Genomic DNA, 144179 nt, shown 5'->3' on the forward strand with positions numbered 1-144179 from the left:
CTCAACAAGTGAGCAGCGGGGCGGGAAACGCGAATTTCTAAGCAGAGTGGAGACGAAACGTCGCCAGAGATGGGAAGTTTCTCGCTACAGGTTGCATCTGCCTCTGGCATACTTCTTGAACTGCGCTGTAACCGAGTACCAAGAGAAGGAGTGAGGCGTGCTAGTGGTGCTCGAGAATGCAAGATCTGAGGAAGGAGCAACTCTGGGAGGTGGGTTCCCTCAGCTGTGCTGGGACTGGTCTCAGGTAGCCGAGAGGAAAGGGAGTCACGTCATCCAGCACACGTGTTAAACGAACTATCTGAGACAATATCAGGGCAGGGTAGGGGTCTAAAATCCACCCTAGCTACCCCGAGGGGCGAAAAGCAAGCGAGACAAGAGCACAGCTATCGGGAGGCTGGCCGGGTGCGAGACGCTTGGGCCGGCGGGGTCGGGAGCTCCCGCAGCTCGGCTCGGATCTCGACCGGGAGAGCTCCGGGCCACCCCTCCCTTTCCGTCAAGATAAAAGGCAAGAGCCCAGCTCTTTTCGGGGCGATTGAACTTCAGACCTGGGGGGGACAAGAGAAAGAAAGAAAGAAAGAGAGAGAGAGAGGGAGGGAAACTGGAGAGAGAGAGAGAGAGAGACGTAGAAGGCTGAGGGCTGGGAGGGAGGGAAGGAGGAAGGAAGGGAAGAAAGGGGCACCTTTAAAAGTTCAGCACGGAACAAAGTGGGGGAAGTTGCCAAAAAAAGAGCTCTGCATCCAGACTCGCTAGTAACTTCCCGATCCCTCCCTCCTTCTCATACACACCACACACACTTGTATTTTGCGCTGTCGTAAAACCCACGTGTCTCTCTCAGAGCCTGCCAGAGCCGAGCCGAGCGCCCGGACGCGACTGCGATGCGCAGCCACAGCAGAGGGAGCCCGGCGGCTCGCAGCTAGCCGGCCCGCTGGTGCCCGGCACCTGGAGGAGGATCACCCGGCTCCAGCGTGGACAAAGACCAGAGAAGTCTTTGCTCCCGGCCGTTGTCCGGCTCGAAGACTCCCGGGGCAGCCGACACCTCCGCACGCCCCCCGCACAGCAGCGCTCACCCCGCTCAGGTAAGGCAGACCCGGGCCGGGGCCCCTCCGACTTGTCCGACACAGCGGGGCACCTTCTCCCGGGGGCAGGGCACTGCCGGCCCGCGCCCTCCGCCTGTGAGCGCCCGAGTGGAAAACAGCAGAGCCCGGACAGAAGAGCCCCGCGCGTGTGTGCGTGCGACTGAACTTTCCTCCGCCTCCTCCTCCTCCCTGTTGTCAGCGGAGAGTGGTTCGCTTCCGCGCAGAGAGGGAAGGGAGTGAAAAGGGAAGACAGTGCGTGCTCCGGGGACGGGGTGAGCTGCGCGCCCCGCGGAGGGAGGATCTCCTGCGTGAGGGGCTGTCCGCCACCGCCCGCGTCCTGCCCGTGCTCCGGGGCGGGCACCGGGGGACAGTCTTGTCGCCCCGGCCACCACGTTTCTCGTCTTGGGGCTTTTCGGGACGAGGATTTCTTCTGGCGAGCCTGGCCACGGGCAGGGGAAGCGGCGGGCTCACGGTCCCGCCGCCGATCCCGCGCAGCTGCGGCGCGGAGCCCACGCGTGGCCCGGTGTGTCCGAGCGTGTGTCCGACCGCGGGGTCGGGGTGGCCCTGCCGGGGCGGGGCGGGGATCTCACGTCTTGTGTCCCCTTTCTCCCCACTCCATAGGCAGAGCGATGCTGAAGCCCGGGGACCCCGGCGGATCCGCGTTCCTGAAGGTGGATCCCGCCTATCTGCAGCACTGGCAGCAGCTTTTCCCGCAGAGCAGCCAGCTCAAAAGCAGCGGGCCCCTCGCCCAACTCCAGCCGCCCGAGAGAGCCGAGCCCCCGGCTGACAACCTCCGCCAGCGCCCGACCTCCCTGTCCTCCGCCTCCTCCTCCTCTTCGTCGTCCACTCCGTCTTCCTCCTCCACCTCGTCCTGCGTCGCTGCGGCGGCGGCTTCTCTGGCTGGTCTGACCTCCCTGCCTGTGACCCAGCTCCCGGTCTTCGGGCAGCTGCAGAGCTCGGAGCTCCCGGCCGGGGGAGCGCCCGCTCCCCTGCAGGGCAAGGATTTGTGCGGGGCCGGCAACGGCGGCGGCAAATGCGGTGACCGTGGTGCCGCTCGGTACCGCTGCACAGCCGAGGAGCTGGACTACTACCTGTACGGGCAGCAGCGCATGGAGATCATCCCCCTGAACCAGCACACCAGCGACCCCAACAACCGTACGTATCGTGCCCCTTCTCGCACTCCTGCACTCCTTACCCTCCGCTTCTCCGCGCACGGGGCCAACCCGGGGACGCTCCAGGCTGGGGGACCGCAGCTGGTGCCTGCTCTGTTCTCACTCCACCAGGAGCATCCTCCGTCTCGCCCTTCCCTTTCTTTAGTTTTTGCGTGGTTACCAGTTGTTTCAGGGGACGGGCGGCAACCCTTCAGTAGCAGTTTTTCTTGTCTGAACCCAAGTCCTTCCCTGGAAGGCACGCTTCCCCGGAAAGGTTGTGGCTGCGGTAGATGTCTTTCGGAGGGCTGCTTATGAAATTGGATTCAGCAAAGGCTCAGGGCAACTAGCTACAAAGCTGGTCCTTTCTCGCCTTGTATGCCCCCCTCCATTCCCGGCCGGAAAGCTCAGGCTTTGCCGAAACAGAAATCAATTTTACTCCTCCGAGCTGGGCAGGAGGAAAATTGCAGTTTCCATCAGATGGTCTAGGGCAAAGTTTTCCTCTTATCTAGGAGTGTAGTTTCCTTTCGGATCTCGTCAAAGTCTCGCTGGTTTTAGTTTTTACCCCTACGGAAAAGCATGACATGGTCATTTAAAGAGAAAAGCCGATTTTCTATGTGAAAAAGTCTGTTTGAGTGTCAGAATTAATTTAGGACTTGGCGGTTATAAAGAGTTCTAGACTGCTGTTGCCAATTATAAAGTAGGGAGGGTTTTTTTTTCAGGGGGAAGGGGGCGCCCCCATTATTAAACATCTGTATGGATGAGAGGTTGGTAATTTTAGAAACTGGCTCTGGCTGTCTTTTTTCAGCCCACTATATCTATCATTACGATGCAACAGAGAAAATCCACGGGATGAAAAGAACTATATGAACTCCTATTAGTTCATTAGTTTTATAACTAACATTCAGAGCACACAGATAGTTTCCTCTTAAAACACATGCATTTTTTATTCCTTTCAAACACTCTTTTATCCTAAGGTTTCTTTAAGCTCCTTATTTTTGTTGTCCTTCTCAATCACCACTCCCCAAAAGTCTGTTTAAGGAAGGGTTTTGAACAGACAAACGGTACCCCAAACTAGAAATCCTTAAACATATGCCCAAGCAAAACGCGGATTCATTTAATTTGATTTCAGATGAGGAGCTTGTTTTGAAAATTTCCATGACATGCATGCTGTTTCGTATTAATTAAACTGTATAGACGTTTCATCTTCAGGGCTGTGCATATGTGCGGGAGGAAAGTTGAGTCGGAGTTTGGGGAAGATTTTCCCGCCTTCTTAACATTGCAAATCTTTCTATATTGGATGTCGATTTTATTTTGAGCGAGTTCCTCGTGCTTAGTTTTACCCTGTAGTGAAACCTGTTGGTGTATTTTGTGTTCTTGGGTGAAGAAAACGTGATCTTATAAATTACATGCAGAAAACTGAATCCGAAATGCACTTCTAATTGACAACCGAACTGTTCAGAAAATACATGTTTTGTCTCTCGGAGCCGCTCTGTAAATCTAAAGAGTAAAGGTTTTAAAAGGAGGAAGGAATACTAAAAACCGGTTTAGGGGGGAAACATTTTTAAGGAGAGAGTGGAATAACAGCACCCCGCAGAGTCGGAGGCGAAGCCTGAATAATTTCCCGAGCGCGATATTAAAGGTGGATTCGGGAAAGCAAACCGGTCGACTGGGGAAAGGACGCTTGTGCATCGCGTCCGGCTCTGACTGGGAAGCCGTCCCCGTCGGAAGGACGGGCAGGGGGCAGCCAGCGCCATCTCGCCCTTTTTTTCTTTCCTCTTCAGTTAGATCTAAACATTTTTATAATTTACTTGTTTACAGGGCTGCTTTAGCTCCAGCGGTTATTAGTTCCCTCTGAGCGAAACTTCCAACACGAGCGTTTCAGTCTTCTGGGACCGAGCGCAGTTGCTTTGGGCAAGTCGTGCTAGGAAAAAAAAAAAAAAAAAAAAAAAAAAGGGGAAGAAGTAAACTGTCAGTGAAGAAGGAGTGCCGCAACTACAGCCTTTGCCGTGCCACGCACTCCAAGCACGATCAAGGGAACAAGCTGCAGGGCACGGGCCTGGCTGTCCTTGCACGGCTCCCCGAGCGCAGCCGGGGATACGCCAGCGGCCCGTGGGCAGGCGGGATTCCCAGCGCCTTGACTCTCACCCTCACTCGCGTTTCTCATCACTCCCAGACTCACTGCTCGTCTGAGGGAACGGAGATGGGGACTGTGGGTGAGATGAGGAGCCGTCTACTTTAGTTTGAGTTGTACTTGCTTGCTGCACTTCCATCTCCGGACAGCCCCACAGAGATCCCCAGACGGGTGGGTTCTCCCCAGCCCGGCATAGACACTCGCACACCGGGATTAATCCCCTCCCCGGAACGGGGGTGTCGACCTGCTCCTCTGCCGGGCCCAGCAGGCCTCCATGTGCTTCTCGGGCTCTAAACTTAGCCGTACCTCCTTCACCAACCGAGCGAGTGCCCCTTCTCCCCTACTTTCCCGAATACTACCCCTCTCTCCATTCAGAGCATCCCCGTCCTCTCCGGGGCACCCCGCGTGTCCCCGCTCCCCGGCAGGTCCCACCACCTCGGGAGAGGCGAACTCCGTCGATGTCCCGGCCGCTCTGCGGGGCCGCGGCTGGCAGGGGCGGTGGCCGGGCCCGCCGGGACGCTCCGAGCGCCCGCCGAGGCTGCCCCGGCCGCCCCAGAACCCGGTCCCGCTCCCCAGAGCCCGGCCCCGCTCCCCAGAGCCCGGCCCCGCTCCCCAGAGCCCGGTCCCGCTCCCCAGAGCCCGGCCCCGCTCCCCAGAGCCCGGCCCGGCGCCGGGCGGCCGCCGCGGGAAGATGGATGGGCGGCGGTTTCCAGTAGACAAATGCCTTGATCGTCAAATATCAATGAATATGGCACGGTCTAGGGCGAGGGAGCGGGGCGAGGGTCGCCTAGGAGCTGTGGGTTAAGCGTCTGTATATAATTGTTTTAAATTGAAAGGGGGTTAGCTAGGAAAATAATTAAAAAAAGAAACAACAAAAAAAACCCCCAACAACAACAACAACAAAAAAGCCAGTCTAGAGGCAAACCCCTAATTAAAGCCCAGCAATCTTTTCTCCCAGGGAAGTAAAGGGGATTATGTTAAAGCCCCGATAATGTGGCAGGCGGCTGGGGACCGTTTGCTTCCCAGCCGTGAATCTGGAAGGACGAGGGTATTTCTGGGCGCTGGGGGAGGGGCGCTCGGGCGGCCAGGAGGAGATCTCCTAGGGTGAGTCTGGGGGCTGCGGGACCAGCTTGTTCCCTTGGACGTTTGCCCCTAGCTTCTGGGGAGACGCTTCCGCACTGAGACCTCTGAGACTCCCCCACCGTCAGCAGAAGGCACCAACCTGCCACTGTAATAAATACGCTGTGTAAAACTGAAGTGCCATGCGACCAAGCACTTTGCACGCCTTTTCCCATTCAATTTATAGGGAGACAGTGTATATATAACATGTTGTGAAGTGGATCGGTGTGGAAAATATTCGGACTTTTTTCTTCTCCCTCTGGACTGCTGGTAACCTGTATGATTTAGCTATTTTACATCATTAGTTACCCAGCACCCTTAAACATAGCAGATAGCCATACATTAGATTGAGGTTAGAGAAGGTGGTGACTGTTTATTTAGGGTGATAAAATGGTCCATCAGCAGTAATCTCCATCGATATGTGCCACCAGGAGATGAAGGATGAGGGGACAAGCCACAATTAATTGCCCTATAGTTTTGTAGGAGAGAGTGGAGCCGGTGCGGACTGAACTTCGATCTCCTCTCCTAGCGCCTATTCATCATCTCTACATTGTATATGGGGGTCTCTCAGGGGCAGAGGGTGGCAAGGTTTATCTACACACAATATTCTCCTACCCTTCTCATACCTGACACGGAAATTTAATTCATTCATACCTAACAGGAGAAGGCAGGGAAAATCAAACCCACCTTCCTCAACCCGCCCCCCGCTCGCCTCTTAAAGCAACCCGAAAGCCTCTCTGCAGGCAGAGCGGCCCCCCTGACCCACTCCGGGGCGCCCAGGCGGGCTCTCGAACAGCATCCTGACCAGGGGACCGGGGTGTGCCTGACCCCCGGCCGGGAGTAGCGGACCCCGCCGCAGCTCCAGCGGGTGCGGGAGCAGCGCCCGTGCGGCCGGCGGGCTCCGCTCGCCTCCATGGACGAGGGGGGAAGGAACAGCGAGGGACTGACTGCAAAGCCCTGCGAGAGAGGGGGAGGGCGCCCGGGACCCGGTGACGGCCCTGGGTCAGAGGGCTGAGCTCGGTCCCGTTCGCTGCAAAGAGTATTTAGAATAAATAAGTCAATAAATAGAGGCATTTTTGCCCGACGGGAAAGTACATCTGTGCTTCGTCCCTCCGAAAGTCTGCCTCCAGTGAAGCAGACTGAAAGAATCTGCCAATAATTTTGTGAAAGGTGGTAGATACCAGCTCATCGATGAGGGAACTGAAACGTGGGGGAAGTTGTGCTTCCCTGGTAAGCTCAGGAAACGAAAGGGTACTGTCTCTTCCAGCCCTCCCTCCTGCTTAGCTGGGTACCTGGGCCCAGACAGGGATGCAGGGCCAGTCGTAGTGATTTATACTTGTAAGTGAGTAATACCATGTGAAATGATGGCCACTTACACTGGATACCTGCATGCTTGTGGTGAATTATGAAGCAGAGGGTCAGAGGCCACCCTTCTTTAATACCAGTAAACTGCAGGTATCCAGTCTAACTGCACCTTTGAAGCATATTATTGCTGAGGAAAAAATGTATTTCTTTCATTTATTGTTACAGCTGGTTTGCTGGTAAAAACACCATGTTAAACCCCAGCTTTCACTGACAAAATGCTTTTCCTTTCAGATTTGCTTTAAAGTGTGCAGCAGTAATGCTATTTCTGTTGGTGTGTGTTTAAAATTACATTTTGGGAGAACAGATATGTCCTTTTGCTTAGGTTTAGTACTTTAAAGTGTACTTACACGGAGTTATAGTACTGGCATTACACTGCATTCATTTTTCTGGAAGCACATAAACGGTAACATATTGCAGTCCTTCCATAAGAACTGTGCCAAACAACTCCACTAGGAAATCCTTTAATTTTCTTTTTCTTGCATCTTCCTTTCCTTAATCCTCCTTATCTAGAGAATATGAAGGTATAAAGTAAGAAACTGATCTGCTTCCAAAGTGTTTGGCTGTATCTGGGCCTGCAATGGAGTATTCCCACTGACTCTACCTTCCACATTTCTAGATTTTATCAGGACATACTCTGCTCTGGCGCAGTCCTCCTTTTTTTTTTTCATTTTCAGCAAGACCTCCAATTTTCTCACATTTCTTGTTTCTTCTTGACTTAATTTGGGGTCTGACTGATGTTATTACAGACAGTGGAATTACCCATTTCGACTGTTCTCAGTGAAGCCCTGTGCTCACACTCAGCTGCTCTCTGAGGAAACTGGAGGAAGGGCACAGTACACCTCTACTTGTCACTCTGTGTGGCCATCCCCTGGGAAGTTCACACTCGCAGAAGCACCCCTTTCATGTGAACTCCCCACACCATCGTGGGTCATATTGGCCATCATCCAGTCTGGAGACTGGTGATGTCAGTGGACCACAGCACTCTCCCTCCCAACCCCCCTTTTTTCCATGTCTTATTAAGCATGTTGGTGCAGTGTGTCACATTGTACTCTGCAGTATACAAAAATATGATGCTGTTGTTCCTGCTGTGAGGCAGGATAGTGTGTAAGTCTTGGAGTTTTGATTTTTTTTTCCCCAATCTTATATTATGGAAATTCTTCCCTTGTCCTCTGAGGCAAAGGAATGTACTGCCTACAGTTATGGTCTTTAAATGGGTACTTCCACATGTATTACATGAAAGTTAGTCACAGAAGAGAAAAAGATGCACAGTAGCTTTTTACTCCACGCATAGTAAAATATATCTAGGATGGCTTCCATTCCTTATAACATTTACGAGAATTTTTTAGATTTTATTTGTACAATTACACAACAACTAAAGTTAAATATATAAAGCATGAAACTAAGAAGAATTTTAGTACTGCTTAGTATTAAAGTCAGATTCTTCTCTTCTCATCAACAAGCCATTAACCAAAACAGCTTCAAAAAATGTTCCATTTTCCAAATTTTCAGCTTTGGCAGGACAAAGGGAAAGGACCACAGCAGGGGATCAGATACTGTGACTGCCAAGCATTAAGACATTACCACTGTTTTTTGGACAGTGGAAAATAAATATCACCAAGTGTGACTTTCTGTAAGGGTAAATGACAGTGACATAGGGTTTGTTTATACTCCTTGACAATTTCTTAGTTTCTTTTTCTTGGAAATGTAAAAATAATATGTTTAACACACATTCATGCACACAAATTGTCAGGATGAAGTTAAGAAATTATTGTTCTAGGCAGGTACTGAAATTTTTGTGCATGAAAAATTACGTATATCTAGTGGCTGGATGCAGGAACTTGGCACTGAAATTGTGTGACTGGAGTCATGAAGATACTTGAACATGTTTAATGAAAATTTCTCCAGAGATACAGTTCCTCTAAGAAAGTAATTGTAATCAGCTAGTTGTGAAGAGGGTTACACATTTAGAAAATATTAAAGGAGTACAAACAACTATAATTCAAGGGCCTAACCCTGGGTGCTAATTGACATCATGGTTAGACATAATTTCTTTAAGCTCTCAGTTTTCCTGTAAGATATTTTCTTTCTAACTTGTGTGGGTAGATGCCAAATTTCATAGAATCATAGAACAATTTGTGTTGGAAAAGATCTGTGAAGCCAACAAGTCCAAGTGTAGATGATAGAGCACAGCCATAATCTGTTTAGAGCATATCACATGCCAATTGTTTCAGATTGTGGGCTTGTTTTTTTGTTATTTGGGTTTTTTTCTTCCCTTTTCCTATTTGGGATCATTTCCTATGTGATCTCAAGTGCCAAACCGCAGCACTGCCCCTAACATCTCTGGATGTGCCAAAACCACAGGGTTTCTTGATGACCAGTTTAGAAGAGGAAAGGGAAAGAAGGATGCAGTGGTGATACCTCACTTTCCAAACTAGCTGTGGAAATAATAATAACAAAAAAAAATAAAAAAAACAACAAACCCAACCGTCCCTCCCCTGCCTCCCAGCATATACTTGATGCCTTTTATTCATCATGCCTCAGAATGGTTGCAGGAATATCTGCTGCATTCTTTTAGGACTCGCCAGAAATATCTTCCCCGGGGTCCTGAAAATTCCATCCTGCATCCACCTCTAATTGATGTGGCTGAGAGAGCAAAACCCCTCTGCAGCTGTGGTTTAGCCCAACAGAAGTTGTTTTGTGGCAGGGATTATATCGTTAAGTCAAGGTGAAATTGCACCCTCCAGCCAAAATCAAGATTTTGCTGGCTTAAGTGCCGTCCCCACTATGTGGCTTTGTCCTGCCATGCTGGCCAGTGCTCCTTCATCCTGCCTACTTCATCCTGCCTTCTGCCTTCCTTCTTCTGCCTCCTGCCCTGACCTGTGAGGGATGGATTGCATGGGACCAGTAGCACATGCAGCCCTTCTGCAGGGGCACCAGACTCATGCACAGCTCAGGGCTTGTCTCCTTGCTGTCTGCTCAGATCTGTAACACATGCTGTGGGTGGGGAACTTGAACAGATGAGCACTGGCTGGAGACATGTTTTCTGCAAGACTCAAAGGTGTAATGGTCTTGAGTGAAATTATCTTCCATGTGTAACTTAGTGATAATATCTTGTTGCTGAACGCACCACTTTTTTAATGGTAAAATTTAATAGAGGATTACAGGAAGAGTGTTTATGTAGCATGCCTAAAACTGGAGAATACTCATAGAAGCCATAATTTGAAGATGCATCTTTTATTGTGCTTTAGCAGCTTCTGCTGAAATGAGGAGATGGTTTTCCTTTGGAGGATCTGTAGGAAAGAGGCCTACTTAATACACAGAACATCCACTTTGGAAGGAAGAACATCTGAGTCAGGGGCCCTGAGAATTGAAACTGTGGTTGCAGGCAGACTAGCAAGTCTAAATATGTGGCATAGACCAAGAAACTCCTGCTTCTGTAGTGAATGCTCTGCTCTGTTTTTATAGATAATGATATATAAAATTATTAGGAGAAAGATGTAAGACTTGCTACAAGAGTACTGCACCATAATTATTGGTTTTTTCTTCGTATTTCTAGAACAAATTTATATGAAAACCTTTATTGTGCTACAAACATGAAATGTGAAGAGGATGGCAACTTATTTCAAGAGATTCATTGTTACGTTAACTCAGCATATCTCCAGAGAAATTAATTTCTTGAACATGAAACATTTTCCTGGAAGATGTACATTTGTGGTGCATGGAAGAGTGCGCAGTGGACACATTTAACCAAAATTTTCTTTGCTCAGAAAAGAGAAGTCATGGTAGGACCCTCCCGAAATAGAGACATGTCATTAATTATTAACAACAGTTAGGGAAATTAACAGTTTTACAAACTGATCTTTTTCACAGGAATTGCTCACATACTCAGATACACTGTTATCATCTTTTGCCTAGCTTCAGTTACATGTAACAGGCAAAGAGCATGCATTTTCATTCTATATATAGAATTTCAAATGTGTGCTAGGAACCAGTAAAATTTGCTGCATAATTTCTGTTTTAAGATTAGATTTGTCTTTAGGAAAGTAAATGTGCATGCAGGCTCCACTTCATCATTCACAAAGTTCTGGTATATTTATTTTATTTTCCAAATAGACAGGCACACACACACATGTTAATGTAAAAAGCAGGGTGAACGTTCATTTAAAATAAGGCCTAAATTAAATCTTGTTCCAATTAAGCCCTTGGGCTGAGCTGTGGTAAGGCAGTTGAGAGGACTTGTAAGGCACTACGACTGTGTTTTAAAATGTCTCACTGAAACACACTGGGATGGCTTAACTGGGCTATTTATATTAGTCAAAAAATTCATCTTTAAAAACATTGTTAATGTAAATGGATCTTGGCAGGTTTGTGACTACACCAGGCTTGCAAATTGTCTGCAGGATTTCTGCTCAGCCTTTGGAATTTCTTATTTAGGGTTCTGGCGAGGTCTGGGAAACCAGCCTGAGCAGCGCACGAAAGGGCGCGGTGCGTATGAGCGCAGGCTGTGCTGCCGTGGAACGACAGCGCCGGGATCTGCGCGATGTGGCCACGGCGGTGGCGGTGGTGGGCGGCCAGCAGCACCGTGCTGACGGTGTTTTTCCCTCTTTGTCCCTCAGGATGTGACATGTGCGCTGATAACCGCAACGGGGAGTGCCCCATGCACGGGCCCCTGCACTCCCTGCGCCGGCTGGTGGGTACCAGCAGCGCGGCCGCAGCAGCCCCGCCGCCCGAGATCCCGGAGTGGCTCCGGGACCTGCCCCGGGAAGTGTGCCTGTGCACCAGCACTGTGCCTGGCCTGGCCTATGGCATTTGTGCGGCACAACGGATCCAGCAGGGCACCTGGATTGGGCCCTTCCAGGGAATCTTGCTCTTGCCAGAGAAGGTTCAAGCCGGTGCCATCAGGAACACTCAGCATCTCTGGGAAGTAAGTTATCATCTTTCCTTCCTTGTCAAATTTAACCTCTTTGAAGTAAACATGGAGTGTGACTGTATGCAGTACTAGCACCAGAACTAGCCATGAAAATAAGCAAACAAACCCACAATTCAAACAAACCGAGTAAGCAGGTTTGGAAATTTAGCCAGTGCAAGCAAAAGACTTGCTGTGATGAAGGTAGCCAGAAAACCAGTGGACAGCACAGACAATTGCACAGAGCTCCAATTGGTCTGCAGAAGAAGAGCTGGCTGTTGAAGGTGCTGTAATATGTAGTAGAGAGACTTGATTAGAGAAGTCTGAAACTTTTACAACACCTGGTGCTTTCTATATTTTGACCTGAGTTACAAGAGCTGATGGTGCTCTCAGGTCACATCCCCAGATGTATCATGTTTGAGCAGCACATATGAGTTGAGATGGAGTGCTGCACCGTTGCTGTGGCCCCCAGACAGTCCAAGAGAGCTGCTGAAACTAGCCCAGGACCCCACTCTCTAGCACAACCCTTTGCAGAGTCAAGGGGTTAGTGCTTGTTCAGTCTAGTTCAGCTCTGGTCCTTATCTACTGTGCATTCCCTTAATGAGGTTTCCAACACTTTTGTGTAAAAGTCACTTTTAGGTATCTCAAGGTGGTTTTTGTTGTTATTGTTGTTGTACTTTTTTTGTTTGTTTCTTTGTTTTTTTACATATCTGTCACCGTCTTGGACATAGTAACAGTGATAACTCTTAGGGAGTACCTATAATCATGTGTGTGAGAAAGAGCTTGTTCTCTTCCTAGTAATTTGCCATTAATTTCTTCTTTGATTTGTACCAAGAAGTGTAATTTTTTAGTTCTGCTTAGTCTTCTGGAGCTGCAATCTCTGCTTGCCTCAAAGCAAGCTGCAACAATCAGTAGAAACATGCCCCTAGATCTGTAATATTTGCTCATCTAAATCAAATCCAAATCTTCAGAATATAAGGAACCCACGAAGATGCAGAGTGTTTTTACTGTCCTCAGCTTGTGCAGAGTGTAAGTGAATGGATCTTTGAAAGATATTTAGGGGTGTGGAAGAGCAGGAGCTCCTGTGTTTTCCTACGTGTAAACAAATATTAGACAACATGTCAGGGTTTTTGTCTCAAGGTAGTTACCCAAAAATGCCATTGTGGCAAGAAGGAAATTTTCACATTAATAAGATCAGTCTCAGAATACACCTGAATGTGATCATCAGAACTGGATGAATTGGGAATTTTGTGGTTGCCTCCAGTGGAGGTGGAATTTCTTTTGTGCAGCAGATATTGATAATTTGGATTTAAATCTGTTCCTACCAAAGCCCAATGATTATAATTACAGTATTTTGGGATATATTATCGATCAAATATTTTTTATGGAACACTTTATAATGATGTTGGAGGGTCTAATTGTTAAGAAGGATATTGTGATTTAGACTAGTCTAATTAACAGAATATATAACAATAAAATGAGATTGCCAGATCCACATATTACATAAAATAATGAAATTTAGATAAAATAAATGGAGACAGATAATTTTTCTTAAATATTTACATTATCAATTTAATTTTAAAAAATCTATTAATTAATTTTATGCAAGTAAATTTGCAAATCTTGACAATATCTTTTTAAATAAGCAAGAATTTCAAATAATATTTCAGATTACTTAAAAACTATTTTGAAGCAATGAAAGAAACTAGGGCTTTTCTAAAAAACTAAAAGCAAAAACCAAAAATATACTAAGGAAAAAATAAAAAACAGTACTATTGTGTGGATCAGATTCAGGTCATAAATGGTTGCCAGCCGAGTTTTTGTGCAGGATTACCCTTATGCTCTTAACACACAACACAGATTTCCTGTTGGCTAGCAAAATGAATGCATGCATTTTAATTGAATTATGTTAAAAATATTAATTCAGTTTGATTGAATAATATGTATTGCTGGGCAGCTCCTGATCTTGAATTATTTCTGTCAATGACAAAAACTGTTATCAAAGAAATGCATACTTTAAGCTCTATCTGAAATTTTGCTGTTTCTCATTTGCTTTGTCTTTCAATTTGGCATACCTTATCTATCAGAAAACCAATGCTTAATAAAGAAAAATTTATGAAAAGAAAGTTAGCAGAAAGTGTGTGTGATTTTAAAACCCAGATCCACGAAAATACGTAAATGACAGTATATATCTGTAATCTATTTCTCATTTAGCCTACATGACATAGGAGTGTGGAATAAATCACTGTAAATAATAAAGGAATGTATCATCATAGTCCTGTTATAAAGTTGTGGCTTTAGTCAATTCTCTTCCACCAGTGTTTCCCAGACAGCTGCAAATGGAAATCTGTCTACAGATCAGCTGCTCAGCGTTAGCCCTTGATGGACCTTATGGACAGAATTTCACATTTTTAGTATCAAAAATGGCATTGCAATATTTTACTCTCAGCACTGTGAAGTTGATAGATACTTGTTTTAGTTTACAGTTCTTTGTGTGCACCAGGCAGACAAAAGGGCTATGGCAAACATTTTTAAGCATAGTTGCTATTTTGGTTGCTTTTTTTTTTTTTTAATACTCTTTGTTGTGGGAAACATCAGAAGCACTGCATTTGATCTATAGTTAAATGCTACGGAAATATGCTTCAGTCTGTCTGCACAAGTGTTCCCACCATGCACTTGATGTTTGCTTTGTATGTAATCCATACAGCATAACATACAACGACTCAGAGTAAATTACAGACCATTCCATTACCTCACAACAGGCCTTGACACCTATGGGTGTTCATGGGAAATTATTGAGTTCTCTCACAATCAGCCAAGATAATTTTTTATAACTTACAGAAAGATCAGTCTTTCAGAAAGCCAAAAATATTAGTCATTTCAGTTGTAGTGCTTTTTTTTCCCCTTTGGCCCACTTCCATAACCAGAGTTTGCTTGTATTTTATAAAAATACAATAAACTCTGATTTGTTTAAAACAAAAACAGGACTGGGTGTATTAAATAAACACTCTCTTTGGTAATACAGGCATTTATTCCAGCAGTGCTTGATAATTTTTTTTTTTGATGTAGTGAGAATAATCCTTTTGTTTTTGCAAAGAAACAGAGACTTTCTTAGCAATTAGGTCTTACTGATGAGAATGAGATAATTTTCCGCTAATGTGTTTTCTAATAAAGAAGTGGAAACACACACTTGATTCCAACGTATATGAAAACATTATCTCAATTATTAATGTGTCTTTACTCCCTGGAGATAAATTAATCTAGTTGCACATGGTTTCCCCTTTCTGTTTAACATCAAAATTTAATAAGAGTAGACTTAAGGAATGCATATGATATACACTTAAATTCTACTAGAATAAAACACTGAGGTTTAAATGTGCATACATTTTAGTAGTAGAAATTTTTCAGGCTCCCAACTTTAAACTGTGAATTCTGGAAACAGCTAATTTGTAAATGGTCTTTTCCCCTGCAAATGCAGCTTAGATGAAAAAACTTCTACTGACATTCATATCAAAGGATACAGTCTTATAGTTTCCTGTTCTTCGTGTGCCTGATAAAGAGTCTTGCTGTCTCTTTTTTTTGTTTTTTTTCCTTTCATTAGTGGTCCAATAGTTTTGGTTTTTTTTTTATTTGCAACAGCCTAAGAATGTCAAATGGATTATTTCACTTAATTTCAACTTTACATAATTGCAGTTTAGCATTTTTGGAAGTAATGGTTTATCATATGCAACTCTTTTTTACAGGGATGAGCAAAGTTTTATATATATATATGTATGTATGCATCAGGGTGTTCACTAGTAAATACAAAATGCTAAACCTGTGTAACTGATTTTCCCCCTAAAAAATTCCCTCTCTCCCCACCTTCCTTCCCTCCCCCTTTCTCCCAAATTAACTGGCATAAGAAAGAGTGCATGTCATCTTAATAAAGTACCATGTTGGTACTTGTTGGCCTTCTTTTGTCTCAACTGAAGCAAAAGAAAGCATTGCCTTTGCCTTCTGCTGGACCAAGAACAGGCATTTTGCTGGGATGCATGCTGGCCAGGGTCTATGCAGCAATACTGGACATTTTTGAACAAATTAATATGAACAGAGAATCCTTAGCCTTCAAATAAAGCACTCATTGCAGTTATGGTGACAGATTCCTATTCAGATTCTCAAGGCTGCAGTTTTGGACTAAATTTGCTGTTACAGAAAAGCACTGAGGGGTAGAATTATGTACATGCTGTCATTCTATTAAAGTGAAAATTATGTTTCTACACGATCCATCATCTAATATTCCAGACTGCTTGTCAGCTCTGTTTCAAATTTCTCATGTTCATGAAATTCAAGTAATTTTGTCTTGAAAAACCTCCTTAGTTACTTTACTATTGCATCTTAAGTTATTCAGAGTAACAGCTAGAGTTATTCTGTTATTTTCTTGTTTTGGCATTTCTGAGAACTTTGTGTGATGTACAATCCTTGCATTTATTTTCCATTGAAAAAGGCCAATAACTTTTATTCTTACATGAATTTTAAGTTCCCATGCTGTGGGGAAATATCACTAATGTGGTCAGTAGCATGCTAAACTGTAAGCTCAGTAAGAAGACATTCAATGCCACAGCTTCCTTAATTTGTGTACCTTTGAAGAAAATTGCACTAAACACCTACAAAGCAGCCCTCTATCCCTGGTATTTCTGGATCACTTACTAACACATTTTCCCAGAAAACTTCTGTAACTACAAACTCCTTTCCTAAGGTCAATAAAAAGTTAGTGTGATCCCAAGTGTGGAAAGTACTTTAGATTTAATAATTTTTTGTTCTTAGAAAAGCTAAACAAGGCCCTGATATTTCTCTTAGAAGACTTGTGACTTTTACAAGACTTTCTCACATGTTATCTTCATGTATCTCCATGTTTTTGGTGTGTTCTTTCCGTCTACACAACATATGTATCGCATGCCTAAGCACATGTGCTACAAAATAAATCTAATTTGGCACAGGGACAGATTTGCTTCCTATTGAACAAAGTGAAATTTGGAATTAACTTTGGTGTTTGGAGTTGGATACAGCCCCAGAATTTTAACAGTGTTACTGGAAACAGGAATTCCAAGGACTGCATGGACCATGCATATGTCTGGACATGCACTATTCCTAGAGAAAAAATATTTTCAAAATTTGTAGATCATGCAGGGACTATCTGTTTTGCCATGGCATATAATCTCACCTTGGAGATTTTGTTAGGTAATATGCAAATATACTGAAGTGGAACACAAATAAATATAAAAGCTCAATTCTGTCCTTATTTGACCACTACCTTTCTGAGTCGCTGACCAGTGTTATGGAAACATTTGACATTTAAATTTAATTAATTATAAAAGCAATTTCCACTGTTGGATGAGACTAGTTTGTAAGATCTGAAATTGTAATTAATTTATGATACCATTAACAGGTAATTATTTCTACTGACTTTTTGATTCAAAACTGGTAAATAAAGGCAGTGCTCTAGTGACCTATACAGTGTCCAAAATGTGCTGTGGGCCTGATGTCAATAATGTATTTATTAGAGACCTGATTAAGCAAAATAGTGCTGGGTGCTTTTCCAGGTGGTGGTGACACTCAATACTCTGCAGAACTGCCTCTACCACTGCTCTGTGTGCTTTGATTCCCAGATTCCGTGGTATCAAATGCGCATGGACTTTAAACTGCAGACTTTTAAGTAATCCCTTAACATAAAAGCTGGAAAATTCTGCCCAGGCTATACCTCCTCTCCACACACTTGGCACCTTTTCCAGATAAGTTACAGAATTCCATTATCCAAATTGTTACACATGCGTGACAGAGGTTGACCTTTAGTCATGTCAATCCTTTTTGCGTAGGCTTCGGGCTCCAGCCTAATGGCTCAAAGCCTGATTTACTCACTGTAATAAGGGCAGGAGGTCGAGCAATTGTCAGCTTGCCTGCTCATACTCGTCTCAGAGCCTGGTTGAAGGCTGTTAACACAAAGCTTTTCAAAGTGAATTTACAACCACCACCACTGACATAGGCCAATCAGTACACCATAAATGTCAGGTTAGTGAGATTGAGCAGTAAGTAAAGCACTGCCAGCCCACTATTGGCTGAAATCAATTGCTTAAGGTTTAACTGAGAATAGCAATGCATGCACGACTATGTCTGCAAAACCAGCTTGAGGGTGGAGAGTGAGTTGGAGGGTGGTTTAGGTAGAATTACCCACCAGCCACAGCCATAGCTTCGTGTCTTGCATTTACTCTTCTTCCATTTGAACAATGTCTGCTCTGACAGAATCCACAGTCAAAAAGTTGTTGGACCAGCCTTTTAGTTAAAGAAATAAGATTATTCTTATTTCCACAGGTAAAAATCTATGGGGAAAAAAAAAGGGTAGGGGATAGAACAGTGGACTTACTTGGACAAAGGATGTTAGGAATCTTATTTCAGTAATTCCCAACTATTTTTAGTCCTCTATGCCCCAGAAGGTTTTTTCATAAGGAAAGTGTGGTGCTTTTTTTTTTGCCATTGGTTTGTGACTGGAAACTATCACAGGTTTCACTAATGAGTGATTACGTACCTGATGGTCTGAATATCCATGAGATGTAGTTACCCGCAAGACTGAATGTTTTTATCATTTTGTGTAGTGACAGCTTGGACAACAATTCATTTGGCTTTGAAAGCATCAGCATTAAAATGTAGAAATCCATTAAAATGCTGTATGCCAGGATTTATAAATTAGGCAATTTCCTTGATTATTGCAATCATTTACAAAATTGATTGTCCCAGTGTGGTATAGGCAGATTTCAGCAATGATCATTGACAACAGGCACATCCTCTAATACCTATACTCATTGTTCTTTAAAAGAAAGCCACTCTACTGTGAGGTTATTCTCCATCTCAAGGTCAATTATGCATTGAAAAAGTCTACTAATGTAGAAGATCACACATCTTTAAAGTAGAACCACATCAGCTATTTATAGCCTGTAATGATAGCTAGAACACTTATTTTTTCTTTCTCTTTGTAATTTGTTTGTTGACAGCCAAGGCATTCATTTGAATCTGTAGCACATATACTTTTTGTGATCTGTTATTGAAAGGTAAATAATTTTGGCAAATTGCAGCTGTAAATATTTATTTGATTGAAGATTTAAAAGTCAATACTGTATTTTATTTGTTGCATCTTAAAGTTCTAATTAACCAATAGGTATAGAGTACAGTAACTTGATTTGGATCAATTATTTCTGCAACACACAATCAAGAAATGATGTCACAGAGTAAATATGCTCTAGAAGTTTTCCTATATTAAAAGAAGTACAATAAAGCCACAAAATGCTAGCCACCAACCACAAAACCACAATGCTTTCTACTTGCTTGGAAACAAGCAATGTGCATGGTAAAAACCTTAAAATGTGGGTGATTTCAGGAATTTCTTTTTGCAAACTGTACATGAGGTTCAGTCGTAGCTGGAAAAAAAACTATTTTGTATTATATGCATATCAGGACTTTCCAAGACTCATGTCCTGCAGTTGTTTATCAGTCCTTGCCTAGACAAATAGCCATTGATGTCATCAGGAGCTTTGATTTAAGGAGTTTTCAGGCATGACTGACTACCACAGTACCAGTGTAATCACAATTCTTAAATCTCTTTTTTAAAAGATAAGTGAGTAGCTCTTTCAGATTGGCAGAACCACCTGCATATTGTTTACTGCTGTCTATACAACAGCAATATTGCAGTAAATGTAGAAGGACCTTTGTATAAATGGATTCATTTGACCTAAAAACAATATTTGGCTGTGAAGAAAGGGAGGTTTGTGCTGCTAGTGGCTGTGTAGTAGTGCACTGTGTTTAGTTGATGAATATTAGAATCAAAGAAAAACATTTTTTTCTGCATCTTGCAAAAAAATGTGTAGCTCATAAATTTGTTGTCTGTAGTACGTTGCATATTAGTTGTCTGGATTTAGCAAGATGTACATAAACAATTCTGTATTTTATCAGTAATTCAACCTGACACTTTCCATGTGGAGACGTACTAGTGTATCAGAAAGCAAATTTATTGACCTGAGGTTATTTCCAAAAATGTTTTGATTTAATTTGTAGACCATAGAAAAAAAGTGACTTTATTATATCTACCAGTTCCTGTGAAATAGGGGCTACAGGAAGGTTCTGTTCTTCATGTTGTTCACCTGTAATGGAGCCCTGGATTTGCAACTAGAATAGTGGTCAGTATTACAATCCTAAAGTAGTAATCCTCCATTAAGTGTCTTCTAAAACACATATGAAGTAAGCAAATCTAAGGTTCACTGTTTTTACCTAGACTAATCTTCTAGTTCTGTAAAGGCCTCTGGTTTGGGCTTTTAAAATATTTTATATGCACCTTTTGCCTGTTGCCATGTCAGCATTCACTGTGGAAAGCAGGGTATTAGTTTTTTATCAATCTGTGAAAGGAATTCCATAGAAGTGTGGATTGGTGACTGGCACCATTTTTAGACTGTAATTTTTCAAAAAGTGCTCACCATTTAAGCAAAAATAATTTTTAAGTGTTCTCTTTTCTAGATGTTATTTTTATTATCCATTTCTATATTTTTTTTCTGTTTTTCTTTCTATTTCAGTTTCTGCTTCTATTCTTGTTCCTATTCTATTTTAAACTGTCTTGAATGCTCTCCCCATTTCCACTGCTCCAGTAAAAGGAGATGAAAGAGATGTTCAGTCACTTTGACAAAAATGAGGAGAACTCAGATTGAATTTTTTTTTTTGTATAATCAGTTTCTAATAAAGCACATCCTAATTTCCAACTGGAGTGATGAAGAGAGAGTTGCAGATTTTAGCTTGGGTTTGTGTTAGTTTATTTCATTGTGACCAGCAATATTTCTGTGACAGCTGCAACAACAAAGTCACATTTTTCGGCTACTAAAAAAAAAAAGTGAGTTGTCTTTTAGAGCAAACAGTATGAGATTTGACATTTTATGAAAAAAATAAAACCCTTGAAAAAGTGAAAAAAAGCTTCTCATTCATGACTTAGGGCCATTTGCAATCTCAGAGTAGGAAGACTGGTAGGATTACATGCATTTAGAAAATTTAGGAAGAAACACTAGCATTTAATGAACATAAATATGCTTCTTTTTAACTGATGCAAAAATATCATCATCATACTTACACAAAACTAATAGGTTCCTGAAAAAAAAAAAGTTTGATTTTAAGAAAGGTGTGGTTTTCATTCAAAAGTGTAAATTGCAGGTTAATTTTGACCAGTTCCAACAGAAATGCATAAAAAGTTACACAAACTTAGAAATTTCACTTGAAGTTGTTGTAGCCCTTTGGGACAGTTACAGAAGCTGTGTTTTCAGCAATGGTCTTTTTTCCATGGACCCAAGCCTGTGTATTGTTAGATACCATGCTCTGATTCTGGCATTATTTCTTCCTGATAAATGCAAGGTCTTCTTTCTGTGTGGAACCAAAGCTTTTCACCCAGCTGAATCCCTTCTATTGTTAATGGACCAACACTGTGGAGTTTAATTGGCTGCATGTCTTTCAGTATGTTTAAAAATCAGAGTTTAGAAAGCTCAGTTTCTGATAGAAATTTATAAAGAAGATAAGCAAAATGAAGATGAACATTGGCATTTCCTTAGACCACATATTAAACATGAAAATGTATAGGAAAAAATTAAGTATCAAATATATGATCGCATCTTTTCATCAGCATTGCCTCATCTGAATTCCATTCTCTATTCTGATCAAACCAGGATCACACTCAAGTTACTTGGAATGAAGTGCTGTATTTTAGGAATATTAATCTTTCTGCTTGTTCCTCCTGGATGGTGCTAATATGCCCCCAGTCTAGGGGTTTGAGCAGTGGGGACACTTCAGCAGCAGCCACAGAGCCTGGGCTCAGAGGAGTCTGTATCCCACCACAGGGCAGAGCCCTGGTTAGAGCAAGCTCTATATCTGAGCCTGGGTGGGCTCAGACTGTAACTCTGGCTGAGGAGCTGTTTGACCTTGGGGTCTGCCATTCCTAACAAAAGATGGCCGAAGGTCAGGCTGAGGTCTGTAGCCTCCCTTTCCTCCAAAGACCATATTTGTCTGTCTCTTTTCTTAACCTTCATGAGTTTTTGTTTATTCAATAAGATGTTAATTTTCATGCCCAAATTACACAATAGTGACATGGCCCAGTGGCAATAGCGTTGAAGAAGTTTTATCTCATTACCTAAAACTGATTTTTCTTTTACTTTTGAAAAGCTAATTTGTGTGCAATTTTATAGTTTGCTGCCAAGTCGAATCAGATTGTCTCTCATTCAAAGATATAGCAACTGCCATTTTGGATCACTTTAAGAACTTCGGTAGAGTCTTAGTCTCCTTAATCCTTCATTCTAAATTTATATTTCTTCCAGGTTATTACTTATCTATGCTGAAATCTCACAGATCCACATATTATACTTTACACTAGTCATTTACACCTTGTGGCCTGTATGTCTCAGTGGCTGTATTTATGATCAGAAATAGCTAGCAATGCCTCTCAGGATGCTATCAATCACAATTGGAAATAACAAGGGAAGCCACTGAAGAAGTTTGCACAGTGCCTCCTGCCCTCTCTGAAGCTGAGCAGAACAGTGCTCCCGTTGTGTGTCCAGCCACTGGTTGGCAGAGGGGTTTGGAGAAATGCTCCTCTCTCAGCCACGTTTGGCTTTCATTTATCTGTTTTAAGGGATGGATGACACCAAGAATTTAATATTGCTGCTGCACCTGCAGAGAAAGTAGCTGGCTACAGTGATAGTTAAGACAAGGCAATTAATTCAATTACTTATGATTATAGACAATTTAGTGTCTATAAGGACTATTATTGTGTCTGTTTTACTAATTTTTAATATTTCCTACTTTTATTTTATTAATTTCTAATTTTCTAATTTAAAATGTTTATAAAATTTTTATTTATTTTATCATTTGTTACAGTAAAAATTGGGTGTTAAAATTATTCTTGTGATTTTTGTGTAAAAGGATATGCTTTTATTTTAGGGCTTACTACTTTTGGCATTTTCTTTCTGTAGTGATGGTGATTTGATTTATTTGAAGAATTAACCCGAAGCTTGCTGTTGAAAGCATCCATTCTGGCTGTCATCTGACATTAAAAAACAAAGTGGAATGAAGTGGTCTCTCTCAAAAGTAAAGTTGGTCTGGATGTGCATCAACATTTTTACAGTTAATTCCAATTTTTTTAAAAATAATGCTACAGTCATTCATTGTAACTTGTTCTTAACTTGTCTGGTAAATATCTAATAGAATTAATATTGAGAAATTTTTTTATAAGAAAGACTTTGTAGTTTAGCATCTAAGGATCAGATTGTCACAGACTGAAAGGCTGACTGATTTACTCCCTGCTTCACACCCTTTGAAAGTCTCAATGCAAAAATCAGAGAGCTAGATATCTTTTTCTCAGGAAATTCAAGTACCTATATAGGCTGAAAGAGCAGACCTTTAGATCACAGGAAAAATTGGGACAACAGAGAGATGTGGGCTGCCAAAACAATGTGTTTGAAGAAGATGAAGAATAGGACAAAAAGGCAGTATAATGCCAATGAGTTTGGAGAAAGAGCCAGAGCTTTCTCCGACTGTGGGTATTGTAGAAGATTACTGCTATTCTTTCTCTTTGTTCTCAAAGATTACAGGAAATTTTAGCACTCTCACAAACCAGGCTAGACTTGTTTCATGAGTATTGCACTGCTGAGCTATTACTCAGTTTTTGTGCTGGTGCTGTCTGATGATAAGTCATGGATACCCTACGGAAAGTCTTGGGCAAAACATTAAAAAAATGATAGCCTTCAGAATTAATGATTTTTATGCACAGGTTCTGCTCTGGATTTTTCCCACTCTCTGATGAATTTAAGTATTTAATCTAGGTCGAGGTTTCAAAACTTGCAAGTACTATAAAAGATAGCTTCATGAATATACTTGAGCATGCAAGGTTTTCTTGAAGATCTTTCAGTGTCCTCAGCACTGTGCTAGGAAACATGGTATCCACACCAAGGGTGGACTGTGAGCAGGTGCATCTGGGCAACAGCTTGTTGTCCTTCTGGTCTAAGTTGAGCAGAGAGAAGCCTGCTGTAAGCCATGTGGGCATGTGTCTGCTAGCACAGTGCCATGCCCAAGAGTGCAAATCCTTGCAAGTGTAATTATTTTATGGGCTGAAACCCCATTGTGCCCAGACAGTATTTATTATGATTAGAGGGAGCTGGATCTCTGTGCCTTCTGACATGACTCTACTCCATGTCTGTTGGGAAAAAAAAAAAAAAAAAGAGTGACTATTTGACCAACACCTTACTAGACTTTCTGAAAACTGAGAGATAATTTTAATCTTCCACTTACAACTGCAGGTGATTTTATCCTACCTGTAGCACTGACTGGGCTACTCAGTGGGGTTAAGTGAGTAAAGAGCAGAATGATGCAACTGCAAATGCCAGAAGAGATCTTACAGTGTGTGCTCTATATCAGGGCAGTTTTGCACATACACACAGGCCAAATCAATTGTAACATTTGCTCATCTGCTCACAAATCCTATGGGTGAAAGTAAAATGGTTACATATTCAGAACTTGAGAACTCCAAGTAAACTTCAATATTTAAACCAAACTAAACCAAACCAAAAATCAGTTGCTGTGCTTAAGTACAACCAATTAGGTTACAAGACTCTTCTCTTGAGTGCATGATAGCTATAAATACTACAATTGGAGGCCTGGGTGTTTAAGCTTATATCACAACACCACTTCAAAATTCTGAGTTTTCATTTATTCCTTTCAACTTTGTTGGGAGCTGGTGGTGTTGAGGAGCTTATGCAAAGTATGAAGTGGCTTCCAGAACAAGGGCTTCTGAGCATCACTCTGCTGTCATATTGCAGGATATTTTAGGCATTTTCATCCTATGTTTCATGGTTGCTTGTACTTTGTAGTTAGTATAAAGACCCCAGTGTTACTTTCCATTCAAGCAAAACCAAAAATGCTAGGAGTTTCAAAGAGAGACAAATATTTAAAATTCATACATCAGTCTCTTAAACTTTTCATCCTGAAGAAGTCTGTTGGAAAGGTACCAGGAGCCAAGGAGAGAGACTTTGGCTTTGTGCATGAGCATAGGAATTTATGTTTGAGTTGCCCGTGAGCATTACAGCATTTAATTCTCCAGCAAAGGGTCATGTACCTATAAACTGTATAATATGACTGAAATGTCTTTACAAAGTTACCTTGTGTCTAGAGACCACGATCAGAGTACTGTGGTAAAAGAGTACAGGGTGGTTGTGGAGGTGCTCAGTTTCTGGAAAAAAAAGCTTTTGAATATTGTTCTTAATGTAGCGTGATGTATTGCCTTCATTATGGAAGAGGTTAGGGTTGATTTGACTTCTTGGTTTGGACACTTACATATGCAAAAGAAAATCCAACCTGGCAGACGGGATTTTCTATTTAATGGATGAGATGTGATAAAATACCGTGGCTAGAAGCTGAAGCTAGATGAAATGTATCTCAAAAGAGGAAGGTAAATATGTTTAGCAGTAAAACATAAGAATATCTTGCTGAAGGAGTGTGGCACTTTTGACTTTTAAAAATTCATTAGATGTGTCAACTTGTGCATCTTTTTTGATTCAGTAATCTCAGCCTTTGTCTTCATGTGCCTGTGTAGCTCCAAAACCTGTACTTGACCTCCCAGGCTGTACACATAGAGAGCAAGACTGCCAGCATCTTCCTTGTAGTACTTTGCATAAGAATCTTGTCTTTACTGGGGTGTTTTCTGATAATTTCTTCCTTCAACTGCCCTGACAGATTCTGCTTTTTCTCTGGTTTGTTTTTTTTGTTGTTGTTGTTGTTGTTGTTGTTGTTGTTTGTTTTTTTTGGGGGGGAGGCAGAGAATTGCCACAGGGCCTTGGGTCGGGGGCAGTGGTGTGAGGTGTTAGACTTTCATTTCGCAGTCAGCACATCTGTGCCCTAGGCTGACTGCCACTGTCGCTGAACATGCGCCACTATCTCTACAGCTTCAGGTGTCCTGGCTTTCTCTGGGCCTCTGGACATTAACTCCTTTAACAATTCCCTGGCATTATAGGGGCATCAGGTACTCATGTCACTCAGTCCTCAAGCACATACGGGTCCTCTCTCTTTTTTCTGTGTATTTTCCTGTGTAGAAGTTAATGGCCCATGAAGTATAGTCTGGAGCAGATGATCTAACAGTCCTTTCTAGCTCAGAAATTCATAAAGTTGCGAAGCCAACCAAGAAAAGTTACTGTGTTTGAGTAAACCTTATCAAAACTGTGTTCTGTTCATTCTCTAAAGTAAGAGTTTCTGTGCTTATAAATTCCTCTCAGCCTCCTTTTATGACAGAGTGCAGCACATCAGAGTAACTGTCTGATAAAGATGGGGAGAGAAGAGAAGGATTATTATGAAAGCTGTCCCGTGGCTCTGCCCGGAAGTCTGCATATTTCTCTTGAACATGACGTGGCATATACAGCTGCAGCTTAACACATATTTCAAGAGAAATAATAATGTGGAAGAAATAGCAACAGTAGCTCTGAGTTTTCTTGCAGTGATCCTATTGCAAGAGTGCCGAATGGACATGGAACCACATACTGCAACCCCCACAGCTGTCACTTTGGCAAACCTTTTGATGAATTGGATCTTGATATTTACAGAATCTATTAAAATACAGCCCATCATGTGTTTGTTTATATGTTGACAAGATGATGTACACGCTGCAGGTCAAGGGTGATGTGAACTGTTTTGGTGTTCTTGTCAAAGCAGCTAAAAAAAGAGCATTTAAATAATTTTTGTAGAATAATTGTCTAAGAATGTAAAAGCAACATACGAAATTCTTACTTTGAAAAAAAATCTCTACTGATCTGACACAAAAATCTGAACTTGTTATCAATCAAAAAGACTTTCCTACTTCTTTCCTAATATGTTAGAAAATTGGCAGCTCAGATAGAAAAACAAATAGCAAAATTAAACAGAAAGGAATTGATTTAACTACTTGGGTGGGTATCCAGTACTACATAAAATTTTTCATTTGGGCTTGTCACTTATTAAATATATTTTTTTAGATAATAAGTCTATGCAGCACATACAAAACCTTGCACTATTTTGCTATAAATATTCTAAGTCAGAATTAACTTTATAAATTTAGCTTTATTTCTTTGAACGTCATTCACATATGTTTGATTTTTCCTTGCAGGTATGAAGAAAAAGTACTGTCTGAAATTCAATTATTTCAGTCTAGTAGTTCTCACAGATATGTCTTGCAATTCCAAATGTGGCTGTATCGAGGTTGTTACTTGTGTGCAATTAGACCCCAAACTCACATGCTAAAGGGTTTTAGAACATTCTCTCAACCTCACTGCATTGTTATTAGATTTTATTCTCTTAAACTGGGCTAAGAACTAAACCAAATTACTGTAGAAGAATCTCTTTCCATCTTACATTTTTAATACTTCCTTTTTTCAGCACCTTGGAATCACCTGCCTGATAAATATATAAATCATATTCCAACAAAAATCTAGCTTATGGTCATTTTGATGCCATAAAGGAAATCATGGAAGAGGGCAGATAAAGAAGATGAGTTTCAAGGCAACAAAAATACCTTGTTTTCTTGGGATTGTTATGTGCTAGTTGACAGATCATTGAGGCATCCAAAGGTTTCAGTGTTTTAGATATGTCTATATACCAATATAGATACCTATACTGGGAATGTAGAGTGAAGTTGGGATGAAAAGCCTGAGAAAGAAGGTGTTGTGAAGGTGAAAAAGAAAGAATAGGTGGATAAAGGGAAGGGGCAGGGAAGGAATGAAGAAATGGATCTAGGCAGTGTGAGAAATGAGGGATCAACAGTGTTGCAAGTGAGAAACATAAGGTGACAGCTGGACATGTGCTGTTCTGAGAAGTTGTGCTGAAGCAAGTGGTAGTGTTGGCTCTCCTGGTCCCCTTGGAAGAGGGACCTGAGAACAGTTCAAGATATCTTGAGATTTCCTCTTCATTAAGGCAACAGGCTGTGTTGCATCAGCTTTTGTTGCAGCTTATTCCTGGACCCTGGAGCCCCTCAGTAAGGTGCTCCTTGGATCAGGTCTGGGAAAGGATGCAGAGAAGCCTGTTCATTTATTCATTGTACAGAAAGGAAGTTCAGGATTTCTTTGAGCTGAAATACTCCTAGGTGTGGGGTGTTTTTTTTTTTTTTTTTTTTTTTTTTTTTTACAGATTTCTAAGACTCTTCTGGCAAAGCAAAATGCTTATAACTTTGCTTCAAAATGAGAGCCAAGAGACTCCTTCACATGTCTGGAGCCTTCCTTCTTCCTCTTTATTCTTTCAACTTGTCTTAAACTTGCTCTAAAAGGATTGCTGTAAGCATTTTCCTCTCTCTTTCTCCCCTTCCATGTTTTGGCTTTTAAATTTATTTTCTGTTGATTTGCCAACAATGAACCACTTAGAACTATTTGTGAGATTGCTGTGTACAGGCGTTTAGCAAGAGAGAGCTGAGCTGATACCGCCAAATCTGGAGGTGTGCTCGTCTGATGCCAGTGCCCTTTGTTCACCAGGGCTATCTCTACCCTCTACAATGAGGTGCTGAGCTGACTTACTTCTGCAATGAACAATTGTACCTGCATGGCACAATATAGTTGAGTTTTCAGTATTGCTAGCCTGGATACATCCCTTCAGGGTGCCTGGGTGTGATGCACTAAGCTGTATTCACAGCTTAACAAGGCTTGAGATTCTTAAAGCACCTAAATTAGTGATCAGGGCCCTGAGCAGAGCTCGGTGGTTAAACTGAACACAAGATTTAAGTGCCCTAGGAAGAAAAAAGGTGTCTCAATTTGCCTGTAGTTCTGAGCCATTATTATGATGGTGTCTAATTAGATGATGAAGATGATTTCAACTGTGTGGTAAGTAAGAAACTGAACATGGTTGACAACCCTTTTTTAATTATTTGTGTGTGTACGTGTGTGCGTGTGTGTTTTAAACCCAAACTCAAATAGAATCATAAAAAATAATTATCAAACCAATGACAAAAAGTTTTCTTAATTTTCTGGAATGTTATGTTAAGTTTTGATGTATATAATTTAAAGCATTAAGCATTACAATGTAAAGCAAAGGCAGGGAGTGAGTATGATTCAAAAATTAAAGTCTCTCCAAAAAAATCCAGTGCACTTAAACTGCATTTATTGTATTTAATTTTTATTTACAAACAGCTAATAAAGTTTGCAGTGCATTTAATACCCCTGAAAACTGGAGCATGAATTACAGACAAGCATCACACTTCCATTACATTTTCCAGATTTTTCCAAGTTTGTCAGAATGAATGCTCTTTGGACAACGTTTCTGACAGTTTAATTAATTATAATGGAAATACAACAAAATGCTCATGCCTTTAACTGTATTCTTTGGCAAGTATTTCAGTTCATGAAGAGCTTCATAACTCTAAAAAGGAAGGAATCCAATATATTAGTTAAGCTTTTTCATTTTTATTAATGGTCTTTGTTATGTGGTTGCTTGTGTGGGAAGCAGACTTTCAGAAAAGAAAGTCTGAAAAAAAAGGAAAAACCAAAGAAACAACTCTCTAGTGTCATGCTAAAGGGCTCTCATGAACCTTATGGGCAGATTAGTTTGCATTCAGTGAATGTGCTTAAAAATAAGGAAGCATGATATGGGATTTAGTCACTGGTTACTGATACATAATCGTAGGGTGGTTTGGGTTTGGAGGGACCTTAATGACCCTCTGATTCCAACACCTCTGCCATGAGCAGGGACATCTCCCACTGGACCAGGTTCCTCAAAAGCCCCATCCATCCTGGCCTTAAATACTCCCAGGGAAGTCCTTGGTGTTAGGGTGAGAATTTAGAAAGGAAAAAGAAGACAACCAAGTTGCTTCTCGTAGCTGTGGCTACTTTCACCACAGGCTACTAAACTGCTGTCCATGGCTCACTGGTGGTCTGCAGGAGCTTGTGAAGTATCCTGCAGACTATATGAAGGACTGGGTTCAAAGGAGTTTCACTGGGTGGTACAATCATGGGCTGTTTTTCAGCACCATAATGACAGATGCTTTCCATGACACAAGACAGGCCCTATACCATGCCTAGCATTGGCATTCCACTACGATTTCCACACATGGAGTTAAGGATATCTGTGCACTCACCAGACAATTGCAAAACTGTTTTTAAATGCCCTATTTGTGTACGCATGCTTTTGGTTTGTTTGTGAATCTTGCCACAGCTGAATCCCAAGTGTCAGTAGAAGGTGTGGGCACACCTCGCTCCAGCAGGGTAAAAACCAGCCTTGCCTGTATCTTGTTGCGCTGTCTGGGTAATAAGATTATGCCAAGAGTCACTAGATGACACTGTTACATAGCTTCACACAATTTTTCTCAGTGCCTGTGTAGAGACGCTGTACTCACTCCATGTTTCTGTTCCTATTATTTTATAATAGTGCGAGCATAATGATGATTCTCTCCCTGATTAAGCCTTTCTAAATAGATTTTGCTGGAAGGCAGAGTTGGCACTTTCTTTTGTACAAGACTGAGTATGGTTTGTGTCCCAAAGAGACCCAATTTTGGCAGCAATGATTTCTCCACTGTTAAAAAGATCTGCAAAGACCTCAGCCTTTGGAGAGCTCGGAAAGCAGTCGTGTGCACCACGGGACACAGGGTGGGCTGGGTGATCTGGTGTGGTGTCACTGGAGAGAAAAGGTCAGCAAGGGAAGCCACAGCTGCTTTATTAGAATTCTGCTCTCCCAGACCAGCCCTGCTCTGATATGGATTGTCAGATGGACTGTTTGGAGCCACTGCGTCTTCCACACAGAAACTATGTCTTCCCTTGGCCCTTCCTGAGGGGAGGAATTAGAGCCTCTGGTTTTAAGTAAAGGCTTTTGCTCCTCTATTTGATAAAGATGAAACAGTTAGACTCACCAGGCTTTACTATTTAATGCTGTCATTTGTTACATCAAGATTTTGCTGCAGTTCAAGCAATGGTATGCCATTCTTGTCATGCTCCAGGCATTCTCATACTCTTGCCACCACATATTGTCTCAAAGCTTCCATAAAATGGCTTGAGATGTGCCAGCTTGTCAAGTCTTGAAATTAAAATTGAGTGGAAGTGGAAAGCTTTTATTTATTTATTTGCTTAAGTTTTGAGCATGCGTCTGAAAAGCTTCACCAACACAGTAATTTTGTGAGCAATATGACAAGAAAATGTGCTTTTTTCCTTTTGGCTTTTTTTCCCTTTTGCCCTGCAGTAATCATTTACTGGGTAGCAAAGGTCATTTTAGGGAAGCAACTTTCAGCTGCCTTAGAAACCACAGCTCTCTTAAAAACTGCTGTTACTGCTGTGTACTAAATTAAAAAAAAAGGAAAAAATTAAAAAGAAAAAAGGGACAAGTATACTTTGGAAATATTTTGGAAAGAAAAAAATTTAAAAACCCCAAACTCCTGATTGGTTGACAACATGTTTTCACAGTTGTAATGGTGGCTGTCTTAATACTGAAATTATTCTATAAATGTACTTATAAATGTACTTGTATGGAGAAGATATTTTTGCTTTTATAGCAAAAGGTGTACTACAGTAGTCACACTTCAATGCTGAGATGAATGTTCACACTCTTTTCTTCAAGAGCATGAGAAAGCAATACAAAAATATCTGAATTCTTTGAATACTAGTCTCACTGAGAGACTGGGGTCCACATCTAGGGTGTGGCAATTTACAGCAGATTGTGCTTGCAGGATCAGGCAATAACACTGGATCTACTGGAGTTAACCTTGATTAATATGCCCTCTGATGCCCTCAGTTGCCCTCTGATGTTGCTCTCTGTTGTCTCTACAATGACACTGGGAATAGATTGAGGTTATATACTTAACCCTAGTTGGTTAGGGCTGTGTGAAATGAATCCTACCCTCAAGTGAGTACGAGGTTTCATTTTGCATTGCACTTGCATGAAGGAAATCACCAATAGTGCCCCAGTATTTATTACCAGGTTCCCCTATTGCAAATTCACTCAAAACATACTGCATTGTATCCAAAGATGTTTCTGCACCTCGGGGAAGACATAAGCCAAATAATTTTGGTAATTATTTCAATCTTATAAGTGATGTAAATCCAGCAAAAATTAGCTTACCACAGGATAGCAAACTATCAGTAAGGCACAGTAAATAGCCTAAGCACATCCCAAGCTGTCACGACCTAGGTAACTAATTTATACCAAGAACAGACTTGTCTGTACCACTCCCAGTCACTTTGATTGCAGTGAAGAGATGCTCTAAATCAGTAAGATTTTTAATCTGTGATTATAGCTGATATATATGAAAAACTGGTATCATTTCCTATGCAATGCATCAGACATATGTACTAAAACAAAGCCTGTTTAAATTAACTGTCCTCTTTTTTTGCAAATAAAAGGCTGCCAATGTATTTATTGGGTAACATTTGTTCTCAATTGGAGCCATGAGAAGGTCAGAAGAAGTTCAAAATTACATGAAGGGGTTTATCTATTTTTTTTTTTAAATGACCTGGTTATTGCCATGGCAAGTTATATTAAATTGTTTTGGTTGTATGATATGGGATTTTTATATTAACGCCATATTTAAAATGTACTTAAAAAACATAGGAGCTTTGGCCATTATAATTCAGATCAGTACAGTTTTATAACTGAGACATTTGCAAATTTACAGTTGAAATTATTTTGTCAGGAATGAAACAGAGATGCATTTTAAAAGGAAAAATTTGGATAATTGCATCATGATGGATCTTTTGAGTCCTGTTTATTTTACTCTCAGGGATATTAAATCAATACATATCTCAGAACTGACTGTATTCACCATGTGAATGACATATGTGATGAGGTTTGATTTTTTTTCTCATTTATGTATGAACAGTATATGTAGATGTAACATTAATGTTGACAGACTGTTTAAGCAGAGTTGCAAAGTTAATGGTATGGTTTACATCAGGTGTAAAATGGGAATTGCAATACATATCTTTGTAATATTATAGACGAGAAGTGCTGCAATCATTTGTTATAAGTGTAGTAAGGTCTTCCTACTCTTTTTCTCCCATCACCGCTGTAATTTAAAAATTTGCTAGCTATTTGTTTGTGCTGGTTGTTATTGTACTGACTTTTAGAGGATTTACACTGTAATTAAAAGAGTGAAATACAGATGCTCTGCATTGTGGAGTGTGATGCCTTTTGACACTGTTTGTAGAATTTCCATGCAATTTTGTGTAAAGAGCTGCTCACAGTAATGCAATTTATTTACAGATCATATTCTGGTTAAAAATTATGCAGTGTTTAAAAATTATTAGAATCTGAGGGTTTGTTTTAGTTACTGTTGGTTTTGAACACTTTTAGATAAACACACTTTAGATTGAGAAAATGTCACAAAACATGACATTTCAATTTAATGGTTATGGAAAGAATTTACAATTGAACTGTGTTATTGTTAATGATTTATTTGTAGAGTTTAGAATGGATTTAATTAACAGTCAGAACTATATTTATAGGAACAGAGTAATTGCTCCTGCATTTTCACTGATTTTGACATCATAGATAAGAAGGTAAATCTCCTGAAATATGGAAAAAAATTTAAAAAAAAGAAGAAAACGGGAATTGTAGTTTTCATTTTCTAGAACTGCCAGACAATGTGCATAATGCAGGATGTCCTGTATATATAGTGAAGTCAAACATGAAAAACATACAGGGCATACTCTTTTTGGTATTGTCATGGCAACTGTACTTTTCCAAATATGCAGCATCTTAAATTTCCAGAGGTTTGGGAAAACAATAGCCGCAATCTGCACCTATTTCCTGCACAGTTGATAAAACACATGAGGTTTGTTGAGCATGTGCAAACTGTTCACCAGGACTTTTCTGTCCTGCATGGCTCCAGATTTCATCTTCTTGCTACTTCATATTACACAAGGTGACGTCTTGAAGAAGTTACATGCTTTCATGATACTTCCAAGAAAAAAAGAGAAGAAGCCATTTGGGGTTCAGCAAAACTCAGTGACCCAATCCATATCTCACCGTTGAGCAAAAGCTACTGGGTATTTTTGGGAGCAATTTTAGTCACCACTAGAGCTTTCTCTGCTTACACATTGCAAAGCACAGTGCCTCAGGACCCCATTCCTCCTGCACTCACAGTGACAGACTGCACTGTATATTTTTGATCTTCTCTGTGCTGAGCTGTGAGTGATAGCAGCAGCTCTAAGTGCATAATAACTGAAAAGTATTTACATATCAGTGTCATTCAATGGAATCAGTGTCAAAGTGGAGATTGTTACAGCAGTGAATGTTTTGGGGACAAAATACACCCATCCATACTAAAACCAGGCTTCATTAGCCACACTCGCTGCAAAACTACCCTTTAAAGTATGGAATGCTCCTGAATGTACCTCATTATTAGGACTCTGGTAAGTGTCTTTTCCTCTCAGTCAGTTTGTTTATTCATCCTTGATTCCAAGGATTTGCTCAATTTTCTAGTAAGTATAATATATTTCCTATCCAGATGCCACATGGGATTACTAGACAATTTACTTATCTGGACAAAATAAATGTCTTTCCTTTGAAGCCTGGAGTAACTCAGATCCTTCTCTGCTCTCTACTGGAGAATGAAAGGCGTTTGAGAAAAAGAAGCAAAATCTACCACAGTGACATGTTATCATATTCTGTTGGAGGAACCTCAGTTTTTCTTGACAGAATGAGTCAGCAGAGGCTACAATCACAGTGTATTAACCTCTCCTGTCTCACTCATCCTATACTCCCAGTTTCTTGGATAATTTTTAGACAAATTTGAACAGGCTAAGATGACAGTCCTGGGATTGCAGCAGCTCTTTAGGCTGTCTCAGCACAGTGTCTTATCTAAAGTTGGCAGTGACTCTGTAGGACCAGTGACTCCCTAAAAGTTAAAGTACTTTTTCATCTTTGCCTCTCACCTTTTACCTTGATTTTCTGTGGAAAACATTGGCCTCTTTAGTTTACTGTTGTTAGGTGGAGTGAGTTAAAAATACCAAGCACCCAAGGATTTTGAGTTTAGGAATGTTTTCAGAATAACTATAAAATATAAAATTTACGTTATCCACAATATGTTGGAGGTCAGTTTGCCCTCAAAACATAATGTCTGACAATTGTGCTTTCTTAGTGTGGGTTAGAAAAAGAATATAGTAGACTTAGGAAAACATCATAATTTAATAAGTGACACATTTCAACAAAGACATAAAACTGTAGGCAGTACAGAAAAGAAGCAAAACCTTAGGAAACCATTACTTCATTAGGACAAATATTTTATGTCTTTTAAAAGAGTCCTTATTAAAAAGGTTGAGCTCTAGGATATTCACGCTTGTGTGAAATCGTAAATCTGTCATTTGAGAACAAGAAGTGCTTCTTTCAGCGGATAAATTGATTTTTATTACAGCTTCATCAAATTCTTTGAAAACAGTTAGTCTGAGGGTATTGCTAAGAATTGGCTCACAGTTATTTTTAATATTCTCTCATCTTACAAATATAGTGGTCAAACCAGTCAGTAGAGTCAACCAGATACAGTAAGGATACAGTCTGTGAGGCATTAAAAAGAAGCTGAACAAGGACGCATTTGCTTACCATCAGCAAGGGGCTCTTGAGGAAACCCTTGCAAAAAATATCTATTTTCTACATTGTTTAGTTTCTCTGCCCTTTCTTTAGCATGTCTTCCCTTTGCCCCCATGTGCCTGTAATACACATCTGACTTAGATTGCCTGCCTTCCCATGCACACAGCCGGGGGATACAAACTGGCCAAGAAACAACTCAGATTTTAACCTGCCTGCAGATACATCAAGGGTTAATTTTCCCCAGGAATAGGAGGGAACTGGTAGAGATCTGTACCCCACTGGGAAACCAAGCTCTTCTATCTGGCACAGGGGAAGCATGGCAACTCCTGCTTAACTCAGGAAAAGCGTGAATTCGCACTCCCTATTATTCTGTTTATATTTAAGCAGAGAAAATTTGTGATTATGCATGAAGGAGAAAGATATAGGAAAGGAGTGGAGAAAGGTTACACTTTCAACACATTTTCTGGGTCTCTCAATTAATTTAGCCTTATCTGTGTCTTTTAGATTGCAAGCTCTTAGGTGCCATGACTGCTTTTATGTGTGTCTTTAACTGGGGTACAACAGATAACTGGTTACAAATTGTTGGAGTTTCCCAAGGAAACAATTTTTTTGTCTCCAAGTGAATGCTCAGGAAATAAAACTTTTTGCACAAAAAGTCAGTTTCATGGAAATTTCTCATGAATAAAACATTAATAAATATTTTTTTAGGGAAAAATAATTCAAAATTATATAAATATGGAGTTCTTACATTTTCTAAACAGAAAATGTGTTTCTCCATTCCAAACTCCTTTAGCTTTTAAGGCGCAATAAGCTCACAATATTTTATATTTTGCTATATAATATCTTGAAACTTTATATTTTGGTTTATAAAATTTTGTAATAATCCAAATTAAAAAGTGAAAACAGAAACCCTTTCTCCAAAATATTTTATTACTGTTATTGCTTTGCAATCATTGCGAAGTTCTGAATAGATCCAGCAAAATAATTTCACAAGCAGCCTTGGTAAAAAACTATAAATTTCCCCTTTGTTAAATTAAATTAAAATTTTAGGGTGTGGGGAAATAATCAAAATAGTTGATTTATTTTAATTTTTAAAAAAATTTAGTCTTCAGGAAAAATAAACCTTACTTTGCATAAATCATTTTACTGTTAAAATATTCAAGATGGATTATAATCATTGGTTCTATTGGTTTCAAATTCTGCCTTGAGTTTCTTTGTAAAAAATAGTGATTTAAAGCCAGTAGATTTGCTATTCAAACTACTTGACTATTTCTGAAATAGTCCTGCTTCATCTGTGTTGGCCTACATAAGCCACCTATACATTTTCACTTACACCTGTTTCGGATAAAAATTTCCCTTTTACAGAAAATTATTTTGGAACAGAGAGAAGAGTTGAGAAAAACTGAAAGGATAAAGGTAAGGTACATACTTTTAAAGGTGAAAGAGAGTAATGGAGAAGGCGATAGTGAAAGAGGCCAATACAAATCTTTGGAATCAGGCTTTCATTTTCACTCTAATGAGGTATTCTTGGGTGTTTTTCTGCCACCTGATAGATTGAGGGACAGAAAAAAAGGAACATGATGAAACAGTGGCTGATGGAAGACTAGAGGCAAGTAAAGAAAATTTTTGATAACATTGTCTAGCTAAATAAGAGAAAGTTAGAATTATCAGTAAGAAATTATTTCTGAATCAATTTAGAAATAAGGATAAAGAAGGACCATAGCCGTGTAAATTATATTTGTATAACAAGGTCACCTCTTTGGAACTGGAGTCATGGAACCAGCATAATGTAGAGATACAAATGTACCATTTGTAGAGTATGTATATACTGCTTGCAATTTTAGGAGTGGCAGTGATTGATTCATTCCAGGAACAAGTAAGCATGCCTGCTGTTGAATCGCCAACAGTGATATAGGCAGCATCTCTGTGCTGCTTGGACATCTGCAGTCCCAGCACTGCCTTTGTGAGATACCAGGTAGCCTTTGAGAACTGCCTGAAGCCCTGCGAAATGCAGCTTGGCTCTCTGCTGGCCTTTTGGAGACAGGCTAATTTATATTTATTTGCAAACCTGCACCATTCTAAAACATAAAAAATTATGTCCACGAGTGACTTGTAGTCCAGATTAAGAGCATCTTTACTGCTTATTTCTAGATCAAATCTATGTGAATATACTGTTTCTTGGCATGGATCTAAAAAGTGAATACCTAAAGGGGAAGTGCTTTGTTTTTGTTACCATCCATGTAATTTTCCAAATTAAGTGTTTCCATTCTCATCCTTTGAGGCTCTCAGTCAGGTTTTAATTTTCACAGAATCAAGATGTGATGAGTACATAAGCAGTTATTCAGATTTGCAGGTTATAGTCTGAGATTAATTACAGAACACGGGTTTGTAATAATGACTTTGCCAAAATACATCAAACATTGATTCTTTTCTGTATCAGCAAATATGGAAATGATAAGGATTATGGGGAGCTTGAACTGAAGAATACTTGGAACCTGTTACATGTCATCCACCTAAATGGACAGGCAAGATGTTGCAATGATGAGTTCACCCTTTATTTACTGTATACACAGTTTGTGACAGTGGTTGTTACAACTCTAAAATGACACTTAATAAATATGAGAAGATACAGATTTTCTTGATTACATAAACTTAAATATTTATTCAAGATTTCATGAGAAGTTTGTCTAAATTTAAACAGAGCTAGGGCTGCTGAATGGGTGCCATTTTTTTGATGTGGACATGAAACAAGTTTTAGCAATATCCACATTCATTTAACCAGTAAATGTTTTCTACTAAGGCTTTGCTTCAGCGTGGTTTGCCTATTGCAATCAAAATGAAACTGAAGTCAGCTTTTCATAGATCATATTTAAGGGTTTTATCCTTCATTGCATGAAGGATTGCTGGTTTTAATTAAAAAAATCAGAAGAGACATGTAAATATTGCTGTTGTAGTTCAGAGAAATGCAGTATTACTTGTATTTTCCCTTTTGGTACTGATGTATGTAGAAGTTGGAGTCACTAACACATTGTGGATATTGCTGCTGAGAAGGGGAAAGGAAAAAGATAGGCTTGAAACACAGCCTGAGAGATGGCACAAAGCCAGTGCACTGAAAAATGGCAAACGTCACATTTAACAGCTGGACTCAGAAATATTTCTCTTTAATTTGGAAGGAGAAAATTTTCTTCACAGCAGGGCACTCTCAAAAGAGTACAACATCAAAGAGGGTGGGTCTCCCCAGTCAAACATCATCTGGCTCCAGTGATGGAGCAAAATGAATGAACTGTCAGGACTTTTTTCCAGTGTGTATGTTTTTGCCAAGTGAAAAGTAAAAGGTTTAGTGGCTTGTTCTGATCACAGACCAAATCCTGATAATGGAAAGCTGATTCCCTAAAGTCTCCCTCTGATCAGCTGACATGTAATGTCTGAAGAAGACCCCATATTGATTGATGGTCCACTTTGTATTGATGGCCCCTGCCACCCTTAGAGATAAGTGAGATTCGCCAAATGCTTGACAGCTCTGGAGGGCTCCTGTGATTGTGTCTCAAGCAATGTTCTAATCTAATGTTATAATCCTCACTGAAACAAACACACTTCTAAAGAAACTTAGCATGATACTTACCAACACCAGACCTGCACTCAGGAAAGAAAAAAAACCTTTTTCACATTCTCCACTATGATGTCCACAAGCAGCATCAGCACTCCTTATTGCACTCCTTTCATCTGCTTCTTGAGTCTGACTTCAGCCCCAAAGAAGCTCCAAACTAGCAATTCCTGTGCTGTTTTTCTGACAATCCTATAATTTAATGAGTTTGAAGGAATAATAGACTCTAGGAATTTTTTGATATGAAAACATGGCAACACAGTTTGTACAGCCATTACTCATTTGTTTTATGAGGAATCTCAGGCACAGTTTATCATATACTTTATTACTTGACCTTTTAATCATCATCTGGGGAACTTGACATTCCAGACATTCCAAAATATTCCAAACTAAAAATATCACTGTGCCTCATTATTTAAAACTCACAAAGGAATTAAGTATATTTTTCAAGGTATGTAATTTTTACTGAAATTCCTCATTTATGGTAAGCCTTAATGAGGAGTTTAAAAAAGGATTGAAAGAATTATCTGTGGAGTCTGTATTGTAGTAGTAAATGGGTGTTCTGTTCTGATAGATGTTCTACACATACATGGTAAACACAGTCCCTATCCATATTTACTTACAAACTCAGAGTGAAGATAAGAAAATGGTGCACAAAAAATGTTATCAAAATCCCTGTTTTCTACAGCTACAGGATCAAGACTTTAAGTACTTGCTGTAAGCCATGTCACAAACTGTTTTCAAGGCTGGAGCTAAATCCAGGCATCTGCAGAGCATTTCAAGTGTCTGAATGGAGGTGTTTAGTGGCATTTTAAATCCTGGAAAGTATCTAAGACATACAGACAGGGCTGACAAATTATGCTCAGAACTTAAGGATAACTGCTTGTCTTCTGGAGCAGTCATGGAGATTCAGTGGAACACTTGAGCCCACCAGAAACACTAGTGGGAACTTAAGTTTGCACACCAGAATATAACTACTATTGCCCTAGCCCAGGAACAAACCATTATCAGTGAATCACAAGCATTATATTAATGACATTACTTTTTTTAGAACAAAGTAATGTTCTTGATATTTCTTGAAGGGGAGGCTATTTGTGGACAGGCTTTTTTTTCAGAGAATATTTTCACAGGTAGTGCATTTCTGCATAAGGGTTGGGATTTTTTATGTGAGGTTGGACAGCATCTATTGAGTCACATAGTCCAACCTCCCTGTTTAAGGAGCTCGTTTCCAAGAGCATGCTACTCAGGATTGTGCTGACAACTTTCGAATTTTTCCTTAGAAGAAGACCTTGCAATCACTTGGGACAGCCTGCTCTAATGGTCAGTCACCTGCAAGGTTAAGTTTTTCTTCATATAATCATGTAGAACTTCCTGTACATCAGTTTCTGACCATTGCCTCTTGTCTTTTTGCTTGGCACCACCAAGAGGAGTGACTCCCTCCTCTTGATACCCTCCCTGCAGATCCCTTAGAATCTCTAGCATCTCTGTGCTTGAGAAGTACCTTTATAATCTAATTCTTCAAATGCTTAAAGGAACATGGCATTGGAGTGTTAAAAAATCCTAAAGGTAGAGAAAATAATGAGTAGTCCCAAGTGCTGCAAACTGAAACCAAACTAAAATCAATTACAGAATTATAATTGTGACATAAGTTCTATGCAACATATTTCAGTATGTCTGAAAACATCCCTAAGAAATGAGCTCTAGGATTTGTATGTTGAAGATCTGCTACCCCTCTAGAAGTACAGATTCATGTACAAAGTTACGAAAACCCAGTTTGGAACAGTGTTATAAGAAGGTGCTCAACAGAAATTATAGGAATGAGGGATGAAAAGCTGTGTTGTTTTGGGGCCATCAACTTCCTCTTACAGGCAAGATAAGCCTTGAGTTTGAAGAACAGACCTTCCATAATTTTGTTCTTTCTTTTGTTTAAAAATCAGGGCAAATTAGAATGATGTCCATTTATGAGTTTCTTTTGGTTCTGAGTGATTTCTCTGAGGTCATAGAGTCATCAGTAAGTCACCCCAGGAGTGTGTACCGGCTCACTTGTTTCAGCTGCGTTGTCTAGCTTGATGCTGAGTGATTAAATCTGCCAAAACAAATCTGGAATATTTGGTTGTGTAAAGGAATGAAAAAATATGAAACAAACACTTCTAAATGTCACTTTTCTATGTCTAAGGGTTTTGAGAACCTCCAAGAAAATGGCCAAAGCTCTGTCATTACCTTGCAAAGGAAACAGTGCTCTGTTTTCAGAGGTGCTGGGAGCAAGAAGGAATTACTGTAACTGTCTTGATTCTCTGGCTCTGAATATAATTTTAGGAGCTTTATTACTGAGTAAGTTCATTGATTCTTTCCAGTTGAATGAGGATTTTCAGTACTGGGCCATTATTTGTAACTCCTACCCTGTCATATTTCCTAGGGTATGCATTTACCAGTCAACAGGTGTGAGAGTCTTTTTTGGATTATTTCAGCTTTGACAATTTGCACCCCTATTTTAAATCACCTTTTCATTTTCAGTCTGGTTTCTTTCATGGTGTCTCTGAAGAGTAAGCCTCGATTGGTAACACTTTTTTCTTATCCCAAACAGAAAAGGTGAGAAAACCACTTCAGCCTGCTGCCTCCACATGGTGTTTTGCTACCAGGGCTGCACAGGACCACAGTGTAGTGAGCAGGGTGGAAATAAAAAGGTTAAACAAAAATGTCTCCATTGCAGAATGACTCATGGCTGGAGCACCACAGTATTTTTTGTCCTATCATTGGACCTGTCAGGAGAGTGCAAAACACAGGGAAGGCCTTGTGATGTCAGTGGGTACTGCAAGAGCATTGGTCCTTTACAGATTTGTTTACATGTGTGCAAGATTCCAGCCTCATGTGTGGGTTTTTTTCTGCTCTGTGTCTTCCTCTCATTGCCCTTGTGTTGAGTAACACTGCAGTGTTACATGAAATTCTTTCCTATTCCAGGACCTCCATGGGCTAATGTCAAAACAAACCACAGAGACCTGACTTAAAAAAAAGTAATTTTATTAAGTCCACATAATCAGTAGGGCATTGCTTTCATGGCACTTTCTGGAATAAGGCCCTAGTCCTCCAACTGCTTACACAGATGCTTGATTTCACACACGAGTAGTCCCATTGAGATCAATGGGACTAAAACATGTGCAGAAGTGTTTGCTGGACTGAGGTCTAAGTGAGAGATGAAGCCTTTCACCTAGCACAGACAGTTCAAACCAATGTTTATAGTTTCATTTGCCACAATCCTTTGAGAAACATTAAAACTAAATAGTTTTTAATACTATTTGGCAAGCATACTCTTTCATAAAATTTGCTAGATGATGCTTGTTAGATTAAAGAGAAAAAAAACATTAAGTATATCACAAGATGTACGCTCCATATCAGATATGGATAATTTTGGAAAATTGCTTTGAATTGTGTGAACAGTCAAAGAAGACCATTGGCTGTCAGGATATATGTCTGTGCATTTTCACAGAGGCGTTGCATTCAGTTGGACAACAATTTTGCTTTGAGTTTAACAAGTGAGTCTCCTGATATTTCTTCATTGCTCATTTATTTCAGATTTCTATTCTGTTAATTGGTTTGGAAAGCTTGATGATAATTCTAAGTATAAACAAATTGCATGTAATACAAATATCACAGCAAAGAAAAATCATTCTTTGAATGGATTGTTGCATTTTCTACACGGCAAAGAGATACCATCAATTATTATTATAAAACCAGAAGCACTTCAAAGCAAGTAACTAGCTATTGATATGGATTTATTTCATATAGATATAAAGACCATAGTAAGTGGCTTTCGTTTTCTACATAATAATAAACCAAAGCATGCTTATCTCCTCGTAAGACAACAAGATTGAATGTTATCTGAAACATATTTGTATTTTTGATTCTGCTATTTGTCCATAAATAATCTGAAGACATACTTTAACTGGTAAAGCAAATTAATTAATCTTATCAAAAAACAGTGGAATGTTTGAACAGTATTTATAACTAATGCCCTTCTGAAATAATGACTAGTGCAATTGGACAGGGAACCTGTCCAAGCATTTTCACTTACAGCAGAACGAGGTTGATGACATGTATACTACTGTTGTTGCATACCAGTTTTATGCGTATAGTTGATTATTAGGGATTCAACAATATTTATTAGGCACCAGAATTGGATTTATCAGAATGTGATGATGAATAGTCTTTTCTTTATTCTGGCTGTTCAGCCTGTTCACTGTATAGGTAACCTAAAAGATAGCATCTAATTTACAAAATACTTCAATATTTGGGATGTGGTCTTTGCAAGGGATGTGAACTATTGTCATAAATTAACATCAGTTTTTCTTTTTAGTTAAACTGTATTTGGAAAGTTTTTAATGCATTTCAGTTTGTTTCTGAGTTCCATTATATTTCATTTTTCTTTTTTACAGTGAGACTAAAGAGTTCTTAGGAAGTTTGCTGAATAATCTTAACTTCATCATCAAGTTAGTGAAAGAAGTGAGAAAGAAGTGAAGGTTACATGCATAATTGTTTCTACTCATCCTTATCATTCAGTGTGTAACAAGGAGAAGACACATATTTAGAAGGGCCCTCCTGTTCTAAAGCAGATGCCCAGCTCCTAATATTAAGGCATTTGAAGTCTAAAAGTACTAATTTTTTGAACATTTGTTGCTATCAATGTGAAACCAGCTGTGTTTTAATTTTCAGCCAAAACTGTGCTCCTTAAATGTAATATTTTCAACAAATTCTGTTAGTAGTCTTCTACCTTTCAGTTCATAGAGCATCTTCTGAATGTTTCCAGCTTTCTAGATAATGAGGTCCTTTGGCAGTGTGCTGATTTCAGAGCCAGCCAGGCACAAGTACACTACAAAAAATCCAACCTAAATGAGTAAATTATCAAGTCATGCATCCAGTCCTGTTTGCTTTCAGTTTGTCATTATTAGAAGCTCTATAATAATAATAAATAATATAAATAAGTAATGTATATGTTTCATAAGAAACTCTAGAGTCCATAGGCATTTTGCTTAATAATCACTGCCTTAGGCAAGTCAAATCACTGAATTTTACTGTTCAGTTATCTGAGTCTCAGGGCTTTTCAGGACCAAAGAGCAAGGCCAGTATAGCAGATATTCTGGTTTCCTGGAAGACTGTTTTAGACCTCCTGGCCAAGATGAAGAGGGAGGTGAAATATTCTATAAGCAGCTGGGAGCAGTTTCAGGATTGTCATCCCTTGGGAGCTCCTATGGGAGACTTCAATTTAGCCAATGTTTGCTGAAAATGGAATGCTACAGAGGGGATAAAATCCAGGGTGATTGTGGAGTGTGTGGAAGATAAATTCCTGACATAGATGGTAAGGAAGTCAGCTATGGAATGTGCCATGCTGGACCTGTTGTTTGTGAACAGAGGACTTGTGGGTTATGTGGTGGTCAGAGGCTGTCAAAAGCAATGATCACAAAATTATCAAGTTTTCAAATCTCAGAGTTGTAAGGAGAAAGATCAGCAGAACTGACATCTTGGACTTCCAAGAGGGCAGAATTTGATGAGTTTAGGGAACTGGCTGACAGAATCCCTTGGAAGGCCATCTTAAGTGGTAAGGAGCCCAGGAACATTGGATATGCCTCAGGAAGGAAATCTTAAAGGAATAGGAGCTGGCTGTCCACCTATGCCAAAAGATGAATTGGTGGGGAAGAAGATTAGCCTGGTCAAACAGAGAACTTTTGGCTGGAAGTTAGGGAAAAAAAGAGAATTTTATGACCTTAGAAGAAAGGGGCAGGCAACTCCAGAGGATTACAAGGGTGTCATGAGGTTATGCAGGGAGAAATTTAGAAGGGCCAAAGCCCAAGTAGAATTTACGTGCTGTAAAAGAAAAAAAAAATCTATAAATTGTGTAGTTGCTTAAGTAGGGCCAAGTAGAATCCCTTCAGTGGATACATGAGGAAACAATGACAAAAGATGAGGACAAAGTTGAGGAACTTAATGTCTTCTTTGCCCCAGTCTTTAACAGTAAGACGAGTTCTTCTCTAAGCAACCAGTCCTCTGAGCTGTAAGACAGGTGTGGGAAGCAGAATGAAGCTGATTACAGCTTTCCTGTAACCAAGACAGAAATGGTGAGAGACCTGCTACTCCATTTGGACATACACAAGTCTCTGGAATCAGATGGGATTGACACAAGTCTTGAGGAGCTGGGAGAAGAGCTCACTGAGCTATTTTCAGTCATTTATAAGTGGCCATGGCTCATCAGGGAGGCTCCAGCTGACCAGAGGTCAGTAGACGTAAAGCCCAGCTACAAGAGGAATGGGAAGCAGGATGCAGGGAGCAACAGGCCTATAAGTGTGGTCTTGGTGCCAGGGGAGGTCATGGAGCAAATAATTGTGAGTACCATCATGCAGACAACCAGGACTGGGCACAGCCAGCATGGGTTTATGAAAAAGAGGTCCTGCTGACCAACCTGGTCTTCTGTGAAAGTGTGACATATTTCATGGATTAAAGAAAAACTGTGGATATTGTCTACCAATGAAACCTTTGACACCATTTCCCACAGAATTCTGCTAGAAAAACTGGATGCTGATGGCTTGTACTCTTCAAGTAAAAAACTGAAGCTGGCCATGACCAGAGAATAGACATGAGTGCTGTTAAATCCAGCTCATGCCCAGTCACAAGTCTTGTTCTCCAGGGTTAGATTCAATTATTTTAAAAGCCTTTTGCAACCTAAACAATTCTATGGTTTTATAATAGCACACCTTATACAGACTGTCAGCTTAACAGCCAGGCTTATAGCCATTTCCCTTCTTGGCATTGTTTTGAACTTCTGTTTAGGACAGACACTTTAAGAAGATGTTGTAGTGTTTTTAAATCAAAAGCAGGGTCTCACAATAGTGAGATTTGCCTATTGTAGAGCTTATTGAGCTCTGATGTCCAAGATAGCAAAGAAGCCCATAGGTTCATACAGGAAGAATAATAACTTGTATGGATGCTACCCCACCTAATATGTCTGGTTACAACTTTTTCACCATATCACCAGTGGTTTTGGGTACATCTTTGCTATCTTCCCATTGAAGTTAAGAGTAAAACTTCTTTAAGGAGGAGAAGATTCATAGTAAGTGATTTGAAAATTCTATTATTTTATGCATGTGATATCAATGAGAATAGGAGTGACCATCAAAATGCAAAAGTCTCTCTAATGGTAAGAATTAATTCTTGCACATTCTGTGGTTTTCTTTACATCTCTTTTCATGTCTTTCAACATAAAACAAATATTCTAATAGCTACTTTTTCAATATAAATGTACGTGCGAAGAAAGATTATATTTTCAGGATCACTCTATTTCCTGACTGCTTGAAATGAAAACGAGCAGCCAAATAATTATCTGTTAATATCTTTCTTATCTGAATAAATGTAGAAATAAAATGTAGGAGGAATTTCTAAAGACATAGTCCTTTAGCAGACCATGGAAAGAGAACAAGGGAAGGTAACAGATAGGGAGGAAAGAACTTAAACAAACTATTTTTGCTCTTGCTGCTGCTTCTGTGAAATTGTTTTTAATTGCTTCATAACTTGTCTTTCTCTGCAGCTGTGCTGAGAAATTACATTTGAACTTCCTTAATCTAAAATTTTGTGGCGTCTATACCAGAAACCAGAGCAATAGTTTTTAGCATTTGAATGAATTTGCCCCATTGATCCAAGTGAGCAATAATGACCATATCAGTGCTGAAGTAATCGAAAGTTCTCAGAACTCTTTTTAGCACTCTGCCTTGTCTTTTAATGCTGCTTAAATCTACATGGCACATGTTTATGTTGTTTCTGTTATTTATGTTAGTTATGGCTGTTCAGAGATTTTAGAGCATCATTTATATGAGGTGAAGTGTGCTTTAGAAGTTATATTGTTACTGCCATTGTGCATTGCTCTTATCATTGTCATTAAAGTAACAGTATCTATATCCTCCAAATAATTATTTTCAACCAATCCAGCAAATGATACATCCAGTCCTTCATATTTAATTTATATTTGCATGCCATTAGAAGAGGAACCTGACCTCTATTTATGTCTCAATTATTTAATAAAAATAGTGTTTGCAAGGAAGGGAATAGAAAATATATAAAAGAGAAGACTTGTATTCTGATGACTATCCTTTGAACTTAATTTCTTGGAAAATGAGGCAGTTTATGTTTTACTCTGAAGTCAAAGTATGAAATTCATAGAGGAGAAGTAAGCATCACATTCTGAGACTCTTGATTTGCAACATACCAGTAAAGTATCAGTAAACAGTCAAGAACCTACTTAGAAGTTAATTAACTATATGGTAACTGCTAAGGGGGACTGTAGTGCATGTCAGAAGAGGTAACTGCAGACCTCTTTTATCAGATTCAGCCTCCTCCACAAATCTGTTATCAAGGTCCGGTAAGAAGTTTAGTAACACTTCTAAGTGCAATCAAAGTAGAAGAATGAAATAAAGAATTGTGTTTCCACTAGTTAGATCAGTGACTGATGTGAGATACAGAAAAAATAAATGCAGAGTCTGAAGAGACTTGGAGAAGTGGTATTCTATTTTGCCAGGAGGCTATTGCAGTGTGTTAAAAATTTTGCCAACATAGATAGACGTAATGGTCAAGTGAGGTAGTCAAAGACTTCCAGTAACCAAAACAGTTTATCACAGTTTACTGCAGTATTTTCTGTAACAGATACTGTTTAAGGATATATGCATGTGTAATAGAGATGTGAATAAATATATATATATATATCCATAATTTACTGTAGTGCCTGTGTTCACAGCTTGTGCTACATATTTACATTTTCTCTGTTATGGCAAGTTATGGTTTGCTGCCTCATGAGGGTTTCTTCAGGCAGTTGTATCTTCACTAGTTTCCTGATTTATAATACTGTAAAATGAATAAGAAGTCTTGCATGATGGTGACATGAAAAACAATTATCATGTCTGAGTTTTGTTTTTTTTTCCCAGATTTTAACTTGTATTATGCAATTTGACAAGTAAATTCAGCACAATATTGTTATTTACCTTCTAAGCTTAAGGCTTCTTCTCCCTTACAGAGGAGTTTACAGTCCTGTAAGAACAGGGCTAAGAATGCTGTTGGATAGATTATGACTATGCAGCAATGTTAGTAATGTCCTCCCAAGAAAGGGGGACTGTGTCACTTGATGCATTGGAACTTGAGAGAATAAAGTATTTGAAAACACTTGGTCTTACAGCACAGTCATTCCAGTTGCAGACCAAGGCCCAGGAAAGACCCAGTCCTGTGTTTTCATAACAGATTTTTATTTTTCGTATCAGTTAATGACTGTCTATTTACACAAAGTTCTGGGTATGACCCTGTGTGCCAAGATCTGAGTGCCCACTACTGATCATTGCAGACCTCTTCATCCTTCCTTTTTCATATCATCTGGAGATTAGGAAGATATCAGCTCTTTATTTATGGAAATGGTTTTTACCTCATGTTAAGTCATATATTGTTATGTGAATAAGCAGCATGTAAATGGATATAATAAACGCTGCTGAGAATGTTTGAATAGATTTTGCCAAAATGGTTTCAGCCAAGTACTGTTAGTCATTAATTTTTCCTTTTCTTCCTTTTCACAGGCTGACATTTTGTAGAACTTTTCTGATTTCTTCACAGATTTTAATAGTTTAACATATTTTGCTCAACATGCATTAAGATATATGCATAAGAATAGGTCCTTGCTGATACTCAGCATGTTACCATTTATAAAAAATAAACTTAATCCCTGGGATTGTAGTTTTTGTTTTCTTCTGAGGACTCCTGATTACTCTGACTTCCACTTAGTGCATGTTGAGGTAGCATCTTGCTTATCCAACACAGGAGTATTTGCCCAGGTTCCACCTGGTCTTTGTCACAGACACTCAGGAAAAAAGGATAAGGATCACCATAGACACTTGATTTCTGTGTCTCTCATGCTCTTGTAATGGAAATATTCCTCCTGATTGCTCACAGTCCCTCTTGGCCAAAAGCAAAAGCAAGCTGGTTCCTGATTTTGAGATTCGCCTTTGGTGTAGGAAAAAACTACATTTTGATTCCTGTGTATGGTTTTGTATGAACTGTAGGAAATCCTCTTTTAAAAAATCATAAGTATTGAATATAGTCGCATAATTTCGGATATTATTCTCTTGATATTGAAATAGACATTCAAGATTGTTAATCTGTATAAATTACAAATGTTCAATTCAGTGTAATAAATGTCCTTCCTCTTTAATTGGCAGAATTAATACATTCAAGAAGACATCAATTAAGTCTCATACAATTTCAAAAGGGATAAAATTTTTAGGGTACAGATATTAAAGCAAATGGTGTTCATAGAGGGGAAAAAGGCATGAAAATGAGATTTGCTTCAGATAGGTGCCTAATTGTTCAGATGCATTTGAGAAGTTTGCCAAAGTAATTGTCTAACAAGTAAAAGTCTTGTGAGATCACATGCTTTTACTAGTATTAGACCTACCTAGATAATATTTTTTAAGCAGACAGAAGGGCATGTATGCATGATATATTTATCTTTTCATTTCAGAGCCTCCAGAGCAACTCTATTATTGACTTCAGAGAGAGCGTCCACTTCTGAATAGAAACATAATACTTTGTTTTTTTAAAATCACTGTAACTGGCTCTCATGTCCTTAGCAGGGATGTCATGTTTAGGAAAACAATGATTCCCTCAGGACTGGATTCTCATTTTGTACTTCAAAAAAATTGCATGTCTCAAGGGAGCTCCTAAAGGCATCATGAACTCCATTTTTCCTTCTACTCTCATTTGTTTTGATATTATGATTCCTACAACTCCCTAACACATCATGTGAGGTTGCTGAAGTATATGCTCTTGCTGTAACTGAGATGTGAAAGAAGGGATCCTTATTTAGGGATTACTACTACCCCTTGCTCAGATGTCCCAGCCATTTTATTGCACACTTTACATCCAGATTTTCTTGTTTATCTGGCAGTTCATTATTTAAGGCCAGCTTGTCAAAATAGGTTAAATATTCTTTGGGAAACATGGTCACATCTTTGAGACACCACAAATATTTTTAATATGAAAAGATTGGCTTGATAAGGGAAACATGATAAACTTGCATCCCCTAAAATACTTTTCTGCTTTTTCATGTGTGTTTCTAAGAGTATCTGTGCACAGATGACAAACTTCACGCAATAAAGTCCTAGAGAAACCATGGAGAGAGACACCAGCAAAGAAGTAAAAATTATTGCTGATGATTTGTTCTAACTACCTGACCTTGTGACATCTCCCCCAGATATATGACCAAGATGGGACATTGCAGCACTTTATCGATGGTGGAGAGCCCAGTAAGTCAAGCTGGATGAGGTACATCCGATGCGCAAGGCACTGCGGGGAGCAGAACCTAACGGTGGTTCAGTACAGGTACAGCCATCTTTGCTTCACCCAATGAGACAAAATGAGAATGTTTTATCAGCCTGTAGCCATCATGGGTACTGCTGCCTTTGATTGCAAAAACAGTATCAGAGCTTTGGAGGATATGCTCACGTGGGGCGGCACTCGCGGGGTGAAGCTCCAGGGAGCGAGGGCTGTCCAGTGTCACCTGTGTGACCACCCGCCACACAGAGCTCTCTGCACTTCTCCAAACAGTCTCGTCAGAAGCAAGCCAACACAAGCAGTTCTCCACCCTTAATGAGTGTGGTAGGGGAGGGGGAAAAGTGGCACCCAGAGGAATCCTGAGGATCAGTCACAAGGCATGTATACATCTCAAGCTTTTTTGTTGAGTGCACCTGCTAACCCAAATTGCTAGAGCTCGTACCTCTCATGTCACTGGCTAGAGAAAGTCAAAATGTAAAGAAAAATGTAAAGAAATTATGGTACATTTTAGTTTGTTCTTGCAACTAGATCCAGAAAAGTCAGACAACACACTACATAAATGCATGATCTCAGCTGTAAACAAACCTTTTGCCTTAGAATCAGAAGTAACTGTTTGGCCTTATTAAATGTGGTAGGAAGCACATCAAAGAATGCCCCAGGCTTGCCAGTTGCAGTGAGTTGCATTTTTGCTGCTTGCTTCAGAGAGCAGAGTTTCTTTTATTTAGGAAAAATCTTAAACTTATTTAAACTACCTTTAAAATAAAAAATAAAACATACAAAAGCAAGCTAAAATAAAATGTATAAAGTTTGATTATCCCATAGGGATCCAATTTAACAATGGTAAAATTGTTCAACTGCATTTTCAACTTTTTTTATTCTCTGGCCAGTTATCTAAACAATGTTGCAGTTAAAAAAATAACAGTCCTATTTATACATTACAAATCTTTTATTATATACTTAAATATCTGCTATCTATAGCTAAAATACCATAGGATTTTAAATAAACACACTGGATAATGAATAGATTGTAGTGATGAAAGAGTATTTTTGTAGGTATCCTGTGGACTATTTCTCTATGTGGTGATGCGTATGTGCACTTATATATATATAAAAAGAAAAAAAATATGTGTACATATATATATAGATGACAAAACTAAATGAAAAGTGAACATGAGAAAGTCATTACACATCTGTCAATATTAAGTGGATTTTACAACTCTCCTTTCATGATGAAGTTTTTACTTAGAGTTCCCTCTGTTGATCTGTTTTCGATTACTTCAGATCTTTATAAAATGAACTACAAAAACACAATTTAAAAAACTGGCATCCATCACCAGTGACTGCATCCAAGTGTAAGAAAATAGAAAAGTTGGACACTGAAAAACCAGCCTAATTTTTATTGTACATGGACGTCCTCCTCACAGAAAGTCAGCTGGTTTAAATTCATTCTGTTATGATTTGTAATATCTAAATGGAATTTTCTTCAAAGTGCTCTTGATTGATTGACCCTTAGCTGAACGTTTTGTTTTTATTTTGAGGCTGACAATAATGTTTGTTGGCATGTGTTCTGCTTCAACTGCGTTGGGACGCCATGAAGCTATCTTTATGAGTCATCCAACCACAATACTAAATACATGTCAGCAAAGGAAATATTATCCGAAAAGGGAAAAATCCCTTTGATGTACTTCAGCATGCAGAGATTTCTGCGAGTTTTGGAAGCTCTGCACACTTGTAAGGGACGGTGTACACTTACACATTTTTTACCCTGCCTACTCCAAGCCCCACAGACCACCCATTGCTCAAAAACAGTTCTGCTCTTTCAGCGGCAAAGTGTGTCATTTGGTTTTAGCACATTCATTTGCCGGGCTGCTGTGTTTATGTTAAGGGAAACCAAACTGAGAGATGAAATGTTACAAGGGTGAAGTACAAAGTAGACTCAATTTTTCTCAAGTTAAGAGATGCTGGTAATTTATAGCGTGGCTCTGATTTTCATTTTTGTGTAACAGTGGAAAGAATTAACTAAATGCAAAGCTCTGGGAAGAAAGAGAGAGAGAAGAAGAGGAGGACAAGGAGGAGGAGGGAAGATGAAGGCGAGACACAAAGGGGAGAGTTTTTGTCAGATATTCATAGAAGGCTAAGAAAACCATTCTGCTTAGCTAGCAGTGCCCTCCTGAGACAGGGTGGCAGTAAGTGAGGAAAATAACAAGATAAATGAAATTTTTGCAGCTGCTAGTAAAATATTGAGAATCTGCACTTTTTTATTGATCTTTATGATCCTGTTGCCAAGAGCCACTTTGCGGTGACAAAATATGTTGACAAGTGCATATCTCACTGCCATGAAAAATGTGGTAGAAGATTCTCCTTATGTCTGCAGTGTTATACAAGGAACAAATTGCATTGCTACAGCCAATTCTTTATAGAAAGTCCAAATTTAAGGCCTACCAACCCTAAACACTTTTATCTTGAACTTCAGAATAATGTTTGTAGCAATTCTTCACTCAGAAAACTGGTTGAGACCTAACTCCTTTCTCTGTTTTTTTTTTTTTTGTTTGTTTGTTTTTGGTTTTTTGTTTGCTTTTTTGTTTTTTTTTGTCTATAGATGTTTTTCTGCCTTACATAAGCTGTTATAAAAATGGCCATTTCTTGGTATTTTGACTGTATCACTTTGATATGTAATCCTTCAGCAAGAGTGGACTGTTCTTCTTGTATATATTGAATTTCTATCCGTCTCACAAGAGTGTGTTTTGCTGTTCCATGTGAAGCATAAGGGAAAAACCACTGCAAACTGATAACATTTGTCTTTTATCTTGTGCCTGATTCTAATCTTACACAGTTTGTGCTGCTATGTAAATGTCTTAACTGCAGAACTATCACTCTGAAGCTATTTACATCAGTTCAAGATCAGAATAAGGCTATTGTTTTTATGCTAAAGACATTAGGATTTTTCCCTTTCCCACCCTCAATTCCCATTAGAGTGATCTAGAAATACCCAGTCTTCTCTCACAGGAACAATGAGATATCACATGCATGGTAACACTGATTTATGCATACTAAATCATTGGCACAGCCTCATGTTCTGTATAGGGGAAGATTTTAGTGCCGCACGATCCAATTAACCCATTTTTTTATTTCCCCTAAGTCAAAGTCTGTTTTTCTCAACGACACAAGATCTTTTGATGGTATACTGGTGTCATGAGAGGTCACTTCACTCTACTTCAAAGGTCTTGCTAAATGAACTTATTCACAAGAAAGAGCTGTTGTCTATTTGCCCTAAAATATGTTAACTTCAGCTTAGGTGACAAATACAAAGCTGTTCAAATGGCTGTACTTGCTGATCTGTGTACACCTTTCAGATGGTTACATTGTGTAAGCAAAATGTGCCATTCTAAAATCCCCCTGAAACAGACATTGTGAGAAAATACCTGTATTATTATAGTATCTTGGTCCTTCTGAAACCTTAGCTTTTAATATATGCTGGATACACCTTGTCCATAATGTTGTTAGCCCGTGCTAAAGGAGCAAAGTCCCTCTCGACAGATTTGGTTTTAAAACAATCAGTAAGTTATTCATTTAGTTATCTGCAGAAGTGTTTCCAAAACAATGAACTTCTACTGTAATACCATGTACTATAAGATGAGAATGCTCTATTCCTAAATCATGCAATGTTTTCTTTTTTCTTGATTAGGTCAAATATATTCTACCGGGCTTGTATAGATATCCCCAGGGGCACTGAGCTGTTAGTGTGGTACAATGACAGCTACACATCTTTCTTTGGAATCCCTCTCCAGTGCATTGCACAAGATGAAAATTGTAAGTTCTTCCTTGCATTTCTACCTCTGTAAGCCATATTTCCTTTTTCATGCCTAATCAGATATATCATAGAGTATTTTAGAGGGGGGGCTCTGTCCCTGGAACTTCAACTTCAACACCAGTCTGTATGGAGCTTTGAGCAACCTGTTCTGGTGGTGTCCCTGCCCATGGCAGGAGAGTTGGAACTAGATGTTCTTTAAGGCCCCTTCCAACTAAAACCATAAGTGATTAAGTAATCTATTGTAAACAAGTTTGTTTGGTTCTCCCCATTGTTACCAGACCTACCACAAAACACTGTCTTGGCAAAACAGTAACGCATTGCTAGCCCCACAGGGCCTCTGTTAGTGATTCCTTTTTCTATTACTTCTGAGCATGTTGAGAAAACCTTTAGCTGGCTGATTTAAGAGGTTAGGTCCTTGTGGTTAAACATAAAAACCTAATTTAAAAAATACCAACTGACTGTAAATACCCCAAGATGACAATAAATCTCTATTCCATCTTGACCAACCCCATTTTCATCCATTCTGTTACCTGTTCTCAACATTATATTTCTAGTTTGCTAGGGATCCCCACAAAACTAAGCATGCATGGTTACTTATAATACAGGCAAAATCTAGTGCTGGATACCTCTGTCTGTAATAGAAATGGGTGATCCAGGCATATCCTTCCATTTTACTGCTTGTGTGTGAGACTTGTTAGAGGTTGTATCCATTTTGGCAACTATATGTGTCTATGCAGTGGAAAAAAACAATAATGAACCCCCTGACTTTGGTCTAAAGTAACCCTGTGACTGCCCACACCTAATAAATTACTTAAACTGAATACTCAAACAGGATGAACTGCTAGGAGGGACTAGTGTCTTGTGGTAACTTCAATACTGAACTATGCAGCAATTAAACAGCAAGATAACAGGGATTAAACTGTCAAAAATAAACATCCTTTCCCATCTTGAGTTTTTAAGTCTGTTGAGCTTGAGAAAAATTTTAAAGAAATTTAGTTATTGGCACAATATTTGTGGATGAAAGTCATGCTTTGCAGTGTACAAGATAGAAATATTAATTTTTTCTTTCAGGAACAGAAGACTACAAAAATATGTTTGAAAAGAAAAGCATTATGGCTAAAATCTGTAAATATTGTCTCTTGCTATTTTTCAGTGAGACAAACCAGCGTTTCATCCACAGAGACACTGACATGAGTAGATGAAATTAATCTCTGACCGTGGAGCCAGCTGCAGACTGGCATAGGACTGAAGTCCCACTTAAATTCCCAGAATATACCTTCTGCTTATCTTCTGCACAGGGGTATTTTCAGCAACACAAGTGCTGACTGTATTCATTAGGTCGTCAGAAGCCTGATCTCATTGCTTCTGTGGAATTTTATGAGTACAATTTAAAGAAAATAAAGGAAAAATTATCTCCTTCTTCTGACTATATTGAGGCAAAATGATAGTATACAATTTGCTCCTGGTACTGAAGAGACATAGAAGATGCATTCTGTGTCTGGAAATTGTGATAGACAGCTCCATGGATGTCACTCTACTTAGAAATTAGGTTCTCAGATACTACAAAAAAGAATAGATTAAGAAGGACCTCAGCTGACATAAATTAAATATATCATTATGATTGATCATAGATATTAGAACGTAACTTTAAAGCAACTGGCAGGATTTAAAATATCACCAAATATTAATTTGTGGTTGTTTTGGGTTTTTATTTTTGTATATTAAATAATGTTGGCTGATTTCAGCTTTCAACTGAAATGTAATTCTCATGTTTGCTCTTAGAAATCTATCATCATGTCTCACCAAGACAGAGTTGTAATTTTTAATCATCAGTTTTATATATGCTATGTACCTATTTGTAGATATGATCAGTTTGTGACAGTAACTAAATTTGTGTACATAGATTTATACGTGTATAACATATTTAGTTTAAAAATTTCCATTAAACTACTAGCTCATAAGCCTGAGCGCGCCATAATTAGAAAGCATTAGAGGTTCCTTGGTCCAGGTGGCCTAAATTATGTTTATTTTTGCATTGTGATGCAAGCTTTTGTCAGCAGACTCTATTTTTCCACAGGACCCTTGCCTCATTCACTCTATGATCTCCATGGTTCTCAAGGTGTGAGGCAGCTGTTCAATTTCTTCTCCTGGCTTGACTTCCTGCCTTTTTTATCACAAAACATTCAAATTTATCACTAAATCACTTCTTCATGAAAAGCATATTGCATTTGTTGCTGCAATATCTGGGTGCCCCATAAGCCATAGTTAATTGATGATTATATGGGTAGAAACCATGTTCATGGGACTTTAAAACATTTTTATGCCTGTTTTGTAGATGGGAAACTGATGCATGATCTCTCTGCCTGCACTTTGCAGTTTTTCATGATAACCTACCTGCTATTAACTTCAGGCATAAGATACATGATGAAGTCCCTGGCTTCTTACTGCATCGGCAGTGAGACTTTGTGGGATGTAACAGTAAAATATCCTTAGAATCTACCCTTTCATAGGGTAAGAGAACTATTGCTGCAGTAGATATTTAAGCCCTGTTGTATCTCAAGGACTGTCCCAGAAGGGATTTTTTTCTCCATGCCCTCAAAATCCATGCTTGTCTCTCATAGAGCAGTCAGGCATGCTGACTGCAACATGCGGAGTCAGAGTATAACAAGTGGTGCAGCTTTTTCTTTCAGATGACAATCCCATAGTCTAGTAAATATATATCACAGTCAGGCTTCTCTGGGTCCTTTCAATCTCAGACACTCCCTTGCATGAATTTTCATTTCAGTGTCACAGAATCAGCACCATCCATTCAGATCACTGTCGCATCCAAGCCATTCTTTAATCTTTTTTTGTCTTTTGTTTTTTGTTTTTTTTTTAAACTTCCTTCCCCCCTTTTTTTTAGCTTTTTTTTTTTTTTGGTACATTGTTAAAATAAAATTGTTTCATTGCAGTGTCAAGAACATTGATGTTGATTTTTTTTTGGTGTCTCCCAAAATTGTATTAGTTTTCAAAAGGCATAAAAAGGATCTTATTTACTTTTCTTGTTTTCTCCCAGTGAATGTCCCTTCGACTGTAATGGAGGCCATGTCCAGACAAGACACCCTACAATCATTTAATAAAAGTAGCAAACTGTCCCCTGCCACTCCACAGCGATCCGTAGTATTTCCACAGACTCCGTGTAGCAGAAATTTTTCTCTCCTGGATAAGTCTGGGTCCATCGAGTCAGGATTTAACCAGATCAGTGTCAAAAACCAGCGAGTTCTTGCAAGCCCAACTTCAACAAGTCAACTAAATTCTGAGTTCAGTGACTGGCATCTTTGGAAATGTGGGCAATGCTTTAAGACTTTCACCCAGCGGATCCTCTTACAGATGCATGTGTGCACGCAGAACCCCGACAGGTAAAGCCCAGGCTCTCTTTATTTCTGTATCTATTGATAGCCAGATCCACTGCTTTCTTCTTTTATCAGGCTGTTACCATTTTCAAAACCAAACTATTATTATGAGGAGCCTGTATGACATAATTCATCTCCATCTGTGTGAAGTAAGCTGATAAAAACTATTGCTTGCCTTCACTATTTGTAAAAACATTTGGTGCCTAAATGTGCAGATAAAAGGAAATAGCTAAGGATATAATCTGTTTTTAGAACGGTTTGGTATATCTGATGGAGGCAACAAAATAGAATGAAAATTTATGAATGTCATAGATGGAAAAAATGAGGTCAAGATAATTAAAAGTCTCTCTGTCTTCCAAAGATAATCTAACTTGCTGCTCAGTGGCTGTCACAGCCATTTCAGGGTTCACCTATAGTGTGCGATGCGTATGAACTTAATTAAGTACTAAGAGGTAATGAATTGGAATTTTTTGCTTAGTACTATTTTTCTTCATAGCATGCAAACCCATAAATCGTACAAAGCTGTCAAAAGGAAATACCTACTCCACCAGTGATGTGGAGGAAAACAGATGCCACTTATTCAATAAACTAATATCCACACAGAAGAAAAATGTTGACTAGATACCTCAGAGTCAAAGTTGGTTTGAAAGTTTGTCAATACAGAATTTTATGGCTGTGAACTGAGGATGAAATTTAGCTGAACAAGTGAATTAAAATTTCAGGTACTCTGACCGGTGGCACAGTAAATATAATGGAACCATTATTTATGAATCAAAGCTGGTTTATTTGACAATTTTGATAGCTGGCAAGACAAAAGACAAAAATCAAATTAATTCAATAAAAAAAAAAAAGCTGCACGTGTTTTGTCTCTTCTTCAGCTGTGAAGATTTGAGCAGAACAGCTGAATCTCTGCAAGGTTGTTCTAAAAGCATAATTTAATAGTGAATTACAGTTAACAAAACATTACCAAAAAATAGCAAAGAGTGAGTCTGTGCATGTGTTTGTGTGTATGTCTGTGTCTCCTTGTGTACTTTGTGTACTACCTACATGTACACATATGCTTGTGTGATTCTTGGGTGTGAAGAGAATAAGTCCACTTTTCCACAAGAAATGTCAAGCATGTAAGGGGCTAATTAGGTTCGGAGCTAATATTCATAGAAATTGAAGGATTGATAATATTGTGAATGCAAGCAAGCCCTTTCAACACTGCCCTGGATTTTATGCTTGCCTCAGCAGAAGCAAACATCTTGCTAAGGAAGCTGCAGGACAAAATTGGTAATTTAATAGAATATTGGTCCTGGAAGGTCGGCTCTCCTGCATATCATGGACTTCTGTGTTTCCAGTTCTAAAGTATCCTAAGCATACTGTAAAGAATAAAAGAGTGTATCCATTTGGAAGCGTCTAGAGACTGGAAAAGGCATGCTGTGAGGCCCTCCACATACTTTTTCAGTGATTCATCCAATCACATGTGACACCTAAATTTCATCCTTTACTTGAACCTGTGTCTTCCTTTATGAAGAAGCAGGTTGCAGATAATAGTTAATGCAAGAAGAGTCTCTCTCAATGGTACTTTCTACACTCTAAGTGAAATATAGCTAAATATTCATTCTACCAGAGAGAGAAAATGTGGATAAATCTGTCTTACCATTTTATCTTTCATCTTGGAGGTGAGAGAATAATTTTTTTAAATTAATTTTCTTTTTATTTATTTCCTTCTAACCAGATTGTGCCAAACATTGTCTGAAACACAGACTGTATTTCTCTTAAAGAGTTCTTCACTCTTAAAAGTGAGCATTCTCATTAGTAGGGTGCTGACTTATGGGGTCTTAACTCTCAGCTCCTCCTGTGCCTACCCAGCCAGCAGCTTCCTCTGAAAGTCTGGAGCATTGTCAGCTCAGAATACCCCAGGGCATAGTAGGAAATCAAGTTGCTGTGATTAAGGTCATTGCAATTCATTCCATGTTTGAAATTACCATAAATAACAGGTACTGCCCTAGGATCTGGGTTCTCATATCCCTGCTTAGAAACTAATACAGTTTGAGCTTATATCACAGGAAACTTCTTGTCTTTTAGCAAGTACCAGTTGTTTAGTGATACAGTGTCTAGAAAAAGTGGCCTTTGGTTTCTTAAACATATTGCATTTTTCTAGATGAAAAATTTTTGCAGTGCTGTACAAAATTTCCAGGAGACATGAAAGTAAGGCGTGATCTGTGGAAGATACCTGCTTGCCAGCCCAAAGTACTGGATGCAACTCTCTGGTTTTTATTTTCTCAGTGACATCTGCAGCATCGCTCCAGCTGATAAACAACTCTGCATTTATTGTCAGCAATTTGTGAGCACACGAGCCACTGCACCTTTGATGTGACTGAAGCAGCAGGGATGCTCCTGTTGTCTTTAGGAAACAGAATTTAGTCTATCTGTTCTGGCTTGGTACTTGTATTGCAGGAATGCTGTGAGGGGAAACAGCTTTGAATCTATTCAAGAGTCCCATTAATGGTCTGAAATTTGAGAAAAGAAGACTACTTGAAGCTTGAGAAGACCAAAAAATGATAATACAACAACTGAAATTGAGAAAACATCTAAATGAGAGCAGACATTAAACAGGACACAATATATATAATTTCATGAAACAGTAAGAAATAAATGACCTTATTTAACAGGCAGATCACTAAATAAATAAAAATAATTTTAAAATACTATTAATCCCAAATAGGAGAAATTATTAAAATCATCTGCTGTGCTTTTTGTTTTATTTCAGGATTGAAGATTTTAATTTAAAGTAACTTTTAATTATTTACTGGTTTACTTATTTACTTCTCCCTTTCCGACATTTTTTTTTTAGCTTGTTAAATTTTGTAGGGCTTTTCTTTGAAATTAATGGTAACTGGGGTTAAAATGGGTGTGGGAAATGGAAAGTTAAATCTGTAAAATCTTGAATTCAGGGACCTTCTGAGCCTTTGAGATTTTTAAAGTCTTGACCAGGCAGAAGCAGTTTGAGAAGATATTTTTGGAAATACATATTTTTTAGGGTTTTTAATTTGTTTATTTTTTCAGGGATTAATTATGTATATATATGTATATATATATATATATATATGTATACAAAATTTTATTTTTTTAAATTATTATTCCCTTCATTCTGTTGCAGAAATTCCCAACAATCCTGTTTGGAAGGCTCAAAATGAGGGTAACCAAAACTCTTTATTACAATGAACAATTTTTACAGAAGTTGACTTTTTAACAGTAAACACCTTTCTGATAATGACAGTTTTTTTAATGACATCACTCTTTCATATATATCACTATGAAGATTCAGGATAAACTGGTGTTGAGGGAAGGCAGAAGTCTTCACTTCTCAAGAGTTCTGTGTGGCACAATTTCATGTATAACCTGTACATCTGTGTGATATATGTAGTCATTGATTGCCAGGTATTAAAGATGAGAATCTGAGGGAAAGCACACTCCATAAATGTATTCTTGGATGATAGATTATGGGTGTGATCTGGCACTCACAATTCTTCTTTACTCAGAAGATCTTATTATACTCATGCTTTGCAATATCACCTTTTTATGAAATAGTAAGCTTGTTTTGTTTTGTTTTACTTAACAGGGAATTGAAGTTACCAATTTGATAGCGGTTTTTATCTAAGGTAGTGGCTTAGTCCATTTTGCATTTATATTGTCTTTATAGGTTCTGTGTCTTCGACCCTGATGTTCTCCCCAAGTCCACTAATTGATTTGAACCTCTCCAAAACAGACTTAGAAAAAATATGTGTTTTGAGCAAGAATTTTCTATTTCGGTTTATTGAGTATTGCTCAGCTAAAGTAAACTTCATGCCGAATTTAATGGTGGTTCTTGCATAATCTTTTCATAAAGGTTTGCAAGTGTCCAGTACTCAGAGCTAATAACAATAACAGGTGTACAGAGCAGCAGCTCTCCCTGACAGATTCAGAAGCCCGTAGAACCTCCAAGCTTGCTTGTTTGCTGCTTTTGCAGGTTTCTTCACAAACATTTGTAGCAGATGATTGCCAGCTCTGCCATCCCTGCTGCTCCATGGTGCCTGTGGTGCTCGGGACAGCAGCTGTGCTGCCGAAGGAGAACACCAAGGCAGCAGGGGATATGGAGTCCAGAGCCAGTGAAAGTAGCCTCCCGTGGCTCTGCTGATGCTAGGGATGTTTCCGTGTGCGAGTTAGCAGTGTCCTGAGGTGTCATTTTGTTCTCCAATTACTTCCACTTGCTAGAAGAAGGCATTCCTCAAAATCACTTTCCTGTGAGAACAACTGTGACCTAACTCCTCTGACTGCAGCTGTTCTCTTAAAGCTGTGTGCTGTGTGAAGACCTTGTCCTGAAAGCTGATGCAGGCCCCACTTCACCTGCCCTGCTTTTGGGGTTTCTTGCAGAGGCTGTTGTCTGGCAGCCTCCATCCTATAACAATGAGAAACACTGTGCAGGGCTCAAGGGAGCCCTAAGTCCCACTCTTTGAGTCTGTGAGATCCATCACCTCTTCCAAGCCTAGGAACATAGAATAAGTCAGGCAAAACCACCAGGATGGTGGGGATGAGTGGATGAAGGCTAAACTCCTGGATGAATTCAAAGATAAAAAGGAAACCTCCAGAGGATGCAAGCACAGACTTGTGTAGCCTGGGAGATACACAGCCAGAATGTCTAAGCAGTCAGGAATCTCCTTGGAGAAGCCGAAGCCCTGGTAGGATTAAATGTGGGCAGAGACATCTAGGACAACAAAACTCCTGGTTTTACATTGATGAAAAAAGGAAGACCAGGGAAATCGTGGGCCCTCTCTAAAAGGAAGGAGGAGGCCTGGTGGTCTGGGATGTGGGAAAGGCTGAGTCAATAACTTCAGTGGTTCCAGTCACACCACCCATGTCACAGAAGGTAAAGGCCGCGACTGGGAGAATGAGGAACTGCCATCTGTAGAAGATCAGACTGAAGACCATCTAAAGAACCAGTAGATGTGCAAGCCCATGGGGCCTGGTGAGAAGCATGTGCATGTCCTGAGAGAAATAGTGGAAAAAGTGGCTGAGGCACTATCTGTCATATTGAGAGATCATGGAAGTCTGGTGAAGTTCTTGCCAATTCGAAAAGGGGTAACATGAACTGCACTGTTCAAAAGAAAGACCTGGAGAGCTACAAGGAAAGAGCATGGAGCAGATCCCCCTGGCAACTTGGTTAAGGCACATGGAAAATAATGTGGTGACTGATGACAGCCAATGTGATTTCATTAAGGGCAAATCACGCCTGACAAATTTGGTAACCTTCTACAACAATGTTTACAGAGTTGGTGAATAAAGAATAGAGACTGAGGTCATCTGCCTGGATCTGTGCAAAATGTTTGCACACAGCAGCCTTGTCTTTGAAGTGAAGAGATATGGATTTATTTGATGGTCAGATCTCTCAGTAGATTAGGAATTGACTGGAAAGTTGCACTCAAAAGAGCTGTGGTCAGTGTCTCAATCTCCAAGTGGAGACCAGGGATGTTCCTCAGGGGCTGCTATTTGAACTGAAGCTATTTAGCTTTAGCATATTAGTGTTTGTTGGTGACAGGGACAGTGGGATCAAGTGCACCTTCAGCAAGCTCCCTGATGACATCAGGCTGTGTTGGGCAGGGACATGCAGCAAGGAAGGGATTCCATCCAGAGTGACCTTGGCAGGTTGGAGAGGTGGGACTGTGAAACATCATGAAGTCCAACAAGAGGAAGTGAAAGGTCTTAAATGTGGGTAAGGACAATCCCAAGCACAAATACAGGCTGGGTGGAGAACGGACTAAGAACACCCTTGAGGAGCAGGACTCAGAGATGTTGGTGGATTGGTTGGACATGAGCCTGATGTGCACTCACAATCCAGAAAGTCAAACATGTCCTTGGCAGTGTCAAAAGCAGCATGGGCAGGAGGTGATTCTCTCCCTCTATTCAACTCTTGTGAAACCCCACCTGGAGTACTGCACCCAGCTCTGGGGAATTCCAACATAAGGATGTGGATCTACTAGAGAGAGTCCAGAGGAAAAACCCAAAGATGATCAAAGGGATGAAGATGGGTTGAGAGAGTTTGGGCTGCTAAGTGTAAAGAAAAGAAGGGCTCCCCGACATTTTATATGAGCTTTTCAGTACCCATAGTGACCTGCAATAAAGCTGGAGAGAGACTTTTTGTGAGGACATTTAGTGGTATTTTCTTTAAACTGAAAGAGTATAAAATTAGATTGAATGTAAGAAAGAAATTTTTTAGTGTGAGTGTATTGAGATGGACTTGAAATTTTCCTAGAGAAGCTGTGGATGCCCTGTCCTGGGAATGGTCAAGGCCAAATAGGATGGGGCCTTGAGTGGAAGGTGTCCCTGCCCATAGCAAGGGTTGGAAATAGGATGGTCATTAAGACCCCTTTTAACACAAACCATTTTATAACTCTATGATGATGTTGGTTTTTCACTTCTTAGTCAACAAGGGAAAAAAGCACTTTCAATCACATGCCAATCTCCTTTTAAGTGGTGTTTTTCTAGCTCTTTCTGAAGCAAAATATTTTGTGCTATTTTGTCTCATTGGGCTGAGAGGGTTTCAATGACAAAGTTACAAGTATTCAGGAACTCACTCTTACAAGCAATTTCTCTTCTAAGTATTGCACTAGGATTCCATATACCCCTTGAAAAGAGCAAATTCACTTCTGAAGAGGCCACACTAAAAACCTATTCATCATAAAGGAAATAATTTGAAAATGCAGTGGAAAATAATGATTGGATTTTTTAAGTTCTAAAAATTCAGAGTTAATAATTTATGATGTAGAAAATAAATTTATAACACTGAGATAACACTTAGGTGTCAGAATTTGGAAAAGATATTCTTTTGGCAGAGATATAGTAAAAGACAAATAAAGCTATGTCAGTTTTGCTAAATGGAAATATAGAAAGTATTAATCGGAATGTCCAGCTGTCTCTCAGTAACTATTTCAGATGAATGCATATGGATTTTTCTATTCTCTTAACATGCTTTGTAAATGTTAGGAGTTCTAAATTCCCTGCCCAAAGCATGAGGTTTGGTGAGGTTCAATAGGCCTTATAGGGAAGCATGAGTTTTGTGTTGATCCCATATGTGATGTAGTTTCACCCAGAAAAATATCAGCTGCCAAAGTAAGAAAATTTTAAGACAGTAAAAGACATCACCAAAGAGCAAAATCATTCAAGAAGCTGTCTAGCTTAGAGAGCAAAATTTATTCCTTAGTGTTTTCATTTTGAAAAATGCGTCTTTCACAACTTGGAAAAGCTTGAAGTATAAACTACTACAAAGCCTGAAAACTGTTACACTAGAATTGCTCTAAGAATTTCACTTTAGATGGCCTATGTTCCTATATGGCCATCATATAGTCAGAGACTGTAGGAGGAGGGTCTCTAGAAAAAGCTGATGGATTCAAAATGTCAGTAAATCTAGACAGTTTATCAATGATGCATGGGCTTAATAAGAAGTGTAATTTTTCCAGTAGGAAAATTCTCTTCTGGGTAAGTAGGTTTCCTTTCTTTAAGGTCAAAAGGAAAGATGTCGAGCAAAAAGCTCCCATGTAACTAGGTGTGTAATAAAAAAGCATTAGAACTACTTTGGATAGTTGTCAGAACATCATTCTCATCTGCACATTGCTGTAATAAGTTTAGCTGTTCTTAACTGTAACTTATAATTGCTATCTGGTAAGATTTTGATTCACACTAATACCATGAAGCTCCGGAGAATACAATACATGTACCAGTTATTCCAAGGAAATGAGTTTTTCTGAGCTGGGTGTGCATTCAGTCCAGCAGTGGATTTTTGAAAGTACAGGCTATGAAGACCAGCATTTTTGTCACTTTGTCACTGTTCCTTCTTGTCTGCAAAACTCTGTTATAGGGAGGTCACCATCTTATTTCATTGTCCCAGTGCAGACAAAAGTGATGGCAGAAGACATAACTGCTACATCAAAGGCAGGCACGCTCTGCCCATGTCAATGTATTCACTGAACCGAGCACTGCTTGTGCTCAGTCCTTCAGCACCACTTTCATTTTTTTTGAAAAATAACATATTGATTTTATTTTCTTAAAAAAAAAAAAATCTGAACACAATAAAATGGTTACCAGAGAACAGCATGATAACTTTTGTACTTATTGAATGCAATTTTTTTTTTTGTCTTTGAAAAATAGTAGTATCCAAAAGTTGTCAGAAGTTGGCATATTTAAACCCACAATTGTGCAAATTAGAGCATTTTTAAGATGTTAAGTGTTTGAGTATATTTTTAGGCTCTCTTTTTAAAATTAATTTTGCCTAATGTCTGTCATTTATCTAAGCTTTAAAAAATTATGCATTTATCATTAATTAGAATTACCTGAGTATAAACTGGATAAATGCACCCTCTGCAAAGAGAAAGGTAACTTTTTCAATAGGTTTTCTCCCAAGATATGGATGAATCAGAAAAATGCCTTCAAAGCAATCTAACAAAGACAGGGCTTATTTTCTTAAAAGTAAGCCAGTGAAATATTTTGACTATGAAATATTCTGACTATTTTGTAAAGACATTTTATTTTTGAGTCAATGAAATCATATTGTTTGGCATCACAATGTTCACTTATATCTGGTTTGAAATTTTACTGTATACAGACAAGATACGTTGTGAATTTCCGCTGCATTAAATAAATCACATTGATTTATTTATCACTTTAAAAAAAAGATTAATTTGCCTTATGCAGCATTGTATCATTTTTGTAGTTGCTGTTATAAATAGATAACCAGAGGCTAATAGATGTTAATGGTCTTCTTCACTATTAAAAAAAAAATCAATATTTTTTTTATATGGAATATATAATTACATTATTTTGCTTAAACACGTTTGATTACTGCATTCACCAATTTTCCCCATTTCAACAACTCTTCAAATTCCATATCAAATTTGATAATTTTTTGTGCAAATTAACTTTGGACTCCAAGGAAGGTGGAAATTGGACATGTTACTACTTGTCCTCCAGTAAGAGGAACAGATAAACACTTTCTTGCAGTTTTTTTTTTTTAAATATTATTTTACATATATCTGTGTATCTTTTAGAGCCACATCATCTAAATTACCTTTCCACAGCTTTTATACATTACTTTCAAACTTGCTGGAGAGTAGTTAGATTTTCAAATGCAAGCAATTAAAATCGTAAGCTATTGAGTTATTGATGAATACTGAGCTATTAATCAAGCTAAAAAATTCTACAATCAAGGTTCAGTGCTCTGAAGCACTGTAAAATAATAGTATTTGTGTTCAGTGATGCAAGTAGCCACAATTAAACAGTTCTCTTGACAAATGAGATAGTTCACTTTATTTTGCACTTAATTGAATTGTACATGCCTGATCACCATTGTCTTTTTCCCTTTAGCTTTGGTTTCTAGCCATTTAAACATATACATTTATTACAGACAGAGAAATTAAGCTGTGCTGGCCATTGGCTCTAGAAATACAGACACCAAGAGTTAAAATGTTGGGTAGGGTAAAAATTATTACTATCCATCTAGAAAAAATAAATAATTTTCTTCACAAAAAGTCTGATAAACCTTTAGGACTCTGCTAAGAACTTAAAACAAATATGCAATGGAAAAAAACGAAAACCCTTGTAGAATGTTGATATTAAGCCACTTTTACCAAAGAGAACTATATAGACATGATTTCTTGGCATATTATTTTAGTTAGCATTTCAGCAGACCAGTCTCATATTGCTGTCTTGTATCCCTCTTTTTTCTGTGTTTGCAGTCTGCTCATTATGATTCTGAATTTGTAACATATTGCTCAGTTTTGTGTGTTTGTTTGTTATGTTTGCTTTAACAAGATGTTTTGTTGAAAACTTAGGTTCTGGGTTTCCTTTCAAGATCCCCAAAAAAGACATTTTCAATCTGGATGGGAGAAAAATGTTAATAAAATGTAAAGATTTTCAAATGAAGTAAGAAAACAGAAAGATAATTGTAATACAATGGTTATGTTTTTCCAAGTCTCTTATTGAAATAAGTGTTCTTTAAAAAACTCCAAAGCAATATGAGTAGTTTAATAGTGAATAGCTACAGAATACAGCTAGGACATACCCATAATCATCAGACCCGCATTTGAAAGTAAGACTGCAGCTGGCATCAACAGACAGAGAATTTCATGAGTCCCTATGCTCCAATGTGTGTGGATCTATCTATCTATCTATCTATCTATCTATCTATCTGTCTGTCTGTCTGTCTGTCTGTCTATCTATCTATCTATCTATCTATCTATCTATCTATCTTTTTTTTTTTTAACTAAGGAATACCACGTTGAATTTGAGAGAATTAAGGCAGACATATTATGTGCAGCACAGTTTGCTGAGTTATGGTTTGTGGGCCCCACAGACTCTCAGTTAATTCCAGTTCAAGAATTTTGCATTTGTTGAAGAGGTTGTGAAGTTTTGGGCATGTGTTTCCCAAGAAAGGCCTGGAGAGGTGCACCCAGCTGTCTTTGGAAATTACTGGGAAGACCAGGGGCTCCCTCCCACGTGGTTTCCTGCTCATGCCAGCAGAAAGCACTGATGGCACGCTGTTTCTCTTTCCCACTGCAGACCCTACCAGTGTGGCCACTGCTCCCAGTCCTTCTCCCAGCCGTCGGAGCTGAGGAACCATGTGGTTACACACTCCAGTGACAGGCCTTTCAAGTGTGGCTACTGCGGGCGCGCCTTCGCTGGTGCCACGACACTCAACAACCACATCCGGACACACACTGGGGAAAAGCCCTTCAAGTAAGTACTTGAGGCCAGCAGCTCTTGCCAGCTGAGATTAGAGAGGGAAATGCATTGCTGCTGCTCACTATAGCATCGCCAGCACTCAGCAGAGGCTCCCTTAGAAGCCAAGGTCACACCATGAGGTAAAACAGCTAGTGGTGCTGTTAAAATCAGAATTTATGCAGGTTTGATTTTGGGTTTCTTGAAAGCTTTGCACAGTATTCTGATTTCTAATGGTACCTTGATTGTTATAATTAACTGGCAAGCTGCTGCCAGAGAACTGCAGCTGAAAATATGATCAAAACTGAGACAGGCTATGCTGTAAGAACATTTATATCACTCTTTGATGTCTATATGCTGAGGTAGGTGAAGCTTCACTTAAAAGCTAATTTTGTTCTAGTTATTTATCTGGGGGAAGAATATGCACCTTCTTTTAGTCTCAGAACCACCAGATAGAAAATATAACTCTGACTTGTGGCATAAGTTTTGAAAGACCTTAATAATAAATTGACAGTGTTCAGCTGGCCAAGATATAAGAAAAGTCACCTAATAAAGATGATTTTCCATTAAACAGACTTTGTTAATTTCTGAAGTTTTTAATTACTGATATTAAAGCTAAGCACATACCTGTCTCAGAAATCTTCCAGCAGTGCTCATTTCCAGCCATAGCGCAGCTGATCCAGGTGTATTTTCCCTTCTGTTATGCAAGACTCTGCCTAAATGACAGGAATTGCTCTCCAAAGCAGAAGAAATAGATCCCATATTTGTGTCTTTGTCTTGGCTGAACTGACAAGCTCAGAGTATGTGGTCACTGGAGCAATTCCACCTAATGTATTGATATCAATATAACTTCTTTTGTAAGCTTCTTGGATGTTCCTAGGAGGAAGGGGAATAAGTGTAGAAGAAGGCTTTTGTCTCTCCCAGTTCCCCAAGGTCTGTCTGTTCTCCATCTATTTTTCTCTGTATTTTTTTTTCCCTACTTTTGCCAAACTGTGCTTTTGATCTGGTTAGTGTAAGAGAGCTCAGTTGTGGGGTCTGTCAGAACCCCTCATAACAAGCCCAACAGAGATACTGGTGAACACCCTTTGCCTCCATATAAGGTTCCATTCCTTAGGTTCCATGTCTTTGCTGGGGGCAAGGGGACAGAGCCAGGAACAAAATGCTGCAGATCCAGTGCAGAAAAACTTGCATTGCAGAAATCATTGCTAGGATAGTGTTGGAGGAGGCATAAACGGAAACCCAGAACATCTAAATATCGACTTCTTTTGAGCCAGTCTGTTGAACGTCAGAGCCCACAGAAAGTGAACCAAAAATGGTGTGAGCAATCAGATTGATTTTATCTAGTTGCTGTGTAAATAGATTTTAGTAATTACTGAAGAGGTTTCCGGGTCAAAATGGAAAATAGATTTCGTTTAATGTTAAGGTGTTACTTATATGTAACCTTGTTGACTCCACTTAATTTTTTTCCTTAACATCCTGTTTTTGTCATGTTTCCAATAGATCTGCTGTTTTGCCCCATTTAGAGTCATTATTTTTCCCCTTTGTTTTACTAATTTTTTTACCCTTTTCCAAAATGGGCTTGATTACAACACCATTTCATTTGTGAAAGAACTTAACGTATGTAATACAACTAATCGAAGGTCTAGGATTATTTGTTTGTTTGTTTATTTGTTTTTAGTTTTTATTTTGTGTTTGTTTGTTTTGTTTTCCCTGTTCATGTGGAAGCATTTAAGTATTCCAGGATGCATCTGACTATTCCTTAAGTTGCAGGACAGAAGAAACAAAAAAAAAAGTGTGTGCTTTGTACTGATTCTTTATGATGTATGGCATAATTGTGCAAGATCTTTCTTTAGTTTCTTCCTTAAGCACAAGAAATAGTAGTACCCTTTTCTCTCTGGAAGGCTTGTTGAAGTATTTGCAGTAAGCTGACTACTAACTTCACGTGAAGCTAAAACTGGAGCTGCAGATCTTCCCATCCCTGCTAGTCAGATAAGAGGACACACAAGCCTTGATCCTGCAAGCTGTTCAAAAGGGCAGATTTGTCTCTCATGCAAGAGGGCTTACATTTGAGAGAGGAGGGGCAGAAAACTTATTCAGAAATCAATCTATTATCTCTGTTGGAGGAAAAAGAGGGAGCTGCATCTCATCTTGATGTCTCTTAACAGTTTAGATCCTCCTTTTGAAAAGGGGTGCACAAGATGTGGTATTAAGAAAGTTTAGGAAAAAGCCCTCAACAAATTTTATTAAGCAAGGACATAAATAGAACAAACACAATTTCTGTCTCTTGGTCTTGTAATTTAGGTTTAAAATGTTTGTTTATGAAGGAATTTTGAGTGTACACGTACCAAAAACAAACAAACAAAAAATACATAATGGAAAAGCTCAATGAGATAGTGTTTCTGTACCTGAGAGAAGTTTGTATTTGTGATGATGTGCACATTTCTTTTAACTAATATTTTTAATATTAGAAAGAATTGCCATACATGGATAGTGCTGAATTACTTAAATTTTAGTTAAGTTATTTTTAAAATAACAGGTATAATTTTAAAGGTGTTACTAAATTCAGTTTTAAATGTGCTTCTGCTGTGAATGCAATCTCATGATTTCTAATGTAGTAAGGCAGCTATTTTCATAAGTGGTATACAGAATTACAATGAGCATGGATTAAGTCAGCATTGTTAAACACTAAGTGTATTTGTAAGCATATTATTTCCAGAAGTTGGTTTTGAAAATGGTGAATGTATGGCAACAGTATTTTTAAAATTATTTCAGATTAATTATTTTGTAAAAGGATGTTCGGGATTGGTTAAAAAGGTTTTTCTGTGAGAGGGCATTTTCTTTGTAGATCCTTGGTAAATTTGGATGTATGGTGGAAGACTTTTCTATTTACTTTTCATTAAGATAACAATGCTAAGTGAGGTTATCTGTAGTCAAAGCTTTAGCTGAATTTGACTTTTCATGTCATCACAAGCTATCAAGCCAGCCTGACCACTGTAAAGTTTTTGTGTATTCTTATCTTACTGAAGTCTCCACTATGGCTGGTAGTCTGGGAACAAAGATCTTAAGTAAATTAAAAAGCAGTAGAAAAAGGAAAATTATTTGTCACCTCTGTTCTCTTGAATTTTTCTCACCCCCTCCCTGCTTCCTTTTCAGCAAAATTAAAAAATAGTAAGAGGTGACTTGCCAGCAGAATCAGGGTTATCCAATGATCTAATATTCAGTAGTCAACCCCAAAGAATTAAGAGGAAAGATTATTTCCGTCTGCAATAGCTCACATTTTTACATTGTTTCTTACTGACATGCAAAGCTGGGGGGCATTCATTTCAGGGAGAATATGTATGTTGTACCTGCAGTGGCATCTCAGCATTGTCAAGAGAGATTTTCTTTGGTTGATAGTTTTTCTTGGATTTTTGATACCCTTCCAAAGGACTTGAAATGTAGTGTTAAATGTATTTGTTGAATGAAATCTTAAAATGTTTATTTTGAGAGTATCAAATTAATGCCTTTTTCTCTAAAGTAGACCCTCAGCATTTTCTCCCTCCAAAGCCTTTCACAGAGGTTGACATACATGTGCAAATTAAACCAACCCTCTCTATAATCTTCACTGTCAATATTTTGAAAGCACTGTGAAGCAAAGAAGCAGACCAGTAACAATGAGGACTATCTAAACAAATCCAGAAACCACAGCACTGTAGAAATATCCTAAAACTATTGGTGCACTTTGTGAGCTTAAGAACAATTCTGTTTACCAGCTCCACCCAAGCAAATCATACCAGAAAACATTGTGGCAGAGTGAAGTCTTGAGGCTGAGGAGATTGAGTGCAATAGTACATTGTTGCTTACAATTGCAGTGTACATATACATTGTAAAATAGATCCAGTTTCCACTGATGGTATCTAATTGTTTGAGGACTTTGGAATTGCTTTGGACCTGTTTAAATTCCATTCAAATGCCATCAGATGGGTCTAGGTGGAAATTAAATTGCATATCAGCATCATTAAGTGTCATTATTACCAATATATATATCTACAGTGCAGGCTTAGTCATAATTTGATATGTCCAGAATTTAGGCTTGGGCTCAGCCTTATGGTTGCTTGGTGTGTGGCCACATGAGATATGGACTCTTTTTCCTTTCTGACAATTTTGACTTTTTGACTTTCCAATACAATATTAAACATATACGGGATATGGTACAAGAATATGCACACAAAAACACACACATGCTCACCGATCTCATGGACAGAGTTTATGGGAGTTGTTATTCTGCTATGATGGGCTGGGAAAGAATTGTTAGTAGAGGGAGACACTGCATAAAGTACATCACAATCCAGAAGAAATATATTCCTGTCCTTCCTCCCATTCCTACCTACTGTGAGACAGTAATGCTGACTGCTGTGACACTATTATCTTCACCTTTTCTATCAGTTTGTATCCAGCAACAACCTCTCTGGACCACATTGAAAAGAGGAATCAAGAGCCTAATACAGATCTCTGCCCATAAGCCAGGTACTTATATATCCAAAACTGTGGTCCTGAAAGCACCACCCACATCATTTGGAAGTGCCTAAAAAATCCTAGGCACCTTGGGTACTATCTGAAGGTTATCCAAGTACCAGAGAAAGATAGGGGAATTAAGTACCTTTCCAGAGGCTTTATTCTGACTTTTGGCCAAGGGCTGTGTAAGTGCAGACATCACAGTTTGACCAGCAGCAGTGCTTGGCAACCACAGTCCCCCTGTTCAAAAATAGTAGATGCTTGTATCAAGAGATTTATCCTTTTTGTGTTCTCTCTTTAGCATCCTTCTTTCCTGTGCCTTTATGTTAGTGCATCAGCCTGTAGCTGGGAAGGTAGAGCACTCCCACACAACAGAAGAATCTTGTGGATAAAGGATGAGAATTTGTATTTTAAAGAAATATGGTAAACCTTGCTCTGCACTTTCATGAGCAGTACAAGGTGCCGTGTGAATGCCTGCCCAATTCTAGCTTCCCAGACAAGCTCCAGAAAGGATAAGGGGGCCTGCCACAGCAAATTATTTTAGTGGGTAACACTGTGTTTGATCACTCTATAGCCCTTATCTAAGTCACTAGTGGTACCTGGCATCCTGTTACCTTGTATTTTGTTTATTTGGTCGGGGTCTTAAAATCAGGGGTTGCCACACCTGATTTTATAGGTTATTTTGCAATTGTATCACTTACAGCTTAGTTAGGCAAGGATCCAAGGCTCCTATTACTCATCAGGCAAAGTACTTGTCTTTGTAGACATCAAAATAACAAAACTATCAAGTTCAAGTAGACAGTAATATCTCACGCACACTAAGTTAACTCCCTAGCCTTTAAATTGATTACGATGCCTCTGTGATAGATATATATGTATGTATATAAAAATAATACAATAATTTGCAAGTTTGTCAGGCAATGAAAGGTAGTATATTTTGACACACTAATCCAGTAAGTAATCAGTTTTCTAATAAACAATCAGCAGTGCACTAATGTGTCATCAGCACTTCAGGAGCTCTGGAGAGTGGATGATCTGCACATAGACGTTAATGAATACCCCAAAAATCATTAAGTAATCAATACTTCTGAGTTATTTTCATTGAGCTGATAGGTCTGATACATTAAAGCTGACATTTTACATTTGTCAAGATCACAGTGTAGTTTTTAACAGTGGCATAGGATGCTAAAAGTATTCCATGAAAGACAGTCGAGGAAATGCAACTTAAAAGTGTTGACGTTTTAGATTGTAACCTGGAGGTATGACTCTGTAATGTCTGTGCTAAATAGTTCTTATAAAGAAGAACTTTATCACTAAATTATTAATGTGAAGAATACCCACAATTATAAATATGTGTAAAAATCTTATTTTTTATAAGCAGATCACTGACAGTTCACTTTCTATCATTCACATCAGCGAAGAGAGAAAGATTAAAATGAGTTAACTGAGTCCATTGTTTTCCTCACTTCTCCTTTGAAGGTCAAGAATTCATTGCAGTGATACTTTCATGAAAACCTTATTTGGAGATATAACTTCACATGGTACCATTAAACCAAGAATGGCTTTTGGAGCAAGCACCATACAAGAAGGATCTACTTCATCCGTGTTTGTGACATCAAACAACCCTCTCTAGTGCTCAGAATGCAAATAAAGAAGGCAGCATTTGGGAGATTAAATGCAGTGGTTTGTCTTTAAGAGCAGGGAGAAGGAACTAATTTGAAGGCAACAATAGCCCCTATCCTCTGCAAAATTTAATGGCTTTGCTTATATATTCACGCAGTATTTTTCTTGCAGATTATGACTCTCTATGAGAGGACAGGGTAGAAAGAGAGACAATATAAAAGTGAAGCAACACTCTGGCTGTTATGAGTTCTTGCTCAACCCACAGATTTCTCAAATAGTGTGGATGTTTGCAGATAATTAAGCAACCACTGTATCTATGTGCCTTTTTAAAATGAATCCCATTACATGGCCACATCAGATAAACAAAGAGTTTTCTCTTGTTCTAGGACTGTATGATTACTGCTTTGTGATTTCTAATCCTCCAATAGGCAATTGTGGATTTTAAAAAGCAGAAGGTGAAATTCTATTTGTCATCAATTTCTCTTAGGGTGTACAGAGCAGAAAACTGCAGACAAGCTGCTTCTTTGATGGCTCACTCCTAAAAATCTCTTTTTGTTCTTTATCTATTTGAACTGACAGTGATCAGAGCTAGAGCAAGACAGGCCTCTCTGGAGAAATCACCTTCCCCCTGTCTATTGACAGATTCCTCTGTTCTGAATCAGACAGGCCTTGTCCCATCATAGGCATCAAGGCCTTGGAAGTAGCCACCAATTAAACCTCTTGAGCCAGTAAAATCTGAAGCCACTTTTGAGTGTCTGTTCTGATTAGGCAGGATGAGACAAAGCCCATCACCCCCCCCGGGGCAGCTCCCTGGTCTCAATTTTCTCTCTTGCCTTCACCAGGTGCGAGAGGTGTGAGAGGAGCTTCACACAAGCCACCCAGCTGAGTCGACACCAGAGGATGCCCAATGAGTGCAAGCCAATAACAGAGAGCACAGAATCAATTGAAGTGGATTAACTGATTGACTGGTTGGAATTAAACTGCAAGGAAAGTCATGATTAAATGTCACGGACACTTAAGCAAAACCAAAGATTTCCTCTGAGCAACTTTCAATCAGTCCCAGAAAACCAAAAGCAGTAATAAAATAAGTAAGATGTTAAGAGATATTGATCCTGGCATGGAAGTGAGACCAGGAAAGAGATTATTTATTTATGACTAGTGATGAGTCTTATTTCAATTGACAAGTTACTTGGGACTGTTAACATTTTAAGTCCCTTCATGTATTGCTTTAATTCTAAAAGCCTTTATAATTGTTATTTAATGCCAAAGTGGGGAATCTCAAGGGTTCTTCTGCTCATAGTTATGACTGAGAATGCACATGGACTTGTTTATACTTGCACCTTTTTTTGTAGTGTGACTCAAAGGACCCAGATGTAACCTGTACATTTGGCTGGGCTGGGCTAAGTTGATCTTGACATGGCTGTAATAGAAATTGTTTTGTGGGATGGAAAATGATCATGAGCTATACCTGGGTCAGTGTCGGCCACCTCAGACCAAAGGGCATTCCATTTCCATAGTCTCATCCCTCACACTGTGTGCACTTTTTCATGCAGGTAGTTTGCATTGGCATTGGCATAGATATTCTGGGAAAGAAAAAACAAAAACAAAAACAAAAAGAAAATATAGTAAAATAACTGAGTGTTGTATATCTGCAAGTATACATTATATAAAGAAATGAGTAGGAAAACTGTGTTAAACTAATAGAGCTTCCAAATACAGTCTAATATCTATGAAAGACAGAGGTGGTAGAAAGTATTTTAAACACTAAATATTCCAGTCCATGTGTAAATCATATTCCAAGGAGCAGAAAATCGAGAAGATACTTTTGGTTTGGGTAACTGATTTAATGTCATGTTGATTTCCAGGAAAACCAACCAGAAATCCAAACTATAGTCCATTGATATTTTTAGTCTGTAATCAAGATCAAATTGGAAACGCTGCTGTATTAGATGAAGCTTTCAGTACAGTTGGGCTGAGTGTCAAAACAAAATATAAATCTGAATACAGACACTTTGTAAACTTCTTGGAGGCCTCATAGCATTCACTTCATGGAAATTTGCCTGGTGCAGTGAATGAAGGAAAGCCAAAATATTCCCAACATAAATGTAAAAAGCTTAAATGTCATTACATTGGTTTGAATTAACAATTTCCATACTGGCTTTTTTTCATGCCTTATTTCCATGATGTATTTCAAATTTCACAATTTTGCCTAATCAAGTTGTGTTTTCACTTTTAGAGACCAGCAGCATTTGTTTATATATTGATTGTCTCAATGCTAGTGCTGTAGATTGATAAAAATGTTACAAAAAGGAAAAAAAAAAAAGAAAAAAGAAAAGGAAAAAAAAGGAAAAAAAAAAGAAAAAAAAATAAAACCAAAATCACAACCACCAAAAGCAAAACCTAAACAGTCTGAGGTCATGCTTTATCATAAGGTAAAACTGCAAAATATAATTGTGGAGAATATGGGGATTAAAACAGAATAATTCAGTTTTGCACCAAAACTGAAGTGCTGAGTGGCTCATAAGGGCTCAGTTGATTATATTAAATATTTTAAACACATTTATGGGGATGACTTTAAATATGTAGAGAATAAACTATCCAGTTCTGTAAAGGGCTAGACAGAATCAGCTACAAATTTAACACCAGGTTCAGACCATTTATGAATTCTGCAAAGAGCTCAAGCAGAGAAAGAGCTTACAGTAAAATTCAAATGCATTTAAAAGGAGTTTAAAAGCTAAGACATCCATACTGCATGATGTTCATTTATTATATGGCAAAAACTACACTGCAGAATCTGGAGTTTCCAAAGTTTTGCAGGGAATTACTTCAGGATTATTTGTGTTTGGCCATTAAAAATGTAAAAAAACGTTTTGGGGAAAAAAGATTTTTTTTAATCATTGTTTAGAAAATACCAGGTTATCTCATAAAGAAACTTCATCCCTATGAGTTTTCAGCTGTTTCTGAGTGCAGAGGTATGGGGAGCAAGCAATTCTGTCACCTGCCTGATTCTATACTCAAAACTATGTGAAACTCTTAGCTACTATATAAATGTGTTTGTTTGTTTGTTTTTAGGTTCAAAGAAGCATGGGAAGCTGGGTAGGAAGACTTGTGACTTAAAGGTGACTATTTGAACATTGTTTTGTTCCTAGCAAGGTTAATGAAACAGAAGAAATCCAAATAGAATTCTAAACCTTTCAGATACTCATGCCTGGTAGTTCACATTTTCCTTTATTTAAATGACTTAATATAAAGAAACATTCTGGTGGGGCACCAACTTTTAGTTAACTATTTAAACAGTATCTATTGATCATTTCTGCAAGCAAACAGTTAAAAAAACCAAGAGATCGGGAAATTCATAAATGGAGTAAGTGGGAAAATGTCATTCTCTGAAAAGCAAATGTGAGCTATGTTAGATCAGTGAGCTGTGCTGCTGCATTATCTAACCATGTTCTCATGGTCAGGGGTGAGGTTTGTGGCAGTGAAGAGCACTCCACTGTATTCAAATCCAGTAGTGCAAATAGTACCTAAATATGTGCTTAGAGATATTGCAAGTTCCCTGCTTACTACAGGTAGGCTTACTTGTATGTTTTCATTTAAACAAGTCTAAATATTCCGCTGAATGGGTGTGAAGTAAAGGTCAATTGTTTCAATATTGTACTGGATTTTTTAAAAAATGCACTAGAATAGTATGTCTGCAGAAGTTATTTTATTTTCCTTCCAAATAATTCTTTCTAGTGTAAATCACTATGTTGTTCCATATGCCTAAACACAATGTCAAGTATTGTATTATTTTATACATTGCATTTTCACAACAGATTTGGCAACATACAAAAGGGATACAGTGGAAATCTATGATTTGATAGTGGTGTTTCCTCGAGCACCACATTTGGCATTCTGTTACAGTATGGCAAATATAAAACCAACTTGAATAAACTAAAATACATTCTATGTTTGGACTAAACAGAATTCAAATCCTGTCTGGGCTTCCCAAATGCTGAGTGAGTTTCAGTTCATGTATCAGCAGAACAATTGTACATTTAGGTCTATTATGCATACAATATGTGTTTGCACACAGTAATCTGAAGCAGTAAGTATAATACAATTATCTTTAAATGTAGTGATTATGTGCCTGCCATTTCAGAATTTCTGAAGCACTTGGCATCTCTGTTTAGTAGTCTGGTAAAAAAAATACAAGCTTTTGGTTTTGATTTTTTTTTTTGTCCAACCCTGAACATGTTGGAAACAATATTTTAAAATTGTGCCTAGTTCTGATTCTTTTTCAGTGTGGAATTATATCTTCATATAGTTATACTTTTCAGAAAGACTTTAGGTCCTTTATAAACTTACTTAAAGCCCCTGAAGATTATAGTTTTAAATACAATTTTATTTTCTTCCCATGAATGAAACCTGAATTGGGAATAATATAATAATTACAACACATTTTATACTAGAAACTTACAAAAAATTATGTGTATGCCTTTTACTATTGGTAACATTATCTCTCCTTTAAATTATTTTTTTTTGTATGGTGCCATTGCATTTTGTGATGCTGTCTTATACCTGAAAAATGGTGTGATTTCAAACAAATAAATAGGTGAATGTCCAAAATCAAGTCTCATTGCTTTTAAGAGTAGTTAAGTTGCTCTGACTTATTTAGAAATTACAATTGGAATGGTATTCTGTTCCATGCAAGTCCTTTCCGGGGATAAGATTCCAGAAAATATAATATTCTGGGACTGCATGAATTTCTTTTCTTCCTAGATTTTGGAAGTTTCAACATCAAGTCAATCTGAAAAAGTCCATAAATCCATCCTATAGATGTAGAGTATGCTGAAGGGGTCCTGTGTTATAAAAATAATAATGACACTGTAATTAGAAAGATCAACAGTTTGCTTGCATTTTTTAAACTTCATAAAATTGCCTCTTTTTTACTGTAAAGGACCAATTAAGTCATGCATGTAGCTGTATTCTTGTGATATCAAATGTAAAGATTGTGTTTAAATAAAAATTACAGGCACACATTCAAAAAGAAGATGAAGAAATGTAAATATATTTGATTAATAAAACATTTCTATTACTGTACCCTGAACCTTTGTCATATGTTAATATTGCTTATGGAACTTTGTGCTGTGCAGAAATCAAATAAGTTTGAATGATTGTGCATTGAAGGTAGCCACAAATAATCAGCATGACTTGCTGTAGCTGTTATCAGCTTCCAAAAGGTGTTTGCAGCTTGGAAGTTGCAAACTCTTGTAGTCAGAAGAGAGTGAGATCACGTTTAGGTTTCTTGGTCACTGAGTCTCACAACTCCTACTGATATACTGCTGAGGAAATGCTTCAGTCATGCTCAAGTAATTTCTCAAAGGTATTTTGGGATACTTTTGTATAGATTAGGATGTAAATCATGACATATTATAACCAAGTTTTTCTATTCTGCCCACTCGAGTACCGGGCTTTTTTATGGTTGATAGCTTGAGTGATTTTTGGTTACCTGAATCCCGATTAAAAGGATCACCATCTAGTGGACTAAGACAGAATTTCAAAATTCTGGTGATGTGAACTCTGAACTCATTCCTCAGAAGTCACTCTAAAACCATAGCTAAAAGCATAACCATGCTCCACTGCAAACTGTCTTTTTCAGCATTATTTCACTAATAATTATTTCATTATTTCATTGTGTGTGTCAAACAGCAACAACTAGTTTACTAAGTTACCCCACTCCACTTGAAAAAATATCACTTAAGTATGCAAAAAATACATCCGTTTCTGTCATTTTTCATGTTATATGACTTTTACATAAGCACAAGAACCACCATGGTAGTACAATTGTGCAAAATTACTGTATTTGAGAAAATACTCAGATACATTGGCCAGCAGACTGACTGCTGATTTACAAGTAGGAGGGATAGTCAATCATTCAAGGCAAGTTTCTATACATACAAGGAAAGTTCTTTCTAACAAGAATTGCATTGAGTTGTGCTATATGAGATTATATCACCAGACCTGCATAATCTGTCATGAGCTAATGAGACACAAATGTCTAAAGGGGGTGGAGGATAGAGGAGTCCTTTGGCTGATGGCCCAGTCTATGACATAGAAAAGTCCTGGCATCCACCACCTTGAAACTCTTTGGTGCATGACTTAGAAGGGTTGAGACTCAGGTCTGGTAATCTTTTTCTTTTAACTCGTCTACTGAACGTTTTTAGCAGCACTGAGGACCAGCAGTGTGCTGCTTTGTTACTTTGATTGTGTTCACTGAGATCTGAGGAAGAATCAATCTGATATTAAAGTGCAAAAGGCCAGGCAAGTTAGATAGCATCAGTTTTAATGTTTGGTTTTTGATGGTTTTTTTTGGCCAAATAAAGTGGGCACTTGCTCCCAAACAAGTAGTCAAGACATCAGCAGCATCCAAGTCACTGCACACACTGCTTAGGTTGCCTCCTCGGCACCAAAAAGCCTCCACCAGTTAAAACAAGTCTGATGACTTCATAATACCACAAACCCAAGTCACACTTGACCTGAAGACACACAGATGTTGAAGCTGCACTCTGACCTCCATGAAACTCCAGCATCAATTTCCCCCTCTTCAGACTTACTTCTTTTCATACTTACTAAAAGACAATCAGCAAAACATTTTGAGGGCAAGCTTGGCCGGCCTCATGTTCTGTGGTTGCAGGGGATCTGACAGCATTTTGGACTAACCAGTATAATGCAGGGTGCTTAACATGCCCATATGTCTGGTGAAAATAGATGTTAACTGTTGCACAACAATAATTAGGTCCCTAAAAATTAAATGTTCTACAAACCAGTGCATCAGATGGGGGCTTTATCTTTCTTCTCAGTATTTCCTGATAGCAACCCTGAGGAAATCCCTGACCAAGGGACAACCACAGGTAGCTGCTTCATTCTAAATTTGAATCACTTATAAAGGCATAACACGATGACCACAAATATTTGAACATAGCCACAGGTGATTTCTTATTCATGTAAGTAAGGACATCAGAAGAGTAATGGTGTGGAAGACCTAGATAAACAAATATGGTTGTAACTGGTCCAAGGACATAGGAAGGGAAGAGGAACATACATTCTATCACAAAAGGAATCAAAATCTTCACATTCATTGTGTCTTATCTTTGAAGAAGTCATTGACAAACCTTATTTTTTTTTAAACTAACTTTATTACAGGTAACATAACTTTAGAGGCACACGCTGTCTTGGAAAAGGATATTAGTAAAGCCTGGGCTGTCCATTGTAGCTGTGGCTGTATCACTACCTTTCTCCCCAATGCTGTCTTCTCCACCAACCGCAGCAGATGAATGTTACCAATACTTCTCCATGGATTTAAACTTTTTCCAGTCTTCAGTCTTCTCCCCTCCTCCCATCTTGCCTATTATAATTTTCATCTATTATACTTCCATTTTTCTTTTCCCCTCTGACATTACTGCATTCAATACTTCTTCCCATCTCTAGAGTTTTTCCAAATAAGTTTGCAAATGACCAGGGAAGGAACATGTATTTGTTTATATTGGCACAACAAGTCACAGAAATACATTTTTTTTATAATCTTAGCCTCAATAGAATGAGTCAAACTATAATAGTCATGCAGAGTTTTCAACCTGGAATTTATTTTTTTTCTAGGAAGCCAAGAACATTTTAGCCTAAAGCACACACCACAGAGATCAAATAATTCTTCTGGAAGCTATTTTTTTTTCTTTTTTATTAGCCTTATAACAGGACAATTGCTTTCTGTATTTCCCATGGCATAAAAGTAATTATGTATGCAGTAGATTAAGAATTTCATAAGAAAAATACTTCCTATCAAGCAAAAAAAGAATGCAATAAATGCATACACTGAGCCATATTTGTAATATCTGTAAGTTTGTTTGGGTCTCTTTTATTTTCTTCTTGTTTGTTTTTTTTCGCTTTAAAATATATAAAGCCAATTTCTTCTGCTTACACATAAAATTCTCAAGCATGGGGATAAGATATTGCTGTAATAGTAGTTGCATCATAGTTCTGCACAAAGAAGTGCTGCAGTAGTGTCTGACTAGCCCGTGATAACAGCACCATGTAATTCCCATCTCAGTTTTTCAAATAGCTTATGTGACAAAGATATGTGTTCCATGACCATAGGCAGACACAACTGAAAAGAGTATCTGGCTATTAACATCAGTTTGTTGAGCTTGTTTTTATTTAAGGGCTAATGATAGGAGAGCGTCTGCTCTCGTCTTTTTCAGGAGGTAAGCAGATCTGGGGCATTTAAGCTCTGAAGGAAATTTAGAACCATACTGTGTCTGCCCTCCATCCTCCTGGTTCTGCTTTGCTCTGTGTTTATAGTAGAGCTCCTAGAGAAAGAGATTCCTTCAAGTACACATTATCAATAAAGATTTTTCACCCTGTTTTTCATTTTTTTCCTCTCGGAATTTGCTCTCTAGAAAGGCAATAGGTTTGCTTGAAGTGGGGGGAAAAAAGATTAAAAAATAAGAGAGAGGAAAAAAGAAGAGAGAAATATTTTCTATAAGCTTTAGGGAAAAAAATAATTTAAAATATCTTTATAAATTGGGCTGATTTGTGCAGTATTCCTCTCTTCAAGAGCTCATTTTCATCTAAAAACATTTCAAGAGATGCTTCCTCTCTAGACCTAATTACTAAAGCAAAAATTATGAACATTTTTATACCATGCATCATGATTCTCCATAGAGTTTCATGGCTGGTTCTTCTGTGCAAGTTTTGAGTAACATTGTTAATTTTAAAATCATTGTTTTACTTTTTACTGTGACTGCAAAAATACTTTTTATATATCAGCCTTGCATGGTCATATGGCCTTAATTAATCCTAAATCCTAATGGAGGGAATGCATTGTGCACATTATATGTATTAACAAGATATACTAGATTATGGAAAAATTTTAAGCCTTGTGTGGCTTTTCTCTTCCCTCTCCTTTATTTGCTGGCACCTTTCTAGGTTAGGATTTTCCTGTGTTAAATAAGGTTAGCTGGGTAGCTCCCTTTCTGCCAACAGTCCAAGTACAAGGGCCCTATGCCAGCAAAATCCCATGGCAGTCCCATGGATACTTCAGCAAGTAGCATGAAGCATGCTAGTATGAAGCTATGCTAGTAGCATACTAGAAGCATGCTATTTCTAGATTGTCTTCAGATGTAAAAATTCCCAGATCTGCTTCCCTCCCAGTAAAAAGCAGCATAACTTCCTTTATGTTATTGGCTTGTCATCTAAAACAATCCCATGGTAATGATCCAGATGTTGGTTTTCGTTTTACTTTGTTTTCTGTTGTGATGTTTGCTATCATGGAGATCACAGGTTTCAGAAATTGCAGAAGAGAAAGGGAATCTGCATCAATCTTAATTTCTTTGTGCCTTAATTTGGTTAGTAACCCTCTCATATTTGAATGTGTCATTAATAATCACAGGAAACAATGCAAATTGCCAGGTTGAATTAGGACATAAACCTCAAAAAAAAGCACAGAAAATATATGTAAATATTATAAAGACATTAAAATTATCTTTAATTTCTATTATAGCAAAGCTGAGGTGTCATTATACTGGATTTTTTTTTCTAATCCCTGCAGTTTTTACATGTGTAGTAAATTAATTGTCAAAGTACCTTGAATGATGGCTTCATGTAAATTTTTTTTTGAGGAAAGGGAGCTGTTTTTCATGAAATGCTCAACCTATTCAACCTACTTAGTGAGGCTGAGATGATGCAATCTATCCTCAAATCTGTCACAACCATAGCTGTAGTCATTTAAAATAACCAATCCAATCATCCAGCTCTTGATTGTTTGATGTTCTTTCTGGCTTTACACTTTTGATTAAGAGGCTCAGCAAAGAGGTGAAGTTGCAGAATAGCAAAGGGTTCCTTGACCTAAAGAACTTGAAGTCAGCAGGTCACTTATAGTGACTGTGATTTATTGAACAATAAACACAGCCTCACCAAATCTCTTTTCTTTCCTCACTGTTTTATTTTTGAAGGCAACATATTCTTGCTCAGAGGACACAAGCAGTGAACTTTCAGAAAAATTATTCAGCCTCAATATAAAATAAAATGTACGTGTGATTCTGCCTAATCATAATCATGTATTTTAATAGACTGATCATGAAAAGTGGAATAAACTAATAATAATAGTCTATGCTAGTGAAGAATGTAATCATTCTGTACTAAAACAAAGAAAAACACTAGATCTCATTACATTAAAAAATAAAACTTCAACAACTAATCTTTTCTGGAGAGAATCATATGAAATTTTGGTAAGAGAATAAAGAGCATTTTTTCTTGCATGGATTTTTTGCTTAGGTCCTGTGCCTAGTACAAAACCAAGGACTTGCAATGAGGAAAGGGAAACATACCTTTTCAAGATAAAATATCTTGTGGGTTTTTTGGGGGGGGATAAAAAAAGAAAATAAATTAAATGGCTGGGGGGGGGCAGCAACAGGGAAAAATGCTGATATAGAAATAAATGTTTTCACATTTGGAAACATAGAATGACATGTAACAATTTTAAGAGGTGGCTTAAACTAACCACATGTAACTGAAGATCTAGGCCAGATTTATACTCTTTCTGCCTGTCATGTTTTTCTTAATACGTGTCTCTAACAGCATATAGTCTTACTGATCTGTGTAACTTATGGATGACACACTCTCTTCCTTGTGTGTGTCCAGGTACACAGGCAGGCATTCACACTCGTTGTCTCTCTCCCCAGACTTTACTAATTCTTCCTTCTTCAAAAGATTTAGACTTTTCATGAGTGAAAAGAAAATGCAAAGGTAAGGGAATAAAGTGATAAAGTTGAGATCTTGTGAAAACAAGAAAGAAAATTTCTACTGGGAAATTTTACTGTCTAAGTTTAATAACCTTAACCAGAACATGCATATGTCACACATAATTTTTTCATTAAATTTACTTTTGATATAACTGTTTAATTTTTCCCTGGGTTCAACAAACTGCATTTTGCCTTGCATTAAATTAAGGTAATCTTCTGCATGATAGATCATCTGACTATTCTTACTCACAGTAGTATTTGGGGCTTATTGTCAATTTTTACCCTGCATTTAAAATTAAATTCCCCATAAAGGAATGAAAAGTAATCTTCTTTTAACCAAAACCTTTCCAAAGGAGATGGATGACTGCTATTCTGCTCCAAGAGATTTCATCCAGCATATCCTGCCTTGGAGAGGGTGACAGCACCCTCACTGCTCAGCTGCCCTGCTCTGGGGGCTCCGTAAGCATTCTGTAACCTCTGATCTCTAATAGAGTGAAAAGCTGAATAGATTCTTTCCTAAATGTGAAACTTGCAGAGCAATTAAAAGCCCAAGAAGAGGAAGACAGCATTCTATATTCCATATTCCAAATGTAGCCTTGTTCAAAAAGGATATATATATACAGATAAACAAAGAATGTCTTTAAATATCAATTGTCTAACAAAGTCAATCATGTTTTCAGCAAGGAACCTCAGGATTAGAAGCTCAAGCTTTGTGTTCCTTTGTTTGCTTGCAATGGAGTTTTAAATTAGTACAGCCTGACGTCGAAAGCCAGTAACCCAGGGGCTGGTGTATTTTGTTCAGGGGCTTTTCCTTAATGTGCCCACACATGTCACTGTAGATCTTCAGTGTCTGAGAGGAAAGGCACCCAACACCAGTTCTGGGACCATTTGTATGACTTAATTTATGTTTTTAATGCTCTTCCATGGTACCCCTTGTGTTTCCAAATGCTTAAAGCTGCTAGAAGTAAATGATTTCTTTCCACTACAGCTCAAAGTGCCAGAAGGCAGGAGAAATTTAAACACAACTAAGATCAACATTGTGAGTTTACTTGGCCTCCACATCTAGCAACACAGTCATAAATTTCTTAGGCTTTTTATTTGAGAATTTAAAATGCCTTTTGGATTTGGCAAGTTTTCTACAACAATGCTTCTCTATATTGGCTATAATGTTGGGAATCCCAAGACTTGCACTGGTATTGTATTTGGTCAGAAGGGTCACTGTATGACCAAGTATTTTCCCATACAAGTGCCATTCCACTGCTGACCACTGCAATGGCAGCAACATCAAAATACCAAAAGCAACAAGGAATGGTGAAATTTCAGTTCCCAATCTGCTTCGTTCAGGTATTGTTCATACTTAGTTGAAATAGTTACTTTGTTTAAACATCAGATTTTTGTCCTTGGAACTATTTTCATATGGTGCCCCTGCTGGGTACAGACATGTCTAGAAGCCTTATGTCTGACCTTGTAGTACTTAAAACCCCAGTATCCTCTAGAACAGGGACACTGTCACTGACAGGAGACAACTGGGCATCAGTTCTGGAAGGATCTCTTGATGTGATGAGGATTATGAAAGATTCATGTCACATCCATGGTGGCAAACGCTGACTTGTATCCATGTCAGGGAAGCACACAGCCATCCAAACACTGATACTTTGCAGTCACTGAACTGCAAATCAATGCAACCTCTATTGCTGCACATCATATGACCAGAGATGGTGTTCTGTGGTGTCTGCGGTAACAAATTTTGGATGGCCAGCAACACTGGTTTAATTCTGTCAAAGAGCCCTTTATTATTGTAAATCCTTTACCCCCAGTTGGACTATATTTTCCTCTTTAAAAAAGATTCTCTTGTGGAAGTTATTGAAGCGTTTTTCCCAATTTATGTATTAAGCAATATGCAAAGTATTTCTCAAAGGGTCCACTATTGTTTGCTGTGAGTGACTTGGCCTCCCAAGGAAAGATAATGCCAGGCTTTTGGGCAACAAGATTACCTCAGCAGTGCCGTCTATAAATATGGCAGTAATGATTTTTCCCTCCTGCCCAGGAAAAGGGGAAAGATATTCTAAATATAGATCAACCTCCTGCCGCTGAAAGTTTATAACTGCTTTAGATAATGCTACCTCAATTTCTGCTGGCCTACTTCTGCAAAGATCACAATCCTGGAACTACTATATCGGCATCATCTTGTTAGCTAAGAAATAGAGAAGTTTGAAAAAGTGACTGAAATCCTTCATGCACATTTTCCTCAACCCCCTGCTCGTTTACTGAGGTACAAGAAAACTCTGACTCACGGAATTATTTTTTGTGAACATATCCCCAGGCCTCCTAAGGCCCATGCTGAATGAAAAGGTTCAAAAAACAGATACAGGAAAGCACAAAGATAATCCACCAACATTCATCAATTTTTTTTACCCCAATGGCATTGACTTCACTCTCGGCTTCATGAGTCATCATTTATGATCTCAGTAATTTACTGCAGTGGGCATGAGATATACCACAAAATCAATGAAAACGAAGGCAAATTCAGAACTAAGATCAGGACCTGTAAGTCACTAATGTTCAAAAATGATGGAGTGAGAATTATTACATGGATTCGTATTGGCCTCAACTGTCCATGGTATAACTTGCCTGAGTGCAGCATACACAGATTCTTTATTGTACAGGAATCAAGCTGCAGTCACTGCTGAACCACCTGGCCTCCTTAGCACTTAAAGATGTACTGCAAATCAATTATGAAAATAGAGTTTAGTCCATATTTATGGGCTGAATGTCCCTACTAGCCAGGCTCTAGGGGACATTCAGAACAGAAATACATTTCGGCTACTCCTTTAAATAATTAGTTTTCCTCTGTGAAATCCTCTTGATAATGCTTGGTTCCCAGCAGATATGCCTGAATTCATCATCCTGTGATACCATGAGCACAACAAATCGGAGGGTAATACTGGTGGCATTTAAATGTCTTCTATTCATGAAAAGTGTGATCAGAAAAAAATTTCACCATGAGAAGGAAGGCACACACCATCTCTATTGGGTAATTTTACTTGTCATTCCACAAGGCTATTCTCAAAAACATTTGCACCTTGTTCACTCCTCATATTTCTTTTTCACATAAACCTAACAGAATAAAGATGTTCTCCATAAGTATCATGTTAGAATCATTTGCAAATAACTTTTAGAGCAAAGAAGTGATCAAATTAAGCATGTTTTGGATATGGTATAATAAATGGAAATTCACCACCCTTGAGGCCAAGAAATAGTAAAACTGCATCACTACAGTAGTATTTGTCCTTGCCAGGAAAACTGTTCCCAAGTAATCCCAAACTCCCTAATAAGTTTATTAAGGAAGACAGAAGCAAAGAAGTTAATTGAGAAGGTATAGTTCTCATTTTCCTATAGTTTTACTGTTTCTTTTGCTGCTGGAACTGCAGAAAGCACATTCAAACACTATCTACATTATGAAAGGCTGGTCAGTCACTCTGTCCTCCTAATCCCAAGGCCCAGATGGGATGATGCCAAGAAGGAGGGCAAAGGGATGATGGTGAATCTGGCACAAGAGAAGTGCTTGTTTCAGAAAGAAAGAAAGAAAGAAAGAAAGAAATGAGAAACAGATTAAGGAATAGAAATGGAAATAGCTTGAAGAACACCTTTGAAAAGTGTAGGCAGTGGGCTGGAACAAAGCTCTTCCATAGGTGGAAAGAGTGTACTGTTAGGAAATGGTTCAAAAGCTAATATGATGGAAGAAAATATCTTAAAATCCAGTTCAAAGCCTTAATTAACTTAATAAAGTTTAAAATAGTCCTTCAGGTTGTGTCAGGAAGAGGTGCACTGCATGGCACACACCACAGTTTTAGCTCCACTTTTTTATCTGGATTAGTGATGTGGCTGGAGTGTGCAGAGGCAGAAAACCTAAAAGAGGGGGATTAAGTAGAGAAGAAGGGTCCAAAAGTTCCTGGACCCCATTGCATTTCAGAGTCAGATGGGACATCTCTCATGGGAACTGGTACTGCTAAAATATCTCCCAGGTTAGATTGAGCCTTATCAATTGGAAGGGCTTTATTGATTCTTCCCCTGCAATACCAGAGGAAATTAAGAAAAACAATTCCAAATCTAAAGCAACATAAGTACAGTACTTTAAGAAACAAACTCTTTTCTCTTTAATAATTTAGATTCCAGATCTGTTACAGAAGTTAATTGGATCCTTAAACCTGTTGTGTTCTATTTTTTTTTTTAATTAGAAAATAGGAAGAAACTGAAAAACAAGTCCAGAGTCGAACAGTTATCAAGGGGGCATAGGACAGAATAAATTTTTGTCAGCTGTCAATTTCCCTTACAGTTCCTCATTCATGAACAAGGTATCTTCCACTGACTTAATTGAGATTTCATGTTCTCAGAGTTATGCTGCTGCACTCATGTGTCTGTAAGACAGCAACATTTCCTGACTTGGGGCCTTCAGTCCACCTTATTGAAAGCCATCCACATGATTCACAAAGTCACTGTGAAAACCCCAACAACAAAATTAGATTGATTCATAATGCCACAGAACTCTGAGGGATGTTTGGATTTATATTCTGTGCCCTAACTGTAAGATCTCTAGCCATTATTTTGAGAATATTAGAGGATACTTATAAGGGAAAGCATGCATTTGGCAAAATCACAAAGAAAATTATCCTTTTGCCTCCATTGAAGGTTACTTTTCATAGAAATTAGCTTGCTACAGAAACAAAGAAAGAGTAGAGAAAAGTACTCTTTGAATATTTTTCTTCCAAGTTCTGATAAAAAAAAAGATAAAAGGGAGTGGAAACAAATTATAATCAATATGTTTCATTTTGTACTGCAGAAAGGAAAATTACTGTTAAGAGCCTACACATAACCTTAAGCAATACCAGATGTGATACAGAGGGAAGTATTAACTACTGCTCACAGTTTGGAGTTTCAAGACAGTTAAGAACAGGTAAATTTGATGGGTGAAAGTGTTATGCCAAAAAGAGCCAGCTAATGAAGCAGAGTCAGACCTGTCAAAAAGCAGCTGCAAGATGGGGCTCATGCAATTTGTACAGCATTATGTTAAAACTTGGACTGGTAATTCAAAGCAAGAGAAAGCAGAGGTTATTTTTCTCAGTTTCAACCCAGAAAAAGGGAAGTTTAATGCAATCCTGTGAGGATATTATATAATCACCTTCTCATTCCAAATCAGACCAGTAGTGTGCTGTTTTGTGACCCATCCATTTGCCAGGCAGGATCCAGAGGGCTGAGCCTACGAACTCCACATAGTGTGAAAAGCAGGAAGAAAAAATGCAGTGCAACCAGGCTCCCTAAGTAATTTTTACCACCTACAGCCCCCATTTCTGGGTGGGTATTGTGGGGGATCCCCTGAAGTGACCTAGAAGCAATCAAGACAGAAAGATCTGCCGGCATTTTGGAGGTTCTTTTAAGTGCTTTGACTCTCTGGGTTTTTTTGTTTTGTTTTGTTTGTTTGTTTGTTTATCACTTTACAGGACATGAAAGATGTTGCTGTGTTATAGTTATAATCTTGGTTTGGACACTGCTTACCTGTGATTGTATTGTGAAGGACTGGAAAGTGCTCCTGCAGTACAAATACTAAATTACAGCCTCTATTGTGAAGCATAATTCACATGTCATGCAGTGGTGTCTTCATTCTCACCAGGAGGAAAGCAGCTATGACAGTGGTTAACAGATTCTTCAGATCAGCCTGAAGCGCAGGTTATCACAAAAATAAATAGCCATGCAAATCTTCTCCTGCACCAAGGTATACAGAAAGCTGCTGGACAATTCTTGGTGTAAATCCTAGTGTGTTTCATCCAGACAAAATAAAACACCAACAACCAAAAATAAAACTCCAAATCAAGCACTTTTCATAAATAGCAGACTTCTCTGGACAAACTTTCCCCTTCTCACTAGCTCTAGATAGTGTTATGAATTTTACAAAAAACAGACTCTAGGGAACGATCCTTCACAGACAGACAGCCAAGCTAAATGAGGAAAAGTTCTTGCCAGCTGTAATTTTTTTTGATCTGTGATCTGTGCAGTATATTCTAAAAAGCCAAAAATATCTACATACTCTCAGAGGATAGGTCAGATCTAGATGGAAGGCCAAGAAAGCTCCACAAAATTCAACGTTAGAGCTAGCCAAAATAGAGGAGTTCAGCCTTACCCAATCTCCAGCTTTAATACTTAATTTCTTCAAAGCCCCTGTCTGCAGCCCTCTCATCTTTTCTTCTCTCCCATCCTGAGTGAACTACTCCAGACACCCTATGTTTTTAACAAATGGCAGCCAAGATCAGAAAAACCTCTATCAGTGGCCGGGCATAGATAGGGATGTGAAACTGCATGATAATGCAAAATTAGAGTAATTCAAATATGGCTAGAGAACAGCTTGTAAAACTTGCTAAAAAAGTTGCTGATTTCTGTAGGACAGCAGTCACTGAAGCCTTCTGTTCCAGTCCCAGGGCTTTACTCAGCCTTACTGGTAGTATAGACTCAAAGAGCTGCACCAACTGTGGACTTGGCTGTACATGCAAAGCCTTTTAAAGGCTCCTCTCATTTTTCCTCTGTAATTTAAAAAATGCGCCCCAGTGCATTTTAATACTGTTGCAGTAGGTCAGCAGCCCAGCAAAACACATGGAATCCCACTAAATGTAATGAATTGGAGTCATCATTCCCTTCATATATATTTGTGACAGGCCTGTATTTGTGTGGTCCTGCTTCTAGTCAGAGGAAAGTACTAAATAATTCCTGTGTATTCACATAACTTCACCACTGCCAGCATTTGTTTACCCATTGACCACTCCCAGCATGTTACGTAGGCTGTATTTCTTTCAAAAGGTTAATTTCCTATCTTTTATCTCATGTCTACATTTGAGAAGTGATTATTCTGAATCATGTCACTGAAGTTGTTATCATCCTCCCACTTCTCTATGAATTTATTTTAAAAAATTTGGAGAACTTTACACAGGAAATCATATCTAAATACTATTCAAGATATTCAGCCTGAATCCTGCGGTCCTCATTCAATCTTTATCCTGGCACAGCTTTTACTGAGGTCAATGGGCTTATAGCCTGAATAAAGACGAAAAGCTGTGAGATGGGGCCCACTGGGCAAAATTACTAGAGATGGACAAATTAGTTTGGATAGACTAGCACTGAAACAAAATATGTGCTCAAATCCTAGACTGAGCTGAAGCCAGTCCTTTGCATTTAGCTGTGTGTGTAACTTTTGTGTATAACTTTTGTGAATATTCATATTCACAGCTTGGGTCCCTGCATCCTGGCCTCCAGAATGTGTGAATTCCTACAGCCATCCTTTCTTCCCACCATGGAGGCCCCTTTGCAGGAGAAGGCTTCCTCCCCACAGGAGTTCAGCTCAGTAGACAGGCAGTTCCAGGAATGAACAAGGCTGCTCTTACAGTTTTGGATTTTGGGCTGGTCTTCTCCCTGAAAACCTGTCGTTGTAGAGAGCCTTAAAAAACAACTGTCTGGATTCCCACTGAAGAGTGATTGAAGTACACCTCTCTTAATGTGGCTGCTGCGCTTGCTTCTCTTCCACACCCCTAGAGACTCCAACACTCCCTGTCTTAGGAGGTCTCTTCACACCTCTGCAGCTTGCAGTCTGAACCAGAAAATTTGTATTCTTGCAAATGGGAGGGAGCTCTTCCCTCCTTAGCCAGGGCACAGGGGAGTTGTGTTGAAGCACCACCAGCTTGTGCCAGTTTGAGGTGTCAAGAGATTTTTACTGGCTAAAGCAGCATTTGCACACTGTTTTGTCTTTCATGATTGTCATTTGTCTGTTGAAGAGGACATGTCTCTGCCGGCATATGCTTGTCTTAACTTAGAATGGAGGGTTGAACCCCAAGGCTTTTAATTCATGTACTCACATTTGCACCCAGGAGTGGAGGTGAGGCTACAAAATCCTTCTGCTGCTGCTGGGACCCCCAAGACAGCCAGATCTCTTCACAAAAAAATCGGAAATTCATATGAAGTCTGGTTGTTGTGAAAAGTCTGTTTTGTGACCAAAATGTTTGGACAGGATACAGAAAAACATCATACCCATGAATATTTAGAAAATTAGGATACACCATGGCCTGACTTTTGCCATTTTACTAAATGTTACACTACACCTTCTGTGGACTCTATAGGCAGCACAAAGACAGCCAGTGTTAATTTTCATGCTCTCTTGATGGTGTAAAAGACTATCAGATCATTTATGTAATTTCTAGTTGGAAAACTTCCTTTAAACGTCTGATTTTGTGGTTGAATGACTGGAAAACATTCATTAGTATTTTAGAAAATAGTGGCAACAAGTACCATAACTTTGATTTTTAGATATTACAGATCTCTGGTGATAAAATTTAAAAATAAATAATGAAGCATCTCCTCCAGACTATTTAAGCAGCAAAGGCAAAGGTACCTGCTATATATTAACACTGTCAGCCACCTAGGCATTACAGTGGATTTTTAATGTGTTTCATCAAAACACTTAAAGGCACTTTTTAAAATATATGACCCTCTAAATAAAAAAACACGGGACGTAATCTTCAAGGCATGCTGATTAATGCAAAATTGACTTGAGCAAATGCAACTTATGGCCATAGTCCAGGAAGCTCTCTTGATGCTAAAGAGTTTCATACAATAGTTTTCCATTTTCAAAATCACATCAATTTTTACTTACAACATTTTGAAAACAGGTACAGCAACTTTCAATCAACTGTCCAGCAATAATTTAAAATCCCTTACTATTAAATTGTAAAAGTTTGAGTCATGGGAAAAGGACAATGGTGTAGAAAACTGATTTTCTGACTGTCACCAACCCAGGGCTTTCAACTGCTGTGCAGTATTGCTTATACAGAGATAGAGATGAAGTGAACCAAATTATTCACTGTGAATAAGTTATGTGATTAATTTTTTGCATTTTCTTTTTTTTCCTTATAGTTTTGATTTCTTTATATATCTTCATGACAGGTAGACTCAAAATACCTATGTTGCTATAGTAGGATTTGTGTTGAAATACCCATGTGTCAACAAAAGCTAAATGAGTATATTCCAGCAATCAAATCATATGAAAAGCTCTCTGCTTTACCTATGCAGCACCACCTTGGGGAAAATAGCTGTAATTCTTTTCAATCATTATTTCCTTTAGTAATATTTGATTGTCAACAATTAAAAGCAGACACTTGATCTCTAGTTGTAACACACACAGGCATAAGCACCGCCTTTATCCCAACAAGAAAGATTTAAATTTTTAACAAAAGCTTAACCACTGTGAAAACATTGGGGAAACATAGCCAAATATTTCCTGAATACTGCCTTCACAAATGAGATAGTCACAATGCATTTACCCTGTGCTCAGTGCTGGGGGCTCAGCCTCAGCAGTGAAAACACCAGCAGTTCTACAGGCTGCAGCATGAGGAAAGGTGGGGCTCAGCCAGCAGCGACAGCTGGACAACTGGCTTGTGTTTTCCACTTGTGAAGGGAAAATTAACTGAAATAAAAAAATATGGCACCTGCCCTGTGTATTGGCTGGAGTATCTTGTAATGATATTGGCTTCACAGAAAGAATGTTTTTCTTCAAAGACAGCAAGAAGGTCATCCAGTGTGTGCCATTCTCATGATGCTCTGTCAAGAAGTCTTAAAAATGGTAGAGAAGTTGGAATGGCCATATTTCTCCCCACCTAATCTTGTGTTCTTCCTCAGCTTTGGATGATGCAGAGGATTGAAGATGACATCCCTCTCGCAACTTCTAAGAGGTTAAGGCTGCCTGACCTGCTGCTAGAAATCAGAGGTAGGCAACATGGAGGTGTTATTTGAGACACCTCACCCATAAGTGGATCAAAAAGCATTAAAGGTCTCATGAAAGCACTCACCATATAGAAAGAAAAGAAAACAGGAAATGAAAAGGGAAGCAGAGAAAATAAAAGTTCAGATGAAGTTTTCTGGGTTCCAGCATCAATATTCTTTTTATAAAACAAAAATGTTTGAGAGCATTTTTTATGAAAAGGAAAGTCTATTTTATTGACTGATGAAAGCTTTATGATAGCTCTATGATCTGGTCTATAATTTCTAAATTGTTCCTAAATTTTCCCTTCAGAGAGTCTCTGGTGGCAGCCTGTGGAACTCAGCCTCTAAGGGTAACAACAACCTAGCCACTACCTTCTCTCTGAAAGAAGGGTTGAGATGTGAGCACAGCTGTGTCTCGCTCATTCAATCTACACTGAACACTGATAGGAAAAGGAAAAGATGTGGGCAGTGTGATGTTCAGTGGGGCCTTTGCCAAACAGAAATTATGTTCCTCTTGGTAAGTGGAATTGCTGCAAGGCTGCTGGAGGGTTTGGTTTGCCAGCAATCTGTTTCCCATGCAAGGAAAGAGACTTGCATTTTTCTCATGTTCTCTATATGAGGAAAGATGGAAAAGTTGGAACCCGGGTAGGTGAACCCTTCTAAAACGAGGTTTGCAATGGGGCTTAAAAATCATAGAGTTGTAGAATACCCTGAGTTGAAAGGAACCCATAAGGATAATCAAAATTCAGCTCCCTGCATACTACAACCCCAAGAATCATACTGTGTGACCAAGAAGTTTGTCCAAATTCTTCCTGAGTTCTCTCAGGCTGGTGCTGTGACCACTTCCCTGGGAAGACTGTTCAGTTCCCAAACACCCTCTGGGTAAAGAACTTTTCCTGATATCCAACCCAAACCTCCCCTGACACAACTTCATGCCATTCCCTCAGGTCCTGTCACTGATCCAGAGCAGGGATCAGTGCCTGCCCCTCCTGTTCCCCTCACATGGAAGCTGTAACTGCAGTGAGGTCCCCCCTCAGTCTCCTCCAGCCTGAACAGACCAAGTGACCTCAGCCACTCCTCACACGGCTTCCCCTCCAAACCCTTCACCATCCTCATGGCCCTCCTTTGGACACTCTCTAACAGCTCAATGTCTTTTTTGTGTTGTGGTGCCCAAAACTGCATGTAATGCCATACCAGTGCACAGCACAGCAGCACAATCACCTCTTTCAGGTCCTTTTCATTGACTACCAGAATAATCTTCTCTGTAATTTTACCAGTAACTTAAGTGAGACTGAAGGCCTGCAGTTACCAGGGTCACCACTCTTGCTTTTCTAAAAACAGCTAATACTCTCTGTGACCAAAGCAACTTATATGCAGTAGGGAATAGCTGGGAATAATCAGAGCCGTTATCTTGTGAAATACAATCTGTGGGTATTTAAACATTTTAGAGAATAAAGCTGGCTACTTAGAAACTGATGGAAATGCCTTATATATGAGCAACATGAGTGTAGCAGCCTACAGGGTTGTCCTATATGGGGACCAGGAGAGCTTTAAAACCTAAACTTTAAGTCTGGAATGAAGAACTTGCCCTCATTGGGTCAGGCTTTTCAAAAACATGCAGTAAGGACATATTATACTTCACAATGATTCACAGCTGCCTCTGGCAGTCATTGAAATAGACTGGGAGAACAATCTGGACTATCACAGCCCACAGGTAGTGGGTGGGAACCAGGGGTTCTTCCACCAAAACCTGTTTCTCAGCTGTGCTGGATCACAGAGCTGAACACTGGAGTTAATGCAAGAGCTACAAAGCTCCTCTTTGCACAAAATGTGTTGTTTAGATCCACTCACTGCCCTGATACACAAACAATTCCAAACAAATGGCATAGAGACTTCTACATGGCTTCAGAAAACGTGAGGGGTAAAGAATGTAGAGATAGTATATCTTGTTTCATTTTCCACTGATAAAGTTTCCAGTCCATGGGAAACCATCAGGATATTGTTTTGTGCATGTGTAGTGTGAGAATGAAGACATCTTTCTTCACAATGAAAATGTTTGTTTTGTTTTGTTTTTTTTTTTTTTGTTCTGGCACAGTAATAGATGTGTCCCCCAATTTACCCCAGTGCTGTAAACTATTCCTCTGGTGATTTTTGTGTTCTTCTGGGTTTTGGACTTACAAAAAAACTGGTAACGTTGTGCATATTCTACTCATTATTTTATTCAGGGAGGTTAATGAGTGTATGCAACATGATAACTATGGCAGAGGACCTCTGTGGGACCTGTTGCCAGCTCAAACACCAGTTGATCCAGACCAAATAAAGTCACTCTGCAGCATCTTGAATTATATGATGCACTTAGGGGAAAAAAAAATCTAAATTTCCTTGCAGAAAGGAGTTTACACAGGATGTGAGATTTCTGGGAGCTGTTGGGGACCCCTAGGGCATAGCTGGTGCCTGGGTGCTGAAGCATGGCACAAATGAAGACTGGGAACTTTGGAGCAATGGAGTGTTTGGGCCCAAGGCTGCAGCCACTGAGGATACTTCTTGCTTCCTCCTTCTCGGCTGAGCAGGACAGTGGTGGGCTAGTGCTGTGTGTGTAAAAAGGTCAGGGCTGTCTTTCTGCCTCCCTGCTGTGCAGGCACAGCACCAGGCTCTGAGCACTGCCTTTGGCTCCTCTGAGTTCAGTGAGGAGAGCAGTTTTCAGCTAGTCAAGAGGTTAGTTTTTTTCCCCAAGGTCATTATTACCTTTCAACCAATAAACCCATTTTTCATTTCAATGTAGGACTACAAACATGAATTAAAGACTCTTTGGTGCAGCTTGGTAAGTGCATGGGATGGTTCTTATGCTTAAGATAGCAGTTTTGAAGCTCTCTCCAAACATGTCTTGGACTGCTGCTGAGACACCCTTATGTTCATTATTTCAATGTGGAAAAATGACCTGAAAGTAGCTAAAGTTATATAATGTTTTTCTTTCCTTCCCCTGCCCCCATTCTCTCCAAACCTTACATTCTTTTGTGTTGTTCAATTTCCCCAGTGCTTTATATGAGGATTCAGAAGTCTGGTTCTCTGGAAACAATTGTTATGTCAGCTGACATTAACAGAGCAAGCACTTTAACTATTTTTCCAACGTATCCATCAAGTTCAATGGCCAAAACATTAATTCTCATTAGGCTTCAACAAAGTTTCTCATTTTCCTTTAATTCTGTCACCATACTGCCTCCATGCAAGACTGCTTTACAAATATATCCAGTCATTTAACTAAAAGAACTTGGGGAAGCTTTATTTTTAGTGACTTTATGCCCATACATTTGTGAGTGTTCTAGGCCATTTATGACATGAATTTGAGCCTCTCCTGTTCTAATTTTTTTTAAAAAACTTGCATGCTTTAAATCAGCCAAAACGCTTGAAATTATATATTGTCATTACTAACTTGGAAGCTAGGCATAGCCTTCTAGAATTATCAGAAAATATGAAGAAAATGTAGAGATTAACTCAGCTGCTGAAACAAGGATCAAAACCTTCTTGTTGCCTACAAGAGCAAGGACTATCCCTGAAGATTCATCAGCTGGTTTCAGAAGTCTTTGTTTTGGCTTTGTGGTCACTAGACAAAAGAAGATGTTGTTCAAGGACGTTGAGCAAGGACATTGCTCAAGAGAATACAAAAGATGGAGTGTTACTTTTTTTTAGTCATTATTAAACAGTTGTAGATATGCATCTCTTAATAATGAAGACAGGCTACTCTAATGTTTCTGACTTGTAACTGGGCTGGTCTAAGACCATAACCTGTATGCAAACCTATCCACTAATAAATAATGGATATCTACTATAAGATACTAGAGTTTCACAGTGGGCAGAGGCTAAAAAAATACTAATAATATCTCAGCTATTAGTAAAACAAATGATAAATGTTCCCATGTTAGAACTATAACGCAGTAAATGTATTAAGCAGAGTCTATGTTTTCTTTTTAAATGAAGCATGCAGTCCCATCCCACTCACCAAACCACATTCTTACTTTCACATATCACCCAAAAATGTGCATAAGGACTATGGCTGAGGGAAGTAAGATGCTGGTCCTGCCCTTAGAAAGAATAATCACGACAGATTAACTCCCATGTCTTTTCTGGGTGTGCTGAAAATTTATAAAATAAATTCCCAACATTAAGAGAGGTTAGTATAGGCAATTGACCTTGTAAATCAAGAATAGAATAGGCCTGATAATGTATAATATTTTGAGGTATTTATCACCTTGCTGAGGCAGACAGGATTTGAGCATGTAAATCGTTGTAATGGTAACAGTAATTCTACATCCCAATGCCTGCACATCAGGGCTGAAGGGAGGGTTTTCCCTCTGCACCCTGTCACGCAGCCCCAGCATGGCTCAGACTCAGGGCTGATGGTCCACAGGGACCAACACAAACAGGACAAAGCTGTAAGCTAAATTGCATCCTCCTTCTTGTTACTTCTGCAAGTGCATCTCTAAATCTCTATGCCTTTTGATCTTCTCACCAGTTTTTCTCCAGATTCCTTCCCAGCTCTGTGGGATTTTCTTTCCTAAGGAGAAGGTATATTTAGGTTATTCTCAGTTCAATCCCACATCATGATAGAAAAACTACATGGGCCATGGCTGAATATATATTCAAAAATTTCAAAACATTTGAAGTGGGATAAAATAAATAATCCTGAGGCAAATGACATGTTGAAGTCTCCAATTTTTCTAATATATTCCAGAAATGCTCATGACTTTAAGAATACATTGCAACCTTCAGATAATTGTTAATGCATGTAAGTGTTTTGCAGGAAAAATGATATTTTGTGTTATCTGCAAAAGCCCTTTTGAGTAAGAGTCCATATCTCCAGGTATTTCTTTTAAAGGGGAACAGTTTAATAAAAATAACAAAGCTAGAAACCAAGAACATTAACTTTCACTTTGCCTAGCTACATGCTAGTACTCTTGCTGTAATTATAACACAGAGGTCATTCCAAAGGAATTACCAGCCTTCAAATGATATGAGACAATTATTCTCTAGGGAGTCGGACAAATTCGTAAGACAAATACAGTTGAAATTTCAGACATCAATCTCTTTTTTAACATAGCATGGGAACAAGGGAGCTGTGAAATGTAATTTTACCCTAAGGCCCAACAAATGATCGCATTAAAATGATTTAAAAAAAGACTTTACATCTATTATACCTCAGAAGTGAATGCAGTGTTAGATTTTTCTAAGGCTTCCTGTGAATAATAGCATTTAATAGAATCTGTAAAAAACCCCTTTACAGATGCCTGTGTTTTTGGCTGGCAGGGCTGTCACGGAAGGCAGCCTCACATGCTGTGGTGCTGGGTGCTGTGCAGGGGAGCAGCATGATGCCACGGGCCAGCTCCCACTCCCCAGCTGTGGGGGCTCACACTGGACCCTGCCACACCAGCTGACACCTACTGTTTGTGGGAACTCTGCACAGAGGGGATTCCCCAAAGCAGCTCTCTTTATCCTGTCCAAATATTCCCCAAACAGGAGGAAGCTGAGCCAGTCTCATGCACACCTGTGGCAAGAAGTTGTGCTGGATGGGAGCCTCATTTCTCTGGCACTGACAACCACAAGTGGAAATTTAAAGGAAAAAGTACTTACAGCATCTCAAAAGCATCTTGAAGAACTTTCAGTGATCACCCATTGTGAACCCCAAGGACACCCACTAATGGTGTGCATTGCTTGAGAGTGCAGGAGGGGTGATAGGACCCCAAAAGGAGGTACTTGTGGATCCACTGCTTTTTTATACTCCAGTCCATCAAATTTACATCACTTCCCATGAGTTTGATTTATCTGAAACCCTGTATGGCTCGCACCCATCTAGAAGAGAAATTTGGGACTGGTACCGCTTCCAGTATTCAGGAGCAGAGAGCAGCAAACCGTTATATTCCTGCTTGCATGGAGTCACTCGAGCTACCTTCTACATTTACACAGGGCTGGTCATGCTGGCATCAATTTGAGTGGGCTGCCTGTGTGAGCTGGGCAGGATTTAGCCCAGTGTGTGTGCCACAGTCAAAGTGTTGAAATGGAAAATGGATATTAAGCAACTGCTCTTTGGCGAGGGTTTGATTTACAGAAACCAATAACAGTCTCATTCTTCAGATAAGTGCATTTCTCCAACTGCTATTACTCAAGAAAACAGGCTCCTTAAAAATCTTTACAGCCGACACATTGCAATGTGACCTTGCACAACTTGGCAGTGAAGCTCTGCATGTTTTTATTGTATTTAAATACCACCTCATATGAGGAAGTTAAACTTTAGCTTCAGTGACATTCTAGCACTGCGCATGTACTGAGGCCATGTGTGCCCCTGTAGGTTTCCAAGGATCAGAGGAAAGAAGGGGTGTGAGGAAGAGTGCATAAGTTTGTACACACACAAATGTGCATGAGCTTTTTCCAAGGATGTGTTCCTGTCCCTGGGACACTAGGGTCAACAGCTGCCTGAATGATCCTATTAGGCACAGCCTCTGCAAATATTTGTGAAAGAATACTTCCCGAATGGAAGCTGATCGATTAATGAGAAATGTAAATGTATCCTGGATTAAACGAGTGCAAAAGCAGAACAGCATCTGTCTGGTTGATGAGGATGGTTGACAGGAGAGCTGTGCTGAGCTTCTGTGGTATTTAGGGTGCGGAAAGTGATCAAAACTTCATATTGCCATTTACCAGACCAAAACATTTCATTCTGCTCCCCCAACAGTTTTCTAAGGTAAACTTTCCCAAGAAATATAGTGAATTGTAAGGAAAAAATTAGAAAACTGGTATGGTGAGTGATAGACATCTCAAAGCTGCCATATGATGTCTCAGCAGCAAACACTTAGTCCACCTCATTGTGGGAACAGTTTGAGTGTGTCAGCAAGTTCCCAGAAGAATACAAAGTTATGAGTCCCTTATGCTACATAGTTTCCTAAGTTAGCTTTAAACTAACAGGGTGTTGTATTATTAGTCAGGCAAAAATGAAGGGAGTAACACAAACCAGTAAAAAAAAAAAAAGTCTGGACAAGCATATATATATTTCATACATACATATACTTTCTGTTTGATTTAAATTGCCCTTACCCCATGATACAGGTGGCAAATTTTTCATTGTTTGCCTCCTGTCTGCGTTTTATTTTAAGGGAACAGAAAGTCCCATGTACTGCCAGTATGCTCAGTAGCCTTGAGCCCTGGGAACAAAGAGATTGCCTCTTGTCTGTGAGAAGGACAAAATGAAAAGTGAATGTCAGTGTATGGCAGCAGCAGAACATATGGAAACACAAGAGTGAGGTGTCACATGAGGCCCACAGACAATAAAACAAAATTGTGTGAAGATTTCTTTGTATTAAATCCAAAACTCAGTTAAACTAGTTAATCTCACCAGTGACAAGTAAACTGCGAGATCTAAATAAAAAGCTTTCATTCCTCCTCGCTGCTGTTCAGGAGGAATATGGATGACATTTTTGCTCTTTACACTTTCCATTTTTATCTGATTCCTAAAGTATGCCTCCATTGCACACTCTCATTTGTTTCCATCACCTTTTGCTCTACTCAATAACAAATGCTCATTTGCCATGAGAGGGACTGGGGGAGGGAATTACCTGAAGGCACTGGAAACACCAGTTTTACAGCAGTCAGAGCCACATATATCCATAAGGACTCCAGAATTCAATAGAAAACAAAGCAGTTTAAATGAACAGATTTTATTATTTATTCTTATAGAAAAAGATGAAAACAAAACAAAACAAAATTGAAAGTGATTTAATTGTAAATCAGTACAAACAGATTCAAAATCCACTGTACTTGGATCGAAGGTGTATCTAACCCATAGTCAACCCAACAGTTTAATTTTCAAAACTTGGCTTTTAACATTGGATGCATGAGATCAAGCCAAGATACACTGCCAATAAAAGGCTGGAGCTCAAAGCCAGTGTTGAATTACAGAGCCCAGAAGGTTTACGGAAGTGTTTAGTGAAAATTGTTTGCAAATGGGTTTAGAAAAATTTTCTCCCTCCTGCTGACTTCTCCAGGATCTGGCCCTGTTCAGACTTACTGAAGAGTTCTCTTCCCATCAACCTGGCAGGGATATATAGGATTTGCATGTGGGCAGGCAGGATGCTTAGTCCTCAGATTAAGTTAGAGAATGTTTCTGGAAGATATGGTTAAGTCAAAGCAAGTGTTCTCCAGCCAAAGGGACCACTGGGCCCTATCCAAGTATAGCTAGATTAAATAGAAAGCCCCCCGACAAACGAAAATGAGATTGCATGATCTAATGGTCCCTTCTGAACTGAAATGTTCCACTGAAACTGGAGTATTTAGGACTTTTTTTCCCCATTTATCAGATGCACTGTTAATTGTAATAGTTCTACAACACATAGGAATAAACTCTGAACACAGAATTTTGCCCTGAGTAAAGCAGATTGGTATTTTATTTCACAGCTCTGTTCTTGTACCTCATGACCACTAATAAATAAATAAGTAAATAATTTATTGGACCTTCAGGAATTGTGATAATCAATGGACAGTAAATTTATACTTTTAAACAGCTTTGTGGTCTCTGTACTCAGTGCAGTCATCAAATACATCAGGACTTGCACAGAAATGCTTTTGACTACCTCAGCTCTAGAAGAGCCATGGAATGTGGTTGCTACTGTTAAATGAAGAGTCCCAGTTCTTTTTAGGGCAGATGAGAGTACAGGTACACAGTAAGATAAGCAGCTCCTAGGGGTCACAGGGAAATACATTTTCATCTCATTGAGATGCACTGACTTCTATTCCCCTGGTCAGCAGTTCAGGAAGGTGTCTTTTAGTAAAATTACATAGGTTTGGCTTGTGAAAGCATCTACAGTTTCATGATTGCTGCCCTCTGGTTTCTAGGGAGTTTTTCTGTTTTGTGGTTGTTCTGTTGTTTTGTTTGTTTTGGCTGTGTGGGGTTTTTATCACTTGGAATTTTGTTTTTGAGATTTCTTGCTCTCTTTATACTTACTGAGCTCATGCATTTAATTTAAACTGGGAGAAATACAGTAAAAACCCCAACCTTCTCCTGCCCTCTAATGAAAGCCCCAAGTTTGGTGCTGTATATAACATTCATATGAGCCCATTTACTCTGTTGTGAAGATAGAGACCTTATTAACCACGGATGAGGCACCTTCTGCCAAGAGTCCTTAGAAAATCTCTCAGAAGTGCTGACATAGCTTAAGTCAAGGGTTGTCTATGAGAATTTCCTAATATAACTCTGGGGACTCTAAAATATTCAGCTGGTAAAAGGAGGTATTATTTTTTACTGCTTATTTCTCTGTGTTTGTTCTGTTAGGACTGTTAAGCACCCTTTGTTTCTCAACACGAATTCCCTAGGATCCAAATTAATAGGGTAGGATGCTGCTGTACTAATAATGTAATAGGATTTCTAGGATTTTCTCCTATTAAAGGCAAAATTAATTTCCATTTGTATCTTTGGAAAAGTATAGGGAGATGTGTTTTGAGCACTCTGCCAGTGTGAGTTACCAGGGTCTGATCTGATTCTTTCCTCATTTTTTCCTGAAATTCTCCACTTGCCACCAAATCATCAAGGAGATACAGGTATTTGTACTTCTTAAACCAGACAAAGTGCTACCTAAGCTGGTAGCACTGAGCAATCAGCCTGGCATCTGTCATCAGCTTGGTCTGCATTACTTTCAGAGATGGAAACCATTGAACACCTTGTTTCATTCTTAGCCAGGTGTGAAAATTTACAGGTTCTGTAAATTCTGTGGTTTTCATCCAAGGTGTCTTCAAAGTATCTTGGCCTTTTCATACTGAACAAAACATAAAGGATCCTCCTAGGAACTCAAGCAAGAATTTGGAGGGATGAGAGGTGAGCACTAGAGCTGCAGACTTCTGCTGCAGTCCAAGAAAAGTCATATGACTACTAAATCTCACTGTTCTGTCACAAAGACTTTACCATCCTCTGACCCTGGACAGGATGAAAATACATCAGAGAGGAACTGTGCACTATCAGTATCAAGCAACAGTAGTGGGCTTTGAAAACCAAACATCACCTGGAGCCACACTGCTTAAACACATCCTGGTGACCACTGCGTGGTGGCACTGGTCTCGCCACACCCTTCACCTCACCCGTGTGACACCCAGATCACTTTGGCAGCAGGCTCAGCTTCTGCTCTGAGAATTTAAGAAGATGAAAAGATGTAAAAATTATTCACCTCCCTCTCCAGGAAACCAGTCCTGACTGAAGAGGTAAAACCCAAGTCAGGAGCACCTTTCCAAGTGAGTAATCAAAGCTGAACTGCCAGACAAACTCTTAAGTTGAAACCTTTTAGTCTAACAAAGAATAAATTAGACTGTCCCAACAACAGTCCATCTCTTTAAAGCCAGCTGTGCACCTAAGTACTTTCCTAAATAAGAGATCTTAAGGAGGCTGATAATGGTTGAAAGAGCCACACACTGATCACAAGCATATTCTGCTAAAGCAGTATTTATTCTCTCCTTGAATAACGGAATGTTTGTTATTAAATGAAAGTTATGTTTAAACTTCAGTGATGGGTTGAGCAGCTGCCTGCTGTTATATGCTGGAAAACACACTGCATGCTTACCTGCAGTACTGTTCTCTCTAATTGATCCTTTCCTAAAGGTATTTCCCACTACTCCACCTTCTTCCTTTGCTCTGATTAACAATTGTAGCATGATCTCATCAGGTCTCGACAAGTATTGATGGGCCACAGTATCATGAGGCTAATAAAGTGTGTTACCCAGTATTTTCTGGTGACACATAAAAACTCCCTTATGAAAGACACAGGAGACAGAATATAATATAAATGCTTTTTTAGTAACGGCAGAGTACTGTGGACTGTGCAGAGCTGGGCATGTTTTCTAATAGAGCTCCATGAGGCAGCACTGCTCAACCACATGATAGAGGGAGGTGGGGCTGAGGGTAATAAGGGACCCCACTTTCATGCAGCCAGAACAGAAGGGATGAGGTCAGGCAGGACAGAGAGGACTTTGTGGGAAAGAAAAACCCCCAGGCACTCTCCCTCAGTGCTGCCCCAGCACCTGAGTAAAGACCTCTGAGGACAGCAGACCGCTATGATGTCATGTGCAGTATCTCCACTTGCTGTCCCTGTTTTATTTCTTGTGCTGCCTTTTTTATCCACATTGACCTATTAATATAAGATTATCATTAGAGCATGGTATTAAACATTAGCTGTGCAAGATCATTACTTTGAAAAGGATGGGTGGAAACATACATCAGCAATGTTTTTCCTCCTCCTATTTACAATTATTCCTTGAGCATCTGTCAAATATTAAACAGTAAGGGTAAGAAGGCTAAATTATTTTCCTCTCTCTGCCATGCCATGACACCTGTGTCAAGACCAACAAAGCCACATGAGATAAGCACAACTTTGTCAGTCCAAGGCCAAAGCCAAGCCTTGTTGTCACCTCTCCCTTTACCTGCTGACCACTCTGGACTCTCAGCTGCACTGGAGCTGTTGGATGCTGGTTCCCACCATAGGGAAGGATGATGGGACAGCCCCCCCCAAAGACTGGGTGAGTACCTGGCGTCTCTACAGGTACCCTGTTTGCTCCAGGGTGTGCTTGGCAGTGGTGTACTCAAGGAATCATGAGGGAAACTGGGCTGAGCCACTCTCCCCACACTCCCAATTCAGGATGAGCCTCACAAACACATTTTGCAGGTAATCCCTAGACTCAACTCTCCCCTCTCTTCATTTGCCAGTGAAGTGATGGCTTCTTATTTTTAAAAAAAAATCTGAAATTCCCATCGTTGAGGGTTAGGCAGAGGAGTGTCACAAGATTAGCAAATCAGGGGCTTGCCATTCTTTTAATGGAAGAAAAGAGAAAGAAAAAATTCCAGCAAGTGGTGCAGCAGCAGAAAATCCCTTTTTGATTTATCAAGCCCTCTTTCTCCAACCTCTGTGAACGCCTCACCTCCTGCACAGTCTCTGAATATAAACTTTGCCCAGCACACTCAGGGTAATCTTTTCACATCATAAAACTTATAATCCTCTTAAAGTAGTTTCGTAGGGTTTGAGGTACGATGCACTTATCAAATAACTGAAACAAATAAATCAGCTTATTTAGGCTGTGGTCAGTGCGTGTGCAGCTCTGTGTGCGCAGGGAGGAAGCCAGTCCCATACTAGCATTTGTATACATTAGCAACAAAGCTGTCTGTGACAAGCTGTCCTCTGCACAACTAAATATTTAGTTGCATATCATAAGTAACTTCTTAAGTGATTAAAGAGAGAGGGTGCTCTCTGTCCACGCCGGCAGAGTGAGCAGCTGGCAGGCTGAGAAGCAGAGTCCTTGGTGTGGCAGCGTGGTTTTGGGAAGGTTTGCCATGTGGGGACAATCCTGGCTCTGGCCAGGGGTGCACAGCCTCAGACACGCTCTTCTGTCACCCTTCTCTGCCCAGAAACTGGCTCTAAACTGGCTCCAAGAGGATTTCTTGCATACTTGTACAGAGTTCAAGTTTTCAAATATTTGTTGCTAGCTTTTATTGGTGTTAGGGCAAGGTTTATTTTTAACATGCCTGTATTTATGATTCCTGTGCTTGCATATTTCTCGCATGTGCAAAATTAAACTAATAAAACAATTTCACGTTGAAGAAGTATAGAATAGATGCATCCTGTTTTATATAAAGACATCATGGAAAAGACACTTGTAAATTCAAAACCTATTTGTTTGTTTGTACAGTTTAACTTCTAACAACAAACTAGAAAAGCCACCTTAAACTTGCTCCCAGTATGTTTTCTTGTTTGTAAAATTAAAGCTTCTTTCAGATGGCTCAAGCACCACCACAGCAACTCTCACTTAAAATGTTGTCAATGTTACTGTTGTTGGGATATACACACATGCTTAACAGAATATGTTGAATTTGATATTTCACCAAGGGAAAAAGAGAAGGAAGTCAGCCTGCTGTAGGGAACAAGGGCTGAGTTTTAATTTGTGGGGGTCCCTTCTCTGCTTCTCCTCTCCAGAAGATATTCCAGCTTTTACTTACTCTGAAGAGGAAAACTCCAGAGGCAATTTAAACTATTTTTAGGATTTTGGACGCCTCTTCTGTTTCAGTATGTGCCATGTGCAAGCAAAGGGCAGACCACAATCAGGCTATTATCCCATACCAATGAAGTTTGGAGGGGTCTGATGGTGGCAGTGTCCTGCTTTCCTCAGGATATGGGAGTGCCTGATGTGCCTGACACATTGTCTTGTGTTCATGCCTCCCTCAGGTGCCTTGGCCACAAAACGATGCTCCAGCTGTGCCAGTGATGTCCTGTGCACTTGGGCATTGTGCAAGAGCTGATGCAGTGTTTGGGAGTAGCTCACATGGGGGGAGCAGTGGCCCCCATGAGATACTGAAATATAAAACACTCAGATACTGGAAATACAAAACAGTCTCAGCTACCAAAGAAACCTACAAGACCTTGCTCTGCTGTTGATGGCATGGAGGAATTTTTAAGACCTTGCATCCACTAAACACTTCTCAGAGAGTTTGCTATTTGGATCTGGGGGAGCAGCACAAGACAGACAATAGCACCATCATCTTCTTTTCTAGTACATGTTGGGTTAATAAGAAAATTAAAGCTAAAGTAAATATTCACCAGAAAGTAATTTTATTCTGTCATGAAAATAATCTACATTTATAAGTTATCTAAAGTAAAGTGAGCCATATTAGCCTCCAGCAGCCCTGAAACCATTATGAATTATTGAATAAGTAATCTTTTTTTTTAATAGTTATTGGCATAATAAATATATTTGCTTGAAAACATCCGGTGCTGCATAGGCACAGAAGTATTTATGAGCCTTTGCTCTTTGCAGCACTGTTTTATAGGGTGCTGTCAACTGTGGAGCAGAAACAGGAGGTAGGTTTCACCTCTGATGTTCTTGTCAGGAGATACAGTGCTTCTGACAGCCCATCTCTGCAGGTCCTCATCTTCATGGACCACGAAATAAATAACAATATCTAGGTGTAAATGGTGTGACTTGATTTACTGGGGTTTTTTTATGATTAGTTCTTTAGTGACTAAAAAATTGACCTTAGTCCAGCAATACTACTAGAGGTATACAGAGCAGCTTAATTAGCATAAATTTAGTAACAGAGAGAGCTTGAATTAACATTAATTTGGCAAGAGAGAGCAGGCTTTAAATTGCCACCAGGTCATCTCTGGGGGAAGTGAAAAATTTACAGAGTCTTGTGCACAAATGCACTGTCAAAGTGATGGGAGATTTGTCAGGCAGAGTTGAAAATTTTTGCATGCAGCACCTGGGGATAGGACAGTGCCTGCAGTCACATCAGAAGCTGCCACTGCCAAAGATGCTCTGCCAAGGGTTGGGTGGGACCTACTGAGCCACAGAACACAGAACTATCTCCATGGAGGAAGATCTGCTGGAACTATACTGAGATGCAAAGCAAAAGGTACTGTGTTGGGAACTGTGGTGTGCCAGAGCGTACCCACACACCATGGGAGGTGCACCAGTCATGCCAGGGATGCCATGGCCAAACCCTGCCCTGGAACCTCATGGCTGTTTGGGCACTCCTGGGGCCAAACACTGGCATCTTCTGGGACATCACAGGCTCTCCTCTGGAGCACTCCAGGGTAAAAAGTACCTGCAGGAAAAATCTCTTTCTGCAGTAAAAGTTGCATCATCCTTTTTGCTGTCTTCTTTAGGCAGTAAATGTATCATCAGTGGCTCTTAAATTTCCCAAAGTAAAAAATTAGCAATAAAATCACAGAAGTGCTTGCTCCTGTGAGATAAAAAAAGCAACAAACAGCAGCACATTTCAAAGAGCACTTGTCCCTAGAATGCAAGACCAGACAAAGATTTGGCATCATTTTTTAAAAATTTAAGTCTGATGGAACATCATGTCAAACCTCGGACACTCACAACAAATCAGTTTTTATTCAGTTGTGAAAATTTAGGCATAAATTGCTGGCTGCTTAGCTCTCAAAACAATGTCACATTACAAGAAATGTGATCTTTTGAAGAGAAACAGGAAAAAATTCATCAAAGTTTTTTGTTATTACTGCATTATCCTCCCGCTTGATCTACTAGCTATAGATACTTGGTGTCTGCTTAAGTGCTTTCCATTCTTCCCATAAGCAAATTCTGGTTGAAGACAATATATCATTTTGCTCTTGATCACTGCTAGACTCAGTACCTCATTACAGCAGACCACTTTTTGAAACTGAGCTATAGCCCAGATAAATGATTGTATAAAGTTTTAAATAAACATACAACATTTATGTTATGTTGTTTCTCAGGGATGATTTATAGTAATTTTCTTCATCCAGTCCTGAGCTCTGGACATAAAAGACACTGAGCTCTCTGCTGTTTATCCAAGCTAAATCCTCTGTTTGTTCTGCATAAGCGTTCTTGATTCTATAATATATTGCAGGCTTTAGCTTCAGGTTTATTCCCTCTGGGATGGTGGAATTAGATACATTAACTGACAAAGATAAGGTAGGGACATTGCAGCTTAATAGCCATTAAAATAGATACTGTGATAATAAAAATGGAGTTAGAAAAGGGAGTCAAGATTGCGATATTTCAAAAATATGTATTGATAAGACTTACATGAATAAATGCAAGATTTGAGAAATCTCTGTAAGGCAACCCTCAAAAGATGGTTGGATTTGGTTTAGTTGTTTTGGTTTTCTTTTCATAAGCAGAGAATTAGAAGTGGAAGATATTGTGGACCAGATTATATGTTGCCTCTTGTGTCCCAAATTTTGTTTCTTTCTAAAATGCCTTTATGTAATCTAGCTGTTGAGCCATTGAAGTAGTGTTCTGTGCTACAGCAGAAAATCAAGAAACCACCATGAGGTAAGCAAGTTTCTCTGCCTTAAAAAAAAACGCAACACGCCTGTGTGGATTCTTTTTACCATGTTCTTTCTTCTATCAGCATATTTAAACACACCCACACACATGCATATATACACACCTTTGCTCAAACTACATAGGGTAGTCCATTTCCTTCATGCTGTTATTCTTTATTGCAGATCTTGTTCCTCTATTAAAAGTGCAGACAACACAAAATGCCTGCTTTCTCCTCTGCTCTGTGTTAGCACAGAACAAATTTTGAGCTAAGCCCACTAAAAACTTCTTTGTATTTTGGCTTAGTGTCAATTCTTACATTTTTGTGTAAAAAAAGTGTTAGCATTTTAAGACCTAATGCCCACAACAGCGGGAAGGTTATAAGAGTTATAGTCTTTAATGTGACATACTCTAAATCATCTCTTAAAGCAGTATAAAAGTTACCTAAGGTTTTAAGGGCCCTAGATGGACTATCATTTTTTCCTAAGTCAGGATTAGCTGGTGTATAAGTAACAGACTAGGTGCTTTCACTGCCAAAAACTATCTGACTTAAAGTTTGAATCTGGCAGTACAAACAGCAGCCCTGCCTGTACTCATACAAGCTTATTATTTTGTAGTACGTAAGTTAGTATGCTGTCCATGCTCTGTAAAAAATTGCATTCCATAAAACATGAAATGCCTTTTTATCTGAAACTTGAGTGGAAAAATAAGCAGTAATCAAATTAAACACATGGGCAGGCTTTTCTGTCTTTGTTGTTGTTGTTTTATTCTACTAGCATTTATATTTGCTAAGATGTTCTACTTAGAGAGTGGTGAGATACTTCAGGAATACAGGATATTCAGGATACAGGAATAGTGGTACAGATGATGCAAATGACTTATTCAATGAGTGTAAAAGGAAGGGCAAAAAAGAAAACTCATTAAAACCCTCCAATCTTTGTGAAAGATTGCTTGAGTAAGCATAAAAATTATCTTTAAAAAGCAAACAAACTTAATTTTACTTAGATACCGCTCTTCTAATAATAATTTGATCAAGATTGCTTGATAAACACAATAGTAAAGTAGCACATAATTTCTCTGCATGTTTAATTATCAAACTTTATTATTCACTGTAAAAAACTCAATTCAATTAATTGGTTTGCTAGAGAAAGATGCTATTCTCATCATCATGTGTATATTTGTAACAGGAAAAGGAGAGGGAAAAAAAAAAAAAAAAAAAAAAGAGCTGTGTGTGTGTAAGTCCACTCTGGCAAAGAAAGGGGAATTTCTTGCCACACTGGGCAAAGCTAAGGTTCTGTGAGGGTAAAGGTAGCTTTTCCATGCGATGGAAAGTGCAATGCTGCAAAGTCATCTCTTCCCCCCACTGTGGCCAATCTGTGGCCCAGCAGCCCCTGGGTTTTTGTACAGAGCTCCAGATCAGGATAGAGAGTTTATGACCACCTCATGGGCACAGTCATGTTTGGCATGTGGGCAGTGGCCTGTCGGTTTCACAGCATTTGAGAGTTATTTAGATAACAGTAGGCCTCCCCCCACCTTCAAGATGCATTTCCAGAAGTATTTGTCATGTTTGTTAGGATAATAGGTATTTGCTTTTATTAGTATTTCAATACTAATAAGTCATGAAATGATTTTCCTATAGAAGTTTTCACTAAAATCCTTGCAATTACTTATTTACTCAATAAATGGGACATGGCAAAAAATGCTTGACCTTTTCTTTTTCAAATAGCTGTAACAACCAAGCATTAACTAGCTATTCATCAAAGCATCAGTATAATGAGGAATCACCTTCATGTTACCAAGAGAGAAACAAGAGTGAGTAGTACTATCTCACAGCAGTAAAAAAAAAAAAAAATCTTATTTGGGGCAGATAAAAACTTCAGGCATTTTGTCCTTTTTCCTACCCTCATAAAATAATTTTATTTCATTAACATATTAAAAAAAATATTAACCTAGCCTATCGGGGAACACTACAGCCTTAGACTCCCTTAACTTCCCCAGAAATCAGAGTTATACAGAAGGATTGAAGTAATTTCTATTTTTTTCTAAAGATTTCAGGTGAATTGGTAATTAAAAGAAGAATGAAAGAATGTACTGATTGATCTACTATAAAAAAGCAAAGTAAATAGCTTGTATTCATTTGCTGAAGAAGTATTTCAGTAGAAGCCATTATCTACCCCTTTAAGGGCATTAGGACAACTGCAAACAACACAAATAGCTGGAGTTTAAAGCAGTTTGTGAATGACTTACACAGAAAAGCTTTTCCCACATTATTCTCATTTTGCTGATAGGAAGTGAAAGCCTAGAGCCCTGTTTAAGATCACTCAACACCCCTATAACCAAGATGGGCAGAGAAACCACAGACTTGGCGTCCTACCCTCAGCCTACCAGTGGGATCACCTTCACAAGCAACTCAGGAGAAATTTTGTTATTTTTCACAAAGTACTGCAACACAAGCTCTTGGTCAGGATGGCAAACTTGGTCAGGATTTAGTCAGTCCGATTTTTTATTATCGGAGAGTCAGGATAAACCAGTAAGTTAGAGTATTTAAATAATTGCATCCACATTCAGGAAAACTGCAGTAAAAACCATGATTGCTGCAGAAACATCAAAAATGCTATCTAGACTAAACATGCCCTACACCTCTCTTGAGGGCTCCTGGAACAGCAGGTAGGCTCTGTGGTTATACCAAATACACACTGGTATTCATGAGAGGATACCCACAATATATACCACTCTAACAAACTACTAAACTGTGGTATTCATTCAGATGAGAAACATCATGTCCACTTCATATCTGACATGAATGGGATGCAAGTTTGGCTGTGTCTATGCTTAATTATAAAGCAAGTAGCATCTCATGGTGCTTTCCAGCCCTGATCTGGATGTATTACAGTAAATATTGCATTACAGTAAAAAATTATTGTAATCTATTGTATTACAGTAAAAAATAGCCTTTTCAGGCAAACATAGTGATGGTCTGGTGTCTCCACATCTCTTAACATGAGATCAGTAAAATTATTTTCTGTACCTCTAGATCAGAAAACCAAACCAAAAAAAACACACTCACTTATGCTGTGAAGCAAATACACAAGTGTTGAAGATTTACCATTATGTCTTAAATTTTACAAAAAAAGTATTAGCATGATTGCCTGCTCCTCAAACCCTGATGATTTAATTTTGCTGCTCTATTTACATTTGCCTTTGTAAGCCAAAATTTATGTTATTCACAGTACATAGCAATTTTCAATTTTTAACAGTTTTTTTCACAGTGCATTTAAAGTTATGAGGTATGTATAGTAACTGCTGAGAGAGTGTTAGAGTCTAGAACAGTCCACAGCCTATCTGCCCCAGTAAACCCAAAATACATTTTGATGTCATATTACTTTGTCAATGCAGTTAAATCTCACTAACTGCATTAAATTTGCTCAAACACTCAGTAACACTACTTTTCCATAACCATCTACTCACTATGTATGTTGTTAGAACAAAATTTTTTGTTGCAATACATAAATTATTTAAAATGCTGTGAAACTACCACAAGTTTTTCACTTGGAAAAAGTAGTACTGGACAACAAAGCAAGGGACACCACTTTTCCAGCAGCATTATTAATGGGAACTACTTTAGTCTTCAGTAACAGGGAATGACAGGCTGTACCATTTTTTCAAGTTCAGAATAGAAAATAACTGTACTTGCAAGAATTCAATTACTCGGCATTAAAGCTGCCATGGGGTTACTGTACATTTATACATCAGAAAGTCAGTAAATTATTCTTCTATAAATTAGTCTCTCAAAGATGATTTTTTCCCTTTCTGTTCTGAATGCCAAACCCCTGACTGCTTCTCCACTACAGGGACTTCATATCTGGATAGCCGACATCTGTAAAAACATTTCTAATGAAAACACTACTAATACAACCCCCTGGAGAAACAAATGAAATGAGATCTAAGTATGCAGCCGCCTTTCTACAGCTCTGTCTTTAACAATAGCGAGGCTAGTGCTACCCATCCAAGCCTTGACACAGGTCACAATCATTTAGGCACAGTAGTAGCAAAATAAATAATTGTGTAAATATGTAATAACTGGTATAAATACTTCAGCAGCACTTAGAAGATATGATAAAGGACTTCTGTTTTTAGCTGTGCATTAAGGTTTATCTCAGTGGATGGAAGGGAGAAGCATTTAAACTGCAGTGAAGGAGAATTGCAGATTGAATACTTGAAAGCTCAGTGCCAGATACAACAATGCTTCTTTTCTGCAACAGCAGTTTAGAAAGTGCATTAGTGTTAAAAGTGTTGGATCACTGCTGAAATATTATAGAAACAGTGGTTAGATATTCACTCCAAAATAAAAAGATACTATAAAGATCAGTAATGGAACTATATACTTAAATAATTCACATTCAAAGCAAACCAAAACTATCTTATTTCTGAAATAATTGGACATTTTTTTCATAAATACATGTGTAAGCATTCCACTGCTTTAATATGCAAATAAGAATTTAGACAACTTTTCTGTGAAACAGTCTAACAATTATCAGGGGGAAAAGGTATATTCCTTTGTAAGATTTCTCAAATCCTAGCAAATGTTCCATATCAATCAAACACTACATCCAGATTTCCTTCCCTACATCTAAACCTGTAGTAATTTGAGGCAACAGCAAGAAAAAGTTGGAAGAAAAATTGCCACATAAAGACATTATCATCTTCCGTCTGAAGATCATTACGAAGAAACAACAGTATTTCTGTATTCCCTAATTTCAAAGTGGACTAATGCTTTCGCTAGACTAGACTGCACAGGCACAGGCTATAGTCAAATTTTCCTTATTCAAAGCAAATTGCAAGTTCTGAGCCCAAATCCTAAGGCAGATGAAACTGGAACTGATTTGACATGGAACTGACACCTCCACCACCTGGGTTCACAGCAACGTATCAGCAAGAGAACTTGTTTTGAAATAATTCTATCAGCTTCCCCAGTGAAACCTGGGTGTGAAAACGTCAATAGCACTTTGCCAGAATTTCAGGAGGATCTAGCATTGTTTTCTCTGGCTTATGGGACCAGGACTGAACCTGTAAACGCAGGTGTCACTTCCAGCAGCCTTTTTATGCTGGGTAAATTAAAATGGGTTTCTTACCCATGCATCTGCTTGAAATTACATTTCATGTGCAGTGAAGAGAGATTAAGATAAAAATTGAGACATTTCTGATTAAAAAATGGTATTTGGTCTTTCCACTTAATAACTCAAAGCTCTGAAATGGCTTTGAGATAATATAAAGGCAAATGGAACCAACCTTAAAAAATTTCTTTGGAAGACAGCAATATTGAGCTCATGTCTGCTATACATATCTACTACAAACATATTTTGTTTCTGGACTACTTCAGACTGAAGAAGAGACAAACTGTGCTGGAAAAAATTAAATTGAAACATACATCTTAGATTGTCATTAATTTCCTCATTCTAATACAAATAACACTATGACTAATGATTATAAAACAAAACAAATATTCTATATAAGTTGTTTTAATAATCATAAAATCTATGCTTTGCACATTGTAAGCTGTGATCTTTCAAATGGCTAAATGGACCCAAAGAGCTTAAATTATGAAGTCTATAAATGTTAAAAAACAAGCATTCCTATGTTTCATTGTTCCTAGTACTTCGACTAGCTAGAAAAAACTCAGGTTTCTTTTTAAACCATACAGCAACATGATTGTATTTTTTTTACATGCCACAGAAGAGACTCAATTAAAATAATTATTAAAAAAAGGTGAAATTAACTTTGATTAAGTTTATTATATTTTACATTAAAGCACTAAAGACTGTCATATGACTGAAAATAGTAAACAAAATTATTTGCTCAAATACATAGTTAAAAATAAATGCAAAGTCCTTAATATTTACTTGAAAATCAAATTTTATTTCATAAAATAATACACCTGAAAAGTCATAAAACACCAGTTAAAAAACCAACCAGTTACGAAAATTTAGTCAACACTGTCTTTGCAATATTTAAGTCTCAGGCACCCTCCAGTGTCTAGAGAAGCAACTACACATGTGAGCATGAATTAGAAGAAAATAAGCCACGAACAAGTTTTCCTGTCAAGATAGCAGCTCCCTGCAACATTTACAGTAATTGCATATAACCCTGCATCAGTGATATGATACAGCACGATGTAAAAAGTATTGTGAAATCACGTTTCATGGATTTCTCTGGGATTTAAGAGGGTGATAGTTTCTTTGCTAGTGGAGAGGGATCTCTAAGCATGCTACTTCAAAAAATACATTTACAAAAGCATTTCTTATGAAGTCTGGAACTGAGAAGTATTCCTCAGGGAATATGATCTCAATATTTGTACAGCTTGTTTGTAACTTTTCTAAGAAGTCTAAATGAATAGTTTATTTAGCAGGACCTGCACTCATGGTAAGGAGGAGGACAAACAATGCATGGAAAAGTAAACCCAGATACAAATAGCCCTTCTCCCATTTTATAATTAATACAACACAAGACAGGAAGGTCACATGTATACAAGCCTCTCTATGAAAGTTCACTGATTTTATGCAAAAAACCAAAACCACTGTTTTTTCTCATTGTTATCTTCATTTATTCTAAAAGTAGTAAGCCCTAAGATGACTTTTGTACTTCACATTCAAATGGAAACACTTGTGACTACAGGGCAGACAAGAATGCCTATTGAATGGACAGTGTTGTAAGTTAATGTTACTAGGTAAATCCACCAAGCCTAACAGAAACGAAATGAAAGTTGGTAAACAAGTTTTTCAATTGTGATTATGCACAAACTAACCTGAATTGTGGATTTCTCCCTTGCACACTGTTCACAATTTCACAATCAAACAAAACTTTACATACAGTTTAAGTGGTAATAAGATAACATGTTTTGAAAAACATATTAAGTAATTTGAAGTGGTTAAGATTAAAGAAAACATCCTGATTAAAGAAAACATCTTGACTTAGAAAAGCTCTTGTTTTATGTTTGTGTTCAGAATTATGGTTTCAAGTATCTTTTCTCATTAGGGACTGATACAAGAATGCATGTATACTTCTGAATAAGGTCTTCACCCTCATGGGTATACCCTTACCAGGACACCTGCAAAACTGCTAGGGCAACCCTGTACAACCAGGCTAGTTAATAACTGATTCAGCTTCAATTTCATAAGGTTTGATTTTTTTTTCCCCTTCACACTCAAAACCTTGTCTCTTATTTACTGACCGCTTCTCTGATTGCAGCTAAAATTTTTACTTTTCATTTAGTAAAAAAAATAACATTGGGTCAGTGCTTCTGTTCAGTTCAGAATTAAGAGTTGTGTCAGAAGAAACAACTCAAGCAATTTTGCCCTAGTATAGCTGACAGGATTTTTAAAAACTGAATGAAATCATAACAATATTGACTAAAAACCTCTTGGAATCAATATTAAAAATATTACAAATAAACCTAGTCAGAGTGATGCAAAAAGAAGTAGGAGACATTTCAGAAGAGAGTGCACAAGATAAATATATTTACACACACATGCACACACAATTATATGAGTATAAAAGACATTAAAAACCAGTCATTGCCCCCATCAAACTTACAACTGCACTTAACTTGACATGTTGCAAATATTTACACTGACTTCAAAGAGAGCTGACCATAATGTGCAAAACAAAGCTTGATGCTCCATATTTTGCAAAGTACTACAGGCTTATAAAAGTCACTCTATACAGATTCTGGCTCTTTCTAAAAACTTTTTGCATGCTATTAAATGGTGATGTTCCTTTTTGCAATAGCTTCTCTGATTTGACGATCAAGTTCACTTACAATATGGTCTTCATGATTATAGACTCCTGTTCTCAACAGGGTATCCCTCTCTTCTATCAGACGAGAAAGGTAATCATCTGTATTCTCATTTAGTTTTCTACAATGACGACTATCCACTCTACCAGCAGAATGACCTCTAGCATCCTCTAATTTCTTTCTCTCTTCTTGCTGTTTTAGTCTGATATTGATAAAATAGAAAGCATTAGAGAATATTAATTCCTACTATGGATATCTTTGTATTAAGTCTTTAGTTTTTCTACCAAACTACTAAGTAAAATAAAGAAATCTGTAAAAGGTAAAAATTATTCTGTGTCTGGGAAAAAGCAACTACAACCAAAATAAATACTAATATAATACTTAAATATTAACAAAACCTTTTTTGTATGTGCATATGTAACTGATAATCACTATCAAGGCTTCAGCTTGGTAATGTAAACTGTACTCAAATTAAAAGGGCTCAACATAAAAAGTAATGCAGACAGCTTTGTGGAGGACAGCATTAGATAAATTTAAAATTTTAATGTATTCAAAATATGAATGAAATGTACCTTGTTCTTTTCTTAACACAGCAACTATGCTTAGAACTAAAGGTTTAAAACAGAAAGAAAGCTTGGTGGTGTACATCTATGACCTTAACAAAAAATAAACCAGGTGGTGTTAATGGATTTTTCTATACTGCTGTATTGTTGCATTTTACAACATCCAGTCTTTACCTTAGGGACACTAAACTGTGTTCATTCAATGAACTGATGGCCAATTACAGTCTTCGTTTAATTGAATATTCTCCTGCTTTGAGATTGACCGCAAGAAAAAAGAACGAAAGGCGACAGCTGGGGCGGAATCTTACAAATAGTTTTTATACCTGTTAAGTTCATTTCTGATATCCTCCAGTTCTTGTCGGTCTGTTTTCCCCAGCTCTTTTTCTTCTGCTGCCAAATAGCGCAACCTCATGTGCTCGAGCTCTTGCTGCTGCTTTTTAAGGTGAGCCATTGCATTTTCCTGTTCACGCTGTGTGGGAGAGGGACAAGACAAAACTCAGTTGACTATGTGATTACATGTAAAAGTGGTAATTAAAGCAGCAGAGCAGAACTTTAGGAATAAAGTCACGACAACTACATCTTCAGAGGTCTTGGAAATGTAGGAGTTAACAACATCTTAGCTAGTGATAACTATAATGCTTAAGACCAGGGACTATCACCATCACAGTAAACCTGTACAGGCTGGATCAACTGCAGTCCAATCACAGATAACTTCCCATTAACAAAATAGCAAAATTATTAACAAACCCTCTTACTAAGTCCAGCTTAAATTAGTAGACATAAAACTTACACTTCCGGAACTGCTCAAGCTACTGAGATTTATTCCTTCACTATATGGTATATGAAATAATTTTTTTTGAGAAAAATAAAAGCTCAATAGCAGCAAGAAACTTCCATCATCAGCCCCATAGTACCAAGTACCAAAGCTTCAGGAACTGCTTTTTGACATTACAACTTGTGGTTAAAAAATAAGCCTTAGAAACAAAATTCTGGCAAGGTGTCCTTTCACATTTGTATAGCACTATGTAAAGTTTTAGATAACTTATCTTGTGGATTTAATTACATCAGTGTAGCCATTCTAAGAGTTTGATTGGCTCTAAATTTTAAAGCTCTATAAAAATACTAAAAATCCTAAGATTTGAATCCACTACCTCTTCATGACATTAAAGTGGTTTAGTAAACGTGGTCCTCTCTCCACTTGTTTTCCTCCCAGTCATTTTCCATATGACCTTGTGTACTAACTGAATACAGTCAGTCTTACACCCAGAATAAGACAGAGGACCTCAGGTACTTAAAAAATAAGACAGGAAGCTACATAAATATCCTGTATTTAGCCATATCATGAAATGCAAGTTTATTTTCGCAGTTCTGACATTGCTTTCATCTAAAGTTTTTGATTATTAATATAATCAGCATTATATTTATTACATAGGTAAAAAAGGTAAATTTTTGTTTGATATGTGTAAGCATATTATTTATATAGTCAACCTCATAGTATTTTAAGGACTTTTATCAGATAGTTTCTTGAATTCCAGCTGCCAGTATTTTAAATACTCTTTTGATGATCAATAAGCAACAAGAAAATCTGAATTTCAGAAGGAATAGGCATTAAAAAAAACTTTAACTGTTAATGTGAACAGACAAAATACAGAAGTACTCAACAAGATGTCAACCCTAAAGACTCTAAAACCTTTGTTTTTATACTGAATTCAATACACCAGGCAGCCAAATTAAATGTTAGAACTTCAGTGAGACAGGTTATAAATCTTGAAGAACATCTTGCTAAAGAGATACATACTAATAAAAAAAACAGATGCAGGAATCCTGCCAACGAGTCTACAGCTGATAGATGACTGAAGCATAGAAAAAGCACTTGGTGAAGATAAGGCTATAGTCCTTCCTTCCCCATCAAGAATTCATTGCAGAAGGGCATTTCCATATGAGAGAAACCCTTTTTTATGTGGGAAAGAGTTGAAGTACACTGTAATAAAACATGTTCTGCTTCAGCCTGAAAACAATCTACAAATACATACAGCAAATATTAAAACAAGTTACTATAGACTGCTGGTATTTAGGATTTTCAAGAGTTATAAGGAAATTAAAATAAAAAGTTGTGACACTTACTGGAGGTTGGCCTTGATCCTTTACCAAGAGTGGTGTTGACACCACAGGAATGACTGTTCTTCCATTTTTCATTTATTCTTTCTTTAAACAGAGGTTTTAGAAATACACAGAAAGTACCAGCAGAACTAAACTTCCATAGTGGTCAAACTGGTTGAAACCACAGCTAAACTGAAACCTAAAAGGGTGTATGGGTACACCAGGAATAATGAATCTAGCTTTTACAGAAATGTCACTCTTCCAAGTCTTAAAAAACCCAACCAAACACCACACTACAGAAAACTCCTAGCAAACACAACTAAGCAGTCACAGCAAAAAGTACTCTCAGCTGACTCAGGATTTAGAACACCAGAGAAAGGATAGCAACTGATCATCTCCACAAGAGCAAGAAGGCAACAGTGGAATTCCACAATAATCTGCTCTCCAACATATCCATAAATGAAAAAATCCCTATGTAAATTTGCTGCTAATACAATGCAATTCAGTGGGGAAAAAGCAGAGGTATAATGACAATATAAATACATATATATATTTATAGTATAAAATCTTACAGAGACGAAAATGAAACAGTTTGAAAAGGAAACAGATCATTCACTTACATCCATTAAGGACAATAGCCAGAATGCAACTGCTGGCTCACAATGTACTTAATTGACTGACTGAGGGCTACTGGAGGCTATCCAAAGATATCCAAGTTGCATTTCTAGATATTACAACCAGACTCTGTACGGACCAGACTGACATTTCACATCAGTTCACTAGCTGGGTCTTTGCCACCCAATGAAAGCACGGCTGAAACTCAAAACTAGGTATATTCTAACTAGAGACATGATTCAAGTTATTGAAAGAGTGGAAATTAATCACTTAAACAATATACTTGAGCATGCTAGAAGCTTCTTGATCACAGAAAGTTTTGAATGAGGATAGACATTTATGCTTGGAAAAAAAAATGCTACATATAAAGCAGCACTGCTGAAGTATTTGAAAGAAGAGGCAGAGAGTGGGTTTTGCTGGGTGTTTTCCTTTAAAGTCCCAGCAAATATCACAATGGTACTCTCTGGCTCCCAAATGTCTGTTGCCAATAGGTAACAGTACCCAGACAGTAAAGCTATATTTCAAGTAAAAAACAGGCTACAAATAAGAGTGGAATAAACAGGCTATAAAGAAGAATGGAATTATAATAACTAGTTTGATAGTTGAAATAATGTTGAGTTGTTTATTTTGCTAAATGCAGATAGTAAGAAAAAACACTGAGCATGATCTTGTCTTAAGCAGGTCGCGACAAAACCAGCTCAACTTCTGTAAACAGTACAAGTACATATATTGACAGTCAATCTCATTATCTCAATTACATAGAATCTAGAAGTATGAGGATGAGCTGATAATTACTTCTTTGTAAGACCATCTCAATCACTATTTCCAGTGTCCCCACTCAATTTCCTAAGCTAAATCCTTTACAATGTTAAGCAAATTAAAATACCGCTGTTTCAGGAAAAAAAAATAATTGCGACTAGACCTTAACTCAAACACGAGACCTAAAATTTTGAGTACTCTAAATCCCCTTTGTCAAGTCCTAGGCAGTCTTAGGGGAGGAGCCATCGACCTAACACATGTAGAGCAAATCCAGAAGTTTCTAGCTAGCTGTCTTTACAGGTAAAGAATCTAGAAATTCAGCCTGGTGATTAGCTACTTTTCCAGATTCGACAACAAGTACAAGAAACCTAACACAGGTGTCACTGAAGTAAATACACTATACCCTGCATATCCAAGTTGTGGTTTTGAAATTAATTTGTCCAGTAGGCTGGATTTCCTGTTGACATTTTCTAACAGGAGTAAGAGTCTTGAAGGACTCATAACAAATTATGTAAGAATTTAATTTACAAGAAACTGACTTACCTGTAGAAGAACCATCTTGTTCTTGAGACTGACATTTTCCTCTTAGGTGATGCCAAAAATTTAACACTTTTACACAAGAGAGGACTTTTAATTGCCGTTATCTCTTATCAGCCTTTCAACTTCTGCTGATTTGCAATATGATTAGTTTCAGTCTAATAAATTTCTTTGCAGATCATGAGACAAGGATTAGTTATAGGAAACTCCTTGTTCTGCAATTCCATTTATTCATGTTCTCATTGTCCCATTTTAAACTAGGGGTACTGTCATGAGAAGCTGGGGCATTATCTTAAGTCTGCCAAATTTGTGTATCTCAAAAATTCTATTAATTAATTGAGATAATTTTGAAGGTACATTATGCAAATTTAACCAAAAACTAAATACTAAAAACCAAAACTAATGCAAAACAAAGTAGCACTTGTTAGTAGGACAGAAGTATTTTCATATAAACACAGATCACCGCATAGCTGTGATTACACTGAGTAGAAGCCTCCTAATCCAGTCTTTCAGATTGTGAAGTATATTACTCAGATCTATGAGGGAAAACTTTGAAAGTGTTCTTCCATCTGCACTGCAGAAGAAAGGCATAACTAACTGCATGCTGGCCAGAAGCAGCGTGTGAGACCACAGGCTTCACAACATAGTGATGTGTTACTATTTGAGGCAGGGAAGTTCAATGATCCATACATTTCTGCTGTTCAGCAACCTGTTCTCAATGGCAATCTGAGAGCCAAAAAGGCATTTTAGACTAGCTCATAGGAGAGGTATATGTTAGAAGAAGTACATATATTTAAGGTTAATAGAACAATGTCTGAAGCTCAGTCAGATGAGAAAGAGGACATACTAGTCCCAATGCATTCATACTGATCAGATCTTATTTAATAGATTGGTACTTCATGTCCTCACTAAATGAGTTCATTTCAGAACCATAAATTTTTAAGAAATATTTTTACTATGTCTAACTAAACCAAGAAAAAGACAACAGAGAATGATGAAGAAGCCAAGGAGAGATGAAGGAAAAGCAAGGTTTTTCTGCAGAATCCTTTGGTCAGTTCCTGCTCCTTTTGATATTTTTCTCCGGAGAAAAATTCTATTAAAAAAACCCCAACAAACAAAACCAACCAAAACAGTGCTACCAGTGAGCGTGCTCTTTGCAAAGGATAATAATCCTAGATTTCTAGGAAAGCAAGTTAAATATAGCGTGGGCTCTCAATAGAGGAAAGAAACACCTTTATCAGTACATTTTGTCTCCCAGCAGATGTTGGGTAGGAATTCCTTTCAGATAAATATGTTATGATATTTAATTTGATTACTAATACAATTGTGATGTACTTACTTGGCATATTGAAGGAAAAGTCCAGATTAATTTAAGTCACTGAAAGTCAAGGCTTTTCAAGGCATGCCATTCTATAGCCCTGAATAGCAACATTTAGGCACAATAATATTAAATAAAAAAAATTAAAAATCAACACCTGCTGAATCAACATTTTTCTATCATTCAGTTAATGACAGTCCAGCTTGGAAAACAGACACTAAAACAAGTGAGAAGGGATTCTTTCATGATGGATCCTGTGTGTAATTTACATTACACACTTCATATTCTGTGATTTTCAAATGTCTTTTCCAACATTAGTCTTTGACTCCTTTAAAAAGTCTGTCATAACAATTTGTAGGGTGCATAACAGAAAACGTATTCTATGTACACCATTCATAGCAGAGCAAGAGAAACCCATTTCCGAATAATCTATCAATACAAGAAGATGTCAAAGGATTTAAAACAGTTTGATAAGAAGGGAGGCATGCTCACTTTAAATTAATTTATATATAATTTTGTTATGGTATGTTGAGGGACCATAAAAGGACTGTTTTACTATGGTGAGAGAGAAGGAAGGATTTCTTATTCATCTCTGTGATGAAACTGGTGGCACTTTATCAGACACTCAGGTATCAAATCCACTTTTCCCATGACAACGTAACAATCCACTGAGCAATAAACACTTTTCTTTTTCAAAGGAGAAGAGAGAGAGAAGGAGCAGATCTCTACTACACAGTAGGATTTGAAATGTAGCAGAATTTATTGAGAGATGTTTCAAAGCAAAAACCAATATTAATAAAACACTTCTGCACTTTTACTTAATTTTATGTGTTAAGTTGAACATTTCTAAATTCCCTTGTAAGTTCCCTTTATTATATTCTGTATATATTGAAAAATTAAGTTGTATTCAAATACTTAGTATTTGTCAAGTGTATTTCAGTACACACATGTTTATACATACATGCTGCATGCTGAAAATTCTCAGCCAAGACTTTCTGGTTAACTTTACTTTTATAACATATCCTAAAATAAGGAACATTTCAGATTTATTCCCAACTGCTTTTTCTGAACAGTCAGGATATTTTAAATCTCAGTAAGTATTTTTGTTTCTAAACATTTTGTGTTTTTGAATTTTGTATAAGGGAACACTCCAGAATCATCAGCTGCTGGACTGCAGGCAGCTTTGTGAATAGAATATCAAACCATAAACTCAGAATGGTTGGAAATATATTACACTTGCACCATCACCCAGTCAGCAGCCACTATCCCACAGTACGGCAGCAACAGATCAATCAAGAATATCATATGTAAGAATATTAAGAATTATCTCTGCAATATGTGTTAGTTGGTCCAGGTACCTTCTCAGCACTGCTAATCCTGCTATTCTTCTTGCTCCTTTTCTTTCAGCCCCTCACTCTCCTCCTGTAGTAAAGCTCATCACCAGTATTCCTTTACTTATTAATTTTATATTTTGCCATTTTCCTGCACAAGCAAAATAAACCCATACTAAACAAGTCTACATTCTAGTTATCAGATAATTTACTTCAAGGTTTCACTAATTTTTTTTGCCAGTTTTCTTCTCTAATGTAGTGCTTGAGAAATGGAATACTGTTTTAGAAGCTTGTGTGGTGGAAAGCTCAATCACATTTTGAAGCCTATGGTACTACAGAAATAGCAGCATTTAATAAAAATTAACTGATAATTTAAAAAAAAAAAATCAAAATTTGAATTATAATCAAATCATTAAAGAATCCCTGTATGCCACCAGGTGCTTTAGTTAAGAGGCTCTTCAATCAAGGAAGCACAATCTTTATTTTGCCATAGCTGCCTATAAATCCAAAAGGGAGATGTAAACATACATACACTAGACTAAACAATGGCTAAATAGCAGCCACTATTCACTCTCCCACTCATACATACCATGCAAGTCTGTGGGAAAAACTTACAATTGAAGCTTAGGAACTCAAGTAAAGTTTTCTGAAAATAATCCAGAGCTGACAAGTCAGTAGGAGGGCCTGGACGGTTTCAAGACACAGTTTTTAACCAAGATTTAGACTTTCAACTGTAGGGTTTTTTTTTTTTGTGTGTGCATGCCTTTTTTTTTTTTTTAATTTACATCCTAACCTTGGCTAAATTACTTATAAATTAATCAAATTAAATCCAAGTGGATAAGCAAGATACTGGACAATGAGCCAGCCAATACGGTCTATGCCCTTTTAAACAAATACGCGAACGCTGGTTTTAACAGGTCTGTAGGACACAAACACATTTGAAAACTTCTAAAAATACTTCCAGAACAGTGGATGCAAACACATTTTGAGATTTTGGCTATTTAGATTAACTCAGATTTTATCAACTCCTGAAAAAGATATTTCTGGCAGCGTTGATTTTTGTTTGGATTTTATATCAAAACGTTCCTTACACCCAGACAGGTACTAAATTTGATATCTACGTCCTGTGTAAGCATGAATGCAATTCCATGTAAATAATTGGGATTCCTCAGAGAAATAATGCTCACATAAATAAAATAAAAAAAAAAGAGTAAATCTCATTTGTGCAGTATTAAGATCACCCAATCAGCAAACATTGAAAGAGTTTTTGAAATCTCCAGAAATTATAACATTTACCTGGGTGCACAGATATGTAGCTAGTTTGACAACATTTTTGTCTCACTAGAAGTAGAATAGGGATATAACATATGAAGTAGTAATACAGATTTACAGAGTAACAGAGAAAAAAAAAGTAATCTGGGTGAAGTCTATTGTCATTCAGCTTTGCAAACTGTTTAACTAACTTCTGTATTTTCTAAGTACAGGTAAATATGATGTATGTGTGCCTTCATGTACTTCAGTTAAACTGGTACTGTGTTTGGCATTCAAAATTCTACCCACAGAGAAGCTTAGATCATATTCTATTAACAGTCCCATACTTTAAGTTGTATGCTGTGTCTCTCATATTCTGCAAAACTTATATAAAACTATCCCAGATGTGTGCTAAGAGCAAGTTCCAAAGTAAAAGAAAACTTTTTAATTAAGGAAACATTGACTTTTACGTTTGCAAATCAGAAGAGCATTTTACTAAATGCTTAGCCTGTAGATCATGCTTCTTTAATTCACAAATTGACTGCACCAGGTCACCTTTAAGTAATGGAAATCTCTGTTTAAACATTTTTTTGGCAATGGGCACAAAGCATTAGATCTCATTTCCAAGACTTACCAGCTGGGTTTTGTCATTAACATTTATTAACAATCTAAGATATGGCTTTCAGCGTCTAATCCTCACTACACAAATGTTTTGTATAGTTCTCTAGAGAGCTTTGGTGTGACAAATTACTGGCACAGATTACAGACCTGTGGCTATTCACCAGAGGCAATGCAAAATTAACATGGTACTAATCCAATTCAAACAAGAAATTGGTCAGACTATGCAAAATTGCACAAATCATCTGAACTAAAGGAAATCTAGAATTCCTTAAGATACAGTTTCCAAATTTATATTTAAAACACAGTAAATTTTTTTTATCAGATTTGCTTCAACTTTTATCTGGCTCTTTAAAGTCAATCAAAGCCTTTATCAATAGACTAAATAGAGAGAAAGCACAGGCATATAAAAACCACAAGAAAGTACTTTGAAAGGGTTTGTTCTGTTGTAGAAGTTTTATGTAGCATAATACACTGTACCTGCCAACTTATTTCATGGTTCAGACTTTCATCAAGAGGTTCAGTTGAAACCATGAACATATTAATAAATTCAGATCATCAGGTCTATGGTGATGAAATTTGTAACAAGAACCTGATAGTGATATATATCTTAGTATTAGTGTGGTAAGTTGCTTTTACTTAACGAGAATTTTAAAACATGGCAAGAAAACATAGGCTGGATATTTCATGACTGCTGAAGAAATCTTGATCAGTAGGATAGGATTTGTATTCTTCCTCCTATCACCTTCTCAAGCATAGATGTTTCACAAATTAGAGATGACTCCTTTTATCACTAGGTGAAAAATGTACAATTTGAAAACTGCAAATGAAGGTTAATTTTAACTTACTAATAATGACTATGGTGTGCACTGATGGTCTTCAAACAGAAATACAGATTAAAGAAGAATTATAAGTTAGAATAGCATGAGCTTAACTTCTTACTCTCCAAAACCTGAATATTCTATCAGTAGAAATGAGGTAGGTACCATAATTTTTAAGAAAACCCAACACTGCTCCTCAAGCTGGAAGAAAGTGTGGTTACAGGCAACAAAAACCTCACACTAAACTTGAATTCTTTGTGTTCCTGTCAAGGTTTGTTCATGAATCAATTAAGATTAATGATTTACTAATTTGCTTGTGTTTGTCATGGCCTATGGAAATGCTAGCCATTCTTAAGCACAATTGTTTAGCTAATGTTTACTGGATTTCATGAAAGACAGATAATGACAAAACACGTCATACAGATTCAACAAAGATGAAGCTGCTACTACTGCAAGTTTAAACAGAGTAATTTCAAGTCAAAAGTATGTAACTGTACCACAGACACAGAATGCTCTGTAAAAACCTAGCAGTAAAATAGCCTGTCACATTAGTATGAGGTTAGAATTTCTGAAAGCAGAGAAAAATTTCACTTCCAGTTTAAGTCTTCTTCATTTTACAGCATTCACCAAAACTTAAATCCTTATTGTTAGAAGATTTGTTTCTCACCTTTACCCTTCATTCATTATACAATTAAAATACAAAATAGATATTTGGATTGTAACTGACAGAGACGGTTGGGATTGCGGCAAAATATTTTCCTGGAAGTGCTGATGCAGAATTATTTGAGATTAAATTAAACCTTTTAATTTTGAAAATCACATCTGCTTTTAACTATGTTAGCCTACTTTGCAGGTCTGAGCCTTGACCTTCCCTGAGTTCAAAGTCAAACACAAGCCAGTTTTGCTGTTCTCATTTTTATTAAAAGCATAGCTAAGAGCTTTACTTTGCAAAAACACTAATAACATGAAAACAGTAGTTAACAGTAAACCCAGTAGCTTCCAACATGACAATAACTTGGTTGTCTCATATGACCAAAGAAAACCTGCATACCTGTTTTAACCTTGCTAGCTCTTTCAAAGCCCTTGTCCATTGCTGTTTGTAGTGGAGCTTTGACTTGGTAGCTGACTCTAACTTTCTTTCAAGTTCGACCTAAAAGCAATTAAAATCATATCAGCTGAAGCAATAACAGCAGTAACAATCACTGAAAGATGTATATATACAAAGGGTCTGGTTTAAGAAAAGTGTTTATGTAGCATAATATACAACATCATCTAAAGCTGTTATACAATATAACATAAATATTATGGCACAAGAACATTTTCTTGTTTAAAATATAACCTTATTTTTATTGGATGCCCATCCATACAAAAAAGAAAAAGATTAGTTTTAAGTACTAAATCTGCTGATGTAACCTTTAAGATTCTCAAATCAGCCATCCCCTCCTTTTTTATTCAAAGTAAGGTTATAAACACTAATTTAACAAACATGCTGATGGATAAATCTCTCTTAAAATGATACATAATTTTTTTTAGTTTGCTTATGGAAGATATGTCCTACATTCTTTTCCTTGAAACACCCATCTGTTCAAACCATTCTTTAAAATCTCTGTATGTAGTGCAAACTTTTGATCTTACTAACTAAATAAATCCCCAGTAGTTTTTACTGTTAAAAAATTCACTTTATTATCTGTGCAAAAAAAAAAAAAACAACAAAAAAAATTTGTATTAAAAGAAATGAAAATATTCATGAAGCACACAAAATACAATAAAAATTAGGTATTTCTAAACATCTAAGTGAATTTTTTTTAATCTGACAAATTTTCTTTATATTTGTGAAGGTCTTAAAGCACAGATTCATTTAATTCAGCTAACAAAGATAGGAAATCTAAAAATACGTAATGTACAATTTAAGAAGTCTGTAGAAACACAAAAGTATTTTGCATCAATTGCTTGCATAATTAGAAGTTCTCAAAGCATAGAGTAACATACAGACTGGCCATATCACTGAGTATATTTTGTGCCAAGAAGGCTGGCCTAATTTTTTTTCAGCTTATCTCGTCAACAATTTTACTCAAAGCTCACAATAATTCTGAGCATTAAATGCCCACATCTGTGGTTTTCATTAAATTCTTTACTGTGGGAATATATGGCTTTTAAGAAAATCAAGTTATGACAGTGATTCCATTTTTCTGATAAGTAACAACAATCTCCTAGCAGAAATACCTAATTATGAAAATGCACATAATGGAAAACCAGTTTAAATTAATCCTCAAGAAAATCATCATCCTCCTTTAGTTTTTTAAACAGAATGTTCAGAGACCCCAACATAAATCATGATTTGAATATAAACGTTAGACTTTTCCTGCTTTAGCCGTTAACACTACCACTTCCTCTATAGAAATAAGGCCCCTGTTGACATTAATTGCATCTGAATATTTAAACTCTAAAGAATTCATTGGAAAAAGTAAACCAAAATGAACAAATTAACCACTTCATCACACAGTATTATTCTACATCCCCTTTATCAGTGAACACACAGTTGTGACAATTTTTAAATACTAGAAAAATCCAATATACCTTTTCTAAAGTGAGAAGATTTATTTCAGATTGCAGCTGGATTTCTGGTTTGCTACTTTGCTGTTCTTTGTATTGTTGGAACTCCTTCTCCAAAGTCTTATGCTTATTTTCTGCTTCATAAAGCTACATTAAAGAAACCAAAATGCAATAAAAGCAGAAAAGTCCATTCACAGACAAATAATTAGATTGCAGAATTTAAGTTACTTCTTAGTCCCTGGAACAAACATTTTAGTGTCAATTATCTGATATAAAACAGACACTGAAAGTTACACATTCATAATTAATGATTTCTTGATGATGGCACACAGCAATGTTTTAATAGGAAGAGTTTTAAAGAGGATCTTTGCTCAGTATTGGAAAGAAAAAACAAGTGTGTCCTCATAAACATAAGATGAAGATTTATGCACATTTTTGTTCACATTTCTAAAACAACTTGCAGAAGAAATACAGAAAGCATAGTATTAAGATTTACACATCTTTTAAAGAAAGCCAGCATTATCTACTATATGAAGTTTTATTACTTACTCAATTTCACAGCATAACTTTTAGGAATGTCTGCAAAAGGAAACTACTAATACTTTGTACAGCAAAATGATTTAGAAGAAAGGCTGAAGCAGAAAGGCTTCAGTGACTAATGACTTAATGCTGAGTACCTCTGCCCTCACAGTGTACTTCCACAGTTTTGAGAAGATTCTTTATAAAAGAGTGCTTTGTTTTTTTATACACAATGGGTATTTTGAAAAATGATGAAATACACAATTACTTGCTAAAGAGAAAGTAAGGAAGTCAAATGTTTAACAGCATTTTTATAATATATTGAAGATACTAAGAACTTTTTGTGATGTTTTCTTCTGTTAAATATTATTCAACCTTAATACACCTGATGGAACCAAAGTATTCCTCACCAGAATATGATCCCACACGCTGATCTTGTAGTTACATCCAACTAGATAATGCAAGTATTTCCATGAATTGCATCCAACAGTTTAAATACTGGGTGAAAATACTTTAGAGAACTCATTTCTGTTTCAAAGCCAATTTCTGCTAGTACAACAGCATTTTAATACTTTGGATCTTCTAACTGTGTCACCTCTATTTTTCTCCCAAATTTCTGCTTTTTGCATTTATAATTGATACAGAATGGATGTAAGAAAGCAAAGATGTTTCCCAGGGAGCCATACAAAACCAGAGTACACTGCCGTTGTTCTTCTCACAGAACTACAATAACCTACTGAGCTTGAACAAAAGATACTGTTGTTTAACACCTTTAGTTTTTACCTACTTATTTTTAAAGAAGACATACAGACATGATGCCAAAGACAGTTACTAATTTATTTCACTACTAGAAATATCAGTTCTTCCTAGAACTTCTAGAACAATGTTTAAATTTCTTGTTTGGTTCTGGAAACACTTTCAAAAATGGAATTTCTCATGGGACCTCGGAAATGTGGACATGAGGAAGGTAAAGAATCCCACAAATAAAGCACAACTTCCTTATTCAGAAAGTAAGGGTGACGTTTTTCAAGGTGGATGCTTCAAGAATCTTCTCTTGTACTGAGTGGGGCTTACCTCAAAACAAGTTGAATTCTAGAATTCTCTAAACGTCTAAGTGTGGAAATTGTGTATTGACAAATCCCTTTAAAAGGTATGAAATAAGATCACTTATTCCAGAACATTCCATGTTGAAAAACCAAAAGCAGCATCACAAAAAAAGCCACACAAACCAAGAACTCCACATCCAAAAAGATCTTTAAAAAAGACTTCTGGTAGCAACAGAAACTTTTTGCTTGTGCACATTACAAAAAGCAGGGTCTCAGAGTGAAACTCCAAAGTAACCAAACAAAACCCCACCCCCAACTAAGCAAAAGAAAAAAGCTTGTCTCACGCACAATATGTGGCCACAACCACCATGTATTGAAGCACAGCAGGAACAGCACAGAGGAAGACAGCCAGGATGCTCTGGAAAAAACAGCCTTCATACACAACAAGAGAAAACCTAGTGGGGCTTGTATTTATTTGGAAGAGAGACAGTATGACAACCACCTATGCTCTCAGGAACAGTATGCTGCACAGGTACTAAAGGATTCTTCATAATTATTAAGAAATGTGCTTCAAATTAACAAAAAAGTTTTTAAATATAAAAGACATAATGAAATTTTAGACCTCATTGCCATAGGATGTTGCAATACTAAATACTTTTTAAAAGGAATCATATGAGATCACGAAGAAAACTTTTCACTGATGGCTAGTAAGTATGAAACTGATTCTGGCAAAGAGTACATATAACCCTTGATGGTATTGCTGGATATATCAAAATCACATTTTTTCCACAGTCTCACTTCTTATTTTCTCATCTTCTAAATGCAGCCATTGCTGGTGAATAATACTGAGCTAAATGATCTTTGGTCTAACAACTGTATGTCTGTTCTGATTAGGAAAAATAAAGTTATTACAATGTTTTATTTAGAAAAGACCTGTTGAAGCTAAAAATGGTCAGTGGGAGCTGAAAGAATGAATTTGAAATAAGAATACTAGCTGATGGCATTTGGCCACTAGAGCAAGAGGAACTAACTACTGGCTGTCTTGTCTGGACTGGTAACTGCCAACAACACATAAAATACAAAAGTGATCCACTTATCACTTTGAAGAGGTTTGCATTCTGAAGTTTGAAACTGTTCATCTCAATTCAGAGACTGCTCGAGTAGAATAGTCAAAATGAGTATCTTCAAGGCTAGCAACATTTTCGTATTAGTACATTTTAAAAAAGTTCATTGTATTGAGATTAACATATGCTAACAAGAAAACAACTATGTTAATATCAGTGTTTAACACAGAACTAAAAAGACACATGAAAATCTATCCCAACTCTTCCTAAATACAAAAATATGGGTTTTGTATTTATATATTTATATTATATTTATATATATACTTATATTTTTTTTGTATTTGTATATACACAGTTCTTCAAACAGTGAAAGCTAATATGGGATTAACACTATTACTTATCAGACTTGAAAAACACCAAAGCAAGTAATTACTGTACACAAACAAAGTACTTTTCAAAACACTGAGGCATTAGTAAGATTTAATCTACGTAATAACAAATTAAGTGTCTAATGTTGTAACAGCTAAAAAAATATAAATATTTTTACAGTTTACTTTATAGTCAGGAAAAATATCTAGACTATCCTTGTTGTTAGTGCTGAAGTTATCTTACAGGACAACAGAACATGGTCTAAATTTTCTGTTTAGAAAGTACTACTCCCAGAATAGAAGACTGCAATAACAAGAGTTTCCCTATCTGTCCCAATAAGGATACTAGAAATACTCTTTTGCAATGGAAGAATAAAATTAACTGCATAGTCAAACTACTTAGATGTTAATTGCCAACAATTTTTTAAGTTACTGAAATGTACAGCACTGTTCAGATTCTTCATGTAATGGATGCTTTTAAATGAAACTTGACTTTCAATGTTGAAAAAAATAATTAGAAGCACTGCACTGCAAGCTGGCCATACAGCTGAGCAAAACAGATATGGATAGATCTTAGCACAGAGCTCCCCAAGTTAAATAAAATGTTTGTTACAAAGGTGCCAGAATACAGTTGCCTCCTAACCACTGCTTAACTTAGTATACATAGAAAAATGCTCACTTTTATTAGAAACGTAAGTGTATTTACCTGCTGATGTAAGCGAAGTTTGTCTTCTTCCAGTTGTTTGATTTTTGACCTTTCTAGCTCTAGCTGGTGGGCACATTCCTCCCTGGCTCGACGCACAGAATCCTGAAGTACCTGCAGATTTCGTTCATGCTCTGCTTGCAGCTCCTTCTTTACTCTTTGAAGCTTAAAAAGAGACATATTTATATTAATCCACAGGAGTGAGATCTTAACTTGAAAAGTCTCTTACAACTGTTACTAATATTCATGACAGAAAAATTGTTATTAATTTCTCAAATTAAACAATAAAATTCCCATTGTCCAAATGCTCACTATGTATGTTCTTATTCAATTTCAGTTTAACTAACAATCTCCCAATTATTATATTTGAGCTACAAATAACACCTTGCTTGAATACTGTAAAAATAGAGCTCTCTGGAGCTCTTCTGAACATTTTATGTGATTCTACATGATTACTCAGGGCAGGTTTCACATCTACCTTTCTACTACAAAGTGGAAAGCTAAATACTTCAGTTCACTGCACAGACTGTCAAAGTCACAGCTACAGCCAAAATGTCTTTAGGTCAGTGAAACTGCACTGTTCAAACTGAGCATATTGAGATAATCTCTCATCAAGCTAAACAGAAGGACAATCCTTGACATGTTTAAACTGTCTAGAAAGATGCTACTGTCCCAAATAAGTGCTAACAGAACAGAAACTTCTCCAATGGCCCATTTCTCAAACTGTTTAATTGCTAACTGAACACTAAGTCATTTTGACCAGATGTTTCTTGAATCCACTGATTTTTATCATATCTAGCTCTCAGGTGAATCTCACTAATCTTTGAGAAAGCTTTTAGAGAAATATACATAAGATTTAAAATAACTTTCTACTCAGACTGAAATGCACTTGGCCAAACCTGAGCACCAGGTTTTCTTGCACAGATGCTAAAGTCAAAACATTATTTACAGCCCAAACTGCATCTTGAGATAGCCTAGGTACTGAACACAACACAGGCTCAATTCTGTGTTGGGAGTTCTCAATTTTGTTACAAGCACAGAAGGAATTAGGCTAGAAAAATTAATCTGAGTTACAAGGAAGAAGGAGAAAGTTTTTTTGACAGCTAAAACACCAGTGTTTCAGCCACATCATTTTGAGCTCGTTCTGAGATACAAGAATAAGCAATTTATTTTCTCTTTTCATGTGACCAGCAGCCCTGAAGTCACACTCCACTTCCTCAGATTGAGTATGTTCAATACAGTGGTAGTTACTGGTTTCTCCTGCATCCTCTTTGACCCTGTCACCATTATAAAAAAAAAAAATAAACAGATGTCGGAACTGTGAAAGTGTTGGATAACAAAACCTGAAGTTTCTCTTGGATCTCCTTGTCACCTTCCCCTATTTCAACAATTAATCCAGCAATTACTTTTTGAAGCGAGGCACTCTTGTGTGCCTCAGGTGAATACTCACCTGACAGTGCTAAACTTAAAATTGAGACATGCTAATGTTACATAAACGTCTGCGCTGACATGAATTCTGTCAAGAATAGAAGCTCTACAGTTATGTAATTCTAGCAACCCATTTAAAAGTTCATTGAATTTCTATTTCAGTAAAAAAATGTAGTTGCAACAAAACTGGGCTTAATTACTAGGTGTTCCTTGTCATATCACTATGAATCTGGCTATTTAATATCTTATACATGGAGCACAGTTTTCACTATGTGAAAACTCAAACTTTATAGAAGTAGCTAATGCAACTACATTGTTTAATATGAAGAGTTTTTACCTCTGATTCAGCACTAAAAAGCTGTCGCTCTCGCTTATCCAGATCTCTCAGGGTTTTCTGAAGCTGTTCTTCCAAAACATTATATTCTGCTACCTAAACAAAGGAGGGGGAAAAAAAGTATAAGATACTGATAGATTTTATTTAGAAATTTCCATATAAAACAAATCTCCAGCTCTTAATTAAGAACTTACAATGGTGAATCCTTCTAACTCAGTATAGACTAAAAGGCTGTCATACACAGCCAGGCTGTAGAAGTGCTTTTTGACCAGGCAAGTAAAATGCAAATAATGCAAATAAAAGTGCAAATACGCTCCCACATATAGCAAGCTAATCTAAAGAAACTTCTAACAAATATTCTATTATTAAAGGCTATTTTTAATTCTTTTGCACTGTTGTGGACTCAATGTATGCATATCAGTAGGTGCAAAGGCCAACTACAGATCCTTTGTTACATGTTACCAAAGGCCTTGTTAAATTTTTAACAGTTCAGACTTTTTGCAAGTATAAAGAGGAATTTCCTTACCTTTTTCTTCACTAATGCCTCTCTCTCTCTATCTCTCTTCTTCCATTCCTCTGCAAGTGCTTGCATATGGACCATTTCCTTCTTTTTAAGCTTTTAAATTACATAAAGAGAAACAAAACCCCCAAACCAGATCAAAATTGTTGGAATTGCATCTTCAGAGTACTAGCAGACCTAAGTCTTGAAGCAAGAGTTTTGTATGCTGTCTTGTGCAGCTCAAGATATGATTCTGATACTTACACTGAAGTACAAAATGCAAATGCATGTTTGAGAAAAATATCCAAACAAAGAGATACTAGATTTTCACTGCCTTTTAAAAAGAAGCACATAAACAAAAAAAACTGAATGATTTCAAGAGCAGACAGCAATGATTTAAGAGATGGAAGTAAAGGAATACAGAATTAATATTTAACATCAATAGTTTGAATCTTGAATCTATTGCACTTTAGAAAGAGTAATGGGAAATTGTGAAGATGGATTCTGCAGTTCAAACCTAGCACCTTCGCTTACTTAAAAATTAACCTTCTTAGCTAAGAGCACGGAATTTGTGGATGGAATAGTTTACATCTGAAGTTTTAATATTCTGTATGAGTAAAATTCAGTTCTTACCTGAAACAGTAAAGTAAAACACAATTGATGTTATTCTCTGTACCAATTCTGCTAAACCTTCTCTGGCAATCATGTAATTTATGTAATAAAAAAAGTAAAAACCTGATTTTCAAAAATGTCCTCTTGCATTTCCTTCCACATTTCTAACTCCAGTGCTGCTTTGTATTCCAGAGTTTCTCGAGGTTCTGCATGGTCTCCTGGGGCACGGTGAGGCTGAGTGTGAGGGACATGCTGTTGTTGACAAGCACCTATACCCTGACATAATAAGAGTGGATTTTTCATTAGAACCTCAACTTTTCAAAGACATGCTCAAAGGAAAAAGAAAGGATTTATATAAAATTTACTTGAGACGAATCTGACACCATAACCTCTTGCACTTTGACAAGTCCGTAGTCTTCCAAGGTGATGGCATATGAAAGCTCCGCTACTCTGCTGCCTGACCTATAAATAGCATTAGAATGTTATTTTTATTTAAACTGTCTAAAGATACAGAAAGAGAATTGTAAGACAACACACAAAACAGCAATGTTGAAGTAGTTCTGTGCAAGTTCAGAATCCCTAAACAGAGAGAGAGAGCCCAAAAACACTTTCCTGTATATATTGTTAGGGCCTAGTTTGTGAATTTGCAGCAAGCTTTCTGACTTAAACAGGTAACTTGTCATTGTTAACTAACCTACTTACATTGTTAATTAACAGATTACTATGATCAAAACATCCCTGCAACAAGGGAATAACCCAAAATTGTACCTATAGTCTTAAATCTTTCTAATGATATAACTGTTAATATACAGGCACTGCTGCTGACTTCAGCTTAAGATACTCATTAAATTTCTTTAGCTTTCCTTGTTTAGACTTTAACAGTAACCTTCTAGCTATTCACAATATAAGCAACTTATCATATAATTTGTCCTTGGATTACTAAAAAACACATTCCTGGAAGCCTCAGCACAGGAAACTGGCAATTTTAAATCACTTAGAGGTTAAAACTTCTACCTGCCCTTGTACAGTGAAACAATGCCTAGATAACAGATATTCTAATAAATTAATTTAAAAGTATTTGTGGTTTCTGCTTAGAACAGTTTATTTCCAACTGCCTCATCTCTAATCACCGTCAAAATGTAGCAAAGTCAGTCTTTCGCACAGAAAGATATTAAGATAAGGAACACACAGAAGTCCCATAACTTTAAATTATCAAAAATTTCACATGAAAGTACACTGCAGTGTAGACCTTGGTCAAAACAAAACCTCTCATTTCAGTGATAACCACTCAGTAAGGCAAATTACACAATCACTTGTCACCTGGAAGTTGCAGAACATATCAAGCAACAAGATGCTGAAGGAATTAACCATGGCTAAAGCTTTCACTTTTCATAGAAACTGACTTTCAGCAAATACAGATAGAGAACACCAAAATGCTTTCTTCAAGGGTACAGCCTTCTAAAGTTATTTGCAAATGAAAAAAAACCAATAAATGCTTTGAGTTAAATTGCTGCATTAAATTCTTTCCATCTGCCACTAACTGAAAAAGAAAACAAGATTCATATTAGTGGACCTCAGAAATCTGAGTAATTGATTCAACAAGTCTGTTGAACATACCAGTGTAAAAAAGAAGGTTACACCAACAAGAGCAAGAATGAGTCAACACAGCAAAATACAGACCTGATTACAATTTGAGAATGCCATCTAGTGGTTATGTTTAGCACAAAACCAGGTTTCAGTTAAAAGAATTGTAAAATATGAAGCTTAATGTATAGTGAGATGTTAAAAGTAACTCTTCACAGAATCAGGTCACTTTGGCTTTGTCACCAAAGTTTACACAAAGCCAGAGGTCAATTTTCTATTAAGTTGGGAGGAGGGGGGACACCAGTCACTAATATGACATTTCCTGTGAGTTAAATATAAAATGCTTTGTTAAAAAAGTCTGTTGCATTAGTGGTTTAAAACTGATCTCAGTCTTAATAGCAACTGTGTTTATATTTAAGTGAATAATCAAATTCCATCATTACACAGAAAAGATGAGGGTCTAAACACTGATTGTGAGCACTACTAATCTTCAACAAGGACACAGGATAGAAGTAACTACAATTTTTCATTAAAAAAATATATATATACATACACACACACACACATATGAAACCCCTGCTACTGTCCTGAAAACAGGAGACTCCTCCATTCTCTGGGTGTATCTGTCCTCCTAACTTTCACTGAAGTCAGTTGTACCTAAAAGCATACTATGGATGAACAATGTTAACTATTTTGTGGAATATCAACACTTCCTATAATTGAGTAACTTACTTAAAGAAGTGCTTCAATAACACTTTTTTCCAATTAAGTATGTCTTAATCTGTCAGTGAAGTTTAATTTACCCAGGATCATGATTATATAAAGGTTTATTACATGACTTTGGTAGTAGCATGCCCAATATAAAGTGGCAATTTAGCTTTTCACCTCTTGGATGCCTATTCCTCTCTCTGCATACTGCAGTACTCTGCAGCCCATTTACCTCTTCAAAAAGCTAAGCAGGAAGAACTTGCTATTTTTCAGAGAAATACTAAATAAACAACCCTAGAGAACTTGCTACAGTGTTAAGTATTTTTTAAATAGTTTTACCCTTGTGCTGCCATGAAACTGACTGTTTCATTACAAGTCTGACGCCAGCATTGTTCACCATTCCCACCCAAGAAGCGGGTTTTGTCTGAAGCCAAAACATTTGAAAGCTGAAGCCTTGCCACTCCTAGAAGTAAGTCTTTGGCTGTTTTATCCTTGTGCCACAATTCAACCAGCAGAGGCAATCTGAAACAAAGAAGTGATCTTAGTGTCAGGCACTGAAATGAAAGAGGAAGCATTCTTACTCAGAAGAACCTCAAGTTCTAAAAGTAACTTGTTAAATCAGTGACTGTTACAAATGTCAAACAAGGGAGATTGTTTTACTGCCTTTCACTTAGAGGAATAAGAGTAACTGACTTTGTATCTTCTCAGTTATTTGGTTCAGTCAGAATATCATTCCCTTCTTCAATTATTAGGAACTAAAAATGTGAGGGTGAAAGTGACTGACAGAATAATGCAAATGAAACTTGATCATCATAATTTATAAATACTTAGAAATGAATATTAGCAATTGTCACTCAAAATACATTTCCCTCCACTCCTACTTTCAAAATAACACTATTTTGATGATCTTTTTTTACATCTTAATCTTTTATTGAAACTGATGGAACTACTGCAAGAATTGTTTCACAGCCCTCAACACTGAACTGGTTCCCAGATACATGCTGCATTTTCAAAGATATGCTAGAATCATTGCATATTAAAAAGAAAAAGATTACGTATTTCCAGAAGTACTTTGTCAAAAATTATGCTATCAAGCTTTACTTTTAAAATTTTGTTTCTGTAAGCAACAATACCTAATTATCCAAGAAATAAAATCAAGAACTGTAGAATTCTTGACTTTAAATGTAATTAATAGAGAAACGGGAAGAATAAGCTATTAAGTATTTATTGGCATTAGCCCCTAAAATATTTACTAAATTCCAGAAATGATAATGTTGACTGCATTTACAACAAAATCTAGCAATGCATAATTAAGATAAAAAATTGCAAATTACTACCTGAAGAATGTATCTTGAAGCTGATAAGGTATAGTTGCAAAGTCAAATGCACAATATGACTTTGGAAGAAAGACCTCCATGTTCTTTCTAACTTCTACAGGTGGACTTGTCATAATAGGTGCTGCACTGCCAAAAAATGGGTACGAGTACCTAATAAAAACAATAAAAATAATAATTCTATAAATAGATAACTTATACCTTCTGCAATAGGAAAACCATTAGACAACATTCACTAAAGCATGACTTGTATCCAAGTTTGAGAAATTTATACTTGTACATATAGCAACAAAACTTTGTTCTTAACTATTCATGTTTTCATTTACTTCAGAAATTATCCAGCTTCTTTATATTGGCTGTTGCTTCAACAAAAAAAAGTTTTAATAACCTATATGTTCACAACCAGATTAATTCACATTTTACTAGAACTCTGCAATTATTATATAACTGAGCAGACAAACAAGAAAAATTTATATTAATGCGTAGATTGTTACTCGAGAACACCTGTAACTATACTTACAGCTCAGACTACACTAACATGCAGTAACTGATAACTAGGTAAACATATACAGTGTCAGATCCATTAGAAAACTTCATTAGATTTTAATTTCTACAGTTTAATTGACTAAAAGACTAGTCAAATTTTATCAACATTACTTAAAATGTGGCCTGAAACTACTCTACTAGCACATTTCAGTGTATGATAAACAGTAACAAAGGGGAGGCCATGAACCTCTTAAACTTCATTTTGCTCAAACTGATGATTAGCCAGCTGTCAGCTAAGTTCCTAAAAAAATAAAAAGCTGCATCAAATGATGCCCCTATATATAAAAATTGCATTCTTCCCCTTCTGTGGAGAGCTGTTGAAAAAGCTTGTTTAGACGGGAATAAAATAATGTTTCCAATCTACAGTGAATATGCTATTTTTTACCCTGTGATTTTTCTTAATATTTATGTATCTGGATGTTTCTCCTCTTCAGCTTCCAGCTGTGTTCACTGACTATAAAAAGTCAAGTGCATGAAACTAAAAAAACCTATGTGTTGTTACTGCCCTGAAACAAATTAATTCTTGAAATGTTACAGAACATGGTATGTTGCTTTCCACATAGTATTAAGTAATGTAGGCTATATGGAAAGACTTAATGATGCACTCTGTATAAGCTGTATTTTAAAATATTCCACCTCTACATCCTATCCACACCTTTTTAACCCTGTGCAGACAAAATTTAAACCCCAGGAACCACCACTATAACTAGACTTCCCAGTGGCCAGTTAAACTGTATGAATCAAGCTCTGCCAGAAAAGAGGCAGAGCAAATGCAGAGGCACCTCCCCAGCCAGAAATCCTCAATGCTTTCAGACTGAATCACCATTTAAAGACATATTTCAGCACAAACACCCAAAGTACCTTGATGGAAATGGGAAGACAAATTGTAAAAACTATTATTAATCACTGACTTCAAACACACCACCAACAATTAATATAACAAAAGCAGAATTTCTTTTTCAAACCTTCAAAATCATCCCTGTATCCACAAGTCTCTCAGAAATGCTTTTAACTACACTGATTCCTCATTAAAACTAGAATGTGTTTCCTTTGGATTCATATACAAACCAGTGATTTGTCTCCTACTAAAATACTATAAATAGCTCTTGGTGGAATGTGTAAAACTAAGAAAAAAAAGAGAAAAAGAAAAAAAAAATCACTTCATTGATCAGCTGGAAATGTAGCCAGAAGGTAACATGAAAAGTAATTCTTCTCTTTGTTTAAAGACTGATGCTGCTTGTTGCCTGAACTCAGACATTCAAATGAGATTTAATACCAGTTAAAGTAAAAGGTAAAGCTTTACACACCATCTTTAATGCTCAGTTTAGTGGTAAGCCAGATGAACATCCTAAAGGTTTTGCTACTGAAAATCAGAAAATAACACATAAAAGGCATGAAGTAGCAGAGAAGAAAAATGCTAGCAATCATTGAGATTATGAAGGCTTTGTATTTAACAAGAAAAATAAAAAACAAATTGTACCTTAACATGCAATTTATTGGAAAACCAACTTCCAGACCACGTATACTTCTTAAGTCTATTGAAAAGCAAAAACGGTGAGAGGCTGGTGGAATGACAATTTTCTGTGCTGACACAGGCTCAGAAGAACTGGACACACCCACAGGGTTAGGCTGAGATATCGCTACTGGACCACTATCAGCTGAAAAACACAAAAGAGAATTAATGTGCATTTCTTAAACTTTTTCTGCCCAAAATAACTAAATATATCAAAGATTAGTGTCACATTTTAAATGCAAGTAGATAGGTTGCTTCCCTAAGATTTCTATTCCTTGTAAAATAAATGAATATGTGAAAACTAACCACTCCTTCTCTAAGTTACTGCTTCCAAGAAAAAAAACCAAAAACCCAATATACTTTAAATCTTCTTATAGGATTGTAATATTTTTCCCTTTCTTTATTAATCTCTGAAACTATGTAGGTTTACCTCACTAAAAAAAACTTACACCAAGATCAAAGATACTAAATTCTTCAGAAACATGCTGTAAGACTTCAGTTTATATTAATTGTTCATAGTCAACTTGAGGGCATGCATAGGACAAAAATAATTTTGTCAATTCAGGGTTTTTTTAAAATTAACTAACTTCTTTAGGGGAATTACAAAGACAGATTAACAGGTCAATTACAGTGCTCATGCAATGTAGCATCACCCTTAGCCCTAAGGTGAGGTTTAGCTATTGAAGCAAATTAAAAATGTGCAAAGAACATCTGCTTCTGTCATAGAAGCCACATACTATGACATCCATTTTATAATTTAGGAAGCAGAAGCAACTGCCCAATTGCATCCAGGCTTCTCACATCTTTACAGTGAGACCCAATACTGCCCTCAGAGAGTCAAACATCAAGCTACAGGTTCCACAGACATCTCCAAAAGGTGTTCTTGAAGAATGTTCAGGACATTTTGTTTAAGTCTTGAAGGGCTATTTGGGCTACCAAGCCCCTACACAAACA

The 144179-nt window shown here is 37.9% G+C and overlaps 2 protein-coding genes across 8 annotated transcripts in view; one reads left to right on the forward strand and one right to left on the reverse strand.

The window, feature by feature from the left end:
• Nucleotides 1–1705: 1705 nt before the first annotated feature.
• Nucleotides 1706–75268, forward strand: PRDM6 (PR/SET domain 6). The gene is made up of 7 exons (XM_062513674.1): nt 1706–2231; nt 11459–11766; nt 50178–50305; nt 53943–54067; nt 57124–57466; nt 68036–68212; nt 75154–75268. The coding sequence occupies exons 1-7, from the start codon at nt 1706–1708 to the stop codon at nt 75266–75268; spliced, it is 1722 nt and encodes a 573-aa protein (XP_062369658.1).
• Nucleotides 75269–116610: 41342 nt separating this feature from the next.
• The window catches only part of CEP120 (centrosomal protein 120), a 38965-nt gene continuing 11396 nt past the window's right edge, over nt 116611–144179 (reverse strand). For all 7 annotated transcript variants that reach the window (XM_062512856.1, XM_062512855.1, XM_062512854.1 and 4 more), the window contains 12 exons: nt 143193–143370; nt 141170–141319; nt 140172–140354; nt 137906–138002; nt 137664–137816; nt 136956–137045; nt 136433–136525; nt 134671–134832; nt 130992–131114; nt 129466–129564; nt 119388–119533; nt 116611–118703 (listed from right to left, as the gene is read on the reverse strand). In XM_062512856.1, coding sequence (XP_062368840.1) covers nt 118466–118703; nt 119388–119533; nt 129466–129564; nt 130992–131114; nt 134671–134832; nt 136433–136525; nt 136956–137045; nt 137664–137816; nt 137906–138002; nt 140172–140354; nt 141170–141319; nt 143193–143370 — 1712 coding nt within the window. In that variant the 3' untranslated portion in view covers nt 116611–118465. The remainder of the gene's footprint in view (nt 118704–119387; nt 119534–129465; nt 129565–130991; nt 131115–134670; nt 134833–136432; nt 136526–136955; nt 137046–137663; nt 137817–137905; nt 138003–140171; nt 140355–141169; nt 141320–143192; nt 143371–144179) is intronic.

The sequence above is a fragment of the Cinclus cinclus genome, chromosome Z (genome assembly GCF_963662255.1).
Source record: "Cinclus cinclus chromosome Z, bCinCin1.1, whole genome shotgun sequence".
Lineage (NCBI taxonomy): Eukaryota > Metazoa > Chordata > Aves > Passeriformes > Cinclidae > Cinclus > Cinclus cinclus.

Bases quoted from the DNA above. Each gene is read 5' to 3' on its own strand.
- PRDM6 (XM_062513674.1), top strand. From the start codon at position 1,706: ATGCTGAAGCCCGGGGACCCCGGCGGATCCGCGTTCCTGAAGGTGGAT. The intron at 11,767-50,177 runs GTAAGTTATCAT...CATCTCCCCCAG, and splicing joins ACACTCAGCATCTCTGGGAA to ATATATGACCAAGATGGGAC. The intron at 50,306-53,942 runs GTACAGCCATCT...TTTCTTGATTAG, and splicing joins CTAACGGTGGTTCAGTACAG to GTCAAATATATTCTACCGGG.